General features: G+C 41.0%; 2 protein-coding genes across 6 annotated transcripts; one reads left to right on the forward strand and one right to left on the reverse strand.

Annotated features, from left to right (window-relative positions):
* Positions 1-6,255: 6,255 nt before the first annotated feature.
* BTBD7 (BTB domain containing 7) lies at positions 6,256-102,964 on the reverse strand. 5 transcript variants are annotated; one of them, XM_063698135.1, is made up of 13 exons: positions 102,651-102,748; positions 97,353-97,407; positions 96,494-96,617; positions 65,325-65,512; positions 63,203-64,282; positions 32,484-32,692; positions 30,288-30,363; positions 25,875-26,035; positions 22,321-22,464; positions 20,142-20,331; positions 17,156-17,334; positions 14,517-14,978; positions 6,256-11,795 (listed from the first exon to the last, which is right to left on the reverse strand). In XM_063698135.1, the coding sequence occupies exons 4-13, from the start codon at positions 65,404-65,406 to the stop codon at positions 10,980-10,982; spliced, it is 3,399 nt and encodes a 1,132-aa protein (XP_063554205.1). In that variant the 5' UTR covers positions 65,407-65,512; positions 96,494-96,617; positions 97,353-97,407; positions 102,651-102,748; the 3' UTR covers positions 6,256-10,979. The 5 variants fall into 5 exon arrangements, with proteins under 5 accessions (XP_063554205.1, XP_063554204.1, XP_063554206.1 ...); XM_063698134.1 differs by lacking the exons at positions 96,494-96,617; positions 97,353-97,407 and having other exon boundaries at positions 102,651-102,960; XM_063698136.1 differs by lacking the exons at positions 22,321-22,464; positions 96,494-96,617; positions 97,353-97,407 and having other exon boundaries at positions 102,651-102,961.
* A 14,195-nt stretch (positions 102,965-117,159) lies between these two features.
* On the forward strand, positions 117,160-121,253 carry COX8C (cytochrome c oxidase subunit 8C). Its single transcript, XM_063698146.1, has 2 exons — positions 117,160-117,275; positions 117,862-121,253. The coding sequence occupies exons 1-2, from the start codon at positions 117,160-117,162 to the stop codon at positions 117,977-117,979; spliced, it is 234 nt and encodes a 77-aa protein (XP_063554216.1). The 3' UTR covers positions 117,980-121,253.
* Positions 121,254-144,179: the final 22,926 nt, after the last annotated feature.

Consider the following 144,179-nt stretch of genomic DNA (forward strand, 5'->3'; position numbering starts at 1 on the left):
GCACTGGCGGGCAGGGAGGACACCCTGAGCAGGGTGGAGAAACAACCGTGGGTGCGATCAGGGGACTTCTGTAGGAAGAAGGCTGGCGAATGACTCGGGAGAGCGGGATCGGCAGGCACAGGGTCACCTGACTGCAACTCTGCAAAGAGCCCAGTCCCATCAGCCCCGGGAATGGTGGGATGTTGGGGGCACTGAGTTCTCTCGGGATCACTTACAGCTGGACTTCCCAGGGACTCCCCAGGGATTTCAGTGGCTCCGTTGGAACATGGAGAGATGGGAAGAACAATTGCTTTTAGTTCAGTCTCAGAGGGCAGGGAGGCATTTATGGTGCATCTGCTACAACAGGGGTCCCACGGTACCGTCCATGGCCCGTTAGGATCGGCGCCACACAGCAGTAGGTGCGCGGCGAGAGTTATCGCCTGAGCTCCGCCTCCTGCTAGATCCGCGGCAGAATTAGATTCTCACAGGAGGAGAACTCTATTGAGAACTGCGCATGCGAGGGATCTAGGCTGCGTGCTCCTTATGAGAATCCAATGCTAAAAGTAATGCGCTTGAATCATCCCGAAACCACCCCCCCGACCCCTGTCCGTGGAAAAATTGTCTTTCATGAAACCGGTCCCTGGTGCCAAAAGGGTTGGCAACGGCTGTACCAGAAGATTCCAGAGATGGAGGATATTTGTCGAGCTAGCTAAATGAAGGGTGAGGAATTCCAGGAGAGTACAGGCGTCAACAGGTGCCCACAGGACCCCGCAGCAGCCCTCCAAGGTGGGTATTGAGGAGGAGTTTCTTCACCTGAGCCTGAGGATGGGAACTATTGCACAGGGTGACTTGAGGATCGCGAGTCAGACATGGAAATTTCGCGACCAGCGCTCAAGAAGCGCACTCGCATCATCTCCAGCTTAAGGATGAGGAGACTCAGTTAGGCGCTTTGCCCCAGCTTCCACAGCCAGGAAGTGGCAGAGGCAGGCCCAGCCCTGGCCCTGCCCTGGCCCTGCCCTGCAGGCGCCCCGAGGATCCCCCAGTCCAGGCAGGCCTTCCTCGTGCCTTCCTCCCTCCTCCCAGGCAGGCTTTCCTGGCTCCGCCTCCTCACCCTCTCTGAAGACCCCCCGACAGGCCAGCAGCGGGCACAGGAACACTCCCCAAAGCTTGGAGACAAGGCATGACAGCCCAGAATCCAAGGCTCTGCGAGATGAGGCTCAAAGCAGCGGCGAGCTCTCTGAGCTCGACTAAGGGACACAGCTTAGTCCCAGGCCGAGGGAAAGGCACGGGGCTGGCACTGGGAGGAAATGGACGTGGTTGTACGGAACTGGTGAGCTCTGGGTTTCAGAGACAGAATAAAAAAGGGTCCATGGCCAAGAGGCTTGGAGACAGAACAGATGGACCTGTTGGGTGGGCCTGGAGCTAAACTCCAGACTGGGGTGACGCCCGTGAGAAACCCCAAGACCGTGAGTGCCATGTATAAAGCCAGCTGTGGAGCAAGGACAGTTAGCTGACCACAGGGAGCATGGAAACACATGACTCGCTTCCACACTTTCTGTGAGAGGACAGCCTTGAACAAGCAGAGCAAAAGCAGGCGAGCAGGGGCGGAAGGAGCCGGGAGGCCCTGAGGACGTGGCCTGGAAACTATTCACAGCACACTGCAGGCAATCTATGCAGGACGACCGACGACCGAGAGAGAGACACGGGCCCCAACGCCAGAAACGACCATATATCTCAATTCATTTGCTTTTGTACTTTTAGGTGGGGGATGGTAGATTCTGGAAACTATGGACTGGTGGCCTGACAGGTGTCCCCTAGAGGCTTCTAAAACAAACTAGCAGCTACTGTGGAATGATTTCTGAACCCCCGGAGAGAGGAGCTGCAAGTAGGAAGTGAGGAGTCCTTAAGAACAAATGGTGCGACCCAAATGCCCATCAACAGTAGACTGGATAGAGAAAATGTGGCACATGTACACCATGGAATACTATGCAGCCGTAAAAAGGATGAGTTCATGTTCGTTGCAGGGACATGGATGAAGCTGGAAACCATCATTCTCAGCAAACTTACACAGGAACAGAAAACCAAACACCACATGTTCTCACTCATAAGTGGGAGGTGAACAATGAGAACACATGGACACAGGAAGGGGAACATCACACACCGGGGCCTGTCAGAGGGTCGGGGGTTAGGGGAAGGACAGCATTAGGAGAAATACCTAATGCAGGTGACGGGTTGATGGGTGCAGCAAACCACCATGGCACGTGTATACCTATGTAACAAACCTATACGTTCTGCACATGTAACCCAGAACTTAAAGTATAAAAAAAAAAAAAAGAACAAATGATGCAGAGCCGACTTCCTTCTCCTGTTGATAAGTCAACCTGCTTCCCAGGGGACGAGGGAAGCCTATGTATGTGACAAGGTCTCTCATGACTGGCCCACAAGATGACAGTAATGATGACCCCACCCAGCTTCCAGGGACAGCTCGGTCGGGTCTCCTCACTCCTCAAACGCCTTCAGTTTCCCTCCTCTCCACCACTAAGCTACTCAAAAAGGCTGTCTACACAGATCATCTCCACCTTCTCACCTCCCACTCAGACTCGCATCTGCCCCACCTGGCTTCTCTCTCCAGCTGCCACCAAACTGCTCTTCCAAACACCTTCACCTTGAGGCTGACCCAACCCGCCTTAGGGGCCTGATCTTCCAAAACCTCAGAACAGCAGCCACAGGGTTAACTTTTGGATAGCAGTGAAATTGAGCCTTAATCCCTTACCTTTAATTAACTTGAAAAAGTAATACCTGCATATCATTTAAACACTCAACCAGAACAAAAAGGATGCCATTAATTGGCAGTTGCATGTATTGTCAATGACCCTCTCCAGAGGGAGTCCTGTGCACATTCTTGCAGAATTTTTTTTTTTTTTTTTTTTTTTTGAGACTGAGTCTGTTTCTATTACCCAGGCTGGAGTGCAGTGGTGCAATCTTGGCTCGGTGCAATCTCGGCTCACTGCAATCTCTGCCTCCTGGGTTCAAACGATTCTTGTGCCTCAGCCTCCAGAGTAGCTGGGATCACAGGCCCCTGCCACCACACCAGGCTAATTTTTGTATTTTTAGTAGAGATGGGTTTTCACCATGTTGGCCAGGCTGGTCTCGAACTCCTGACCTCAAATGATCCACCTGCCTTGGCCTCCCAAAGTGCTGGGATTACAGGCGTGAGCTACCGCGCCTGGCTGCAGAAATGTTTATGTATGTATTTGCATTCATTCCTTTTTTTTTTTTTTTGTCTTCTCTCCAAGTGGGAGCATATGGATGCATTATTTTGTATACTGCATCTTTCACTTCATTTATTCTAAAGATCACATTCCCTCTTTTCTCAAGTTGTCCCAGCCTGGTCTTCTGTGCAGCACACTGCTGGTTTTCTTTCTGTCTGCTAGGCTGCCCTTGGCCAGCAACTCCCTCCAGCTGGCTTGGAAAGGTTGGAGTCCCGCAAGTTCATTATCCAAGCGCTCTTTCATCTTCCTTTAAACCTTTCCCCTAATCACGCCATCTACTCCTAAGGCTGTAAGTGCCACCCATATATGTGGACAACCCCCACACAGCCTCCAGCTAGAATCCTTTCCTCTGACTCCCAGCTGACACCTAGTTGCCACCTAGTAGTTGGCTGCCTGGCAGTCATTCCCGAGTCAACATGACCAACACTAACACCATCTTCCCCCCAGAGCTCGCTCCCCCTCCTTTCCCACACTGAGCAAGCACCTAGTCATGCAGACACGGCACCGTCAGCAGATTCTGAACCTGTTCTCTTTGTTGGCTGCTTGCAGCTCTCCCCTGGACGGCTACGGCAGCCTCCTGTCTGGACCTCTCCATCTACTCCTGCTTCTTTTCAACCACTTCCCATGCAATAGCCAGAGTGATTTGGAACATGCAAATCTGGTGAACCACACCCCAGTATACGATGCCCTAGTAGCTTTTGAGTTGCCATTAGAGCCAACTTCAGAAGCCTCACCCTGCCCTAGGAGGGTCCCACACCCCCTCTCACTCCCCTGAGCTCTGTCCAGGCTTGGTCTCTCCATGGAGCCCTCCCTCCCCACTCCTCACCCTGTTGCTCGTCTCTTCCTTCACCTGCACCTTCAAAGTCACTCCCACACAAAGCCTTCCCACCCCGGGACCAGTTAGACATCGAGCCTTACCTGTGTAGTTCTTCAATGTCTTTTCTTCTTGGAAACTCAAAAATTTTTTGAGTGGGACTGTGACTGTTTTGTTCATGACTCTGCTGTCTCAGCCTCTAGCGATGTTCGGAAAAACGGACTGGATGAACAAATGATTGCCATCCTTGAACCTGCTTCCACCTGTTGCACATTAGAGTCCCCCCACTGCCCGGACCACCGGACTTCCTGGTGCGCAGAACAACACAACGGCTGAGGACTGGGGTTCTGGAGCCAGGCTACCTGGGTTTGAGCCCAAGTTCTGCCAACTTTCTAGCTGTGTGACCTTGGACAAGGTGCTCAGTATCTCCGGGCTTTTCTCTTTTGTAAAATGGCACAAATAATAGTACTTAATTCACAGAGGATCAAAGGAAGGAGTTCCTAACTCAATGAGGGATTAGAAAAAATTACATTGTTTAGTGCTGCTTCCAGCATTTCTCCTCCTGTTCATTCATTCCTGGTCCATTTCAAGCTGGTCTTCCCCTTAGCTGTGATAACTGCCCTGTATTTTTTGTTTGTTTTGAGATGGAGTCTCACTCCGTTGCCAGGCTGGAGTGCAATGGCATGATCTCGGCTCACTGCAACCTCCACCTCCCAGGTGCAAGCGATTCTCCTGCTTCAGCCTCCCGAGTAGCTGGGACTACAGGCACGCACCACCACGCCCACCTAACTTTTCTATTTTTAGTAGAGATGGGGTTTCACCATGTTGGTCTCAATCTCCTGACCTCATCTCCTGATCCACCTGTCTCAGCCTCCCAAAGTGCTGGGATTACAGGCTCGAACCGCCGCACCTGGCCTTGTTTTGTTTTTAGGACAAAAGTCATTTCCAGCTAGAGGTGAGTTTCTGAGACTGGGAATCCTGTCTGTTTGGTCTGCTGCTCCGTATTCCCAGACTCCGGGAGGAGTGGACTCAAGAAATATTCCCTAATGGATTGAGGAGAGGTAAAGCCTAAAGTGGCTTGGGAAGCTAGCCCGAGTTCATTTTTCCAGGAATAATCCACAAGTAAAGAAATGAACGTTGATTTATTCAATTTTCTTGTTTAGATTTAAGCTCACCCACAGAAACCTTAGATTTTATTTTATCTTTATACCCTTCTGTTAAACCTAAGATGGTTACAAACTATAAAGCAATAACTTGTTAGTAAGGCATGAAGAGTGAGATGCTAGGACAGAATTTGGCACTGAAATGATAAAAAACATTTTAAAGAGCTCGCTGGTTGCAGTGGCTCATGCCTGTAATCCTAACATTTAGGGAGGCTGAGGTGGGAGCATCACTTGAGCCCAGGAGTTTGGGACCATCCTAGGTAACATAGTGAGACCCCCTCCTCTGTGTCTACAAACAATTTTAAAAATGAGCCAGGCATAGTGGTGTTAACACTGACTGTAGCCCCAGCTACTCGGGAGGCTGAGGTGGGAGGATCATTTGAGCCTGGAAATTGAGGCTGTAGTGAGCCATGATCACACCACTGCACTCCAGCCTGGGTGACAGAGCAAGACATTGTCTGAAAAATAAAAAATAAGAGCTCTTTTGTAGCAATTTTAAAAAATGGAAATTAGAACACTTTCCATTTTGCGTTTTTTTTTTTTTTTCAGAATCCTAGACTCTAGACCATGATCTCATTTCCTTTTGAAATTGAAAATATTACTGAGCCTGGGTGTGAAAGCAAAAGCAAAGCTCAGAATCTAGGCCAGGTCTCTGACCCTCGAAGGGCCCTGAGAGCAGGACACATCCAGGTGCCTGGTTCACGTGGGTGCCATGCTGAGCTTCCTGCAATCCTGAAGACCCCTGTGAGAGGAACTTTCCGCTCAAATTTGTAAAATAAAATTTCTCAGAAATGTCTCAATGAAATAATAGAAAATAATGAACCTGATGATTCAGAATGTGTGATTTCCGAGAAAACGATGATGATGATGATGATGATGATAAAATGCCTCTGAATGATTGAAATCCTAGAAACAGAGAAAATCAACCTAGAAAACCTCCCAATTCTACCCTCCAGGGGTGCAATGACTTCTATAATTGAAGACTATATGCTCCACTGCTAAAACAGACTGTATCCAACTCAGCAGATTCTATACAAGCCATTTATTTGAAATGCCAACTATATGTAGGATAAAGTCAGTGTTACATGCTTATCAGTAACAGTAGAAAAATAGAAGCAGTGAAAACCTCTGTACAACTGTAATGGTACTCAAAAGAGAAATGTATTGTTTTACAATGCTTCACACAGACGAATTCAAGTTTGGAGGTACCTAAATAAAAATACTATATATTTCTTTAAAAATCACTATGTACAATTGAAGCGTAAACAAGTTTTACAAAGTACTGGTTATGCAGGTTGTAGAAAACACTTGCATAGGACATGAAATCAGTTTAAGAAAAATTTCTGAGCCTTTAGCATTGAAGGCACTTGACTTTATACCAGTAACAGCACAACCACAAGAAATGCAGTGTTGTAGATGATTTTCCACCTCTCTGAAGTACAGATGTGGTGCATACACAGCAAGGAGAGTTCAGGAACCTTTCTCTCTCAGCCACCCCATCAGAGAGCAGGACTTGGTACTGCCTGCCCATGTAACCCAGATACACAGTTACGTGTAGGTACAGATGATGAAGCTTCCAGAGCTTATCTGATCTCTTAGACAGAACTCACATAAACACACAAATACAAGAGGTTATTTTCAAGACACACACTTGCAAGTAATCATTCTATAGAAATGGCCACAGCATTATAATATTCAAAATATGGAAGATTGACAGTCTGAGGATTTTCTAGAGGAAAAAAAAATCAAAGGACTTGCCAAAAGGATAACTACATAACAGATATGACAATCTACAGGACAAAAAGACAACATGTCACCAAATATTGTTCATACAACAGCGTTAATGGAAAACAGTAAAACACCTTTTAGCAGTGTGCATGTTAAGTCTTTTAGTAAGATTATCTGTAATGAGGTTTGAAAGTAAATCACTTAGTAGACAAACCACCACAGAACCAGGAATAGCACCCATCACTGCTGCTTTGTCACTCCAGAAAGCTGAAAGTCAACTGAACAATGAAAAAAAGTCAAAGAAGCATTTCCCTTTGAATTCAGTCCTAAAAATATGAATGCCTTATAATTAATTTCAAAATAAGTATCTTACAAGTGTTTCATGAAACATTGTTTTCCTAAAAGGCAAATTCAACATTATGAAAATATATATTTTGCCGGGCAGTTACTGAGAAATGTCAATCCTTTCAACTCTAGAGAATGATGCATGGAGGTCGGCTTTGAGCCCCACTGCCGCTGGCGCGTGTTTCCAATTTGCCTTCTGCATCGGCACCTTAATGCAGATGTACAAGGACTAAGCTCATTGCTAGAATGGCAACAACAAACCAAAACAAAAATCCAATGAAGGATGGCAGGTGCAATAAAAAGTTTCTGAGGAAGCAAAAACAAGAATTAGTTAAGGCTTCATAAAGAATTCTATAAGAAGATTTAAATGTCAAGAATTCACTGAAAAGCCTCAAAGCCTAACGGGTTATTGCGGTGTCAGGCTAGCTGAGGTCTAGCAACATGTTCCCAGAAATAAAGCTAAAGGGGGCACGTGAGAACGGGCGTGGAAAACTGAAACAATTATGTTTCAAATACTTTTTGCCTTTCATGATGCTGTTTTTTCCTTAGGAGCCACGGGTGACTCTGAACTTCAATTAGTCATCAAAATCACAAAACTAAAACAATAACATAAGAAAAAAGACCAACAGCATCTTTAAGAAACTTGAACGTCCTCTTGGCTCTAGCGTGTAAACGGTAGATCTCTAACCTCAATGCACAGTGGGCACTGGAAGCGGTGATTGTCCAAAGGCCTGATTGTCCACGATCTCAAAAGGAGATCTGGTATTTTTGTGATTTGGTTCTCATTAAATTCCTATACCAAGTAAAACGCCAGTTCCCATGGCCTAAATTTTATTTTATACATATATATGCTTTTTTTTTCTGAGAGCAACCTTACTCAGACTTCACATTTATCTTAGTACAGCATTAAAAAAGATTTAATAGATGGGTTCAAAAGCCAGAGGCATGTAGCTCTTCAACCTACCCTAGTAACCATCCTTCACAAGATACATTAAAAGTCCACTAACACCTAACCTAACGCACACAAAACCCACGCCTGTTTACCTTCTGCAAGTCGCATCGGTCCGCAATCCCACAGATTAAAGCAAGTTTTCCCTTTATACGCAAAGTTTTAGCCAGGTAAGCTACTGTATGATTAAAAGCAAACTTTATAAACTAAATAATCTTAGGAATAGTGGCCACTTACTTTTATATTTCAGGGATATGAGAGAATAGTTCATGAATTTTCAGAAAAATGAATGTGTGGGATCAACAGCTCTGGTCTAACATTTGCGGGGGGGGAAGGGTCAGGGATGAGAGTTTTTCTCCCCATCCAAATTAGGTCTGTTGAGTCTTACTTGCAGTACCGGCGCAGTACATGAACATGTCAACATACATATGTGGCAGAAACACACATCAAGGAACATGACGGCATTCACTTTTGTTTCTGAAGACAGAGACTGGGCTTCAAAAGACACCGTCTTCTATTATGAGTCAAACTTCTTACAAATGAGAACAGAGGCCTATGCTTTTCTCTTTAAAAAAGGAGCCTCGAATGCGATGCACAGCCGACCTGCAGATTAGTGTTAACTCTGGGAGCTCGGGAGCTTGCACCACCACCAGCGTCACCGAGCGCACCCGCACAGCAGCTAACCAGTCAGGCAGCAGAACGAGTGGCGGCAGTTTGCCGGTGCGTGCAGACACACGACGTGTTTCCCATCTTGGAGACTATCTACTGTTCGGGTTTTCTAAAATGTCAGATTATTCCTGAGTGTATATCCACAGGGTAAAGGAGGAAAAGACCGTTAAGAGAAACTATAGTTTTGGGAGAAATCAGAGTTGTTGACACCCAATAGAAAACCTATTTACTTCAAAGTGCATGTAATTCATTTATCCGGTAGCTCATAAACGCTCCCTAGCCCTGCATAGTTTTCGAGTGAGTGTGAGTGATTCATAGTTTTTTATATATATACTTACATAGAAAAGAGGATCCCAAATATCCTGCAGAGGAAGGAATGCTTAGAAAGCCTCTTTTCTTCTAAGTGCTACGGCTGTGTGTTTATGTGTTTGTAAAAATACAAAGTAAATGCTCAAATAATGTTGAAGTGATTTAAAAACTCAAATACTCATATATTTACACTGGAGAGTAAGAAAAAAAAACAGTCCTTAGCTCACACATTGCCCTTCCAAGGGAGAGGATCCTGAAAGACCCCATGTGCTCAGTGGTTTAGTAAATGCCAAACCAGCGTCCCAGTGGAGTTCAAGTAGGACATGTAGTGTTTAACTGAAAACAATTTTTTTCCTTTTTTCTGTTGGTGAGAAAGCATTATGCATTACACAACACCAAAATTTAGACATACTTTGAAAATCGTTTAAAAGAAAACGTATGTTTACAAACACCAAATAACATCCATGAGACTGAAGCCCTTTTGTTTTTTTCCCATAGAGAGCAAGACAATTAAAGGCAGCAAGCAGTCAGTTCCGCCATCGCAGCTGGAGAGTTGATGCTCAGAACCAGAAATTCTGTCAGTGTGACCTTTAAGTTACTTCTCTATTTCCACTGCCTTTTTTTTTTTTTTTTGAGACAGGGTCTCACTGTTGCCCAGGTCGAAGCACAGTGGTGCAATCTTGGCTCACTGCAGTCTCAACCTCCCAGGCTCAAGCGATCCTGCCACCTCAGCCCCCCAAGTAGCTGGGACTACAGGCGCGCACCACCACGCCCGGCTAGATTTTTTTTTTTTTTTTTTTTTTTTGTATTTTTTATAGAAATGGAGTTTCGCCATGTTGCCCAGGCTGGTCTTGAACTCCTGAGCTTCAGTGATCTGCCCGCCTCGGCCTTCCGAAGTGCCGATCACAGGTGTGAGTCACTGCGCCCGGTCTCCACTGCTTTCTAATTCCAAGGGATGCGATCTGTTTAGAGCCTCATCTGGTGACTCTAATCCTTATGACCAGAATGTGCAGGGATTCTGACTGCATCCACACTGTGGAAATGTAACAGCTTTAGCCTGGGCACAGAAGGCTTTTCTCCTTCCTGTTCTTTCCCGAACCAGCAAACTTCAGGACCCTGACTGGACTCCCGCTGGAGGAATGAAGCCCAGCTCCTAGGACTTATTAAAAAAAAAAATGACATTAGATTTATGGAGGCTGAGCAGGAAGATCTCTGAACTAAAACAATTACTGAAAAAAGAGGAGCATTCTGATGTGCTGTTCTTTGGAATTTCTATAATTAAAAAATAAACACAGAACTATTTCGTAAGAAAATACATCTTAGTGTGCAATCCAATGCACATGGATTGGTAGATGAAAGGTAAAATGCAAAAAAGTATGAAAATACAGTCCTTTAAATGTGGCAATAAAGTTTAACATACTGATATAAAATCAATACACAGAAAATAAATGTACAAGTGCAAAAAAATTCCATCATTTGTAAAGAGAAATAAAAAGTGCCAGCCTGCTTGTTCTTAAAAATGCTTCCCGACATAATTGTTCAAAGACAAATTAGACAGATGCAACATTAAAAAAAAAAAAAACCTTCTTAGCATGCCATGTCTAATAAACACATATATACACAAAAACTAGAACAAAATCATGTGAAACCGAGTTATCAGCTGGCATTGATTAACTGGTCTGTAAGTTGTTGGGTTACATCATAAAATGGGATGTTTCACATCTCAGGCACAGACGACTTGGAGGTTGCTCTCAGAGGGCAGACTTTTTGTAGAGGAAGTCTGGCTTGCTTGGTGACCTCCTTCCTCTGCTTATTGAATCTTCCCTTTCCAAATCTGTATTTCTCTGAGCTCCATGGCCCAGGGACTCACTGTCTGCCAGTCTTCTACCAGATCTCTCTTCGGGAGCTTCAGAGCTACATGCAGAAAGTGAAGGTCTGTTAGGAGTCAGCCCAAAAGTCAAGTCAGTTTCTACTGCAGTTCGTCCCCTGACATGGGCTGGACCAGTACTAGCATTTTCTGGGGCTGCCAAAGGAAAGTCTGACCGCTGGGGAGGTTGCTCAACGACGTCCAGGTGTATCGGCTCATTCTTTTGTTTGTGTAGATGCCCATCAGGGGAAAGTGTATATTCTCTCCTAGCTTCTTCCTGTTTTTTAGGAGACGTCTGACCAGGTAGGTAGGCTGACTTTAAGCCACTTGGTGATGCCTTATTGTGGCTGTACAAATCGGGACCAAAATATCCACCTTGCGAAGGGGAAGGGGTGCGTCTGCTGGGAGCAGGAGTAGAAGGTCTGCAAGCAGCATTTGAGAAGTCATAGAAATCCGGATATTCCTGTGGATTTTCTCTGGTGTCTGTTTTTTGCTCTAGTGTGTGTTTTTTCCGAGAAGTGTGTGTATGTCTCTGTGGAATACACGACAGATGCTGGGGAGGCCCTGGTCCTGCTTCAGAAACCGACTGGCTTAATTCTGTGTCTACAGCAAGCTCTGGAAGCCTCCTGTCCTTGAGTGACAGTGTGGACACACCCACCGCGATGTCTGGCATCAGATCATTCAGCACAGGTTGTGTTCGCTGCAGACAGAGACAAAAATGGTGGGAGGGTTAAAAAAAGGACCCATCCTCTGTAGAAATGATGTTCACTGATTCTGTTTCCCAATTATAAAATTAACACATTCTGTTTTTTTTTTTTTTTTTCTGAGACAGTCTCGCTCTGTTGCCCGGGCTGGAGTGCAGTGGTGCGATCTCAGCTTACTGTAACCTCTGCCTCCCGGGTTCAAGTGATTCTCCTGCTTCAGCCTCCTGACTAGCTGGGATTACAGGTGCCCGCCACCACGCCCAGCTAATTTTTTGTATTTTTAGTGGAGACGGGGTTTCAATGTGTTAGCCAGGATGGTCTCGATCTCCTGACCTCGTGATCCGCTCACCTCGGCTTCCTAAACTGCTGGGATTACAGGCGTGAGCCACCGCTCCTGGCTGAATTTGTAAGAATTATAAAAATACAGAAAGCTATAAAGGCAAAAAAATCACTCCAACCTTTTGAACAGAGATACCACTGTTAGCATTTTGAGGTCTTTCTTTTTATGCTTTTCTCCTTTGCATATATATTGATGAAATTTAGTACCTATATAATCTGTCACTAAATCTTTGAGATCACCATTTTAAATTATTATGTGATGTTCTACTGCATAAATGAACCATTAATCATTCTGCTACTATTGGACATTTAGGTTGTTTACCATTTTTCATTATTATAGTCAAGACTGCAATGAATATACAAATAAATTACCTTTAAAGGGAGTTTTATTTAAAATATAAAGTAGTAGAACTTTTGTAATTGTAGAACTGAGGGCCTGGCCCAACAGAATGGGAATCTGGTTTATCAAACGTGACCAACCATCGCCATTCTGGGGTGGGGGAAGCAGGGAGGGGAGGTAGAGAGGTCTAAGAAGGCGAGAAAGGCTTTCTGTGCTAACAGTGCCCCTGCAAACATGGTGAACCTTCCTAAAACCCATCCGACTTTCTGTCACAGTGTGGCACACACCAATCCCACAAAGTGACACAGTAGAGGAAGGGCAAGGATTCTCTGTATGCCCAGGGAAAGCAGCATGACAGGAAGCAGAGTGACTATGGTGGGCAGACTAGGCTGATTTTCCCGAAAAAGGGTAAAAGTACAAAGACTGTGCTGAAGCTTGAGTGCGCTGAGCTCAACTGCAGATCTAAGAGGATGCTGGCTATTAAGAGATGCAAGCATGTTGAACCCAGAGAAGATAAGAAGAGAAAGGGACAATTGATCCAGTTGTAAGCATCATCTTTTGTTTCACGGTAAAGATAATAAAATCTTGAGGTTGGCCGGGCGCAGTGGCCCACGCCTGTAATCCCAGCATTTTGGGAGGCTGAGGCGTGTGGATCATGAGGGTAGGAGTTCGAGGCCAGCCTGACCAACACGGTGAAAACCCGTCTCTACTAAAAATACAAAAATTAGCCGGGTGTGGTGGTGCGTGCCTGTAATCCCAGCTACTCAGGAGGCTGAGGCAGGAGGATTGCTTGAACCCGGGAGGCGGAGATTGCAGTGAGCTGAGATTGCACCACTGCACTCCAGCCTGGGCAACAGAGTGAGACTCTGTCTCTAAAATAAATAAAGAAATAAATGAATAAATAAATAAAATCTTGAGGTTATGTTAAAAAGAAAAGTTGAGAAAGGATCATAATTGGACTCAAGCTTCCAATAAGCCATATTTTAATGAAGCTTCCCTGAACTGACAGGTGAATCTTTTCTTCTAACTTGCTACTGATAGCATGCGACTGAGTATGAAGACTTACAAATCTTACAAATCTTTTTTTTTTTTTTGAGACAGTCTCCCTCTGTCATCCAGGCTGCAGGGCAGTGGTCTGATCACAGCTCACTGCAGCCTCAACAACCTCCCAGGCTCAAGTGATTGTCCCACCTTAGCCCCATGAGTAGCTAGGACTACAGGCACATGCTACCACACTTAGCTAATTTATTTGTTTATTTGGTAGAGTCAGGGTCTCACTATGTTTCCTAGGCTGGGTCTGAATCTCTGGGCTCAAGTGATCCTCCCACTTCAGCCTCCTAAAGTGTTGGGATTACAGGTGTGAGTCATGGCACCTGGCCAAAAAAAAAAAACTTTTTAAAGTATATTATACAAAATCTCTAATACAGTGCAAAATCAAGCAAAGAATCCTCTATCAATTTACTACCTACTAGCCCTGGCTACTATGATTCTAAGTGAAGTGGGGGCTCTGCTGATGAGCTTCAGAGGCAGAGGCATGCCTGAGGCCCTGAGGCCTCATTTTCTGCTCATCTTCTGAATGGGGAGTTTTTTCCACATTACTCCTGACGGTATACTGTACTTAGCGATAAGTAGCTCTTGCTTCTTGTCCGATTAAAGCACGTGGTAGAATAGTGGATTTTACAGAATAGTAGAAGTTAGGGACAAATTGTAGACCTGTGCTTGAACAGAACATGAAACTGGTATATTCCTTTATGTTGCTCAGTAACCCCATTCCTTCCTAATCCTGCCAAATGAACATAAAGATAAGAAGATACTCAACTCCTCCATATACACCTCTTGGTCTCTCTCCTCCTGTCTTTTCTCATTCAAGTACACTAGCGTTTTTCCCTCTTTTCCATACCCCTCAAGTCTATGCCTTCCACTTGTCGGCAATACTTCTGGGCACTGCTGAGTCCCATTGGGGCTCTTGGGGCCAAGAAAATTGCTTCTAATACTCCATAAACCGAATTTGAAGCAAGTTACTGAAGTGTTGACTTACCACTTGCTTCTCAGATGCTGCTGCTGCTGCTGCTGTTGCTGTTGAGGTGGTGGTGGCGGCAGCAGCAGCCACCGTCTGTCTGCCCAGTCCTGCAGTGCTGGTACAATCAGGCGGTGCAGCTTTCACACTCGGCAAGTAGACTGGGGGAGGGCCAGCTTTAGGAGCTGTTCTGGAGTGGAACAGCGAATGATTACAGGGATAAGAAAATGAACGTGAAGGGTGCTGACTGGGAGGTCTTTGCTTCCAGCCTGCTTTGAGTTGGTTATGGATTGGGGTAGCTGGGGGGTGGTAGGGAGGTGGTGGAGGGGGCAAGGGTGGATGGAAGGCCACAAAAGAGTCCAGATCTGTAAACATGGTTTCTGCAGGAGGTGTACTGTTTACGCGACATCTCCCAGGCTGTCTCATTGTCAAGAGTGGACTTTCATCCCCAAAACGTTCATCAGGAAAGAATTTGTGAGGATTCTAAGAAAGATTAAAAAAAAAAAAAAGGACATTTATTAGCAGATTTCATAAGTGGAAATTTATAGGCTGAGAGAATTAAGTGAGGTACTTAAGAAAACCACAGTCAGCAAGAATAAAAAGCATAATATATTTTTCTAGGCCAGAAGCCCAAGAAAAAAATCACCTCAGTTATAGTACAAAGGCACAGAGTGCAGCCTAGGACACAGCCATGAAAGAAAGCTGCTTGATCGAATGCTCCTCAAGCAGGTCACTCATCTCAGATTATGTGATAATGCAAAAACTGGTAATAAAACCAAACTCTAATATGTCTTTGCTAAGAGATTAACATTAAATGCCAAAGGGAGAAAGGAATACAACTGAGGATGTTCTAGAAACTTTCTCACAAAACATCTATGCCTGCTCTGTCTGAAATAAAAACTACAAAATACTATTCGTTACCCATTATACATGACTAAGTCTGACCATAATTTGGTAAACATTATAAAAGAATGTCATGCAATTTAAGGTACCAAATTCAGACACAATTTAGAATGGCAAAGGGAAAAGACATGAGTAGAAAACCAGACTATATATTTTAAGGAGAGAAACTGTAGCAAAAAATGAAAATCAACAATCTAAAACAAGAACCTAAAAATGTTCAGTAGAAAATTAGGACAGCAGGGGGAAAAAGAAGAAAAGGAACCTAAAAGTGGTTTGCTGACTTGCTGAAGAACCCTACGCCATGTTTATTCATTCATTCATTCATTCATTCCTTTTTTTGAGACAGGGTCTCATTCTGTCACCCAGGCTGGAGTGCAGTGGTGCAATCATGGCTCACTGCAGCCCTGACCTTCTGGGCTCAAGTGATCTTCCCACCTAATCCTCCCGAGGAACCGGGACTACTGGCGCATACCACTATGCCTGGGTAATTTATTATATTTTTTGTAGAGACAGGGTTTTGCCATATTGCCCAGGCTAGTCTTAAACTCTTGAGCTCAAGTGATTCACCTGCCTAGGCCTCCCAAAGTGCTGGGATTACAGCCATTGTGTCCAGCCTATCCTTTTTTGTTTGTTTGTTTGTTTGTTTTTGAGACGGAGTCTTGCTCTGTCACCCAGGCTGGAGTGCAGTGGTGCAATCTTGGCTCACAGCAAACTCGGCCTCCCAGGTTCAAGCGATTCTCTTGCCTCAGCCTCCCGAGGCTGGGACTACAAGCCCACGCCACCACACCTGGCTGATGTTTGCATTTTTAGTACAGACAGGGTTTCATCATGTTGGCCAGGCTGGTCTCGAACTCCTGACCTCAAGTGATCCGCCCACCTTGGCATCCCAAAGAGTTGGGATTACAGGCGTGAGCCACTGCGCCCGGCCACATCCTATCCTTTTAAAGGGTACGGATTAAAGGGGTTTGGAGTTTGTAGCAAGAAAATGAATCACCTAACCAGATGAAATTAAATTTTATTTAAGGCTCTGATTTAGTGGCTGTGATCAGACTAGTTTACAAATTCTATCTTAATTGCAAAACCAGTGCTATTGCTTTTGTATCTAATAATTACTAGAAATGAGTTTTTTCTTTTTTCCTGGTAGGTTAAAAAAGAAAGCACTTACTGTTTGATTCTCATGCTTGGGTTTGAACCCTCATGAAAGAAATTTCTTATAAGATGGAAAACAGAAACGAAAGTGGGCATGTGAAAGGTGTGTAAGTGTGGAAGTAGACCAAACCTCAAACCTAGTGACCAAACAAGGAAGAGAGAGCAGTGGAAGTTCAGACTTTTCTACTTCCATGCCATCTCTTGGCATGCACACTGTGGAATTTTTTAGCAGTCCCCACTTGTATGCTTGCTACATACCAGAAATATAGCTGCTGTACAATAGCACTCTGGATCTTCATAACAATTTATATTACAGGTAAAAGAGCTGTTGATGCCCAGGGTGGTTAAGTAACTCATTCCAAGTTAACCAACTAGTTAGCAGCAGAGCCGGGATTTAAACCCAGTTCTCATCCTAGACCTCTGCTCAGTCCACTCCATGACGCTGCCTCTCACCAGGAGGGACTTGCAGGTTATCAAAGACACCAAAGGCAGTGAAAAAGCACATACGAAGAAAAGGAAATAAGCCAAGGACTCGTCAGGATGTCCACAATACTGCCTGTCTGGTGACTGAGGCTCCCTATTTTAAACAGTTTAATGTCATTTCCTACCTGCAACAGCTCTGCAGCAGCATCTGCAAGACCAAACTCTCTTAGCACTCGAATCTGAATTTCATAGCTGACAGTGGCGCCTTCCCCGCAGTTCAGGGCATAGGCCCTCTGCACCTGCTCCGTGTGCCGCAGTTCCTGCAGTCGTCTGACCATGTCTTTCATAATGAGGAGACGAGGAACTGGAAGGAGAAAAACAGTGGGCAAGCAAAATTCCTGAGCTACACAAAAGACGACCCCGTGAGCCCAAGGGAAAAAAGCATGTATTTCATACCAGAATCTTATAAGTTTTTAAGATAGTATCTTAATTTCCTGGGAACATATTCATTTATATATCTCTAATTATTTTTCAAGGTTTTAAAATTTCACTATGCCCAAAAGGCTCTTGATCATACTGAACAGCCCGAGTTGTATTATTTAGTTTACAGTTCAAATACAATTTTACTTGCATGTATTCTTGTCTGAATCTCAGGATATTTCAGAAGTCTTCAAATATATTCATTCTATTATTCAAATAATTTTTTGAGTCCTGACTATGCACCAGGGATTGGACTTGGATATTAGGGTGCACAGAATGAAACACACGATTCCTCTTCTCAAAAGTTTCTGGCTTAGTGATATGAACTAAACCAGCAGTAAACAAATACAATATAGGGTCATAAATGTTCCTGGAGAGAAATATGCAAAGGACACTGAGGGACTGGAAGGGGCACCCAGCCAGACTGGGGACAGACAAGAAAGGCTTCAAGGTGTACACAGAGCAGATTCTTGAAGAACGAAAGGAAACCAGATAGGCAAAAAAAAAAAAAAAAAAAAAAGCTGTCTCAGCAGAAGGACTGGGTATGTGTAAAACATGCTGAGACAGCCTGGCAGAAGTGGTTGGCATGGCCAGCAGAACTTAGGGTTCAGAGCTGTAAGCAGGAAGAGTGTGAAGAGAGGAGGCAGAAAGATGGCTACTGGCAGATCATGGATAAAGAATTTAAATTGTACGCTGTGCACAACAGGCAGTCACTTTTGCAGGAGGATGACAGGATCAGAGCTGTGAACAAGTGCACTCTGATGTTAATGTAAAATGGGCAGGCATGCTGTGACTGGTAGGCTAAATCAAGCTTGCTGTCTGCCTTTGTAAATAAAGTTTTATTGGAATGTAACTGTACCCATTCATTTAGGTACTGTCTACGGCTGTTGTATGGGAGTTAAGTAGATAGAAGCAACAGAGACTGTATGGCCTACAGAGCCTAAAGTATTTACTATCTGGCCCATCCGAGAAAAAGTATGCTGGCCGACAAGCTGGTGTAAAAGACAGAATTTTGAGTAAGATGAGAGGCAGGAACACGGGTTAGAAACCTGAAGTAGGGCTGTAGCTGTAGGGCTGGAGAGGGGATGGAGTCTATAAATACTTATGAAAGAAACTGACTAGAGCAGTGATTATTATTTTTTAGGGATAAAAGGAACTGGCATTTACTGAGTGCTTACTTTGTGCCAGGAAAACTCCTGTGCATATTACTCATGGTGCTTCATTAAATCCTCGTAATTCTTGAAAGGAGGTATGAGCCCCAATTCATGGATGAGGAAATTAATGTTCAGGAAAGAAAATATTAATACCATGTCCAAAGTCATACAAAGTAACAGAGCCAAGATATGAGCCCCCTAATCCTCTGCAACAAGCTATCTATCCTTTCATGAATGTGGTGTGCAAGGAAGTGAGAAGAACCCAGGATGATACCAGAACAGGACCGTACCTCATTAGCTAAACAATAGAGAGACAAGCCTTATTTTTCTGAGCATACTTATTTGAGAATGTCTAGACCTCTGAGATTGAGTTCTAAGATTAAATTATGCTGATTTTGAACTGCATTAACTCAAGCCTAAAAAGCCAGGCTAATTAGCAAAGCTTCAAAATCTGCATAAATCAGCTAAAGAAATATTTCTTTTCATGCTGTTAACTAATGTATATTTCAAGTAAATATGCAGTGGCCAAATTTGATAAGGTAACAACTGAAGAAAGTCATTAGCTCCAGAATAAAATATATGTATTCAATTAAAAGTTCTGTCACTATGTCTTTTATTCATCTTTAATTACAATAGACATTTATAAGCAGAAATAAATAGTGCTATTTCCATTGCTATAGTGTGCTGGTTTTTATTTTGAATCTTGCAATGGCAATTAGCAAGAGCTACAAGTTTCTGACCACCAGATTATTGTTGCTTTTTTTAGACTACTTTGGTTAAAGCCAACATTTACTGATGCTCAGACCTTTTTGGACATGACAGTTATATCCTGATCGATAGCCAATTCCCCTAAAGTCGTAAGACATAAACCTGTACTACAGTAAACTTCACAGAGCAGAGCTTGGGAAATTGGATCGCTAGGAAACCCACAGTGATCACATTTTGGAAGGCCACAGACTCAAAGGTATAATAGACTAGGAAGGCCATAGACTTTAAGGTATGGTAGTGCATTTGACCCTCCCAAAGGGTCTTGTAACCTGAGAAATACCCTATAGTGATAAAAAAAAATCTGAATTCCTCTAAACCATTGGTTCTCAAAATGGGTGACTTTGTCCCACAGGGCACAACTGGCAATGTCTAGAAACATAAAAATGTTTCCAAAAGGTTTTCAGAGAGGTGTGCATGCATGCACATATGTGCTCCTAGCATTTATTGAGTACAGGCCAGGAATGCAGCTGACCACCCTACAAAGCACAGGACAGCTCTCCATTACCAGAATAATCCAGCCCCAAATGTCAGTAAGACCAAGGCTGAGAAACTCAAGGGTAAACTGATAAACTGTATACACTTAGTAATACAAAATAAAATATAAAGCAACAGTTTTGGCTTAAAAGTGTTTATTCTTTAAGGAGAACAAGGCATAAAAAGTATTGAAATGTGGAGAGAATTAGCATATACAGAGAGGCTCAAACATCAGCAATTTCAAAAAAACAATAAATTATTCATTTAAATATAAACACCCAATATACTGCCTTACCTGGAATTTCGTTGGCTACAACTGAAGGAGGGCTTGACTGGTTGCTGCTGATCTGCTGGTGACTGATCATGTGACAACACTGTGGCACGGCATTATTGACCATGTAGAGCGTGTCTGGCACATTGGACATTCTAACCATTCGCAAGCGCACAAGATCCGTTTGTTCCACCATCATCTCATCTAGCACTGACTGAAATAATCATTCAGTATTAACAAAACCAGTCAACCTTCCTCTGTTAAATCACATTTGAAGGAAGATTATTACTTTCATCAAATAAAAAGGGAATTAATTTATTTCTATTTTATAAATGTTAACATTAGTGGTGAAAGAAAGTTCCCCTACATCTTTAACTTTTAAAGACTCTTTTAGGAGCATCTTTGAAAAGACACAACCATCTTTTGAAAAGTCTGCTTTTAATTATAAGTATTTGAAATGTGAAGGAAGGACATAAAATTAATCAGAAATAAATTACACACAATATTATAATAAAACAATGTATACATGTGCTAAATAACAAATCCAACAAAGTGCTCAAAATACAAAATATTGAAGATTGATAATCAGGGCCGGGCGTGGTGACTCATGCCTGTAATCCCAGCACTTTGGGAGGCTGAAGTGGGTAGATCACCTGAGGTCAGGAGTTCAAGACCAGTCTGGCCAACAAGGTGAAACCCCATCTCTACTAAACATGCACAAATTAGCCAGATGTGGTGGCGGGTGCCTATCATCCCAGCTACTCAGGAGGCTGAGGCACGAGAACTGCTTGAACTCGGGAGGAGAAGGTTGTAGTAAGCTGAGATCTCACCGCAGCACTCCAGCCTGGATGACAAGAGTGAAACTCTGTCTTAAAAAAAAAAAAAAAGATTGATAATCAATTCAAGAGACCTAGAAACAAACCAAATTTTCTTTTTTGAAGAAAAAAGAAAAATGTTGCCTGGGCTGGAGTGCAGTGGTGCCATCATGGCTCATTGCAGTCTTGACCTCCCAGGCTCAAGCAACCCTCCTACTTCAAGCCTCCTGCGTAGCTGGGACTACAAGAGCACACCACCACGCCTGGCTAGTTTTTTTTTTTTTTTTTAATTTATTTTTATTTTTTGTAGAGACAGGGTCTCACTAGGTTGCCCAGGCTGCTCTTGAACTCCTGGACTCAAGTGATCTTCCTGCTTCAGCCTCCCAAAGTGCTGAGATTACAGGCGTAAGCCACCATGCCTGGTTTAAAAATGAGAAACATTCTGAGGCAACTTGATTGTATACTCATTGAGTATACACACTGTTTGGTCGTTAAATTTACTTCAGAAAGCTTAATAATGATTTCCTGCTTTCAAAGACTGTCAGTTCCTCAAAAGGCCAAAGTTTTTTTTGTTTTTTGTTTTTTTTTTGAAGACTGGTTCTTACTCTGTCGCCCAGGTTGGAGTGCAGTGGCACAATCACGGCTCACTGTGCAGCCTTTGCCTCCCAGGCTCAGGTGATTCTCCTCAATCAGTCTCCTGAGTAGCAGAAATCAGGGTGCATGCCACCACAACTGGCTAAATTTTTCCTTTTAGTTTTTGGTAGAGTTGGGGTTTTACCATGTTGCCCAGGATGGACCCTGGAAAGTTATGGCTGAACATCTAATAAAAATTAGATGTTTCATTTTCACATTACCGTATTTTCTGGGACAGTTCTTTATGTTACAATATACATAATGCCAACTAGTTACTTAACAGGCCTGAAATTTTTTCTTAGTTTGTGCATTTATTCTAAAACTAAACATAATTCCCAACAGTCAGCTATTGCAGAAATATGTTACAAGAGGTCGTGGCATTCCTTTAATTTACAAAGGAAGTAAAAAAGTGGGCAATCTTCTTTCAGAACATTTCCCTCATGCTCAAGATCACAAAATAGTGACAACCATTTTCAGTAAGTGGTAACAATTTGCAAGGCAGTTAACAATTTGCAAGGCAACTAAAATGAGAAAAATATAAAATGCATTTTAACATAACCTAAGTTTTAAAAACATGCTTAATTAAACGTTTTAGAAAACTATTCTGTTGAGTAGTCAAACTAGAACTTACTTTCATTTTCCCTATTGTTGAAAATATAGGCTATTTCCAAATATTTAAGTAATACTACAATGAACCACTTTGTGCATATGGTTTGTAATAAAGTAGTCTATTATCTTCAAATGGTTTTCATTACCTTTGCTTCTTCCACATAGGGAGAGAAGAGTCGAGGACGAACATAGATGCCAGCATTTTTTTGCCGTAACCAGGCATTTGACTTCCCACCTTCTGTTGTAGGAAGCATATCTGATGGAGGAGTACTAATTAAGCCTCTTTTCATCTAAAAAAAAATTTTTTTTTTAGATAGAAATCTGTGTAGTACTACAATACTACTAAGATAAATAAAAATATTTATAACTATAAATAAAAATATGCAAACTTTATCATTTAAATAAAAATTTAGAAATGTATATGAAATTTAGAAATACCTCAAATTTTTTTTTTTTTTGAGACGGAGTCTCACTCTGTCGCCCCGGCTGGAGTGCAGTGGCGTGATCTTGGCTCACTGCAACCTCCGTCTCCTGGATTCAAGCGATTCTCCTGCCTCAGCCTCCCGAGTAGCTGGGATTACAGGCACTCACCACCACGCCTGGCTAATTTTTTGTACTTTTAGTAGAGATGGGGTTTCACCATGTTGGTCAGGCTGGTCTGGAACTCCTGACCTCGTGATCTGCCCACCTCGGCTTCCCAAAGTGCTGGGATTACAGGCGTGAGCCACCGTGCCCGGTGAAATACCTCAAATTTTTAATAATATTTAAAAGATTTTCAATAAAAAGATACCATAATTTCCCATTTTTCTCTAAATAGAGGAATATCTTTAAAAACAAGAGACACATTAAAATGTAGTTAAGTTGGACTAAAGATCAGAACTCTTAATGAAAATCAATTTTTTTTTCTTTACTCATCTAGGAACAAATTCAGTCCCCACCCAACTCCTCAAGACAAAACGAGAACATTGACGTGGGCCTATATCTACAGTACAAGGATACAGGAAGGCTAGCACAGTGCCTAGCAACACAGGCTCTGGGGCAAGGCAGATGTAGCTCAAACTTCAACTCCTGCATTTAACAGCCATGTGACCATGGACATCTCCTTTACCTGGGCTTCACTTTAAGGGCTCCTGTACGGCCCTGGAGGCAAGGCAGTGCACAGCTAACTGAATGAGGTATCCCCGTTGTTTCCTGACTGATGCCAGGAGAATCTGTATCAAGTATCTTTAGTTCCTAAGGTGGTGTGAGGATTAAATGAGGGCAATGCAGATGAAAGCACCTAGTACAGTGCTTAGCACATACTAAGAGAGCATGAAAGTTAAGAGCCATTATTAGCAAAGCTTTGTTGGGGACTTATGATGTGTTAGGCATGGAATTAAGAGCAGAGGTATATATTTCCTAACCAAAGTTCTAAAATACTTTTCTAAACTACATACAGGGTTCAATTTGATTTGAGTCCCAGGTTTTAAACAAAACCAAAAGTTGTTTCTCCAATATTACTCTTGTTAAATATAATCAACAGCTGCATTAGTTAAAATTACTTTTAACTAGTAAGATACAGCATTATCTAGTATTTAGAAAATAGAGAAAAAAGTCAATACTCATTACAACAGTAATGTTGATATATTTCCTTCCAGTCTTCTCTTTTTCTTTCTTTTCTTTTTTGAGACAGGGTCTCACTCTGTTGCCCAGGCTGGAGGGCAATGGCGAGATCTTGGCTCACTGCAACCTCTGCCTCCTGGGTTCAAGCAATTCTCCCATCTCAGCTTTTCAGGTAGCTGGGACTACAGGTGCACGCCACCATGCCTGGCTAATTTTTGTATTTTTTGGTAGAGACAGTGTTTCACCATGTTGGCCAGGCTGGTCTTGAACTCCTCAACTCAAGTGATCTGCCTGTCTTGGCCTCTGAAAGTGCTGGGATTACAGCGCCTGGCAGAGTCTTTACCAAATGAAGTTTTACATAGTTGAATTTGAGAATACATAAAAATACATACTTTGCATAATCTTTTTTTTCTTCTTTTTTTTTTTGATACAGAGTCTTGCTCTGTCACCCAGGCTGGAGTGCAGTGACACATTCTTGGCTTGCCTCTGGGTTCAAGCAATTCTTGTGCCTCAGCCTCTCGAGCAGCTGGGATTAACGGCATGCACCACCATGCCTGGCTAATTTTTGTATTTTTAGTAGAGACAGGGTTTTGCCATGTCGGCCAGGCTGGTCTTGAACTCCTGACCTCAGGTGATCCACCTGCCTTGGCCTCCCAAAGTGCTGGGATTATACGTGTGAGCCACCGCGCCCGGCCACTATACAGTCTTTATAACAACTGTTCAGGGGAGCAAAATATTCTGTTGTGTAGTGGTACTGTAACTACTACCTTAACAGGTGAAAAAATGGTAACTGTTTCATTTTGCTTTCTCTGGTGTGTGTGTAATTAGTGAAGGTGAATTTTTTTTTCTAATCAGAATCCACAAATATTTCTTTTTTTAAATTTTGTTTTTATTTATTTTTATTACTGCTCCTTGTGGAGCAGGGCTACCCCACAGGCAGTATGCCCAGAGTAGCCCATAAATACTTCTTGAAAACAATATTGTTTTCTTCTAGTTCTTCCATGTTTCCATTTAGTATTTAATTCTTCAGTCTAACAAGGATTAATTTTGTGTGCCAGTGAAACGATGGTTTAACTTTCAATAAATTTCTTCTTCTGCTAATCAGTTAAACTAGCACCACACTGACCTGTGATAGTTCGTTTATTATTATGTTTTCTGTTTTTTTCCAGAAGACTTTTATAATGTTTTATAATGTTCCTGTGCAGTTAGAAAAAACATATTATGATGTTTATAAGCATTACATTAAGTTTATAAGTCAATGTGTGAAGAACTAATATTTATAATATTTATTTTTCCCATCCATGAATTCAAGCAATTCTATTAATTTTTTTTTTTTTTTAGATGGAGTCTCGCTCTGTTGCCCAGGCTGGAGTGCAATGGCTCGATCTCGGCTCACTGCAACCTCCACCTCCCCAGTTCAAGCAATTCCCCTGCCTCAGCCTCCCGAGTAGCTGGGATTATAGGCATGCACCACCACGCCTGGCTAACTTTTGTATGTTTAGTAGAGATGGGGTTCTACCATGTTGGCCAGGCTGGTCTCAAACTCCTGACCTCAGGTGATCCACCTGCCTTGGCTTCCCAAAGTGCTGGGATTACAGGAGTGAGCCACCGCGCCCAGCCAATTTATATTAATTTTTTAAAAATTCACTGTTTAAAAAAATTATGAAAGTAACAAGATGAGCTCTATTAATTTTCAGGTCCATCCATTCTTTTTCTATTCAACCAATCCCTCCACTCCACTACTCTCTGATTCACTGCTGTTCTTGAAGACTCTTCAAAGGTAATTTCTACCTTTTCCTTTTTGAATAAGGGTCTACTTGATCTACACTTAAATGACAGAATTAACTCTGCTAGAAATAATGCTCTTGCATGAGTAAGACCTATTTACCCACTCAACTCTCATTCACTGAACATTTTAACTGTATTATGTGGCAGACACAGGAGATACAACATCGTACACAATAGACATCTGTCTCTGTCCTCACAGAATGACAGCTTCACAATACTCTATTAGTAGCAGAAATTATTTACAATGAATAAAAACATACACCTGGCATTTTTCTTTTCATGAAAGGAATACATGGAGAAAAACACTTACTGCATCACTTAAGACTTCACTGTTTATAGGTAAGATGTGTTCAATTCGCACAAAAGGTAAGAGAGAAGAAAGGATCTCTCTGAGCTCTTCCATGTCCAGGTCCCGTCTTTTTACACCTCTTTTGTTCACACTATGGGCAGTGCCACTCAGTAAGTTTGGCTCTATGAGACAGAAAATGAAAAGTTTCCAACCAAATCCAAATGTTCTGAGACAGGTTTCCTTTGTTCTCCAGTACATACACTAACAGTACCACTCTATAGACTTATGTGCCTCTGCTTTAAAAAGGGTTATAAATCAATTATTTTCTTTCATGTTTGTTTAATAGGGATGTTCTTGGATAAAGAAAAAGCATGGTATCAACAGTACAATAAAATTATTTTATCACTGCTCTGCAATAAAGAATAAAGGATTCCTTTCTATAGACTAACTCAAAAGAGAAAAGATGACAATCTACTAAAATCTAGTTTTATCAAGGGCTTTTTAAAAAGCCTTCTCACTTTTGTGACTAGTGTTTAGTAGTATAAGGTCATTGCAGAGCATATGCCATTTCTGGTCACTGTAAGTTATCAGTATGCTCATTAGCCTACGTATGTGTAACAGTAATTTAACAACATGTTAATCACTTGGTGTTTGAAGCAGCAAAGCCTAATGTGCTTTATTTGGTTTTAAGATTTTTATGAAAATCTCCCAAATTTCCATAATATGGGAACATTACTGCATAAAAGTAGACCCTTTGATCTTTGACATGTGATATATGTCCATCATCCAGGGCAGAGAATGATTTCTTCATTGGGCATTAGTGAATGACAATCTGAAATACATGTATGCTTATGCTATTGAGGTGGGAAGAAAAATCATGTAATTTGGAAATCTTTAATCATGGCTTTAATCTAGGGGTCTGTAATTTTTTTCTTAAAAAAATTAACACAGAATAAGATCTTTATTATTCATGAAATGCTGGATTTTTTTCAAATATTCTACAGGAAAACTGATATCTTCCTTAAATCGTGTGTGTGTGTGTGTATGAGAGAGAGAGAGAGAATTGATTGTTTTTGAGAAGCTAAGTTTTTTTCTGGATTCATTCAGAATAAAATTGTTAACTGTGTAGAAGAGAGTCATTTTTTTCCCCCTTGCCTAGCTATGATTTAGCTTCATACTTATTTAAGGCATTCTGCTTTTCAAAATATTTTTTTTCTTACAGTAGTGACATCCTGTTTTCATATAAAATCTTACATGAAACCCCCAAATATGTGACAGGTAAGGGCAGAATCCTCCTGTATAAAACTGACTGAAACAAAGCTATGGCCTGGTTCACTTAGCTTCCTTCTTATCCTTGCAGAAGAACCTTCCACTAACCCAGTGTGGAAACTACCTTTTATTTTTTTTTTATTATTATTTTTTAAGATGGAGTCTTGCTGTGTTGCCCAGGCTAGAGTGCAGTGGCATGATCTTGGCTCACTGCAACCTCCACCTCCTGGGTTCAAGCGATTCTCCTGCCTCCGCCTCCCGAGTAGCTGGGATTATAGGCACCCGCCACCACATGCAGCTAATTTTTCTATTTTTAGTAGAGATGGGGTTTCACCATGTTGGCCAGGCTGGTCTCAAACTCCTGACCTCAGGTGATCCACTCACCTTGGCCTTCCAAAGTGCTGGGATTACAGGCGTGAGCCACCACCGTGCCTGGCCTAGCAACTATTTTTCTAAGGAAAATTTTAACCCTTAAGGATGCCTGTTATCTGCCCCAAATAAATGACATTTCATCATTACCAACTTTACATCACTGAACAAGCTTATGGTCTATAACATTTACACAGAGTTATATACAATCGGTTCTTATTATCTGAAGTAGTTATAAAGTCAACACAAACAATGAATCAGCGAATACTGAACTGTTGCTCATAGGGAAAACACAGGGTTAGGTTCCTGTGAACCTCTGGGCACAACATTTTTGTCAAATGACTAAGACAGAACCTTGTTTTATGTGTTTCTGTTTAAAGACACTTTATTTAATATATGTGGCTGATTTATTAACACTAACCTCACAACCAACAGCACTGTAACTCACGCCTCAATGAAGCTTACCTAACTCATGTATTATCTCTGTATGGCACACCACAGCCTTCCTGTTCTCAGGAACACTAGACAGCACTTCAGTACTACACCTGGGGGCTATCTTGAACAGTGAGATCACGAAAACATAAAAATGTAAAAAATGTGGCACTTGGTAAGGAGATCTGAAACAAGAAGGCAGAGTGCCTCTGTCTTGTTAGAACTCAGCTGGGAATGTGCTTGTTGGGAGACCAAGCTTTTTGCTACTCTGTGAATGACCATGAAAGTACCACCAGTATTGATTTTGGGGTTACAAATAAATTTCAGTGACTAGGTAAGTTGACAAATATAAAAGCTACGAATGAGAACTAATTGTATGCTGGCATTTAAAAAACTTTCTAAATCAACTGTAATGGTTTTCATATTTTAAAAAATTCATAACTTGCCGGGCATGGTGGATCATCTGAGGTCAGGAGTTCAAGAACAGCCTGGCTAACATGGCGAAACCCTGTCTCTACTAAAAATACAAAAATTAGCCACGCGTGGTGGCACATGCCTGTAATCCCAGCTACTCGGGAGGCTGAGGCAGGAGAATAGCTTGAACCCGGGAGGCAGAGGTTGCAGCAAGCTGAGATCGCACGACTGTACTCCAGCCTGGGAGACAGAGCAAGACTCCATCTCAAATAAAAAAATAAATCAAAAACAAAAATCATAACTTTGTTGCTCTCTGAAATAAAAATTTAAAAATAAAAATAAACACATTCAAATCTGAGAATTGCTAAAGGTTTTTGCCAGCCACAGGAAAAAAACTGGAGAAATAAAATAGAAGGACTGCTTTTGTTCCCTAGAGCTTGGATAGTAGCATATTAAAGAAACACTATAAAAAGGCTTAAAGCCAGGTTTAGCACAACATTTTTTATATTTAAAAATGTGACAAAACAACTCTATAAAGGTACTAAAATCCACTGACTTGAACACTTCAAACCGGTGAACTTTAAGATACATAAATTATATCTAAATAAAGCTATCGAAAGGGGACAGAAAAAGGAAATCGGTATTTAATTTTTCAATTAAAAATTTTAAATTTAGATTCAGTACATAAAGGAACACAACGATGTTTGAGGGAAGGAGGACAGGTGGGTGGGCTAACCCTAGACACAAACAAAAGACTGCTGTAGAATCACAAATTTCCAAAGTTGAAAGCCCAGCCTCCAACATATGATGCTTCCTTCTCTTCTGCAGTGACCCCACTGGGAGGTCATTCAGAAGTATTATTTATTTCTCTTTTACCTTCCACAACATTTTTTTTTTTTTTTTTTGAGACGAAGTTTTGCTCTTGTTGCCCCAGGATGGAATGCAATGGCCCCATCTCGGCTCACCACAACCTCTGCCTCCCGGGTTCAAGTGATTCTCCTGCCTCAGCTTCCCAGCTGGCAGGGATTACAGGCGCATGCCACCATGCCCAGCTAATTTTTTATTTTTAGTAGAGACAGGGTTTCTCCATGTTGGTCAGGCTGGTCTCGAACTTCCAACCTCAGGTGATCCGCCCGCCTCGGCCTCCCAAAGTGCTGGGATTACAGGCGTGAGCCACTGCACCCAGCCTACTTTCTACAACATTTAAAAATAAACAACGAATGCTTTTTTATTTGTACTCTTTTTTTTTTGAGTCTCGCTCTGTCACCCATGTGGAGTGCAATAGTGCAATCTCAGCTCACTGCAACTTCTGCCTCCCAGGTTCAAGTGATTCTCATGCCTCAGTCTCCCAAGTAGCTGGGAGTACAGGCGCGTGCCACCACTTCCCACTAATTTTTGTATTTTTAGTAGAGGCGGGATTCTGCCATGTTGGCCAGGCTGGTCTCAAACTCCTGACCTCAGGTCAGCCTGTACTCGTATTTTTAAACTGAGGTTAAAATTCACATAACACAAAATTTATTTAAAACATTTTAAAGCGTACCATTCAGTGGCTCTTACTATACTTGTATTGTTGTGCAACCATCAACACTAATTCCACATTTTCATCAACATTATGCTTTTGTAATACTTTGGTCATTATATGAAATTATATGAAATTTTTCATTCTAGTACTTCCACGAATCAGTCATGTTTTATTAAGCACCTAAGAACATAATAATAAAAAGTATCCTTTTAAAGCTGCAAAATAAGACTTTCTGATATATTTATTTTAATAAACTATACCCTGTCCACTAAAGGATTTTGCTGGTGGTAAAAACTTCCATTTTCACCAGGCAACAGTGTCAATTTTCAAGACTGATGTGTGGCATGCATTTCTATGAGCTTCTAGGAATGTAAGAACCACCAAATTTTACACAAGGTAACTAGTGCAAGCTAATTTTCTGAGCTTACCTCTATCTGCTATTCTTTTCATCAACTGATGCTCTCCCCATTTAATCAGATATTTAAGGATATCTTGTTCACTTGCCTATAATAAAAAATGGTTTATATTTATTTTAGTGAAATTAGGTAAGTGGTTAATTTCATTAAGGACTTTTCGTAGGTGGGAAATACAGCATGCAACTTACCATGTTTCACTCTTTCCATTGGCTGTTTGAAGTTTTAGTGTTAAATCTGTGGTCCATCAACAGGAAATACACAAGACTGCATTACATATATTTTATCCAGTAACCTCAATCTTGGCTCCAACTAATTTTTAAATTTCATTTTTCTATCTTCTTTTTCTGTAATCTGCTCCCTTCTTATTTTATTTTTTCATTTTAATTTTTCCTTTTGAGATGAAGTCACACTCTATTGCCCAGGCTGGAGTGCAGCAGTGCCATCATGGGTCTCTGCAGCCTCAACCTCCTGGGCTCAAGTGATTCTCCCCGCTTCAGCCTCCTGAGCAGCTGGGACTACAGGTGTGTGCTACCACACCCAGCTAATCTTTTTTTTTTTTTTTTTTTTTTTGAGAGGGAGTCTCGCGCTGTTGCCCAGGCTGGAGTGCAGTGGTGTGATCTTGACTCACTGCAAGCTCCTCCTCCCAGGTTCATGCCATTCTCCTGCCTCAGTCTCCCAAGTAGCTGGGACTACAGGCTCCCGCCACCACGCCTGGCTAATTTTTTTGTATTTTTAGTAGAGACAGGGTTTTACCTTGTTAGTCAGGATGGTCTCGATCTCCTGACCTCGTGATCCGCCTGCCTTGGCCTCCCAAAGTGGCTAATTTTTTTTTTTTATTTTTTGTACAAATGGGGTCCCACCTGTTGCCAAGGCTGGTCTCGCACTTCCAGCCTCAAGCAACCCACTTCCTATTTTAAATTTATTTTATCTTACTATGTGGTTTATATATAGCTGCCTTAAATTCTCTTTTGGAAGAAAACAGAGATAAGTAAATGAAAGTGTAAGTATAGGGTATAGGCAGAGTAACTACTCTCTCCTGGAGGGACAGGAAAAACAAGTCAGTCAACTTGTTTTGGCAGAAGAAACTACAATCTCTACAAGGTATTCTACTGGTTAGCGAAGCACAATCTGTGAAATGGCAATGTAGCCCTCATTTCTTTGTATTTTATTTAAAATCTTAGAGCAAATCTAGGCTGCTCTCTGTTTTTTTTTTTTTAATACTTTCTAAGAAGGAATGCAAAGCTCCTAAAGACAATAATCTAAGAGAACTAACAACTTCTAACACAAACATAAAGCATCCAGTTTTGATCAGGACAATGAGACAAGGTTAATGAACAAAGATTCTCCATAAATTAAGGCCAAGTATGACATCTGTACTGCAATCAAAGCAACATACAAAGGAAAAGCACAGATGCTGAGTGTATTATTTAACTCTCCACTGCATTTCTGACTAAAATGGTAGCATTTTATTATTTTTCTAGTACAAATACAATGAAATAGGAAGTGGTTCAATGGGTTTATGTCTTTAATAGCATTAAAACAGTTGTACAGTTTTTAGCATAAAATTCATATAGCCAATGCACAAAAATTAAGCTTGAATATACTTTGCCTGTAAGTATTTTCTGTAATATATAAAATCTATTATTAATGTAAATTTCCAAATTAAATTGACATTTAAGTCAAGAACACAAGAATTTGCTAAAAACTACTTCTGGTTAAAAATAAGTAGTTGAAAACATTACCATACTTTGGAAGAATACATGCACTAAGTTTTGATAAAAATTTGAGCAGATCAGAAATTGAATATTATTTTTACTTTGTGCTGCTGAAGCTACTGTCTACAATCTAAGTATGTGATGCTCCACCAAAAGTACGAAACCACTATAGAGAAGCTACATTAATAGAAGTCAAGAAAATCATGTTGGGATGTGCTTCTGACCTTGCCTACTGCCCCAATCTCTTTTTGGTGCATTTGGCTGGGACCTGGGCTTGTTCAATGTTGAGTCATGGTAGCAGTGTACGTGAAGAGCCAGTGAGAAAGAAGGCTTTTGTTGTACAACTATGAAGAGGGCAGTCCTGGGTGGTTTGATCACAGCCTGTTTCTCTTCCCCTGCCCTACCCTAGATGGAAGAGTAATAGAGCATAGATGATGGGTTTCTTGGCGCACATATGAATGACAATGAGTTTGAGAGGTGTTTAAATGATTACCTGTAGGTAGTCAGACTGGATAGCAGTAAGCAGATGGTCTTTGCTGAGTTCATAAAAAACATCCGAAGTCATGACCTGGGAAAATTCCTCACAGAGGAAATGTAAAGCTTGTCGGTGCACCCATTTAGAGCCATATGGATGAGAACTCCACTTGAGGATGGCAATTAAGGTATCTAATGAGATGCTCTCAGCAATGATATCCTCACAGCCTAAAAGAGAAGGCAAATACTTCTTGAGATTAATCATAAATATTACTTATTGAACATTAGTGTGCTAGGCACGATATTTAAAAGTCACAATAGCAAAAAAGAACTCAAGGAGATAAATAAAATCTCATGAAAATCACCAAGACTTGGTGGGATGGGTAAACAATAGACTATGGCATCTATAGAAAATCTGCTGCCTTACAGAGATGGATCTACAGAAAAAGGCAGAGAATCCTCCCAAGTTCAAGATAATAAACATCTATGTGCAAATCCAATAATGTGAGTAAGACAGTATAGAGGAAGACATTGGACCAAAAGGGAAAGAAGAGTAGGCAAAAAGGCTGCAGTGGTGGAAACTGGCTAGAGGAAGGAAGTGGATGACACCTGACTGATGAGAGAACGCACACCTCAGAATAAGGTAGGTGGGCTGCCAGCTATGCAGACATCCACTCTTTGTATGAAAACATAGCACCTCACATTGTTGACAGTTTAATCCTTCAGAAAATAGACAAAATACATCTGAGCTTAATTCTGGCAAACTTGAAAAAGGAAGTGAAGAGGACCAGGATCCTGGAGAAAGCAACTATGGCATTTCAAGAACTCAAGGAAGAAAAGAAAACCTAAGGAGACTCAACTCTCCTCCTTAGGAAAGATCATTTCAAAATATAAAGATAAAATATAAGTAAAAATCTGAGTGACAAAGATTATGGGAGTGAGAATGGCTAAAGTTGAACAGAAATTTTTCATTAAGCTTACTATAAAACAAAAAACAATCCTGATAATGTGAAAACAAACAAACAAACAAACAAACAAACAAACAAACAAACAAACAAACAGGTGTTTAAACACCACCACCAGGCCGGACACAGTGGCTCTTGCTTGTAATCCCACCACTCTGGGAGTCCAAGGCGGGCAGATCACCTAAGGTCAGGAGTTAAGACCAGTCTGGCCAACATGGTGAAACCCAGTCTCTAATAAAAATACAAAAATTAGCTGGGCGTCCTGTAATCCCAGCTACTCGGGAGGCTAAGGCAGGAGAATCACTCGAACTCGAGAGGCGGAGGTTGCAGTGAGCCAAAATTATGTCTGAAATCGTGTCACTACACTCCAGCCTGGGCGACAAAGCAAGACTCCGTCTCAAATAAAATAAAATAAAATAAAATAAAATAAACACCACCAAACTACGGCTACACAGAAAGGGCGTAAATGAACTCCAGAGACTTCTAAAGTTCAAAGCTGTTTGTGAAACCATGAAAGGTGTAAAGACAAAGGGAGTGAATCCCACTTTCAAGTGATAGAAGATAATGAGTAGCAATATGGAGTCTACAAAAAGTAATCCCTCGTTCCCCTTTCTGATATGCTACCAGATGAGGAGAAATATCATAGAGAACCGTATAACTTGATTTCCACAAAGCATTTAGAAAATATTTCATGATGCTGCTAAACTGTAAGCACAAGATAGGGATGGCTATCTTCAATGTATTCCTAGCACCTTCTCACACATGTGCTAAACCTGCGCTAAATAAAAATGTGTTGAATGTACAAATGAGATCTTTGCAGATAAGATGAAGAGACAGGGGATGGGATGATAGGACAGTGGTTAACAGAACCATTCATAAACAGCACTGATTAACTTGATGCGTGGAGTGGGAAGTTGGTTTTTGCCATGTTTATCAAGAATTTGGGGCCGGGTGCGGCGGCACACGCCTGTAATCCCAGCACTTTGGGAGGCTGAGGCAGGTGGATCACCTGAGGTCAGGAGTTCGAGACCAGCTTGGCCAACATGGTGAAATCCCATCTCTACTAAAAATAAAAAAATCAGCTGGGTGTGGCAGCAAGTGCCTGTAATCCCAGCTACTCGGAAGGCTGAGGCAGGAGAATTGCTTGAACCCGGGAAGTGGAGGCTGCAGTGAGCTGAGATCGCACCACTGCACTCCAGCCTGGGCTACAGAGTGAGACTCTTGTCTCGAAACAAACAAACAAACAAAAAATCTTGGATAATGATGTGGAAAGTATGTTTCAAAATCTTCAGATGACCCCAAACTTGGAAACACAGTTAACACCACACTGCATAGCAGAATCATAATTGCCTAAAAAGACTGATCAAAATGAAGTTGAAATATAACTAGGAGAATTAGTTCTACATTTAAAGAAATCGACTGCACAGCAGATGATGGTTGGCTTAACTGGAACTATATAAAATATCTGGGTTTTTTTTTTTTTTTTCACTGAATGAATGCAAAATGTGACATGGCTGTTATAGAGCTGAAGCAATCTCAGGCTTTTCAGGTACGAGCATCGAGCCGTAATCAAAGGACTCAATGTTGCTGCTTTCTGCGGAGTGCTGTGTCATTCTGGGCCCCGTGGGTCAGTTTAGATTAGCACTGACCAAACTGCAAGAGTCTCAGGAGGGCAAGGGAATAGTAGAGAGTTCGCAACTTATCACAGGAAAAAAGCTCCAAGCAAGAGATGATTTGGGTTATGTAAGAGAAACCTGAGGAGAGACATGAGAGCTGTCTTTAAATGCCTCTTCACGAGGCAGAGGAGAAATAACTGATTTATCCGTTGTTCCTAGGAAACAGATACATGTTAAAAGCGGGGAGATTTTGGCTCAATGATAAGAAATTTCTAACAATTAGAATTTCCATCCTCTTCTCCCATTAAAAAAAGGATCCCTCTAGAAAGTGTCAGAACAGAGGCTGGCTCGTCACATTAGGGATGGAGTATAAGGAACCCTGACACTGGAAAGGAAATAAGGTCAGAAGACATCCGAGCTGATTTAATCACAAAGACAAAACCGTTTCTATAAGATGGTAACAGAGCAAATAAAAGATGTCTTCATTCCAAGCACTAAAAGAATATCCCTGTAAGGAACACAATGAGACCACCACATTTATGTCCACATATAGATGACACCCAAAGGCGTGAAGATGTGCTGAGAAGTGGGAAATATGGGAAAGTTTTCAACAGTCGTCATTTTATCATGAGCCTTTGAGCCTTGAATACCAAGCTGAGGAGGACAGACCTCATTCAGTGGCCAGTGGAGGACCTCTGTTGGCCTGTTGTTTTAAAGTGGGTATTGGAATAGAATTGAGTGGGATGAGTTAATCTGATAGGAAAGGCAATCTCATAGATGTGTTTGGGAGTGAAGCAGGGGAAATGAGAGAAAAGCTGGTTATTTAAAATGATGTGTCACAATCCTACTAAACCAGGATACTGGCAGAGGTGAAGAAAAAGAATGAAAGATAACATGATCACAAATATTTAAACTGCTGAGGTTTACAAAGAAGCAGGATACAGTAGGAAAAAAAATGGGCTTTAAAATCAGATTGGACTTGAAATCCTAGCGCTGCCACTCAGTAGCAAAATCACTTTAGGCAAATCACTTCACTCTTTAAGAGTCTGAAATGTTCTCATCTGCAAAGCTGAGATTGTTTCCTACCTCACAGGGTTGTTACGGGATTTAAATGAGACCATACTCTTGACACTCTACATTTGTTCAAACAGTCTGGAGTACCTAAGCCGAGTACCATGAATACCCAGCTCTTTTTACTGCCTGGTGATGTCACTTGCCCCATGGCCTTCACCTCATTATATCCCTGACTTCCCAGCTGATAGCTCCAAGCCTGAGCTGACTCCCAGTCACACCTGACTTTCACATGGATTTTCCACAGACATCTTAAATGCCAAAGTCAATTCATTTCCTCTGGGAAATCTGGGCCTCTTCAGTCACCAAAGCCAGAGATCTGAGTACTATTATTGGGTTCTTCTCCGGATGCCCATATCCAATCTATCACCAGATGCTGTTCATTCTTCTTTTCAATTCAACCCCTCCACAGAATCTCCATTGAATTTTTACCACCTCCTTTTCAGAACCTGTTACTTTTCCCCTGCATTATTGAAATGGCTTTTTAAAAATTCCCACCTCCAGTCTTTCCCTTTCTAATCTGCTCTCTGTACTGTTGCCAGAATGATCTTTTAAAATGTAAATTATATATGCCTCTTTAACGAATTATTCAATAGCTTCATGCTACAAATGATTTCAAGAAAAAGTCCAAGCTACATGTCCCTTGATGATCTGGCACCTGCCTACTCCCCAGCCCATCCCTGCGCAGACTCTATACCCCAGTCATACTGTGTCCCTTCCAATTCCCCAGAAGTCCACCAATCGCTTGCACCTCCAGGCTTTTGTGTATGTTGTTCCATTTTTCTGAAATGTCCCTAACTCTTTTTCTTAACTCCTCTGCATCTTTAAGTCTCAGCTTAGATGCTGCCTCTTTGAAGAGCCTACTTTGATACTGCTCCTCAAAGCCTTAGGTCAGGTGTTCCTCCTATCTAAAAGTTTCTCTGGTACCCTGTGTTTGTCTGTAACAGCACAAAACTCTCATACTACTATATCTTTCTTATATATATTTGTCTGACTCTTCCACCAGACTAAGTTCCTTTTCGGTAAAAGCCCCATCTTATCTGATTCTATAGTGTCTGGCACCTAGTAGATAATTAACTAAAAGCAAATAATAATAGTAGCTAACAATCTTGAAAACTTATTATGTATATGTATCAGGCTCTGTGTTAATTGCTTACTTTAGAATATTTAATTTTAGCACTTCTTCTCAAAGAAGGGTGTATTATTATTACTATTATTATCATCCCCATTTTATAGATGAGAAAACTGAGACTCAGAAAGATTAAATAAGTTACCCAAGGTTACACATCTAGGAAGAAACAAGTCCTACCTAAACATATCCTTCCTTCCCCTCCCAAAAGTTCCCCTTCCCTGCCTTTTATGTCTCTAACTTAGACTTTTTTTTTTTTTTTTTGAGACAGATTTTGCTCAGCCGCCCAGGCTGGAGTGCAGCAGCGCGATCTCAGCTCACTGCAACCACCATCTCCTGGGTTCAAGGGATTCTCCCGTCTCAGCCTCCCGAATAGCTGGGATTACAGGCACCCACCATCATGCCCGGCTAATTTTTTATATTTTAGTAGAGACGGGGTTTCACCATGTTGGCCAGGCTGGTCTTGAACTCTTGATCTCAGGTGATCCGCCCGCCTCGGCCTCCCATAGTGCTAGGATTACAGGTGTAAGCCACTGCACCCAGCTCTAACTTAGGACTTTTACTAATCAATGCTCATTAGAACTTATTTAGAACTACTTCTCTCATGAGCAGAAAGCACCTTATAAATACACCAAACATGGTGATATTAACTCAAAAATGTAAAAGGAAGACAGATAAAAAACTGGAATGTTGGTAAAAAGAGATTTATCTTATAATGTCAAAATTAATGTTTTAATCTGATGGTAAAGGATTTCAATTAATGATAATACAACTTTGTCAAGGTTATCAATATTGGAATGAAAATGTAAATATAGCAGCAAGGCAGAAGGGATGCTGTCAGGGAAAGGCCAACAAGTGGGTGCTGAGAGGCTTTACACGGTGCCACATCCTTGGTAATGGACAAGTCCTGTAGGTAAGAAACCATCAGCACACTCAAAGATGGTCAGACTCTTGGTGACAAAGTGATCCTAACACAAACCCATGACACATGCGTAGATCAGAATGCTTACTCATGGGCAGTACAGGGAGTCAGTTCTAGTGAGCAGAATGTCATGTGTTCTCTCTCGGCACTTTGCAAACTATCGCGAGTCATGCTACAGTTTCTTCTTTCTTTTTAAATTTCCAACGTGTCCTGGACCAATACTTTAGTAAAATTCAGCAAAAACACCGCTTGAATATTGTGGCAATTGTTTAGTTTCTAAATGCTTGTTGTTAATTTCTGTACCTATCTCACTCACTGCAGACATGCTTTGAATAGTACTGCTCTGTCTAGAGTCCCCTTCCTCTTTTGGGAACTGGGCTTGCCTTCTTCCCTCCTACCATGTGAAAAGTACGCTGTGACTAGCTTATTGGTCCCAGGAGGAGAATGGGCAGCCCTGGGAACACAGCCACCCCTGCTGACCCACAGTGGCAATGAGAGAGGCCCCAGCTGCTGCAAACTGAAGCAGAAATGCCCCACCTAACCCAAAAACTTATTAGAAATAAATGTTCGTTGTGTTACACCACTGAGGTTCTCAGATTGTTTCTTACACAGCAACGGTTGACTAATAAACCAGTTAGCTTTTTAGATCAACTCAAAAGCTTTTATTTTTATTTTTTTTGAGATGGAGTTTCACTCTTGTTGCCAGACTGGAGTGCAGTGGCGTGATCTCAGCTCACTGCAACCTCAGCTATCCAGGTTCAAGCAATTCTACTGCCTCAGCCTCCTGAGTAGCTGGGATTACAGGCGCCTGCCACAACACCCGGGTAATTTTTCTATTTTTAGTAGAGATGGGATTTTGCCATGTTGGCCAGGCTAGTCTTGAACTCCTGACCTCAGGTGATCCACCCACCTCAGCCTCCCAAAGTGCTGGGATTACAGGCGTGAGCCACTGCACCTGGCCAAAAGCTTTTATTAACAGCCAAGCGTGGTGGTGGGCATCTGTAATCCCACACTTTAAGAGGCTGAGGCAGGTAGATTACCCGAGGTCAGGAGTTCGAGACAAGCCTGGCCAACATGGCGAAACCCAGTCTCTACTAAAAATACAAAAATTAGCTGGGTGTGGTGGCATGTGTCTGTAGAGTCCCAGCTACTCAGGAGGCTGAGGCAGGATAATCACTTGAATCCAGGAGGCAGAGGTTGCAGTGAGCCGAGGTTGCGCCACTGTACTCCAGCCTGGGCAACAGAGCGAGACTCTTGTCTCAAAAAAAAAAAAAAAAAAAAGCTTTTATTAACAATTTCCTGGTAACAGAAAAATTCCACCTGTAGCCAAGGCATTTAATGGATAAAAGGCACCAATACATTCCGCTCAGGCAGACTTTCAGTGATGCTCTTGGGAGGTTGGCAGGTAGTACAAAGTCAACTTCTTACAATTTCTTTTGCTTATGTGATAACCACACTTTACAGATCCATCTCCTACTTATTTAATCCTTTCCTCTATTCTCTTTTACTAGGATATTTTCTTTCTAATCTTTAATGTAAGCAAAAATACCTTCCCTCAAAAAATTGAGTCACATAACCAATAGGAATGAATGACCAAGGCTGAAGGCTGAGACTTAAAGAGCTAACAAATCAATCTGAAATTCAGTAACACAAATGACTGTATTGCTGCATGTTAAATAGGATCACTTTCTGTTTTTATTACCAATTTTTGTTTCTCCTCTTCATGTTTGTCCCTCTGGTAACTAAAAATAGCCTCAATGTTGACAGTTCTCCTGAATACACTGTCAGGATCTTTGTTTCCCCCTTACTTGTTATTCCTACAATGCCACCCTACTTGTTTCACCAATACCAGTGGGAAACCTTTCCACTGGCTCATGTCCATCAGGAAATAAATAAACGGCTTCCAGATTCATATTGAGGTCGGGGTGGAAAGAGGAAGGAGGAAACAGGCAAGGGGGAAAGGAAAAAGGAACAGGGAGATTACAGCTTGCCATGCAACATAAAACAAGATCGTAAGTTTAGAGGAGGGCCGGTCTTAGGCTCGGCATGGTGATTCTTCAGAGGCACCAGAGTTAGAAATAAGAATTGAAGTACAAACAGGCTCGAGAGAAAAGTTGCTTCAATTCTTTCTTACTAACCAGTACATGACTGATTCAGAATCCTGAGAAAAGAAATTAAGAAATAACAGAAGTGAGTGTGGCAGGAAGTGAAAGACCATAGGTTTTAAATTCAGGCAGCTGCATCACTAATTCTTGACCCTCACTCAGCTTGTACCAGATTAAAACACATCCTGTCCAGGTGCGATGGCTCACACCTGTAATCCCAGCACTTTGGGAGGCCAAGACGGGCGGATCGTTTGGGCTCAGGAGTTCGAGACCAGCCTGGGCAATATGGTGAAACCTTGTCTCTACAAAAAATACAAAAATTAGGTGGGTATAGTGGTGCATGCCTGTAGTCCCAAGTACTCAGGAGGCTGACGTGGGAAGACCACTTGAGCCTGGGAGGTAGAGGTTGCAGTGAGCCAAGAGATGCCATTGTACTCCAGCTTGAATGACAGATGAGACCCTGTCTTAAAAAGACAAAACAAACAAAAACTACATCTTGTGGGCGGGCGCAGTGGCTCATGCCTGTAATCCCAGCACTTTGGGAGGCCGAGGTGGGCGGATCACCAGGTCAGGAGTTTGAGACCAGCCTGACCAACATGGTGAAACCCCATCTGTACTAAAAATGCTACTCAGGACCTCAGGAGGTTGAGGCAGGAGAATCGCCTGAACCTGGGAGGTAGAGACTGCAGTGAGCCAAGATTGCACCACTGCACTCCAGCCTGGGCAACGGAACGAGACTCTGTCTCAAAAACAAAAAAACAAACCTACATCCTGTGAGTCTTATTTTCTCATGTCAGCTGAAAGAATCTGAAGTTCTGAGGATTACACTGGAAATTGGGGAGAAATGTGTCTACACAGTACCCTATAAATCTTTAATTTCTACTCTGCCTTTCTGCCCTCCTTTGACCTCAGTATCTAACCAATGTATCCTACAGATTTGTCCTTCAGAACACCCTTCAATTAGCCTCTCTTCCATTCCCACTAGAATATCACCTTTATTCAAATCCTTAGCATTTCATATACCAATTACTGAAAAGCTTCCTACTGTCTCCCTCCACCCAGGATTCCAATGCATACAGAGCACACTATTGAAAGGTTTAAGTTTTCTAAAACAGCACTACCATCACATCATACCTACAAATCTATTTTTAAAAGGCAACCAGGAATTCTGGATCCAAAGCAAAAACTGAGTGTCAGATATAAGGACGAGAAGACAAGTCAACCTGCGCCTCAGTGTTCTGCACTGTCGGTCCTTAGATGCTGTGACTCTGAGAGCTGCTTGGATGAATGCTCCTCTCTACTATTTCTCAGGAGGACAATTCTGATGAAGAGTCTAAACCCAGGTGTCTGCAGTGGTGATCAGCTCAATGACCCACTCTTGTACTGCTCCCCCTCACTCCTGCTCATGGGATACTTACTGAATAAATGACCTGCATGTCAGCCTTTGATTTGGGCTGTGCTTTCGGCATGGACTGCGGGGAATGGGAGGAGACACCCAGCAAAGATAACAGAAATGGCCCTAGAAAACAAGGTTCTTGAATGAGATTCTAGATCTACCTTACTCACTGACCAAATGGCAAAAGGTCTCCCCCTCCCATTCCTACTGGTAGGAGACATGGTGATAACCCCTGCACATAGTAGCATGACAACACCAGGAGCAGATTAAAATGAGGTATATGTGGAAGGTAAAGTATCAAATCACCAATCATGGTGGCACTTGAATGGAATGGAAACATTAGTGACTATAAGGCCTAGATACTGGCTGAATTAACAACTTTAGAGGCCATGAACAAAGAGAATGACAGGCTCAGGTTAGCCAACCCTTAAATCTAGGCATTCTTCAAAGTCTGAAGACTTCCAGGTCAGTGTCTGAAAAGACCCTATTTCTTGCAGCTGCGGGGCAGACTGCCAAAATTCAGGCTCCAGACTTAATTTAAAAGATATCAGAACTACAAAGGAGATATGAAAGAAAGCCTTGACAGGTGTTATATGATAAAATCTGGGTCCTGGTAGGAACACTTGGACACAGAAACCTGGAATGGGGATATTTGGTTGGCTTAGCTGAGAATATTAAACCCCAAGATTTACCTGAATTTTTTGGGCTAGGAGAAGCAGCTCCCCCAACTCCTTGCTAGAGAGCAGCAGCCTCCTTCATCTGGAGACCCTGCAGGTGCCTGAAAAGATAATGCTTGTTCTCTTTAAGATCAGTTCCTGCCTTCTCCCACTACCTCCAAACCAATAATGAGGATCATGTTCCCAGCACAGTCTGATTGGGAAAATACAGTCCCTGTTCTGGGAGGAAAGAGTGTAGGCACCCAAAGAATGGTAAGACCTGGCTATATGCACTGGCAAGTCCTGAAGGTACACTCGTACAAGTGGATCCTGTGTTGGATGAGGTGCAAGGTCTGTGGCTATACAACAGCAGTTCATTCAGAACCCAGGGGATTCACTGCGGCATCTTCTGGTGCTTCTTGGCTGAGGGATAACAGAGACCTAGTGATTGTAGCAACTACTGATAAAGAAACTAAGAGCTCAAATACCTCTGGGATGAAGGTCTGGCTCACACCTGGTAGGCTGCCTAGGCCTGCTGAAGTACTGGCAAGGAATGACGAAAATCTAGTTTGGGTGAGGCAAGAAGGACATTATGCTGGTAATTGTTTCTCCTCCATCTCCATCCCTATATGGTTCCAAGTCAGAGTTGGCCAAAAGAGAAATGTGTGAAATCTGGAAGGCAGACATGAGGCAGTGCCCATTACTCTCTAAAAGTCACTGTAGCTAGATGTGGTGACCGCTAGTCGCAGAGGTGCCAGGGGAGCTTAGTTTTTCCTCTGCTCTGCATCTAGCTCTTCCATCTGCAGCCTTGCTGACCAACACTGGCCCTGTGCCCACCCCCAGATGCATGGCTGCAGGTCCAGACACAACAGCCATTCTCCATGAGCTTGCCCTTCGCAGTCCCACTTTGGTGGCTGGATGCGCTTGGCTTCTCAGATTGAATGGCTGGTAACTCCTCTGGAGCCTATTCTCCCTTTCGGACTCACTTCCCCAGCTTCTCCTACAATTGGTTAAGGTCCAATTCCTAGAATAATTCCCTTATCCTGTAGGTCAGAGTTGCTCAGCTTCCCTGACTGAACTCGGATGAGTTACGATGAGAATATCAGATGAAACTTCCAGCCAGCTGTAGCAGCCGGACTGTGGCTAATCCCATCCTCTTCCCTGACTGAGTCTTTTGTAGAGGTGTGGCTGGCCACCATCTTGAAGATTCGATGATGATGGAGCACACAAACTGATCTGAGTGATGCAAGAAGTAGACTAAATTAAGCAACTCTTGTGCCCAGTGCACAACCTCTCTGCCTTTCACCACAGCAGCCCAGTTACAGCATCCTGCCTCAGCGGTACCTTTGTATCTTTGGTTGTCTGCTGTGAAAATTGTGACCCTTGGAGTCAGCACCTCTGGGAATCTGCTAGGCACCTGTCCATATGCAAACCATGAGATGCAAGGGAGTGAACACCCTATTGGAAACACTTTTCCAATGGAGGGATGGAAGGTGGTAGGTAAATGTCCCCTCTTTCTTCCCTCTGGAAGACAATCCTGAAGTACATTCCATGTGGCTCATCAGTGAGTTCCATGAGGATTATGCCTGATTGACCATAGCAGTGATCAGCTCAGAACACATGCTTGTATTGGCTTGCTCTCATTCCATTTCACTCATCAGTTACCCACTCCTATTCTCTGGCAGAACTTCCCAAAATAAACTTTTTGCTTGCAAGTCCTTATACGAGGCTCTACTTTTTGGAGGGAACCCAGGCTAAGAAAGAGCAGATACAAAAATCTCGTTTTGACACTGGTCTACAAGAAGTAATGTTATTTTTAATTGCCACTCTAGATTTTGGTCAAACTAATGGGTCATTCAGCCCTGGATTCCAGGTTACCTTTCTAGACTTTCATTTAAAAAAATTATTGAGCTTTGTGCAGGCTCTGTACTACATGTGAGGAATACAATGATAAATAATACAGCTCTTGATTTCAAGAAGCTAACAATGTTCTAGAAGGGTAGAAAAAGAAGTAGGCAATCTCACCTCTATGTAGTAAGTACTACCAAAGGGGTGTACAAAAGGCTATGGTACACAGTGGGGGGCTACCTAAATTCTCAGGTGGAGTGAGAATGGCAAGGGATAGAACCTACATATAACCCACTACTGTGTGAATACCAGAAAACGGAGATTAGGGTTCATCTTAGGGTCTACTTGTTGCACTACATTTATGGCCACCTTAGTAATATACTTTCTGACAGACTGGACAATCCTAATCACTTCAGTTTGCTCTTTGTACCCCTATTCCTTTTATCTTCTTCAGCTTTCTTTTCTCAGAACACACCCTAACTTTACCACTTCTCTGAACAGCGGGAAGAATATATAATTTATATTTTAGGCAAGGATGCATTATAGTTTGGCAAAAAAATTTTTAAAGTTGTATTTTTCTGTGTTTTATTTCTTATACCCTTGTAGCTAATATTTGGAATTTGGTTGTCCCTGTTGGGTAGAGGCATAACACAGAGTGTAGCCTTAAAGTTGCTTAACAGTGGTCACTTAACAGAAATACCATCTGAGAAAAGCACTGTTAGGCAATTTCATCATCTTGCGAACATCAGAGTGTAGGTACACAAACCTAGATGGTTTAAGGCCTGTTACACACCTAGGGTACACAGTATATAAGGCCATTTTTTTTGCTCGTAGGCTATGAATCTGTACAGTGTGTCACTGTATTGAATACTGTAGGCAACTGTAATGCAATGGTATCTGTTCACTGAAACACATCTAAACATTATAAAGGTTCTGTGAAAGTACGTTATTACATAACCTTATAGGACCACTGTTGTACACGTGGTCTGCTGTTTACTGAATCATCATTATGTGGTACATGACCATTTATCCACATAGAAGCGTATCTTTCAAGTCTCTGTCCGTTTTAATAGTCTTGGCCATGCATGGTGGCTCACGCCTGTAATCCCAGCACTTTGGGAGGCTTAGGTGGGGCAGATCTTTTGAGCCCAGGAGTCCAAGACCAGCTTGGGCAACACAGTGAGACCCTGTCTCTAAAAACAAATTTAAAAATTAGCCAGGCATGGTGGCATATGCCTGTAGTCCTAGCTACTTGGGAGGCTGAGGTGGGAGAATTGATTGAGCTTGGGAGGTCAAGGTTGCAGTGAGCTGTGATCATGCCACTGCAGCACTCCAGCCTGGGCAACAGAGCGAGACCTTGTCTCAAAAAAAGTCTTACAAGATTTTCCTGCAAGAGCTAAATGCCAGTCAGGCATTACTAATACTATATTTCCAATCTAACTATCTTTTCATGCTCCCTTACAATACATTTTAGGTTATGTTCTGAGACAATCTCTGGATTATCTATCTGGAAGGGTACACAGGAACCTGTAACACTGGTTGCCTCTGTCAAGGGCAACTGAGTGGCTGGGGAACAAAGTGGAAGGGTGGGTGACTCTTTACTGAATACCATGTTGAATTCTGTTCCGTGTGAATGTATTACCTATTAAAAGCTAAATTAAAAAAAAGTACCACCAGGCTATGGAAGCTGCCAGAAGTTCTTTTCCTTAGTACTCTGTAAAAAATTAATCACTGACTACAAAACCAAGTGAATACTGGAAAGGAAATGAGAAGGCTATCTACCTGGAGAACATTAATCCCTTCTAATGGGAAAGAGGCAATCACTGAGATTTATGCTGCATGTGTGTGAAAAGGTACACAATGTTTATATTCTTTATTCTTACAGCTTCTGACAAGTTGTGAGAGAGACAAAAGCAGACAAAGCTGGAAAAGCAGCTGAAAACTTCTAGGGAATAACTTTAGTAACTTAGTAGAGGAAGCTAAAGCATACACACAATTCATGAACGATTTCTCTTCAAGCCACGACACACACACACACAGATTAATTTTTTTTTTTTTTTTTTTTTTGAGATGGAGTCTCACTCTGTCACCCAGCCTGGAGTGCAGTGGCATGATCTCAGCTCACTGCAACCTCTGCCTCCCGGGTTCAAGCAATTCTCTGACCTCAGCTTCCTGAGTAGCTGGGATTACAGGCACGCACCACCACACCCAGAAAATTTTTGTATTTTTAGTAGAGACAGGGTTTCACCATGTTGGCCAGGCTGGTCCTGAAATCCCGACCTCAGGTGATCCGCCCACCTTGGCTTCCCAAAGTGCTGGGATTACAGGTGTGAGCCACTGTGCCTGGCTCAGGTTAATAATTCTTAAGGTACTCAATTGACTAGATTGATATTTCTTTAATGTTTACTTCATAAATTAGTGTTATCTAATATGGCATTTAAAATGTTTACATTTAAGCGTGGGGGGTAATGAGAATAGCATAATGAAGGGAAAGCATTCATGGGGATGTCAGTTCTCCGCACAAAGACACCACATATAGCCCTCTACTGTAATGCAGGGGGAGCTAACTCTGGGACCTACAGGATGCCTGAAATCTCTGAAACAGAGCACATTCTTATATGCAGGCATCTTGCTGGAAGAGACAGAAAGGATATACCACTAGAGTTGGACTGACCAGAAACCCAATTCCAATTCTCTTTAGCTGTGTGATGTGTGAAATCTTTGCCTGTTTCCTTATCTGAAAAATGTGGATAATACCGTCTACCCTAGGGGGTTACTTTCAGGATTAAATAATATACATACAGCTCTTAGTCCATTGCTTACCTTATGGTAAATGTTAAATGAATGACAGCTATTTCTATAATCAAAGTTCCCTGATAAGCGTACCCACTGTACTGATGTATTCTACTATCAAAGCAAGCACGGGATTTGCGGGGTGTGCAAGGGGGAAGGGAGGGAGCGTAGTCTGAAGAGGGCAGGGCAAGTCAAACACCTGTAATGAGAACAGAAACAGTGACAACCCAAATGTATAATTTCCTGTCACAGGTTTATCAAAATGTTCAATAAAAACTATCCTCCTACTCGGCAGGTGAAAAATTCAGCGGTTCACACCTCTTGATCTGAAAACAAAAGCTAGCCATTTACACCTGTATTTTGTTTACTATCCTTAGACCATTTCCCAACTAGTGATGAATAGTAAATTATTATAATGGAATTAAGAATATCATTGAAGGGAAAAACCAAAGCTTTTGGGGTACAGCCATGTAATTATGTTTTTCAGCCAGGCGTGGTGGCTCACGCCTCTAATCCCAGCACTTTGGGAGGCCGAGGTGGGTGGATCACTTGAGGTCAGGAGTTCGAGCCCAGCCTGGCCAACATGGTGAAATCCCACCTCTACTAAAAACACAAAAAATTAGCCAGGCGTGGTGGCAGACGCCTCTAATTCCAGCTACTTGCGAAGCTGAGGTAGGAGAATCGCTTGAGCCCAGGAGGCGGAGGTTGCAGTGAGCTGAGATTGCACCACTGCACTCCAGTCTGGGCAACAAGGCTGAAACTCCATATATAAAAAAAAAGTTTTTCAGAAAACCTTCTGATATCTTCTGGTTGGTTACCTCTTACATATGATCATGTGCTCCCTTCAAAACAGTGCACCTCACAGATGATTTCTCCTCAGAGATCATATTCCCTCTTCCCCCTACCTGTGGAAGAGTAGCTCTGGAATCACAAGGACCAGGATTCAAATCTTGGCCTTAACACTTTCTAGCTGTAACATGGTAATGCAATGGTATTTGTTCATCTAAACACATCTAAACATTAAAAAAGTACAGTGTAAGTATGTATTTTATAACCTTATAGGACCACCGTTGTACATGTGGTCTGCTGTTGACTGAAACATCATTATGTGGTACACGACTATTTATCCATATAGAAGCATATCTTTCAAGTTTCTGTCCCTTTTAATAGTCTTGGCCACGCACAGTGGCTCAGGCATGTAATCCCAGCACTTAGGTGAGTGACAGTATTTTTGGTACCCCGTTTGGCTGTAAACAGAGGAAAAACCTACCACAGAGGACAACGTGAGTAAAGTGCTTGACACAGTGCCTGAAAAAGAACAGGTGCCCCACAAATTCTCCTGAACAAATGAATACACAGAGCATAAAACTTTTAAAAAGAATTAGTAATTTTGATATAAAATTTACAGATTTCATCTACTTACAGCAGAATGTATGTACCTTTAAGAACCTCCCTATTTCTAGAACATTTCTTACGGTCTTTGCATGCTACATCTAAAGAGAGCTTTTAGAAAATACAAATGTAATCAGGCCACAAGATTTACGATAGTGAGGATAAAGCCAATTGTCTCAGTTTAGTATACTGAATTCTTCATCTTATAGCCGTGTTTGCCTCTGTTGCCTCATTTCTTGCCACACCTCTCTTTGCAACCCCAGCCTCTCCAGCCAAAAAGGCCTAGCTGTCATTTATCTCTAGGCCAGTTCCTGCTGCCTGATATGCTCGCTTTTACCTCCAATCTTTGCTTAACTCCTACTCCAGGTCTCATTCTCTGGGAAGTTTCTGATATGTCCTCCTGCCCTCCCCTTCCATATTGGGGTCTGGGGCTTCTCGTCCTTCTAGGTACTCCCCCAGCACCCAGTGTTCTATTAGGGCACTCACACTCTAACTGCCTATTGGTACTTAACACTGGACTATCCTTTTCTTCTTCTTTTTTTTTGTTGAGACAGAGTCTCGCTCTGTTGCCCAGGCTGGAGTGCAGTGGCGTGATCCCAGCTCACTGCAACCTCCGACTCCCGGGTTCAAGCGATTCTCCTGCCTCAGCCTCCCGAGCAGCTGGGATTACAGGTGCCCATGACCACGTCCAGCTAATTTTTGTATTTTTAGTAGAGACAGGGTTTCACCATGTCGGCCAGACTGATGGACTATCATTTTCATTACTTTAATCTCAGGTTCTGGCACACAGTAAGAGCTCAATAAGTGTTTGTTAAATGAGTATAGGAATCATGGTGCTAATTCTATACCAAGGGGCTTATTTGAGTTGATAGGCTATATCTTTTTTAGCTCCAATAATGTCCCATTGTTACCTTTATTTGCTTGAAAACTAGGACAGCAGCTGTTCTCTCAGGTTTATAGACCTAATGTGATGATCAGATTTATAATACTGTATCCATCTACTTTTATTTAATCTACTGCCTCTAAAAATTTGACATCAAAATGTAGTTTAGAAGTGGTGTTCACACCACAGAAAACTTTAGCTTCTTACTATTTTACTGTTCATACTTATAAACAAAAAACTATCAATCTAGGGTTTAAGATGAGGCACAAAAATAACAACTAATCATGCAGTTTAGCTTAGAAAAATTTCTGACTGCTCATAATTAGATACAAGCTCAGATGTCAAAAGATTTAGAAAAACAAGGTAATGCCCATGTACTTTCCAGAGAAAATTTAGTGAAATCGGTTTCAAAATTCAGCACTGTTCTTTAATGTACCAACAATGTAAACGTCAATTAGAAAGGAACACTGACAACGAAAACCTAATATAAAAACCAAACAAACCACTTCAGAAAAGGCTATTATGGTTGAAGATGAATATCGCTAGAAACAAAGACATTTAAGTGTGCAAATATATTTTCAGTTTTTTGGCACTACTTTCAGATGTATGTATATTTCACCCTTAAATTTCATGACATGTATAATATTTATCAGAAGTTTTATAAACATAAACACGCCAATAACTAAGTATGAGATACATAAAAATGCTTTAGTGCAAAGAATCGTAACAGAGCTCAAAGTCTTTTAATATATCAAGTAATCCCCTTGAGAAGACATATTTAGTAAGGCCAGCCCATGTTAATTTACAATAGAGACCAAATATATGAAAAAATGGTTGAAGCCAGGAAATTTCTGGACAGTTTATATTCACCGAGTGTTTTAGCAGTCCCATCATATATATACTCTGAACTAAGATTCGGTCCTTTGAAGGTATTATTTATAAAAAGGCACCTTTTTTTTTTTTTTTGAAACAGATCTTACTCTGTCATCCAGGCTGAATCACAACTCACTGTAGCCTTGACCTTGGTGGACTCAAGCAATCCTCCCATCTCAGCCTTCTGAGTGGCTGGGACTATAGGCACCCACCACCACGCCCAGCTAATTTTTGTTTTGTTCTGTTTTTGAGACAGGGTCTTACTCTGTCAGCCAGGCTGGAGTGCAGTGGCACAACCTTGGCTCACTGCAATCTGCGCTTCTTGGGCTCTTGATCCTCCCACTTCAGCCTCCCAAAGAGCTGGGACCACAGGTGTGCACCACTATGCCTGGCTCTTTTTTTTTTTTTTTTTGTAGAGATGGAGTTTCACCATGTTATCCATGCTGATCTCAAACTCCTGGACTCAAGCGATCTGCCTGCCTTGGCCTCCCAAAATGCTAGGATTACAGGCATGAGCCACTGTGCCCTAATTTTTGTATTTTTTTTTGTAGAGGCAGAGTTTCACCGTGTTGCTCAGGCAGGTCTCAAACTCCTGGACTCAAGCCATCCACCCACCTCAGCCTCCCAAAGTGCTGGGATTACAGGCATGAGCCGCCTCACCTAGCCCAAAAGGTACTTTTTGTTGACAGTAGTTATCACAGAGGAGTGAGACTTCATAGTTCTTAAACACTTTTAGTATTATCTGTGTTATCTGACTACCCGACCTACTACTTATATTTTTAGACAGTAACTTAAAAAACATCAGTTATTCAAAAGTAAACTCTATATATACTGACATAAACATTTTCCCAAGGTTTATTAAGTATGAAAAAAGTTACATAGTGTGATGTTATTTATAATAGAATAAGATAGCACGTTAAATACACACACAGACATGCACATATAAAGATTTGTAAGGAAAACCATCAAACTGGCCACAGTATACCACTAATAAGGATTTGGGAAAAGCATTGGTAGTAGACAAAAATACACTTTCTGATATGTTTCTGTATCATTTCTTTTCTCCGCCAGCAATGAGCACGAATTGTTTTTGAAATGAATTAATTCAGAGGTAAAGTTTTACCAGAGAGTTATTATAGGAGATGGTTTATTTATTAATGTTATCAATCGTATTATCTAAAGTCTGCTGAAGTGCAAAGTATACATGAAGCTTGATCACTGAGTGTACAGTAGGTGCTCAATACATTCTTGTTTTGAAGTTCATCTTTTGATCTGTTGAAATAGCCTTGGAGAGGTAGCAACTTAGGATTTGTTACCTCATTTCTATTACAAGAAGCATGACAGCAGTTACCACATAGGTTACTATAAAGATTAAGTGAGGTATTCCATAAAAAGATCTTAGTACAGTGTTTTCACAGTAACAGCTAAGTAATATCATTATCAATCTATCTTAATTCTTGGAATAGTTTCTTTTCCACTTCTACAACTAGAAGTAAACAGAATTCTTACATCTTGTGATAGTCTTCCTCTGGATGTTTTAGGAGATAAGAGCAATGCTTTTTTCTTTTTTTTTTTTGAGACTGAGTTTCGCTCTGTCGCCCAGGCTGGAGTGCAGTGGTGCGATTTCTCAGCTCACTACAACTTCTGCCTCCCGGGTTCAAGCGATTCGCCTGCCTCAGCCTCCTGAGTAGCTGGGATTACAGGCATCCGCCACCACACCTGGCTAATTTTTGTATTTTTAGTAGAGATGGGGTTTCACGATGTTGGGCAGGCTGGTCTTGAACTCCTGACTGCGTGATCTGCCTGCCTTGGCCTCCCAAAGGGTTGGAATTACAGGCACGAGCCACCGCACCCGGCCTATGCTTGGTTTTAAGACAGAAACTTCAACTGTATCTCAACTCTGAGTGTGAAAAGCCAGGATATTTGTACAATGCAGAGGTTCTTCCTTCCTTCTGTCATTTTCCCTCTTTAGTCAGTAATGCCTCCTCCCCAGTCCTGTTTTCCTTATACCAAATCACCTGTATCTTAGACTGCATTCATTTTGTATTCCTTGGTGATGGGAGGCATCACACCTGGCCTCAATTGATGTTAATTATTCTATTTTACTTTGAAAGTCATATATAAATGGTGGTATGTGCAAGGTGCAGTGAAGAACACATATCTCAATAATTCAAGACAAATGTGATGCCATAAGTTTACAAAGTCTGCTATTTTGCCTTCTCCCTCCATCTTTTGAATTTTATTATCAGAGAAAAGGTTTTGCTTGCTGAGAAAGCTTCTAACTAAACTTTGTATAATTTTTGCTGTTGCTGTTGTTTGTTTTGAGACATGGTCTGGCTCTGTCGCCCAGGTTGGAGTGCAGTGGCACGATCTCAGCTCACTGAAACCTCTGCCTCCTGGGCTCAAGCTATGCTCCCACCTCAGCCTCCTGAGGAGCTGAGACTACAAGTGTGTGCCACCCACTCGGCTAATTTCTTTGTATTTTTTTTAGAGACATGGTTTTGCCATGTTGCCAGGCTTGTCTTGAACTTCTGAGCTCAAGCTATCCATCCGCCATGGCCTCCCAAAGTGTTGGGATTACAAGTGTGAGCCACCGTCCCCAGCCAAATTCTGCATTATTTTAAATAAAAAGAAATTTAGACATTTAATGGATTCTACTACAAATTAACAGTGCATATTTTAGAGATATCATTTCTTGTTATAGCTACAAACTACCTGATACATATTTACATTTTAAAAGCCATATAACAAGCTATAACATTTATTTATATACAATGTTTTGTTTTGGTTTGGTTTTGAGACAGTCTCTCACTCTATCACCCAGGCTGGAGTGCAGTAGCAGGATCTCAGCTCACTGTAATCTCCGCCTCCCTGGTTCAAGCAATTTTCGTGCCTCAGCCACCAGAGTAGCTGGGATTACAGGTGTGCGCCACCATGCCTGGCTGATTTTTGTATTTTTAGTAGAGATGGGGTTTCACTATGTTGGTCAGGCTGGTCTCGAACTCCTGGCCTTAAGTAATCTGCCTGCTTCGGCCTCCGAAAGTGCTGGGATTACAGGCATGAGCCATTGCACCAGGCCAATACAATGTCTTTTAAGTATATAAATAACGGTGAATAAACATTCCACTTTCAATAGACAAAGAAATACTGGCAACTCCTTAAAATTTTCTTTTCCCTTAATAAATCAAACAGGACAAGTAAGAAGTAAAAAGATACTTAATTTAGATTAAGAATTTCCAAGTTACTTTAACATTCTGAGTTATATAATTTACCATAAATTTAATTCTCATTATTACTATACCTTTTTATTATTAAATTTTAGATACATAATTAGTTCTTTGATCTAAATTATAAATTAGTGCAGAATGAAAGACTGCCTCTGGATTAAACTTTTTTTGGCTTTAAAAAATGAACAGCATTAAACTGGCTTTTGAGAATTTTCTAAATTCAATTGATATTCTATTTTAAATCAATGAACTGACAAGTAAACAGTGAGTTGATGAGACAGGTTTTCTGACATTAAACCGTGAATTAAATGGTAGAGAGTTATACCATTTAGACCACATGTAAACTTACTTTTATAAATAATACTTCATATTTTGTTCCTATTCTGGGGTTAAGTGCTTTCATTTTGTTTGCAACTCCTTAGGGATAAAATTTATTACAACCTCTGCTATCCCACTCCCCACTTTTTTTTTTTTTAAAGAAAAGGTTACTCAGCTTTCAAAGGTATTAAAAATAATTCAAAACATGTAACTGACAGTATACTACGAATAAAGCAGTGTGCTAGGTTCTCAGGTTATTCAAAGATGACCAAGATTTTGATACACAACTTTGGGAGCATACAATACACTAGGTGACAGAGGAAATGAGACGGGTACCTAGGTAATTTCAAAACAAGTTAGAAGATATAAAACCCTAAGAACAATAAAAAGTGTTTTAGAAATTCTCAGGATGTAGAAAATACTTTTAACTTGAAATGGCTAAGCAAAACAAAGAAAGTAAGCATGTGAGTTCGGTCTTAAAGGTTAGGGTAGAATTTGGACATTTAATGATCAAAGGCAAAGATACCCCCCAGACAAATGAAAAGTGAGAGCAGAGGGTCAGAGGTGAAGAGTTTGTAGTCTATGAAAAATGACTTAAGTTTTAAAACAAAAGATGCAATATTATATATATAATATATAAACTTTTTGTTTTATATATAAACATATATATAAATATGAAACTGAGATTAACTCTTCATCTATGTTGCATGTTTGAAACCTGCATTTACTACTCTGATCTGTTGATAATGGTCTTTAGCTTGGCCCCATTCTTCTCTAGGAAGTACATTCAAATTTGCTGAAGAGGAAACAATTATAGACAGAAGTAAAATAAACTGTCAACTCAACAGAACTGAGACAGAGGGAAGAGTGTCAATATGTAGACAGTGGAGGTTGGGAAGAGGGTGAAATGGATGAGTGAGTGGGGACAGTAAGTCTTTGCTGTTTTGCATTTGTTTCAAGCCACACACTCTTGGAAAGTGACCAAGTTGCTACGGGAAAAAACGAGGTCATTGCTTTCAGTTGCTTCTGTTAGATTTTTAATTCAATAAAATATAATCACATCCATTATGACTAAAAATATGGGCAAATGCATTACAGAGTCCATTTTCGAACTAAAGTTATAAATAAATTTCATATTGTAAAGATTGAAAAATGCATTTGTGATCAAGATGAAAAAACAAAATCTGCAGTTTGAAGTCTACAGTAAATATGCATGTAGATGTTGGTGCTAATTCTGGGGTATTTTGCTCTGAGGTCAACAGTATTTATGACAAGGATGGTTAAAGTTCATGAGTTAACCTATAGTTCTCCTAAACAATGAACTTGTCCTCAAAAAATTACCAATGAATGGTATACTCTTACTGTTCTCACATTTTCAGAGCTGTTTACCCAGTATACGCTAAGGTCATTATGAAAAGTCAAACTGATCAAACATGTGCTCCTTCTTTGGAGACTCTTCCAATCTAGTCATCTCTTTTGGAGTTTTAAATACTAGTCTTTTAAATATAGGTACTGCTACCAATCAGGCTTCTTATGGTGCAATAGCAGAAAACAAGTCTAGTTGGCTTAAAGAGAAAAGGAATTTATCTCAAAGGACACTGTTAATCTACAGTGTTGCTGGGAAAAGCTGGAGACCCAGCTCAGTAAACATGGACTAAGGAAGGCTGCAGAATGGGGACTCCACAACATGGAAGCCCAGTGAAGACTCTGAGTTGCCTGGGACCCTGGCCACTAAAGCTCCTACATTCTGTCCCTGGATAGTGAATGTCATCAATGGCACCACTGCCATGGCCTTCTCTCCTTTTCCACTAGATGTTGCTGCCCCACTCTGCTTCCAGAAAAAATTCTCTATAGTCCCTGCTTTTCTGTACCACTAACCCTGACTAGAGAAGGCTGCAGAAGAAAGTATATGACCTTTAAGGCTTTTCTACTGGGAGGTGGGCTCTGCCTCCTATGAAGACATACACAGTAAGGCTAGGAAGAAGGTCCTAATGCTGGGCAGCCAGAAAAGTCAAATGACTAACATAGGAATGCTACCTATTCAGGAAACAATGGCTGAAACAGTACAAAGCCCCTGTTCTCTGGCTAAGTGCTCTGAAACAAAGTTTGAGTGAGCTACTCAGATCCCTGACCCTATAGCTTTAAACCTCCTAGCTGAGCCCACATTACCCTCAACCCAAGTCGGGGGTAACGATTTGTTGTTCAGCCACAAATCGGGCTCACAGCTGAGGCTCCTACAAGTTGATGTTTCAATCACTAGTTTTCTGTTTTGTTCCTAAGAGTAGGCCACAGCCTCCCACCCTCATCCCTGGAAATTGGGTCTAGTATTTCTCCCTTCTCCTACCATGCCCAAATTCCTGGGCCTAGAGTCAGAAGAGCTGGTATGAGTTACAGCTTCGTGACTTCCAAACCTGGGAAAAGGCTAGTTAATAATCTCTGAGCCTCACCACATTCATAGGCTGACAGGATGACCAATGGAGATAAGTAATAGCCCTCTGTACATTCAAATTATAAGCATGAGCTCATTAGTTAACAGACTTCAAAGATATGATAAAGTCTCCAGTTCTTTAGGATTGTGGCCTTCTCTTGGTTTCTCTGGTTCTTATGGGCACTGATGTCATATCTTTACATTTAAAAAGTTAATTCTGGGCCAGGCATGGTGGCTCATGCCTGTAATACCAGCACTTTGGGAGGCTGAGGCGGGTGGATCACCTGAGGTCAGGAGTTTGAGACCAGCCTGGCCAACAGAGCAGAACCCTGTCTCTACTGAAAACACAAAAAATTAGCTGGGCATGGTGGCAGGCACCTGTAATCCCAGCTACTTGGGAGGCTGAGGCAGAAGAATCGCTTGAACCCGGGAGGCAGAGGTTGCAATGAGCCAAGATTGGGCCATTGCACTCTAGCCTGGGCGACACAGCGAGACTCTGTCTCAAAAAAAAAAAAAAAACAAAAAAGTTAACCTTGTAATCAAAGTAGTATATGCTCATCATTTAAAAAGTCTGGTAGTAACACAATGCTAACCCTAAACACCCCCCCGCCCTACATCCCTTCCACTTTCAGTTCTGCTCCCCAGAGGTAACTACTCTCAATTCTTTAGCTCTTTCTTCTAGTATTTACCTCTCTATATTACTATTTTTATTAAATCAATATTTAGTGTTTATAATTAGTGCTTACTGCTGAGCCATGCTGTGTACTAAAATTATTTATTCTTTCATATGTAATGTTAAATTTATCTTGGAAATATTCATTTCTTCTTTTTCCATTTGCTTCATTTTCTATGAACTTATTGCTAATTCTTCATAAATGCACCACAAGAGCCATAAAATTGCTTTGTCATTTGCTATTTAATGTTCAAACATTGAAAGTAATTGATTTCTTCCGAGACACCTCTTTCCTTGGAGACTTTCACCCTCCCAGTCTGGGCTAGACTGAATGCCCACAAGACCTACTGTGTGGCTGATGCCTGGGATCTCCCTTTGCTTCCTTCCCGTGTTGGAGCCCATTTTCTAGATCCTTCACTTCTTTGTTCTTGGTTTGTTTCGTCATTTGGTGGAATACATTCCCAGCAGCTGCCTGAGTGGGGAAGCAGGGGAAATATCCCTACACAGGCAGTTTTTCGAGGTATGACTGAAAAATGCCTTTATTTAGCCTTACACTTGATTGACTGTTTGGCTAAATATAGGATTTTGTGTTTAAAATAATTTTCCATCAGCTTTTGGAAGACACTACTTCACTGTATTGTGGTATTCAGTTGTTGCTACTGAAAATCTCAATACCATCTGATTCCTATTTCTTTGCATGGAACCTAATTTTTCTTCTCCCTGCAACATTTTAAAATTGTCTCTTTTCCCCCAGTGTTCTGAAAAAGAAACTTTTTATATAGAAATTCCTTTAGTTTTGGAAATATTTCTTATATTACTCCTTAGATACTGTCTTCTCTTCACTTTTCTCTGGTATATATTTCTAAAGCCACTATTTGTTAGATGTTAGACCCTGGATGAATACTCTAGTTTTATTTGTCTCCACTCATCTCTTTATTATTATTTACTTTCTAGATTTCCTCAACTGTACCTTTCAATGCTTCCATTATATCTTTCATTTCTGCTATCTTATTTCTAAAAGCTCCTGTTTTTTACTTTAATAGCATCCTGCTTATGTCTCACTGATTCCATAAAAAGTTCTTTTATATAAGGATATTTTGATTCTACTGAAGTTTTCTTCTGCTCCCTTCATTGTCTGCTTCCTCCAGGACTTTGTTCTTTTTGCTCTGATCTCTGTCTCAATTTGGAAGCTTTCCTCAAATGTCCAGTTATCCTTGGATGGGTTTTCATATTTAAGACTGAGGCAGTAAGCAGCTGTTTGAAAGCTCTGCTGCACAGGCAGGCCTGATGACTGTAGTCTCCTCTGTAAAACAAATGGAAGGCAAGCTGGCTTTTTCATTTTATAACCCCTGAGTGTAATTTCACTGTGGAAACCCAAAACATCAGTATCTGTAAGTGTATATACTTTTGAGCTGTTCACCATTTCCAGGACTCCAGTTTCTTCTTGTATTTGCCTGGCTGGTATTACAGCAGGGGTTAAGGAAGTAGGTGATTTCACCATAGGGTTTCACATAATTATAGATTTCAACCCTGTGCCACATCCCTACCCTCCTCTGTAGCTATTTCCAGATTTGGAATCTCTGTAATTTCTTTAGAAAATTCAGAAAATTTTAGAAAATCTCAGGTCTCCTGTGTTTTGTTGTGGGGGCAGTAGCAGAGAGGCGAATTGAGGGGGCGGGGACAAAGGCATGTCACCTTGTTGCAAGTGATAGTAATGCAAGAACAGACAAATGGACCACTGGGACAAAATGGAGACTGAGTACTGATGCATGAATACAATCCATGCATACATAGCAGATTTAAGAGTGGCACAAATCAGGAATAGGGAATTAGTAGGGAATACTTGGCTCACTATATGCAGAAGAACAAAACCACATCCTTTTCTAATACCATACATAAAGATGAATTCCAGGGTTGGGGAAAGGGTCTGATCCCTCAGTATTCAGACTTAAAATCAACTCTGTCTTTTTAGTTCTATGCTATGCATATCCCTTCTTTCCAGAGTACTTAGTTCCACCTGGCCTGAGCCACGCCAGAGCTCTAACAGGTGAACTGCCTCACTTCTCCTCAGTAGCCCCCTTTACAGCATCTAATTACAGGCTGCTCCTCTGTTAAGCCAGTAATCAAGTCTCTATCTGCTTTCCATTTTCCAAAAATTTCAACATCTTCCCCATTGTTGTTTTCTTCTTAGGTATCTTTGTCTGTTTGTCCTTGAGAGCTTATATTTGTTTTATTCCTTCACTATGATAATAGGGCTTTGAAGGAAATAAAATTAAACATATTCATTTTGTTATGTTTAAATGAGAATCAAGTGAAGTTAAATCTGGTCCTAAATGCCAGGCCTGTAAGTTGAGGCCATTATCTACTTGCGATTGCCTACTGCCTGCTCCTCCCTACTGATATAAAACACATTCTCTGTGTAGGCCAAGAATCTCAACTCTCTGGGCTTTTTTTTTTTTTTTTTTTTTTTTGGAGACAGAGTCTCACTCAGTTGCCCAGGCTTGGAGTGCAGTGCTGTGATCTCGACTTACTGCAACCTCCGCCTCCTAGGTTTAAGCAATTATTGTGCCTCAGCCTCCCTAGTAGCTGGGATTACAGGTATGCACCACCACGCCCAACTCATTTTTGTAGTTAGAGACGGGGGTTTCACCATGTTGGCCAGGCTGGTCTCGAACTCCTGACTTCAGGTGATCCGCCTGCCTTGGCCTCCCAAAGTGCTGGGATTAAAGGTGTCTGAGCCACCGCACCTGGCCCCAAGAATCCTTTCTTTTACCCACTTGCCAAATCACTCTAGCTGTCTGCCAATACTGCCTTTTAATTTTTTTTTTTTTTTGAGACGCAGTCTCACTCCGTCGCCCAGGTTGGAGTGCAGTGGTGCGATCTCAGCTCACTGCAAGCTTCGCCTCCTGGGTTCACGCCATTCTCCTGCCTCAGCCTCCTGAGCAGCTGGGACTACAGGCACCTGCCACCATGCCCAGCTAATTTATTGTATTTTTTGTAGAGACGGGGTTTCACCCTGTTAGCCAGGATGGTCTCCATCTCCTGACCTCGTGATCTGCCTGCCCCGGTCTCCCAAAGTGCTGGGGTTACAGGCGTGAGCCACTGCACTTGGCCATTTTTTTTTTTTTTTTAAGACAAAGTCTCACTCTATCACCCGGGCTGGAGTGGAGTGGTGCAATCTTGGCTCACTGCCACCTCCCCCTCCTGGGTTCAAGTAATTCTCATGCCTCAGCCTCCTGGGTAGCTGGGATTACAGGTGTGTGCCACCACACCCAGCTAATTTTTTTTGTATTTTTATTTTTTTGAGATGGAGACTCACTCTGTCGCCCAGGCTGGTGTGCAGTGGTGCGATCTCAGCTCACTGCAACCTCCATCTCCCGGGTTCAAACGATTCTCCTGCCTCAGCCTAGCTGGGACTAGAAGCGTGTACCATCATGCCTGGCTAATTTTTGTATTTTTTGGTAGAGATGGGGTTTCACCATGTTGGTCAAGCTGGTCTTAAACTCCTGGCCTCAAGTGATCCATCCACCTCGGCCTCCCAAAGTGCTGGGATTACAAGTGTGGGCCACTGTGCTAGGCCTAGTTTTTTTTTTTTTTTTTGGTAGAGACGAGGTCTCACTATATTGCCCAAGCTGGTCTTGAACTCCTGGGCTCAAGTGATCCTCCTGCCTCAGCCTCTCAAAGTGCTGGGATTACAGGTGTGAGCCACCACACCTGGCCTAGTAAAATTATTTTTTAAACTTAAAGTTATTTTTAGAAAAAAACTATATGGTAGTGAGAGACATACGTTGTGGTGATTATTATAGTTTAGCAGCTAACATTTACTGAATGTTTACTGTGTAACAGGTGCTATTCAGATCATTTAACATATATTATTTCCTTTAATCATCATAGCTTATAGGGTTTACTATCTTTATTTTACAAATGAGAAAAGAGGGGCTTAGGCTATGTGACTTGGTTAAGGTCAAACTAAGACACGGTAGAGAACTGAAACCCAGTCTGTCTGGTTTTAGAACCTGAACTCTTGAGCTTTATAGTATAAAATCCTACCTCAAGTGAGCTAATATTCTTCTTCCTATGGAAATGAGATAAAAATTATGTTAAAGTTATAGTCTTTTATAAACTTTAATATGAATATTTCATGGGTATGGGGGAAAGATATGCCCCACATGGGTTACAAAAAAACAAAACAAAAATAACTCAAACTCTATTTTGAGTAACAAAGGGAAAAAGAATAGCATATATATCCACATTTAAGGGAATATTTGTACACAAGTTTTTTTTTGCTTGTTTTAAGTAACTAGATTAGATAATGCAAAAAGTTATTATTTTATATCTTTAAATACACTGAATAAAATATAACTTTTAGCTAAACACTAAAAAAAAAAAAGAAATTAACTCAAGATAAACTCTAGATAAATAATCAAGTATTACCAAAGATCTTAGAGCTGGCTGACAATTTTACTTTGCATCTAAAACTTAAAAAAACCTGCAAGGTGTGGTGGCTCATGCCTGTAATCCCAGCACCTTGGGAGGCTGAGGCAGGTGGATCACCTGAGGTTAGGAGTTTGAGACCAGCCTGGCCAACATGGTAAAACCCTGTCTCTACTAAAAATACAGAAATTAGCTGGGCATGGTGGCAGGAGCCTGTAATCCCAGCTACTCAAGAGGCTGAGGCAGGAGAATCACTTGAATCCAGGAGGCGGAGGTTGCAGTGAGCCGAAATTGCGCCATTGCACTCCAGCCTGGGTGACAAGATCAAGACTCCCGTTTTTAAAAACAAACAAAAAAACATATATTAAAGAATGCTTTCTCATACAAAGTCTATATAATTTGGTTTCTTATTAAAAGGCATCAAAAATAAAAATATTTTGAGAAAATATAGTTTTTTTTTGGTAATGTTACAAACTTCAAATTTTTCTGTAGAAGCATTTTCTGACAAATTTGGTTTTACAGAAAAAAATAGTAGCTTAAACTGCTACTCTATTTTTGATAACATATTTTTCCTACAGTTTGACATCTAAATAGTCTATTATTGATACAATGATTCTTATTCTAAACTAATAAACTGTTTTAATGACATTTTGGTTGTTGTAATAAAATAAAACATCTATTATAAAAGGATTATGGTAAAGTAAGGTTTTAAAAGATTCTTTATGTAAAATAAATCTCAACATTTTCCCACTCATGTTTATCAACGCCTTCTTCTGTGTAAGTTCCCATTTTATTACTGAGATTTTTTAAAAATACAGCTGAGTTCTCACTATGCTGCCCAGAGTAGAGTGCAGCAGCTATTCACAGGTACGATCACAGCTCATTGCAGCCCTGAACTCCTGACCTCAAGCGGTCTTCCTGCCTCAGCCTCCCAAGTAGATAGAACTACAACCACACACCACTGAGACTGGCTTAATGTTGTTATTTAACTGGGGCTATTTTTCAATTTCTCAAAGCCCTATTGATAGGCTGACTTAACCATATAATACATATTATTTTCAAGTTCAGTACTTAGCTTTCCTTATTTAAATTCATGTCTCTTACCCAAACCATTAATATTTTCTTCTAACTGGCAACTTCTAATGTTCTTTTAGCTAATATGCATTAGCTAAATTTCTCAAGTAGTCTCATGTCACATAGCTTATTTTCTTTTAATATATGGTCACAGAAAGCTAAGAATGCACTCTGTCAAAACAGCAAACTGTCTTTGCTCTCCTACAAAAGGTCTCTTTCCAGCTCTGAAATGTTAAGATTCTAACATTTACCAACAGATGTATATTTCTTTTAATGTAACTTTCATGAATTTGTTTGCCTATAACACAAAAAACGTGCCGTCCTAATTTTAAAAAATTTTTAGTTTAAATTAAATGAAGAAGGCACATGAGTCTAGCGCTAACTGTGTTTTACACGCTGTAGGCTGTGGCTTGATGTACAAGTTGAATCTAAAAATAAGATAAGGAATATTTTAAAATTTAAATCAGAAACCCTGCCCAATTCTGATTCAACTAAATTCGTATCTAAATGTGACTATCTTCATTTTTGTAATGAATTTTTATTCTTATCCAAACATTTAAACATCAACAAGGTACTGAACATAAATATGAGACTCAAAATGTGGGAAACTGGGCTCTTTCAAAGCTTGGGTGGAGAGGGTGTAGGTTGGTAATTATATATTCCCATACCTATCGTCTTACATTAGGGAAGAAAGAACCTCAAGTCTCATTTAATGCTCTGAAGTCATTAGTACTGAATACTTGGTTTTACTAGTAAATAAAGAACCACATTAATACTGACCCTCAATCTGTCTCAGATGTCATAACTGAAGGTTCAAAAAAACTGACCCTGTAACATCCCAAACACTGAAATCATAGAATATACTGGTTGTGTTTTCAATTTGGAAGATCAATACATAATTCTATAAATCAGAATTAAAAACCAGAACTTCATACCTTGTGCAAGCATGTTAAATTCCAAGAACAGTGCTATGTGGTAAAGTTCCATGGCTTCTTCTGCCCTGGTCATGTTTGGCTTCCCTGCGACGAGAGCCTGAACTTCACTGAGACTCCCCACAGAGGGGCTACAGTGCAAAACAGAGAGGTCCACCACGTCGGTATACATACAGTGTAATATCACTTTTGCATATTTTTTTGGTATAATGGACTCATCTAATATAATTCTTGTGGGAGTCCTCAAAGTTCGGTCTGTGATTTCTTCACCAGTTCGTATCCTCCTTTGTAATAAATTTCGAAAAAATGGGGACCGTGCAGAAATAACAGCCTTGTGGGCTTTGAGCTCTTCATCTAAACAGTTCTGATTTCCACCAAAAGCTTCAACCAGTTCAGAGTCTGAAGAAAAACTAAGGACGACATCATAATAACACATGTAATCAAAGAGTCCACGCATATCTACATCAAGGGAATTTGGTGTTCCAAATTCTTCACTAAGCTGAACAAGGATATCGACATTTTGAAACCTTGAGTCCTCCATTCCAAACTCTCCTGTATAAAGGTAGTGTAACAAAGCAGAAAACATGGGCATATCAATACCAGCTGTATTGATGTCCATTATTATCTCTGCCCCATACTCTGGTGAAGAAGAAAGCAGTGTTTTAAAAAATGGACACCTTGCTGCCAAAATGGCACGATGAACAGGAAAACAAGTTTCTTGAAATATTAAGTCTACATCAGTACAATACTTGTACTCATAAAGATCAGCCATATCTTTCTGCAAAGTCCGGGCTTCTGGTCTAGCCAAACTGGCTTGTAGAGAAAGCTCCTTTAATGCTGATGTTCCCTCATATTCCTCCACTAATGCATTGACATCTCTAACATCCCACCCAGAGAGGAGTTCTCGCATCTGCTTGGCATGATCGGCAGACCTATTAGATTTCCGACGCTTAATAAACTTCTTTTTGAGGGTGGCAAGACCAGAGGTTCTCTTTTTTTTGTCTTGTGGTTTCTCATGGCCATGGTCAAGGCTATACAACTTTGATTCGCAACCATAGCCTTGCTGAGAATAGGATGATGTCCCTAAGAAGAAAATTAAACAAATGAAAATTTGTTTATTTTTTCTTAACATTCATTTTCAACGTTTAACATTTTTCATGTTGAAAAATTCTGTAAGCAGACATTACCGAACCACTCAAAATTGCATTTGTTTTTATAAAGGAAGACAAAAAGTTCAAATAACTCATTTTAGTTTTCAATTCAATTTAATTTTTAGAGATGGAGTCTCACTGTGTTGCCCAAGCTGGAGTGCAGTGGGAAGATCATAGCTCACTGCAGCCTCAAACTCCTGGGCTCAAGGGATTCTCCCCAACCTCAGCTTCCCAAGTAGCTGGGAGTATAGGCGTGTGCCACCATGCCTGGCTAATTAAAATTTTTTTTTTTTTTTTTTTTTTTGGTAGAGATAGGGTCTCACTAATGTTGCTCAGGCTGGTCTTGAACTCCTGTCCTGGCCTCATGCAATCTTCCTGCCTTGGCCTCCTAAAGTGCTGGGATTACAGGTGTGAGCCATTGTGACTGGCCTACATTTTTTATATTAAATAAGAAATAGGGACAAACAGAGCAAATTAGTCTAAATTTTTTTAGAAAAAGTCTTTCGTTCCCTGGCTATCAAAGGACATTTGTCATAGATCTTAATCATGGGTTTTTAGGAATGAAAAGTAGGCAGAGTTGTAAATTAAGAATATTACTTGTATATAATTGTGAAATGTTTCTTTTTCTTCTTAATTACACAAGTCTGCATTTGCATGGGCAAAATAAATGAAATGGGACACAGGAAATATGTACTTCGCTGTTTTAACACCAATGGAGACTGCTAGTTTGCCTAGGGTAATTGGCAATTATGGTTAAAACATAGAAAAACTCAATTGTGCTACAAGTGGTTTGTTTAAGATAAAAACCATACAAACCAGATTTAAGATTTACGTTTGTTGGGGGAAAAAACCTAGATGCTGCAGAATTATTATAATAACTACAGCTCACTTCTTTTGTCATCTACAGAGACTACCGAAAACACAATTCTATTATAGTCACAAAAGAAAATGAAGTTAGAAAAACTGAAAGTTACCTATAAAAGTCTGTTGGGCCTGTGAATTTCCCCCTACCCTCGGGGAACATGAATGAGGATAATTAGATGCATTAGCACCCATTTTCTTCAGTCACTCAGGCATTCCGTCTGCGGGTTCTTCAGAGTATAATCCCAGAGGCCTTTATGAACCTTCAACCCTGGATCCAGCAGCCTCTTTTCATCCATTTCTTGATATGAAACAAAAATAATTTAATTCATTTTTTCAAGTGTATCTCAGATCAGTTTTTTTAAAAAGCTACTGAAAACTGCTTTCATTCACAAATAACAACACGCTGTCAAATTCACATGTCAAATTTTCATAAAATGTAAATCTTTAAGCTTGAATTATCTGTGTTAGCTGCAATTTGAGCCATAAAATGTACCAATTATATACTTTCTAAGTCAGTAAAAAGTAACATATCAAACCAATTTAAATATATAGTTACAGGAAGAGTATTTGAAAACACAGGGAAAAGTATTTGGACTGAAAATAAATGTTTTAATTTTTGTTTTAAATCCTTAGAGGCAATCACCATTCATTATTGTCTAACATTGTAAGCAATTTACAAACATTTAAGAGGTCAACACTGATACCGCACATACAAATAACACATAATTGATTAGTTGTTTTTCTGCCTTAAAATAAAGTTGCTAAAAATCAATCTTTAATCTGTATAATTAGGCATTTTACTAAAAGAGGGAGGAGGAAAGGTGGACAATTAAAGCTAAATATATATAAGCTACTTGTTCTATGGTAATTTTGGAAGAAGTTATTATACACATTGCAAGAGACACAAAACAAAAAATTTTATCTATCCGCCCCATAAAGCCCTGAAAAAAAATCCTGCTTTCTATTATGTGATATGATGATTTAAATGGACAGGGCAGTAGCAATAAAAGGTAATTCTAACAATTACAGATTAAATTCTGAACATGGAAACTTAACTCTCAGAGCTGCTAGCAAGAGATATATGCAAAAAAGAAAATCTAAGAGAGAACAAGATTAATGGAAATACTTCTAAATCTTTACACCATCTGGATATATAAAATCTATCTGACTAAATGGGGTAACGAGTTTAAGAAGAGAAAACGCCATTTATAATCTATTATTGGAATTGTTAAGAAACCAGCAGGCAGTTAACCTAGCCTCATAATGAAGTGTTTTAACAAATACAGTGAAAAACACGTACACAAATTATCACAAAAATCTGCTAGAAACAGAACTGTGTCAAGATGCTTGGAATTTATTTTCATCTCTGTTAGTGACACAGCATAACCTTATGAATTCATGTTTAAAAATATCGCTAACATTTGTGTTTTCCTACAATCTTTTATAGACTATATTTATATGAAAATTAATTATTTATTTAGAGGGAGTCTCGCTCTGGCGCCCAGGCTGGAGTGCAGTGGCGCAATCTCGGCTCACTTTAACCTCTGTCTCCCGGGTTCAAGCAATTCTCCTGCCTCAGCCTCCTGAGTAGCTGGGACTACAGGTGAGTGCCATCATGCCTGGCTAATATTTGTATTTTTAGTAGAGATGGGGTTTCACCATGTTGGCCAGGCTGGTCTTGAACTCCTGGCCAAGACCAGGAGTCTTGCAAAACAGGAAAACAGGAACTAAAGTTACCTCTATTAATTCCACTTCAAACTTAAAAACCAGTTAAGTCTAACAAATCTTACTTTTAAAGCTGAGCTCCACAGAATCTTCAAGATCTTATCAGGCTTTTATAGTGGTTCTTTCAAAGAAAATAAGGGCCTGGAGGCCAAGTTTGTGGCCTCATTTATAGGTCAAATCCTAATCTCACTCAGGGTTTACATTTAAAACAAAAAACAGCACAAACAATCCTTTCTCAAAAAAGTTTAAAATATATAAACAAAAATCCAGAATAAAACTATCACGTAAAATAAAAAGCCTTTACCAAAATGAGGGGGGAAAAGACTTTTAAGATGAGCTTGGAATCCAAGTGTAAGGGGAGATGGTGAAAATCATGCTGAAGTGTTTCTAAAGGTAAGACGGCATGGTGTCACTCCTATGGCTAGGCCTCTTTGCACTTTCAAGTTCGATTATTATTTCATTTTTTTTGTTTTGCTTTTTTATTTCTATTGACTGAGTAAATTTAGTAACATAGCACAGAGTATGCTTATGGCACGAAACAAAGAAGAATAGAGCCTTGCCTCTGGATGAAGAAAAATCAGAAGCGTCTTCAGAAGCGGACAAGAATTTACTACTCTTACTTTAACACGTACATGCATGCACACACATATGGAATTATTTTCATCTGAGAATCTTGTATGGTTTGTAGAGACTCAAGATGCTACACGTTGAGCATCCCTAATCAGAAAATCCCAAATCTGAAATGCTCCAAAATCCAATACTTTTTGAGTGCTGACAGGATGCCACAAGTGGAAAATTCTGGAGCTGTCTTCTTTGCTTTTTGATGGTTCCATGTACATAAACTTTGTTTCATGCACTATATTAAAAATATTGTATAAAATTACCCTCAGGCTATGTGTATAAAGTATGTATGAAACATAAATGAATTTTGTGTTTAGACTTGGGTACCCCACCAAGCTATCTCATTATGTAGACACAAATATTACAAAATTGGAAAAAATCCCAAACCTGAAACACTTCTGGTTCCAAGCATTTCAGATAAGGAATACTCAACGTGTATTACAATGGTTTAATACTTAAACCATGTCAAAAATCCCTTTTTTTAAAAAAAAAGCTCTGGTAATGGAAGAACACCAAGAAAAAAGAAAACAAAATTTAAAAAGCTCTATTTAACGATGAGCACAATTAGATATCCTAAAGCAATTATACAAGAGTTATATGACATCAATGGCCCCACTGGAGAAATAAGAACAAGTTGCAAACACTAGGGAAGTCAGAGGCTGAGCTAAGGATGTTTGGCCATCTGCTGCTACAATAAGCAGTAGTAGCTGCTGGGATAGCTGGGGTTTCACCTTAGAGAGGTGGCCAGAAATACAAGTGTCTTTGGGATCTAGGGAAAATCTCTTCCTGGTAGCTCCTGGTTAATGGGAACTCCCTTCAGGATGAACTGACTTGGGGACATTCATATATCCTACTGGAGCTCTATATACTAAAATAAACACAGACCTTGGAAGGGAAGGCAGGTGGGGGAGGCAGATTTCCTGGATGAGATGTAACCCTTGAGTCTACCCTGTGTTCCCCAGTTCCAGAGCCTGATGGGTAACCCTGACTATAGTTCTAGTACTACAGCAATATTTCTTCTCAAAATCCTCAAAATTAACTCAGGGATTAATGTCATTACTTCTCAGGTAACCAAAATCCTATGTCAGATGGTGCTCAGTATTATGTTATTTATTTCTGAATCTAAACCATCACTTGTAGATGTTGGAAATGAGAACTAGTCTCAGTTTAATCTCTCCAGCGATGTGTTCTCTCCAGGCAAGCCTGGTCTCTTTTCTACAGACATCCAATCTTTGTACGATGCAACGGAGAGAGGAGCAAGGAGAGGGGAGAGGAGAGGAGAAGGTCTACAGGACTTGGAGAGGCCCAGAATATGCAAATGGCTGATGAATCCTTTTTCTAGAATCACCATTCTGGGGGACTCCCTCTTAATAGCATATGATCAATTCCAATCAGATGATGCTGACTGTCTTAAACTAAAATAAGCTCCAGTGATCACGGCAGACCTAACTGTGGGGTGGGGGCGGGGAATCATGTTGAATGCAAGAAAGACTAAACAACCCATGAGACATTTTTTAAAAAAGAGAAGTCAACTTTCTCCTGCCTAACCCACCCCCTTACCCCAGCCCCAAAAAGAAAGCCCTAGGCCAGCATTTTCCAAAGAGCTTTCCCAAAGTTTAGAAAATGTAGGATTAAACAAAGCCAAATAGGTTTCTTTACTTCAGGACATTTGAGCACCTTTAAAATGCTGAGGTTCATTGTAAAGAGGGAGCATTCAGCATGATCTAAAGAAGCCCTGCTGCCCCCACGGGGCATAAAGGAATGAACTTGCATAACACACTCAGGAAAATGCTGATCTTTGCCATAAAAACACTTTTCATTGCTTCATGCAATAGAAAGAACTGTGGGAGTTAAGGTATCTAGGATTCGGTTATCTCTGTGTCACTAATTTACTATGTATGTAGGACACGTCACATGTAATCTCTATGGGCCTCAGTTCCTGTATCTATAACATAAGAACGTTGAAACAGAGTTCCAAAAATTTAATGAAGTTGTACGGTTTATTAGTTTAGGAAATATGGATGGGGAAGTTCTTTCTTTGTTCTTCTTTTTTTTTTTTTTTTTGAGATGGACTCTCGCTCTGTCGCCCAGCCTGGAGTGCAGTGGCGTGATCTCAGCTCACTGCAATCTCTGCCTCCTGGGTTCAAGTGATTTTCCTGCCCCAGCCTCCTGAGTAGCTAAGATTACAGGTGTGTGTCACCATGCCTGGCTAATTTTTGTATTTTTAGTAGGGACAGGGTTTCACTATGTTGGTCAGGCTGGTCTCGAACTCCTGATCTTGTGATTCGCCCACCTCAGCCTCCCAAAGTGCTGGGATTACAGGCATGAGCCACTGTGCCCGGCCCTTTTTTTGAGATATGGTCTTTCTATGCTGCTCAGGTAGACGTGCATGGCTCACTGCAACCTCCACCTCCCAGGCTCAACCAATCCTCCTACCCCAGCCTCCTGAGTACCTGGGACTACAGGCGTGTGCCATCATGCCCAGCTAATTTTTGTGTGTGTGTGTGTGTGTATGTGTGTGTGTGTGTGTATATATATATATATATTTTCTTTTTTTTTTGTAGAGATAGGGTTTTGCCATGTTGCCCAAACTGGTCTCAAACTCCTGAGCTCAAGTGATCTACCTATCTTGGCTGGGATACAGGTGTGACCTGTATCCAAAGTGCTGGGATTACAGGTGTGACCACGGTGCCCAGCTGGAAGGTATTTCCATACTAAATATTAATCTACAGAGGGGAAAAAAAGAGGCACCTGAATTTCGCATTTTAAACATATTTCCCTTTCAGTCTGACTTTAGGAACAGGATAGGAATGTGGGGCAAATGCGAATATAAATAACAATTAACAGCCTGGCTCAGTGGCTCATGCCTATATTACGTCTATAATCCCAGTGCTTTGGGAGACTGAGGCAGGAGGACTGCTTGAGGCCAGGAGTTAGAGACCAACCTGGGCAACATTGTGAGACTCTGTCTTTACAAATTTTTTTTTTTTTTTGAGACGGAATTTCATTCTTGTTGCCCAGACTGGAGTGCAATAGTGCGATCTCAGCTCACTGCAACCTCCACCTCCTGGGTTCAAGCGATTCTCCTGCCTCAGCCTCCTGAGTAGCTGGGATTACAGGCATGCATCACCACGCCAGGCTAATTTTGTATTTTTAGTAAAGACAGGGTTTCACCACGTTGGTCAGGCTGGTCTTGAACTCCTGACCACAGGTGATCCATCTGCCTTGGCCTCCCAAATGCTGGGATTACAGGCGTGAGCCACCGTGCCCAGCCAAAAAATATTTTTACATATATATATACACACACACACACACACATACATAAAATTAGCCAGGTGTAGTGGTACGTGCCTATGGTCCTAGCTACTTGGGAGGCTGAGGCAGGAAGATTGCTTGTGCCAGGAGTTCGAGGCTGCAGTGAGCTATAATCACACCACTGCCCTCCAGCCTGGGCAAAAGAGTGAGACTTTCTTAAAAACAAAAACAAAAAACCTAAAGAAAAACCGTAATGAAAGAGAAATGTAAAACTATACTAATACTTCACTCCTGTCAAATCTAAGGTAACAACATTGTTACAACAGACCATAGGCATTTGGACTCTCCATGTAATGAAAATTAACAAAGGGACAGACAGATTTCCCAGACAAAGCTTTTATTTTGGGGCTTGTCCTACTGTGCTAGAGTGCAAGGGAGACAGACAGCAGAGGCTGGTTCCCTGAAAAGAGCCAGTAAAGATTTATTAGGCAAAGCGCAGGAATTGACATCAGGGATAAGGTATGCAGGCTGGGCTGGGCAAAGCATGTGAGGGGTAGAGTATGCAGGTTAGCAAGGCTGGTTGTGATGGTTATCTTGAGTACGGGTTAACTGGTGGTCTGTCTGGCTGGCAAAAACAAGGCTGGAAATCAGTTGTTCAGCATTCCTTCCAGAGGTGAGACACTCAACAACCTTGGTTCGATTTTGGATCTCCTAAGGCCAGTTTCTGGAGTTCTTTAAGCACAAGGCATGGTTAAACAGTATGAGAGCACAGAAGAATGGCTATTTTCTTTGTATGACTAAAGCCTTGGGATTAGTGGGTATAGTGCCAGTGAGGCAGTGGTGTGGGTTTTGTGATTAGTGGGAATGTACGAAAAAATGCTAGTGGGGGTGAGCTGAAGCCAAGCCCCATTTTAATATGATGTATTATTCAAACCAAGAAGCCTGAGAGTGAAAAGGGGTACATACCAGAGGGGACGCCAGAACACGTGTAACCCAGGTCTGACCAGGCAAAGTGGGATGAATGGTCATATCTCTAGCTAAATCTCACATTTCCAGAGTAGCTTAGAAATAAAACAAAGTTTTAAAAGAAATAAAGGGCCGGGAGCGATGGCTCAAGCCTGTAATCCCAGCACTTTGGGAGGCCGAGGCGGGCGGATCACGAGGTCAGGAGTTCGAGACCAGCCTGACCAACATGGTGAAACACCGTCTCTACTAAAAATACAAAAATTAGCCCGGCGTGGTGGCACGTGACTGTAGTCCCAGCTACTCAGGAGGCTGAGACAGAAGAATCGCTTGAACCCAGGAGGACGAGACTGCAGTAAGCCGAGATCACATCACTGTCCTCCACCCTGGGTGACAGAGTGAGACTGTCTCAAAAACAAAACAAAAAACCACTTAGCCAGGCAAAGTGGTGTGTGCCTGTAGTCCCAGCTATTCAGGAGGCTGAGGCAAGAGGATCGTTTGAGGCCTAGAGATTGAGGTTGCAGTGAGCTATGAGCATGCCAGTGCACTGCAGCCTGGGTGACAGAGCAAGATCCTATCTCAAAAAAAGAGGTAAGTCTCAAATGCCAAAGGTATTGGGTCTTTGTTCAGAACACAATAGAGGAACTACTGGAACAAAGCACAGAGTAGTAAGAGCAGAGCAGCACCATTATACTTCTGTTACAGAAAGACTACTGGAAGATGCTTGATCTATAAAAAGATCTTGATGCAGAAAGACTTATTAGAGGATTCTTCCAACAGTCCAGGAAAGTAAGTGTTAATAAGGTCCTGGCTTTATTTCTAAAATGGGGGCAATATAATAACACCTACTTTACAAGGTTGTTTTAAGAGTTAAAATAATATGGACTGCTGGTCAGGCATGGTGACTCATGCCTGTAATCCTGGCACTTCAGGAGTCTGAGGCAGGCAGCCCGCTTGAGCTCAGGAGTTCGAGACCAGCCTGAACAACATAGCAAGACCCCATCTCAGAAAAAAAAAAGTTAAAAAAAAAAAAAGATAATATGGACTGCCACTCGGAAAGCAGAAACAGGAGCCTATCAAAAGAGAAATGTCTTTTGAGGGACTTGGGCCTGTGCCAGGTCTGACCTGGACTAGACGAACTACATCTTAAAAGATGTTAAAATATTCTTTAAAAAATTCAGTTTCTAGCCATTTAAAGCAGAGAACCAATTCCTGGAAAGTGGTGCGTTAAGAATGAATGTGGCTGCACTGTGAAGACACAAATGGGCCTCTCCTACTCTGCCACCTTTACCCTCAGAGCTCACACTCCAAATGCTTCATCCTGACCTACAACCTCAAAAGGAGATCCTCCTGAAGCAACAGATGGAAAATGGGAATTAGAGGGCTGAAAGGGCCTCCCCACCCCCCACCAGAGGGAGGCCTGACTCTAGGTCAATGGGCGTCGCTTATTCCTCTTATCTGGTCTTTGGCAGAGGGCCTGAGCAGTGATGCCTACAGCAGCCAGTGCAGGAGCTGCCTTGGCCTGGACATCCCCAAAAGTTTTGATGTCTTCTAGCAGCTAGAATCCCCCAAAACTGAAGTAGCTCTGGAAGGAGCCTGAAAAGTCTTCCCCAAAAGTCAGGAAAAAGAGCCTATAAGCAGAGGGTGAAAAATTATTATGAGGCCCTGCAAGACAGACTGTAGAACTTGCCCAATCAACTCTCATAAGGTGATGGGGCCTGCCATTTGGAGCCTCTGTGTTTACGATATGGAAAACTAGCACTGAGCCCGGCACACAATATTTTATTGAATAAAGGAAATGATTGTTCTAATCAGGGACAACTGTTTTTATTGTTGGCTTGAGAGTGTACAGAAAGATGGTACACTCTAGATTTAGAGATGGTGATAAAAATGAGTCTAGATTTGAGTTTATTATTTATTTTTTTATTTTTATTTTTGAGACGGAGTCTCGTGCTGTCGCCCAGGCTGGAGTGCAGTGGCGCAATCTTGGCTCACTGCAACCTCTGCCATCCAGGTTCGAGCGATTCTCCTGCCTCAGCCTCCCGAGTAGCTGGGATTACAGGCGTGCACCCCTACACCTGGCTAATTTTTGTATTTTTAGTAGAGATGGGGTTTCACCATGTTGGCCAGGCTGGTCTCAAACTCCTGACCTCAGGTGATCTGCCGGCCTCATCTTCCCAGAGTGTTGGGATTACAGGCGTGAGCCACCGTGCCCGGCCTAGATTTGAGTTTAAAGAGGACTTGCAGAGAGAAATAGAACTGACATCAGAGAATACATTCAAATCAACTGAATTTAAAGGGAAAAAATGCAATTTCTCCTAAATTCCATTCAAAGCCAAAACATTCAGATTTTCTGACACCAACTTAGCAAATGTTTGAAATACAAGGGTATACTTCTTATTGATAAGTTGCCATGGGCTCCACTAGTAGAGCTAGAGAGATAAGCAAACATGCTGGGTGAACCCTAGAGTAAGCCTGAGACTATGGCTGCACAGACAGAAGAGAACACAGAACAAAACAGAAACTCAAAGGTTTCCTCATCTCCAGGGCAGTCTTCATGAAGACAGTTCAAATTCTAAACTGTTAGATCATTAAAGGAATAGGCATGTGACTAGCCCTATGAATTATTCAAATTCTTATAAATAAGAAGACAATAATGGCTTAGCAGTTGAGGTAATTACATAGTAAAATTCTATTTTTCTTCACATTACGGAGACTGAGTCTAAATAAATATGAGGGTGGGGGACCCATTACTTTAAATTTTCAGTGAAAAAGTTACAAGTCATATATAATGGCTTAACACTGGCTAGTCACTCCATTCTGATGAGCTCCTGCCCATCAGAATATTTGCTATTTAAAGAATCTTTGTTGGCATGTCAAGTGAAAAATGTGTTCCTCCTAAGTTTCTTCTGAAGTCTACACTGAGAGTCTTGTATATAGTGGTCCTTGTAAAAGTACTAGTGGTTGTGATGATGAACAAGTTTTGAGAACGTTCAGCTATAAAAGACCCTCTCTGTAAGAGACATCAACAAGGTCTCTTATGAAAAACAAGAAGTAGAAAACCAGACAAAACTCTCACTCTCACAAGCATTATTAGAGGGCTTTCTTATAACTATGGTAATTTTTCCTTAATCCCATTGCTTGTTCTGTGCTACCCACTTGTAGCAGAAACACCGGGAGAGGATATTACAGTTTAAGTATGTCAGAATGAAACAGACATTCTTGGCCCTGTTAAGGCAATGAAAGTCTGCATCTTAAAACTCTATTTTCCATTTGTTTAGAACCTTGTCTTAGTCTGTTCTCTGTTGCCGTAACAGAATATCATAGACTGGGTAATTTATAAAAAAAATCTATTTCTTACAGTTCTGGAGGGTGGGAGGTCCAAGACCACCCCAATATCTGGTGAGGGCCTTCTTGCTGTGCCCTAACATGGCTGAGGGCACCACACAGCAAGAGGGCAAGAATATGCGTGTCAGTTCAGGTCTCTCTTCCTCTTATAAAGCCACCAGCCCCATTATGGTGGCCCCACCCTGATGATTTTATCTAATCCTAATTACTTTCCGAAGGCCCTACATTCAATTGACATACAGATTTGGGGATTAAGTTCCCAACACATGCAATGTGGGGAACAGCAAATCATAGTAGACATCTATAATAAAAAATTAAGTAATACATATGAGTTCCTTATCATAGAAGACATAGTGAAGAACGCTCACCAAACTGGTAAGGGGAATGGTGGAGAGGAAGAAGGAAATGATGACTGAGGTTTCTACCTTGCATAACTGGGTGGTTACAATGCTGTAAACCAAGAAACATATAGGAGAAGCAATTTATGGGTCCACTGAGGGTGATAAAGGTAATGGGTTTGAAATCTGAGAAAGACATATTAAAGAGGCCAGGCACGGTGGCTCAGGCCTATAATCCCAGCACTTTGGGAGGACTGCTTGAGGCCAGGAGTTCCAGACTAGCCTGGGCAACAAAACAACCTCATCTCTCTTTAAAAAAAAAAAAAAGACGTTATCAAAGAAGAAACAATTCAAACAGAACATAAAGAAGTCTAAAAACAAAAGTTTTCTAATACTATTAATATCGTCTAATTTCTAAAGGTAATATTGCTTGTATTACAATACAGCATTCTCCCAAGATAATTCATTTACTTTTAAATGAGGATATTATTTACAAATATCTTATCAATGTTTGTAAAAAGATAAATGGAGAGTCTTAAGAAGTAATGGTGCTTATTTCTTGAGGCGCAAAGTTATTTCTGGCATAACTTCACATTACTGCACAGCACCCAGCAAAATATGGGTGATCTGTAACCTCTCTTGAGATCTGAGTCTGTGTGTTCTCCTAATAATATATGTATCACTGTCATATATATCAGTAAGATACTTGGTTATTAAAGTATTTTATTATCTAAGATTTTTAGAGATCATTTCTTAAAACTCAGATTCTCTTTATCAGTTGTCTCATTCTGTCTTACCTGAACAGATGATAAAATATATCCTTTGGGTTCACTGTACATGCCCCTCTGCCAAGAAAATAACATTTCAGAGGAAAAGGTTATGTCTTCTATGTAGTAATCATTATTGGAATGTCATGTCAGCAGTAATATCTTCCTGACATCTCCCACACCACAAATACAGTATTTTCTAGATTAACAGAATATGCAAATAAATTATCCCTAACATTTTTCTATTTTTAATTTTCCTGTACTTTTTTATTTTTAAGAGGCAGAGTCTCACGGTGTTGCTCAGACTGAAGTACAGTGGCACAATCATAGCTCACAGTGCCTGGGCTCAAGCAATCCTCCAGCCTCAGCCTCCCAAGTAGCTAGAGCAGGTGTGTGCCACCATGTCCAGCTAATTAAAAACATTTTTTTTCTGTAGAGACAGGGCCTCACTAATGTTGTCCAGGCTGGTCTTGAACTCCTGGTCTCAAATGATCCTCCTGCCCTGGCCTCCCAAAGTGCTCAGATTACAGGCACAAGCCAGCACACCCAGACGTGACTTTACTTTCCAGAGCTATCTTACAACAATTGATTTCCTCATATAGGTACTAGGTACTGGTCAAGATAGGCTGTCATCTGATCCCTGAGTTGTCTACTTGAAAAGCATTTCTTACTCCTACCTCAGGGCTCTTCCCTTTGCCTGTACCACTCTTCTGAAACGTCTTCACATGTTTCATACTCTCATTTTTACTGAAGTCTTTGCTCAAATACTACCTCTCGGAGACGACTTCCCTAGTTAGCCTATATAAAATAACATTCCACCCCATCATTCACTATCCTCTTTCTTCAGTTTATTTTCTTTGCAGTAGTACTTTTCACCACTTGAATTTCATTTATTGAACACTAAATCCTCACCACAAAATACAGTACCTGGCACTTAGGAGGCATTAAGTTGAAAACTGCTGAATGAAATTAGTTTTAAAAAATAAACATTTAGTAAGGAAAGGCTTATCTGTAATCATTCTTCAAGATTTTGAGTCCAAAAACTATTTCTTGGGATCCATATTCCTTCACAGTCTAAGCCTCTTAGAAGATTGTGATTAAAAAATTGCGGCCGGGCGCGGTGGCTCAATCCTGTAATCCCAGCACTTTGGGAGGCCGAGGTGGGCGGATCATGAGGTCAGGAGATCGAGACCATCCTGGCTAACACAGTGAAACCCTGTCTCTACTAAATATATTAGCCGGGTGTGGTGGCGGGCGCCTGCAGTCCCAGCTCCTCGGGAGGCTGAGGCAGGAGAATGGCGTGAGCCTGGGAGGCGGAGCTTGCAGTGAGCTGAGATCGCACCACTGCACTCCAGCCTAGGCGACAGAGCCAGACTCGGTCTCAAAAAAAAAAAAAAAAAAAAAAATTGGACTAGTACTTGGAGACAAAAGATTTCCCAGCAAAAAGCCTCATGGATCACAGCGTACATATACCCTCAAATATGACTTGTGGAGATGTTTCCATAAGCAATAAAGTAATTAATTTTTAAAAACACACTGCTTCCTCAATAATTAAACATAGAATTATATGATCCAGCAATTCTATTTGTGGATATATACCAAAAAAAGTGAAAACAGGGACTCAAACAGATGTGTACACCCACGTTCACAGCAAAATTATTCACAACAGCCAAAAGGTAGAAGCAACTCAAGGGTCCACAGATAGATGAATGGGAAAACAAAATGTGGTGTATACATAGAGTAGATTATTCAGCCTTAAAAAGGAAGGAAATTCTGACACATGCTGAAACACAGATGAACCCTGAGAACATTATGTTAAGTGAAATAAGCCAGTCACAAAAGGACAAATATGGATTCCACTTATATGAAGTACTTAGAGTAATCAAATTCATAGAGACAGAAAGTAGAATGATGGTTGTCAGCGGCTGGGAAGTTAGTGTTCAGTAAGCACAAAGTTTCAGTTGTGGAAAATGAGAAAGTTCTGGAGATGGATGGTGGTGATGGCTGCACAACAATGTGAATGTACTTAATGTTGCAGAACTATATATACACTTAAAACTGGTTAAAATGGTAAATGTTATGTATTTTTAAGTGACAACTTAAAAAATGGAAAAAACCTCACAAAAAAACATTAAAACAGAAAAGCAATGACATACCTTCCCTCTCCACTCCCTTTTTTAAACATTCCCCCCAACTTCATGTTCCTTTTAATGATTGGAGTGGGAGTATCTTACATCAGAATGGGAATACAGTTTACCAAGGGCTTTTTCATGTGTTAAGTCATTTTATTCTCACACTAACTCTTCCATGTAGACAGCACAGGCATCATTCTCTATTCTCCAAATGAGGAAATCAAAGTAGATACTTTAAAGTGACTTATCCAAAGTCAAATAAAGAGTAAAATGGGCCAGGTGCAGTAGCTCACGCCTGTAATTCCAGCACTTTGGGAGGCCAAGGTGTGTGGCCTAGGCGACAAGGGCAAAACTCCTCTGTCTCCAAGAAAAAAAAAAAAAAGAGTAAAATGGCAGAGCCAAGACCAAAGACCAGGCCTTCAATCCCTCATCTAGTGTGTGTCTTATCCCTCCAACCTCCACACCCCTGCTAAACAAGAAAGCATCTCAAAAGTCTTCAGTCCTATACCAACCTTTCTGAAGGAAGCTGCCACATCTACCTCATGCTTCTGTGTCCACTGTGCTGCTGTTTCTCTTACTCAACCCTTAAGTCTCCAGTTTCTACTTTATCCCCCAACTGAGGTAAAGGGACAGATCTTAATCTCTCTAGTGCTGTGTATTGTTGAACAGTAAAACGTTTCTTGATTGTGATTAATACTCCATAAATATCAAATCTCCTAGCATTCAAACACAGAGGACAATTAAATGACTAAGCTTCTCTAATCTCATCCCTTCCTATTACTTGTTTTTCCTTCCTTTGCAGGAGATACTTTCGTAATTTTTGTAATAAAAATGAAAAAATATACAATAAAAAAGTGGAGAAAATAGTTAATGGACCTCTACCCATTGCCAAGTTTCAACCAACATTTACCAATTGGCAGGTGGTTTTTTTTTTCCCCCTTTAGAAATGGGGTCTTGCTCTGTTGCGGAGGCTGGAGTGCCGTGGCACAAACATAGCTCACTGCAACCTCAAACTCCTGGACTCAAGTGATCCTCCTGCCTCAGCTTCCCAAAGTGCTGCAATTACAGGTTTAAGTATCAACTATATCCCAGTCCACTATCTACCCAATCCCAGTAGAATATTCTCAAGCAAATCTCAGATAGCATATTATTTCACCTGTAAATATTTCCATATTTACCTCTAAAAGGATGTAAAGCAACTACAGACTATCATATCTAAAATAAACAATAATTCCTTAATATGAAACTCCTAGGCAGTGTTAACATTTCTCAAATTGTTTTTTGTTTTGTTTTGTTTTGTTTTTTGAGACAGAGTTTCGCTCTTGTTGCCCAGGCTGGAGTGCAGTGGCATGATCTCGGCTCACTGCAACCTCCATCTCCCGGATTCAAGCGATTCTCCTGCCTCAGCCTCCCGAGTAGCTGGGATTACAGGCACGCGCCACAACGCCCGGCTAATTTTTTTTTGTATTTTTAGTAGAGATGGGGTTTCACCATGTTGGTCAGGCTGGTCTCAAACTCCTGACCTCAGGTGATCCGCCCACCTCGGCCTCCCAAAGTGCTGGGATTACAGGCGTGAGCCACTGCGCCCGGCCTGTTTTTTCTTTGTTTGAATTAGGATCCAAATAAGGTCTACACATTGTGACTGGATGACTATATCTCTTCAATCTCCGCATATGGGTTCCTCCCCCTTTACAATTTTTTTTGTTGAAGAAATCAGGTTACCTGGTTGTTTCCTATAGTTTGGATTTTGCCAAATGTATTATCATGATGTAGTTTAATAATGTGCTTCTGACTCTTGTATTTACAGTAAATTGATAGATATATCTAGAGCTGTGATCAGACTCAGGGTAATTTTTGTATTAAAACTTTTTTGGGGGGGGCCAGGCGCGGTGGCTCACGCTTGTAATCCTAACACTTTGGTAGGCCAAGGTGCGTGGATCATCTGAGCTCAGGAGTTTGAGACCAGCGTGGGTAACGTGATGAAACCCCATCTCTACTAAAATAATAAAAATTGGCCGGGTGTGGTGGCACGCACCTGTAGTCCCAGGTACTCAGGGGCTGAGGCACAAGAATTGCTTGAACCTGGGAGGTGGAGGTTGCAGTGAGCTGAGATAGTACCACTGCACTCTAGCCTGGGCAACAGTGACTCTGTTTCCAAAAACAAACAAACAAAAAAAACAAAAAACTTTTTTTTTTTTTTTTTTTTTTTGGCCAAGACTGCTTCACAGGTGGCAGGTAGTATGTACTTCCAACAGTTAAGTTCAAAAGTCTATTGAATTCCCTTTTTTTGATGTTAACAGTTATCAATGATCACCAACTAAAGCAATCCATTAACGGGGTTGAAAAACGATCACATGATAGTCTATCATTCTTTCTTTATTCACTAGCTGGAAAAGTTCTATAAAAAAAACTCATCAACTATTCAGTTGTCCTGATGCAGTCTGTATAGAAAGGACAGAATAAATGAGTAATTTTTTACTTTTATTTACTAATTTTCAAAACAATTAGTAATAGCTTCCTAGCATCCTTAAAGACAATCAGTGAGTTTTAAAAAGTTATGAATTAATAGACTTACATCTATGTGACAGGTTTTAATCCTTTGTAGTTATTCTTATTGAAGTTCAACCTGTCCCATCTTTGGACAGTAGAGCCTTATTCAAATTGGTTCCTGAGACCTTATGACATAATCCTAACCTCTGCCTCCGAGAGCAGAGGTTACCTTACCTTTCTGGTATTACAACTTATTCCAGGCATATCTTGTATTTTTCTTGCCTTTGACTTGGCACCGGTCATTTCCTTAAAGGAGCCCTAATTCCCTTTAGTGGGAAATGGTATTCAGAAACCACAATCTCAGTAATAGGGATGCTCAATGCCTTTTCAGTACAAAGATCTAAGACATTATATACACACATATCTATATAAACATGTACATAGATACAGAAATGTACATTATCATTAGTTTATACTGTTGCTTCCAATTCAAATTCAGGTTTATAGGGTTTTTACTCAACCTCATTATCTTATATCATTTTTCCTTTCTCACATATGAAAACCCTCTATTCTCAATGCAGCCTACATAATAGTTTATCACAAAATATTCACACAACCTGAGAATAAAAATATTAACACTATCATCACCAATATGATACATGAAAATCTTTTAATTTTTATTTATTTTTTTTACAATTCTTTTTACCTTTAGGATATACCCAACTTGGAATATTCTACAAATTACTGTATATGTAAGTCACTTGGAATGGTTTACTCTGTGTGATTATATAACCAATGGGAAATCCACTTTATAAGATTTATTTTGATTTTTAGTCATTGCATTTTTAACTTTGTTATATAATTACTTAAAATATTTAAGTGAGTATAAAGTTAAAATAAAAAAAAAAGATACATCCAAAGAATACAAATTGCTGTCCCTGTCTACTCTATTCTAGTCCCTGCCTGCCCCATATGTAACTTTACTTATACTTTATACAACATTTTACATTCCCTGTTTTTTTGGCTATTATCCGTTGGTTCCCTACTATGAGCAATGCTGAAATTAAGTTAGTAACTTCCTTCTCCTGTCTCTACCCCAGTATTCTAAGTGATATATTTTTATTTACAGTGAATACCTATAACCAGTGAGCTTATCTTACATTTCATATATTCTCCCCACATTCTTGATAATTAAACTTTACCTATAGAGTGGTTACATACTACACTCTCAGTCTTAGTTCTACCAATAAAATATATATTTAATGCTCATCATCAGCTTAAAGTACCAGTTAAAGAGTGTTAAGAATACAGGTCTACAATTCTTTTTCAAATAGAAATCTTTGGAGCCACATACATTCAAAAATTCACTTTTTTCCTTTGCTTTCAAAAAGAAATAATATGGTTATAGTAAACACACCTGACAGCAATAATTTAAGCATATCCTTAGAATGACTTTGTATGGCAGATGCACCTGAATGTGTGTTCTGAGCTAGGGAATCCAGGAGTGGCCAACCCAGAGATTCCTTCCTTGTCTATAAGGACATCTGAGCCCCCAACCTGTCTCTTGGAACACAAGCCCTACAGGAGACTGAGGTTCCAAGTTTTGGGTAGAATAAAGAGTGCCAGGTGGAGGTCGCCAGGTGGAAGTGCTAAGTGGAAATGCTATATAGACTGCATGCCTATGGCAGGCAGTTGTGGTTCTTCTGCCCAGCCCACTGCCACTGGACTGTATATAAGGCAGTTCTCCCGTCCAGCCCACTGCCACTGTACCCTCTCCTTTGTATGTAAGCCCCCAATAAAACACCACATCTCTTTTGCCGGCTCTGGGTCTCTTCTTCAGCCTCTTGAACCTAATGCCATGCCCACTGGAGTGACAGAAGTTTGGCATGACATATGGTATACCAACCATTTACTGTATACTATATAACTATCCCCAGGGAGATCTGGCACAGCACCCTAATTTGTTTGTAATAATTTGTTTGTAACATCAAACAAATTAATATTCTGCAGTAAAATATACTATTTAGACTAACCTATGTTAGTTTAGGTTCGGTTTTGCTGGCAGACAAATCTGGGTCATGTCAGTGTTTGCCATCAAATTAAGTCCTCCCATAACCCCTAAAATAGTTTTCAGAACTTTTGGGATTTCAAATTATAAGTAAGAGAATGTGGACCTGTAGTTAAAAATAGTCTTTTCCCTTATCCACCCACCACCAAAAATAGTCAAGCCAGAAAACATTTCTATTCATGTTAAATGAAAATCTTTAAATTGACATTTTCTATAAAATTCCATTGCATTACTGCAAATGAAGATTAGTTAGTTGTTAGGGTTTTGTTAGGAGAATCTTATTAAGCCATGTGGCTTTTTTCTAATATAACCTATTATAATTCATAACAGCTGTCAGTCCCCTGCTGATACTTTTTTCCCATTAAAAATGCATTTTTAAAAGAATATAAAAGTACATCACATTCCACTAATATATGCAACAATCTAGAATAATTTTTCAAACTAGAAAATGATGGAAATACAGAGAAATGAGGTGAGTATGGTTCTTAGAATTTTGAGTCTAGTGAAGAGGAAAGTATCTGAATTTTTGACTTATCCTAAAATGAAACTACACACACACACACCACACATATATACACACACATTTATTTTAATTTGAGAAAGGGTCCTGCTCTGTTGTCTAGGCTAGAGTATAGTGGTTCACTCATAGCTCATTGCAGCCTCCAACTCCTGGGCTCAAGCAATCCTCCTGCCCCAGCCTCCCAAGTAACTAGGACTATAGGTGTGTGCCAGCGTGCCCAGCTAATAAACAACAAAAATTTTTTTTTTTGGTACAGACGGGTCTCACTATGTTGCCCAGGCTGGTCTTGAACTCCTAGCCTCAAGTGACCTTCCTGCCTCAGCTTTGCAAAGCACTGGGATTACAAAGCATGAGCCACCTCACCTGGCTGAAACTATACTCTTAGTGTTCTTGTAGTATTTCTAGTTATGAAATACTTCTTAAATAAAATATCTGCTATAAATGCATAGTAAGCAAGGTCTGAAATCTGTTATGTCTTAGCTGTTTAAATGATTTAAAAAACATAATCTCCAAAGAGTAACAAACCCAGAGTAGTCAGTAGGGAAGTCTTGTAGATTATCATTCTTAAACAGGGTAGGAAAACCCAAACCAGTGAAGAAATCATTAAAAAAGATACTGAATTATTAGAAAAAAATTGTAAATGTGGATATGACTATCTTATTTATGAAAACTAAATTTACAGTAAATCCTAAAATTAAAAACTATTATGCATTCATATGTATATCAAAATTTAAAATTTGGCCAGGTGACAGTTTTATACAAAACTATTTTCATTTCATAATATAGCAAGGTTGCAAAAATATGGCCACACACAAAATTTTACTTTACCTTAAAAAAATTCCTACATAGAACTGTGTTGTATAGATATGTAATAATTTACTTAACCAAATCCATATTGAGGGTCACATCCAATTTTTCAATATTATAAATAGCACTGCAATTCTTTTACACATATCTTTGCCCACTCTGCCCAGTCTAAATTATGTCATTAGAATAAATTTCAAGAAGATTCTTGGGTTAAAGGATATACGTGTTTCTTATTTGAAGACATATTGTCAGAAGAGTTGCAATTTACACTCCTATCAGCTCTGCATGAGAATGTCCAAAATGCTGGACATTATTCATCTTTGCAATCTGATGGAGGAAAAATTATGCCATTGCTATTTTAATCTCTTAAAAATTAATAAACTGATATTCATTAGTCCCCATGTTGCTTTATATTCTTTGCCCATTTTTCTATTTGGCTGTTCTTTTTACTAATTTGCAACATTTTCTATATTAATGTTAAAATAATAAACGGAAAATATTCATACGGGCCTTTTAAAACTATGATAGCTTTTGTCATAAATGTTTAAATTTTTCATATAGACAACTCTGTCTTTTCCTTTGTAACTTCTGGGTTTCCTCCTTCTTACTGCAAACATTTTTACATCAGAAAACTAATTTATATATAAATATTTAAGCAGTAGGACAATATTTAAGAAAGTGCTTTCAATTAGTGTTGTAATCTCCAAATTAGAGTATGTGGGTAAATATTCTTCTATTAAGGAGGAAGTTAACATTAAATTAAGAGTTTATAACACAGTTATTATTGTTTCAAGTCATTTGGTATACTAACATTTAACATTTTATTAAGTCCTAAGTATTAAGCTAACTCAATTACCTGCTGTTGCCAGGAAGCGAGATGGATAAATTTTCCAAATAACTGGAGGATGCTTTTGTTAGTCACTGAGGTGTACAATGTTAGGCTTGACTTTTTACTGAATTTCTTGAGAATGTTGTGCTTAACTGACACTATATTACTTGTAGATACGTCTGTGTAGCCATCAGTGGTTCTGACATGTAGAACATTTTCATCACCCCCTAAAAGAAGTTCCATTAGCAGTCACTCACCTCAATTCCCCAATCCTAGGCAACTACTAATCTAATTTCTACCTCTATTATTTTGGACATTTTATATAAATGGGATCATATAATAATGTGGGCTTTTGTGACTGGCTTCTTTCACTTTAGCATGATGTTTTCAAGGTCCATCCACATTGTAGCATTTATCAGTACTACTTTATTCCTCTTTATTTGCTGTATAATATTTCATTGTATGGATATACCACATTGTATTTGATTTATTCATTCATCCATCCATCCACTGATGGACATTTGGGTTGTTTCCACTTTTTGGTTATTATGAATAATGCTGTTACAAACATTTGTACAAGTTGTGTAGACATGTACTTCCATTTCTCTTAAGTATATGCCTAGGAGCAAAATGTATTTTTTTTTTTTTTTTGAGATGGAGTTTTGCTCTTGTTGCCCAGGATGGAGTGCAATGGTGTGATCTCGGCTCACTGCAACCTCTGCCTCCCGGGTTCAAGCAATTCTCCTGCCTCAGCCTCCCGAGTAGCTGGGATTACAGGCATCTGCCACCATGCCCAGCTAATGTTTTTGTATTTTTAGTAGAGACAGGATTTCACCATGTTGGCCAGGCTGGTCTCGAACTCATGACTTCGGGTGATCTACCCGCCTTGGCCTCCCCAAAGTGCTAGGATTACAGGTGCAAGCCACCATGCCCAGTCTTTTTTTTTTAATTTTTTTTTTTTAAAATAGAGACAGTCTCACTCTGTCATTCAGGCTGAAGTGTGGTGGCACGATCATAGCTCACTGTAGCTTCAAACTCCTGGGCTCAAGTGATCCTCCCAAGTAACTGGGACTACAGTAAGCACCACTGTGCCCAGCTAATTTATTTTTATTTTTTCTGTGGAGGTCTTGGTGTGTTATAAAGGTTGGTCTTGAACTCTTGGCCTCAAGTGATCCTCCCACTTTGGCCTCTCAGAGTTTAAGGATTACAGGTGTGAGCCACCATACTGGGCATAACATGTATTTTAATTATTGTTCCCTTTTTCCACTCCCCACTACAAGGTAAACTATATAAGGTCTGGGTTTTTGTTTTATTCACTGTTGTATCTCCAGTGCCTAGAACTGTGTCTGGCAAATATAGTAGGTGCTTAACAAATTTTGCTGAATCTATGAATGAAATAGTAAAAACGTTTGCTTGTTCTGACACAGTAATTGAGCAGAGATGGAGGGACAGTTCATATTCAAGATGGTAAAGTGATCATAATATTGCTGTGGCAAACTAAGAAAATGCCCACGTAACACAGACAATTGTAATTTGATCCTTAGTATTAGATTAAATCTGGGCAGAGTAAGCAAAGTGGGTCAGGGAAAAAAAACGTGAGATGAGGCAGGACATGTAGGCAGTCACCAAGTCATGCACATTCCTGTGAAAAGGCTAAGAGTCCTGTAGTTAAGAAATCTGTTTAACTTTGTTTAATTCATCCTTTCCAAACTTAATCACAGAAACCTTCATAAGAAAGAGTGCAGTGGTACGATCTCAGCTCATTGCAACCTTTGCCTCTTGGGTTCAAGCGATTACCCTGCCTCAGCCTCCCAAGCGGCAGAGATTACAGCCATGTGCCACCACACCCAACTAATTTTTTATTTTTAGTAGAGATGGGGCTTCACTATGTTGGCCAGGCTGGTCTCGAACTCCTGACCTTAAGTGATCTGCCTGCCTCAGCCTCCCAAAGTGCTGGGATTATAGGCGTGAGCCACTGCGCCCGGCCAGAATATACTTTCAATCATATCATAGTAGTCAACCTTTGCACTGAGCTAATGTTGATACTTTTTTTTTAAAAAGAAACAGGGTTTGGTATGTCGCCCAGGCTGGAGTGCAGTGGTTAATCATAAGCGCAATTATCGTGCACTAGAGCTATGAACTCCTGGGCTTATAAACAGATCCTCCTGCCTCAGCCTCCCAAGTAGCTGAGACTACAGAGGCACACACTACCACACCCAGCTAATCTTGATACATTAGGAAAGAAAACAACAGGTGGAGAAAAAAAGAACATAACATAAAGTGATAATTGAGTTTTTACTTATTTAAATTTTGAATTCAGAAACAGCAAAAGGTACTATGCCAAAAAGACAACATAGCAGGCCTAGGACTGCTATCTTTAGAAAGGCCTGCATGCAAAGATGGCCCTGGCAGGTCTCTGGGAAATTGGATTTTGGGAGTGTTCCCATAATTCCCTGACTATTTAATAAGGGTGATTTACTATGCCTAAACTGTTTGTGCAAACAATATGGCTTATGCTGAATATCTGCTTTCCTTCTGGGAGCTTGGAATTTGGTACAAGCTAGACAGAGGGTGCCTATGTGATTATACCCCAATAAACACCCTGGGCAGTGAGTCTCTTATAAGCTTCCCTGGAAGACAACATTTCACAAGGATTGTCACAAGTCAATGCATCCTATGCGGCTTCACTGGGATAAGACTCTTGAAGCTTGTGCCTGGTTTCCTCTGGACGTTGCCCCATGGGCATTTTCGCTTTGTATTTTTTTTTGCTGTAGTAACTCTTAGCTGAGTCATACTATATGTTGAGTTGTGTGCTTCCTCCTCACCAAACCCGGGGGTGATCTTGCGGATCCCAATACAGGCACAAAATGGGATATGATAAAATGTCTTTCTCTACTGTCCTCCCAAAATGACATTATATTGTTTTGGGATAAATATTCAGCTGGTAATCAAGAATAAAGCTATTTTTAAAAATCTGCAAGGAAATTACCATAAAGATCAGAATAGCAGTAACCTTTAAGAGGAGGAAGAAGGTGGTTATGATTGGGAAGAGGCATGAGGGGGGCTTTTGGAATACTTACAGTGCTCTATTTCATGGCCAGAGTGATGTCAGCTTTAAAATAATGTTTTTTTTAAGTTAAATTTATTTAATGTACTTTGTATGTGTATTACTTCACAATAAAATGTTTTGTTGGAGCTACTACAAATTTGAAAGTTTCAGCTGAACCCTTGAAACTAAATCCATTTCCTAAAGAAAAGGATCTAGAAGAATGAATGAAAAGCTAAGTGTTGAGTCATAGGAAATGCTAATGATTTGGGGGCTGGAAAAGAAAGAGAACTGAGTAAAGGAGAGTATAAAAACACAAATCAGACTGGGTAGTGACCAGGATAACCTGCATGTAAGAAGTGGCACTTGAATGAGGTTTACATCAAACTGAGAAATCATCCCTTTCCTATATGCTACCAGAAAGTCTGGGATACACTTCAATTTCCATACTCACTCTGTAAGAGCAATGAATTAAGATTTCCATGTTCTCAAACAGACTTAAGTTCTTGGAGTACTGGGACTGTGTCTTATTTCAGTAACTATATAGTCAAAAGACCTTAAAGAGTGCCTGGCTCATAACGAACCCTTAATAAATGAGGTGCAAGCTAGATGCGGGGGCTCACGCCTGTAAACCCAGCACTTCGGGAGGCCGAGGTGGGCAGACTGCTTGAGCCCAGGAGTTTGAGATCAGCCTGGGCAACAGGCTGTTACAAAAAACAGAAAAATTCGTCAAGTGTGGTAGTGTGTGCCTGCAGTCTCAGCTACTCCGGAGGCTGAGATGAGGGATCACTTGAGTCCAGGCATTTGAGATTACAGTGAGCAGTGAGCCATGACTGCACCACTGCACTACAGCCTGGACAACAGAATCAGACACTGTCTCTAACAATAACAACAACCAAAACCAAAAAACAACAGACAAAATCTGCTCTGGTCCTTGCAGGATGTTGAACTATGGAGAAATATAGGCAAGGAGATTTCAATACAGAGACCAGCTTAACAATTAATAGATATCACAACAGCCAAGATGTGGAAACAACCTAAATATCCATTGACAGATGAATGAATAAAGAAAATGTGGAATATACATAAATGGAATACTATTTGGCCTCAGAGAAGAAGGAAATATGGTGACAACATGGATGAACCTCGAAGACATTATGCTAAGTAAAATAAGCCAGTCACAGAAAGACAAATACTACATAATTCCACTTATATGAGGTCTTTATCTAGGCCTGGTCATTACCCAGAATGATAAGTGAGTATCTAAAATAATCAAATTCATAGAATCGAAGAGTGAAACGGTAGTTGTCAGGGGCTGGGGGGAAATGCAGACTTATTAATCAACGGGCATACAGTTTCAGTTAAGCAAAATGAGTAAGCTCTAGAGATCTACTGTACAACACTGTACCTATAGTCAACAATAATGTATTGTATACTTAAAAATTTGTTGAAAGGGTAGATCTCATATTGTGTTCTTACCAAAAAAAAATAAAAATGTATAGGACCACACATATGAGAGACAACATTAAGCACCAGGAAATGAGGCAAGAAAGGAAGACTTGAGAGTTGATTAACAGAGAACAAGAAAGAAAGGGGCAAAGATGATGCCATTGTCCAACTAGGTAGAGCTGATAAAATAAAAATGGAACGGCCAGAGAGATAGAGGAAAACTAGAAAAATGTGGTCTCAATAGAATTCAAAAGAGGAAACTGAACTGCAAGTGAAAACTTGGAAAGAACAGATGTTTTACAATTCTTTTTTAGAAGTATGGCTGCAAAAAGGTTCAGAGAAATGAGGCAGTAGCAGAGAGGCAGGAAGTCTGAAAAGGTAAGTGTGAGAGGGAGGGGAAGATATTAAAACAAATGAGTAAGTGGACAGAATGATGTAGGAAAGCTGCAATTTTCAACTGGGGTGATTGTTCTCCTCTTCCACCCTCCCTAACCCCCACACTTGACAATGTCTGGAGACATTTTAAATTGCCACAGCTGGAGAGGGGAAAGGGGAAGGGTACTATTTGCCTCCAACAGGTAGAGGCCAAGGATGCTGCTAAACATTTCACAAGGCACAGGACAGTCCTCCACAACAAAGAATTACCTGGCCCCAAATGTCAAGAGTGCCAAGGTTGAGAAGCCCTGTAATAGAGTGTAAGGAATACAGAAAAGAAAGATTAATCAAAGAAGTCAGCCTTTGGCAAGAACATTCAGAGAGGAGGAAGACTTTTTTGGTTCTCTGTCTACTGACCTGATTGAGAATTACAGCAGAATTACAGCTAGAAGTAGCTTTCAGATTTTTAATTTGAAAAGTCTACTGAAGTATAATGACATTCCAACTTCTCCAACAAACACATGAACACAATGTGCATGCCTTACATCATTATCCACCAGGTGACTATTGGACACAGATAAACCACTTTTTTTTTTTTGAGGTAACAGTCAAGGTTTAAAATATGGGATACTTTAAAAAACCTCTACACACAGAGAAATTACACCTCTGTAATTTGTTAAAAGGTTAAACAGTATAAATGATCAGAGTCCATCTACTAGTATAATTTTATTTTATAAAATTTCCTACATACCCTTTAGAAACTAATTACAAATGATCTATATTTTAACAGTTCACAGAGGGATAATATGAGAAAGAGGCCTACAAAGCACTAGTTTTTACAGTTGCAAAGTGATACTGTTGTGCAGTATAGGGCAAAAAGGAATTAAGAGAGGTTATAAAAAATGAGCTTGTAACCATGATTAACTTGATCATAAAAATTTCACTTTGTATAATAAGTAGGCATGAAAACATTACTGCATTTACTGACACACACACTACATGAACGGTACTGAGAAGAATTTAATCAAAACACTGTCTCCCTCAAATAAGAATTTTCATTCATTTAAATATTTTCTGAGCACCTAGTATGTGCTAAGCACATGGGGATATAACTTGAACAAGACAGGCATAATTTTTCCTCCAAAGGTGCTTCTTTTAAGGGGGCGGTGGCTCACACCTATAATCCCAGCACTTTCAGAGGCCTAGGCGGGTGGATCGCTTGAGGTCAGGAGTTCAAGACCAGCCTGGCCAACATGGTGAAACCCTGTCTCTACTAAAAATACAAAAATTAGCTGGACGTGGTGGTGCGTGCCTGTAATCCCAGCTGCTCGGAGGCTGAGGCAGGAGAATCGCTTGAACCCAGGAGGTGGAGGTTGCAGTGAGCTGAGATCGCGCCATGGCACTCCAGCCTGGGCTACAGAGCAAGACTCCGTCACAAACAAACAAGCAAACAACACCCCAAAGGTGCTCATAGTGGGGCAAACTGTTGAACAGGCAATTACAATGTAGGGGAAGCATAAATCAGTGGCGATAAAGACTTCTGGAGCAAAACTGCCCAAGTTTGGATCTGACTCTGCCATTTCTAAACTGTATGATCTTGGGCAATTTTTTTTTTTTTTAATCTTCTTTGTGTCTGATAATACAACTGTTTATCTTATACGATTCTTGAGAAAGTGACATTTGGGATGATATCCAAGACTGACAATAGAAAGTGTGAGCTTTCCTCTTTTCTTGGTGAAAATAATAGAAGGAGTGGGAAGAATGCCAAAATAATGCTCCAAACAGCAGTGGGAACTAACTATGAGAAGGCCCACGGAGAGAACAAAACTGGATTCCTGAAGGAAATAAAAGTATTTCTATATAGAGTGCAGCAGGCAGTGGCAAGATATGAGCCATAGGATCCGAAAAGGAATTTGGACTTAAAAGAGTTGCTTGTTGTTTTTTAAAAACATATGCTATTGCTTATTTTTATTTTTTAGAGACAGGGTCTCATTCTGTCAACCAGGCTGGAGTGCAGTGGGGTGATCGCTACTCACCATAACCTCAAATTTCTGGGCTCAAGCGATCCTTCCACCTCAGCCTCTCGAATAGCTAAGAACTACAGGTACATACCACTATACCTGGCTAATTTTTAAACTTTGTTTTTTGTAGAGGTGTGATCTCGCTATGTTGCCCAGACTGGTCTTGAATTCCAGGACTCAAGTGATCCTTTTGCCTTGGCCTCCTAAAGTGTTGGGATTACAGGGGTGAGCCACTAAAACCCAGCCTGCTTATTTATTTAAAAACATACACTATATGCTTAAACATATACTATTACTATTGCTTGATTTAAATGATTTTTTTAAATTCAAGAATTAGTAAGCTCACAGACATAAAGAACACATAAAAAATACAGAAGAGAGATCTTGGCTTAAATAATCAAAAGTTGAAATTCAAAGAGCAATTACTTAATTTTCAAAGTGGATAGAGAAATATAAAATGAGTAATTTTACAGATGTGGAATTGAAGCACAGAAAAGTTAACTGGGCTTTAGTAAAGTAAAAAGCTAACAACCAGACATCAAAACAAGAAGGTTTTTCTTCACAGGCAAATACATCCTTTCAGAATCATCCAATACACAGTATCATATATTTCTAAAGGTATACTCTATTCCTCTTGTCTTCATTTTAAAAATAACTACAAGGCTGGGTGATGTGGCTCATGCCTATAATTCCAGTGCTTTGGGAAGCCAAGATGGGAGGAATTGCTTGAGGCCAGGAGTTCAAGACCAGCCTGGGCAACACAGCAGGACCCCATCTCTACAAAAAAAAAATGTTTAAAAATTAGCTGAGCATGATGGCGTGTGCCTGCTGCCCTAGCTACTCAGGTGGCTGAGGCAGGACAATCTCTTGAGCCTATGAGTTTGAGGCTGCGGTGAGCTATGATAGGGCCACTGCACTCTAGCCTGGGCACAGAATGAGTATCCTGTCTCTTAAAAAAAACAAACACTGCAAAGCTGGGTGTGGCAATCTCAATTACTCAGAAGGCTTGAGGATCGCTTGAGCCCAGGAGGTTGGAACCAGCCTGGGGAACATAGCAAGAACGCGAATAGAAAAAAAAATTTTTTTTTAACCCTACAAATTACTATGTTAATGTTTAATTTATTTGACCAAAGCCAATAAATGATGAAATATATAGAGTTAGTAAATTGTAACTCTTCTTCCCCATCCTTCCTCCCTTATCAGACATTATTGTTGAAGCATGTGACAGAACTGACTCTGCAATTGAGGCTATGAGACTTCTCTGTCATAAGCTATCACTAACATTCACTACAAACTCATCCAGTTCTGTCACAAAGCTTTCTGCTTACAAGAAAATTCTCATGTCTGGTCTTAAGCAAGCAAAAAATATTTTAGGCAAGTCTGAAGACAAGAATAGGTAGGTCTCATGAAGCATATTATAGAATTTTTCTCTAAAGAATAATTCACAATTGAATCCCAGATGAAACAGACCTAAATGTAATATTGCTCCTTCCATAAAGGACTACAGCCAGGAGACTGACATAGTTTTTATCTAAATGAAAATGTCTAGGTAATAATGAGGGGCAAGCAAAAAACAATGTCTGATCTCACTGGTTTTTCCATTTTTACTTTAAAGACAACACCACACCTCATGTTTATTTAAAAAATGGCTTACAATTAGCAGAACAGAAACTTTTTAAAAAACTGCTTTCAAAGCACTCTTTCATGTTACTATTTCATCTTAACTCACTTACTGAATACCTATTACTTGTTGTGTGACACTATTAGACATTGTGCGACATCCCGTACACTTTGGTTCAAACCATACAGTCATGTAGAGGAGTCAGGCATACAAGCAATTATAATACAGGGCAATAAAGAATAGAAGTGTAAAGTTCCAAAAGAACGTATGACTATTGTGCAAAGTTCCAAAAGAATGTATGACTGTTGGTAAAGGTATCATAACTCGATCTTGAAAAATAAAGAGGACTGTATCAATCAAGAGATTTTGGGCCAGGTGCAGTGGTTCACACCTGTAATCCCAACAGTTTGGGAGACTGAGGTGGGAGGATCACTTCAGACCAGGAGTTCAAGACGCCTGGGCAATACAGGGAGACCCTGCCTCTACAAATAATTTTTTAAAAGTAGCCAGGTGTGGTGGCTACTTCTCAGAAGCCTGAAGCAGGAGGACTGCTGAACCCAAGAGGTCAAGGTTGGAATGAGCTGTGACTGTATCACTGCACTCCAGCCGGGGTGACAGAGCGAGACCCTGTCTCAAAAAATAAAAAAAAATAAAAAAAAAAGAGATTTTTGATGGCAAATAACTCCAAAGAACTGTCTGAAACATTAAGAAAATTATCTGTCATGAGAAGTCCTGTGGTGGGGATGGCTCCAGGCCCAATAAAATATGTGGTTAAATGATGTTACCAAGGATCCAGATACCCTCTACCTCTCTGATCTGCCATCTTCAGGAAGTGCTTCATCCCTTGTGATCCCAAGACAGCTGTCGGTAGCAATAGGGGCCTTGTGTTCCCTTGTTCACATACAAGAGAGGAAAGAATCTTCTCCCCCAGAAATAGAATGTCTACTTCCCTTCAAATCTGATTAGTACAAATAAGAGTTTACAGGGAAATGCCATGATTTGACTGGTTTGAACTAATGGAACTCTACTACTGGAGGTGGTGACAAATCAGCTTCTCCAAGTCTGCTGCATGCATGAACAAAAGCAGATTTCTGTTAGGAAAGAAGAGAAAAGTAGACATTAGATGGGTAGCTAACAGAATAGGCAAAGAATGAGAACTCCAAACAATGGGATAAACACACACAAGACAGAGGCACAGGGAACAAGAAACAGCATGGCTGGAGTGACAGGAGACCTAAGGTTGAACACATTCTATAAACTCTTGTGAGTCTGGACTTTATTGACAAGGGAAGTTAACAAAGGTATTTTAAGTAGAGAAGCAGCATGCTCCAATTTTTTTTTTTTTTTTTTTTTGAGACAGAGTCTAGCTCTATCACCCAGGCTGAAGTGCAGTGGCGCAATCTTGGTTCACTGCAACCTCCGCCTCCTGGGGACAAGCGATTCTCCCGCCTCAGCCTCCCAAGTAGCTGGGATTATAGGCACCTGCCACCACACCAGATTTTTGTATCCTTAGTAGAGATGGGGTTTCGCCATGTTGGCCAGACTGGTCTTGAACTCCTGACCTCAGGTGATCCGCCGACCTCAGGTGATCCGCCCAACTCAGCCTCCCAAAGTGCTGGGATTACAGGTGTGAGCCATCGTGTCTGGCCTGTTTTTTTAAGAACATAATTGTCATAGTAATATAGAGAATAGCCAGAGATGGAGAGGTACAGTGGGAGAACAAGTTGCAGAGACTTAGCTGGCAGGCTGTTTAATAAGTAGTCCAGACTAATAAGGGAGTGGCAATAGAGAGGGGAAGAATGGAGTAAAAAAATACATACAAGGTAGAAAAGCTTCAAGATTTCCATACCTATTTTAACAGATGAGAAAATTAATCTTCAGATAGGTTAAGTGACTTGCTTTAAGATCATAAAACTGTAAACATCAGTCAGAATCTAAATGGAGGTTTGATTCCCAGTCTGGTGTTCTATTATATCACAACTATATCTAAAAACCCCAACGATGCTCTAAAAGGGAACTATTTTGAATCCTGTAACTTAAAGAATGTTCTGTGTATTGGATTAAAGTGTTTCCTAGCTATTCCAAGTGTCCCCATCTATTTCAATCTTAACATAATGCTCACATGTCACACAATGACATGGATTTAATGTCAATTTATAATACTAAGTATATTATGTTTCTAAAGTTACTATATTATTTGAAATAGTAAGGGTATCTGAAAGATTCAATTTGTGATGTCAAATTTACAAACTGTCCAAAATTTTAAAATCAAAAAAACAAAAACAAAAAACCACCACAGCGTGGTGGTTCTTAACTTTTGAACTTGTTCTGCAAATAAGTGCTGAATGTTCAAATTTCATTATAAATCTGGAATCAGCAGACACTTGAAAAGTTTCATTGAAATTATGCCTCAGCTGGGCATGGTGGCTCACACCTATAATCCCAGCACTTTGGGAGGCCAAGGTTGGAGGACTGCCGGAGTCTTGGAGTTTGAGACCAGCCTGGGCAGCACAGTGAAACCCCATCTCTAGAAAAAGTACAAAAGTTAGCCAGGCATAGTGGCACATGCCCATAGTCCCAGCTGCTCAGGAGGCTGAGGTGGAAAGATTGCTTGAGCCCAGGTAGTTGAGGTTGTGGTGAGCCGTGATCGCACCACTGCAGCTTAGGCGACAGAGCAAAAAGCCTCCTTCTGAAACTTTGGATTCTGATAACTAACTTCCACTAGCATTCACCCAAAAAGAAAACTGGGCCAGACATGGTAGCTCACGCCTATAATCCCAGCAATTTGGGAGGCTGAGGCGGGTGGATCACCTTATGTAAGGAGTTTGAGACCAGCCTGGCCAATGGGGCGAAACCCTGTCTCTACTAAAAATAAAAAAATCAGCCAGGTGTGGTGGCACGTACCTACAGTCCCAGCTACTTGGGAGGCTGAGGCAGGAGAGAATCGCTTGAACCTGGGAGGCAGCAGTTGCAGTGAGCCAGGATCACACCATTGCACTCCAGCCTGGGCGACAGAGCAAAACTCTGTCTAAAGAAAAAAAAAAGTCAAAAGAAAAACTGTTACCTCACTTTAATAATGATACTATACCTGTTTTAGAAAAAGTCACTTGCCTAATTCTTCTAGAGTGGTGAACTTTGATTTTGCTTTATTACCATTGTACCAAGACTGGGTTAACAGGGAAAATGGTTTTAAATAAAGCCTAGGCAACACTGCAAGGCCCTGTCTCTCACAACAAAAATTAGCCAGGCATGGTGGCACGTGCCTGTAGTCCCAGCTACTCGGGAGGCTGAGGCAGGAGGCTCACTGGAGCCCAGGAGGCCAAGGCAGCAGTGAGTCATGACTGCACCACTGTGCTCAGCCCGCTGTCAAAGTGAGACTCTGTCTCCAGAAAATTAAAAAGTGGTAAAATAAAAATAAACATTATTTCCATTAAAAAATTATATAATAAACATTACGTTTTTTACTTTACTGGGTTAAACCTTACTCTTCTGCTTCTTGATTCAATTAGCAACTTCACTGAATGCCCATGTGCCAGGCACTGTGCTAGATACTAGAAATACAAATGTGAGCCAGTTGTACTATAGTTATTCAGACATACATCTGCATAATTATTTGAGTAATGTCAGTCTTCCCCACTAAATAACTATAGTATTATTTTTATTCAATCAAAACAGGTCTGTAAATGTACAAAGATGATGCCTAAAACATCAACTTCATGATAATATATTATTCTGTCAATGACACCAGGATTCTCTCACTCACCAGGCTAGAAATTCTTTCTTTTCAGCACCCACAAATGATTTTTCTTAAAATACACCTGTTAAAACACACAACAAACCAGGAATATAAGGAAACTACCTGAACATAATCAAGGTCTTATATAAAAAACTCACGTTAGTATCATATTCAACAGGGAAAGACTCAAAATGTTTCCTCTAAGATCAGGAACAAGCCAAGGATGCCTGCTTTTACCACTTCTAGTCAACACAGTACCGGAAGTCCTAGCTGAGATTAGGCAAGGAAAAAAATAAAAGGCATCCAAATTCGAAAGCAAGAAGTAAATTAACTGTTTGCAAATGACACGATCCTATATGTAGAAAACTCCACAAAAAAGATTCCACACACAAAAAAACTATTAGAACTAATAAATCAGTAAAGTTGTAGGATACAAAATTAACACACAAAAATGAGTTGCATTCTTAAACATTAACAATGAACAATCCAAAAGAGAAATTAAGACAAGAATCCTATCTACAATCACATCAAAAAGAATAAAATACTTAGGAATAAACTTAGACAAGGAGATGAAAGACTTTTACACTGAAAACTAAAAAACACTGCTGAAATAAAGACACAAATAAATGGAAAGATATTCCATGTTCATGGACTGGAAGACAGTATTTAGATGTCAACATTACCCAAAGCAACCTAGAGATTCAATACAATTCCTAACAAATACTAATAGCCTATTTTTTGCAGAAATAGAAAAACCCATCCTAAAATTCATATGGCATCTCAAGGAATCCCAAACTACCAAAACAATCTTGAAAAGAACAAAGTGGAGTCTCACACTTCTTGATTTCAAAAGTTACTATAAAACTACACTAATTAAAATAGAGTGGTATTGGCATAAAAACAAACTTATGGACCAATGGAATAGAATACAGAGCCCAGAAATAAACCCTCAAACTTGTGGTCGAATAATTTTCAACAAAGGTGCCAAGACCATTTAATGGGAAATGGACAGTTTTCTCAACAAATGGTAATGCAAAAACCACATATATGGTAATAGATATCCACACATAAAGACCTAAATTAAGAGCCAGAACTATAAAATTCTTAAAAAAAAAAAAAAAAAAAAGGCTGGGCACAGTGGCTCACACCTGTAATCCCAGTACCTTGGGTTCAGGCGGGAGGACCACTTGAGTCCAAAAGTTCGAGACCAGCCTGGGCAACATAGTGAGACCCCATCTCCTCAGAAAATTTTAAAAACTTAGCCAGGCGTGGATGTACGCACCTGTAGTCCCAGCTGTTCGGGAGGCTGAGATGTGAGGGCTGTTTGAGACCAGAGTTCAAGGCTACTGTGAGCCATAATCACACTAGTGCACTCCAGCCTTGGTGACAGACCCAGAACCTATCTATCTTTAAAAAAGAAAGAAAACATAGGGGAAAAGCTTCCTGACATTGGATTTGATAATGATTTCTTGGCTATGACACCAAAAGCATAAGCAACAAAAGAAAATCTAGGTAAGCTGGATTTCATCAAAATTAAAAACTGTGTGTACATCAAAGGACCCTATCAACAGGGTGAAAAGGCAGCCTATAGAATGGGAGAAAACATTTGCAAATCATGTCTGATAAGGGATTGATATTCAGCATACATAAGTAACTTCCACAACTCAACAACAAAAAAACAAACCTAATTAGAAAACAGGGAAATAATGTGAATATTTTTCTAAAAAAATACAAGAGATCAATAAGCACATGAAAAGATGCTTAACATCACCAATCATTTTTAAAAAATGCAAACCAAAAACACAATGAAATATCACTTCATACTCATCAGGATGAATATTAGGAAAAAAAAAAAACCAAACAGCAAATAACAAGTATTGGTGAAGATGTAGAGAAACTGGAACCCTTGTGCACTGCTGGTGGGGATGTAAAATTTCCTGGGTATAAAATTCATAAAATAAATGAAAGCAGAGACTCAGATATTTTTACATCCATGTTCACAGCAGCTTTATTCACAACAGTCAAAATGTGGATGGAACTAAAGTGCCCATTGATGGGCACTTAACAAAATATAAAAATAACATACAATGGAATATTATTCAGCCTTAAAAAGAAAGCAAATTGTGACACACACTACAATACGGATGGACGTTGATGACATTATACTAAGGGAAATAAGCCAGATATAGAAGGACAAATATTGTATAATTTCACTTATACGTGGTACTTACAGTAGTCAAAATAAAAAAGACAGTAGAACTGTGGGTGCCAGGGGCTGGGGGTAAGGGAAAATGGACAGTTTCGGTTTAGAAATATGTAGTCATGAGCCTAAGAAAACTCCAAATGAAAGAATTCTACAGATGGATGGTGGTGATGGCATGGCTACACAACAATGTAAATGTGCTTATGCCACAGAACTATACACTTAAAAATGGTTAAGATGGTAAATTTTATGTGGATTTTACCACAATTAAGCCCACAGGTATCTGCTATCCAAATCCTTCCTACTGACTTCATCCGGGTCTAAGATCTCCTCATATTTGGGTTACTACAGCAGCTACTGTCTTCCTTGGTTCATTACATTCTCTCCTCACTCTAACTTAACCTGTAGATCATTAACAGGTTTACCTTCCTGGTTTACGACATTAATCCCTGGCCTCCAAACTTTCAAAGGCTCTCTATACCTTGCACAACAGGATAAAAGTAGAAATCTCCTCAATTCAGCAATCAAACTCTTCTACAGACAAATAGCTTTCCAACTGACTAAAGTTTCCTAACGAAAACATTCTCCTCAGGAAATTCAGTTGTCAGCTCATCCTAGTCTCCTTCTATTTCCCTCCCCCTAAGCTAATCTTCACTTTACACTCTTGCTTTTTCCTCACAAAGTAACTGCTACAATCTCTCGGTAAATCTAAACTTTCATAGGCCAGCTCAAGTCCGAAGTTTCCCACGTTCTTTGGACTCTTGGGGTCTCACTCATCTCTCTCTACCCTGTATACCAACAGCATTCTTTGCATTAGTAGAACTCACTAGATTGTCTTCGAGACTCATGTTGGTACACCTGATCTTTCCAATAAGAACTTGAGGGAAAAGTCTATATATTAATGGCAAAAACCGCAGTTACTTTTGCACCAACCTAATATTATGTTTCTTTCCTTTCTTCCACATCATTCATCTAATGCAAAACAAAAAGCAGACCTTCAACAGTCACCTATGTAATTTTGGATGTATGAGCTTCCGTGACTAGAATCTGAAATCAGAATAACTTTGGCATTACTGCACTTCCGAAGGTTTACCTGAGACACACTATAAAAATGCTGCGACTCAAGATGACACCTGGAAACTAGGTAGTGTAACCTAGAAATCAACACAGGTGCTTTAAATCCTAAAATCAGAGTCTGATAGAAAAACCTTGTTTAAATGCTGGTGTTGGGACACAAAACAATACAGTAGTCAGGTCTTGTGGGACAGAATATTGACCTATGAGTTTTACTGAATTCATGCAAGAATGAGCCATGCTAAAACTGGGTGAAAATGTAGTCATGAGCCTAAGAAAACTCCAAACGAAATATCACTCCGTTTTTATTAAGTTCAGGTTAGGAAAAAAAAAAAAAAAATCTTCATCAGTTACTTGAAGTAGCTGTCAGAATGAGACAGAGGCTCTCATTTTCGCTTTCAACTTTATTACACCAAAACCCTATGGATAGGGGTGGGTAGTGAATGGTGAAGAATGCAATCAACGAAAAGTAAGCAGCTCAGCGGTGTAGTAACAACGAGCTCTCTAAATGGGGTAATGGGGTGTAGAGGCCTACATCTTAGTTTTGGTCTAATCCATCGCCAGCTGTAGGATCCACAACAAGTCACTCGCCTCTCTGGGTCTGGTTTCCCGGCTCTAAAACAATATTCACACCTTTAGATCTCTAAAAGTTTTTCTGACTCCAAAATTCCATGACAAGTCTAATAACAGTTGCTATTAACAACGTATGATTCTTGCAAAGCAATTTCAAGTCTTTCTTCCACATTTCAGGAAGAAAGCAATTCATTTCAGCAATCTAAAGGAAACAGATGCTATTAGGGACAAAAGATTGTTAGTTGACCAGACCGGGCGCGGTGGCTCACGCCTGCAATCCCAGTACTTCGGGAGGACGAGGCGGGCGGATTACCAGAGGTCAGGAGCTCGAGACCAGTCTGGCCAACATGGTGAAACCACGTCTCTACTAAAAATACAAAAACTAGCCGGGCGTGGCAGCGGGCGCCTGTAATTCCAGCTACTTGGGAGGCTGAGACAGGAGAATCGCTTGAACCTGAGAGGCGGAGGTTGCAGTGAGTCGAGATCGCACCACTGTTCTCCAGCCTGGGTGACAGAGGAAGACTCCGTCTCCCCCCCCCCCCCAAAAAAAGGTTGTTAGTTGAAAAAGCTAAGTAATTCTGTAAAAATGTCTACTTTCTCATTACAGTAAGATGTTTTCGCAGAGTTAACAGTGCTCTGGTGAAGATAACCAAGACTGCTTCTGTAAATTAGGCCTGCTCCAGAGTACTTATTATCTATGCTGGTATGTGAAGATGTGCTATTGTAGTTCACAGGAGAAACAACACTCCTCAGAGTTTCTTGAAAAACGGTGAGAAAGTTCTCACCCTCGGGGTAAAGCTAGCAAACACTGTGCAAATAAGGTACTGAAATATGCACACTTTTTGCCATTCAAGTAGTCCAACAAGCACAGCCTCCTCTTCTTTATCAAACACTCGGTATTGTCTCCCTCCCAACCTGTCAAAGCTCAATTCCAGGTTTATCCCGCAATAGTAACTTACCCGGACAATCTAACTTCCCCTGGGAGTAGCAGTCCTCAGGCCTGCTCCCTTCCCCGTCCCCGCCGGCCACTCTCACGCCCACCCCTGGCGGTCGCAACCCCGCACCCGGGTAAACACGCGCCCCCGTCTCGGGAGCGGTTTCTCACTGTCCTGGGAGCGACGGGTCCCGCCCCTCGGCGCCCGGAGCCCAAAGCCGGCCGGGCTGCCGTCGCGACTCCCTCGGGCCGCTCTCCCCGCCCCGAGCGCCACACCTCGCGCCCCTGCCCCCGGGACGGCGGCGCGCTCCAGCCCGCCCCTCGGAGCGCACAGAGACCGGCCAGTCCGGCGCCGCCGCGCCTCAGCCCCAGACGGACGACTGGCCCCTCCCCGCCCGGCGCCCCAGCGCCTCCCGCGGCGGCTTGGCCCCAGCCCCGGCGCCCCCACGCCTAAGAACAGCCCCTTCCTCTCCCGGACGCCCCGCGCCACACCGGACACAGCCTGGGCTCCACAGCCTCAGAGACACCAAGGGACACTCACCCCGGAGGCTCCTCCCGCCGCTGCTGCTGCCGCTGGGACCGCTGCCGTCGCCTCCGCCGCCGCCGCCACCAGCACCGCCGTCCGCACCGGCGCCAGCACCCCCGGCCATCCTCCTCCCACCGCCGCCGCCGCCCTCTCCTCTCCTGTCAGTGGCTCAGGCTCCGGGACTGCTCCAGGTTCCCCTCGCCGCCATTTTGACTCCTAGACGGAGCAGGAGGGGCTCGGTTCGGCGCGGCCCTGGGGCGCCTGCGCGGCGCTGCGGAGCCGGCCGGAGCCCCCGCCCTCCCCTGCCGTCGTCGCGCTGAGGGTCACGTGGCCCGACGTCGCCGCGCGAGTCGGGCCGCGTGGGGGGCGGTGCGTTCGCTGGATCCATGGGAGCGGAGTGCGCGCGCATTATTCTTGCTCGTCGGCTGGGAGCCGGGTGTTGGGTCGCTGGGAGTTTGCAGCTTGTGGCAGCATCCTGCTTAGTCCAGCGAATTGTGACACATTATTAAATGTATCAGAATATAAGAACTGTGTCACTACTACGTCACCAGATGGCCATTTCCACGAATTCATGTTTCTGTTCGGCGGCCGGCGTCCCTCGGGTGGTCGCATGCAATGAGTGCATCTTTCTCGAGAACTCCTCTTCCGCGGAAAGTCATTGCTGACAGTCCTGGCATTCCGGTGGCTGCTTCTTGGCAGTGAGCACTTGTCTATCGTAAGCACTTGTCTGCATGGTACTTTTACAGGCACCACCTTGCTACTTGTGTAGTAGGTTAAAAAATAATCTTTAAGACACTGAAAAGTTTTCCTTAACAAGATACCCCTGTAAACAAAGGACAAAATTGATGAAAACACACAGTCGCCACGTGGGAGAGCCAAGTCGCTCTTCCCTAGATGCCCCTTGTTTGGGGGTTTGCAATAATTTCAGCGATGCAATAACAAAAATACTGTATTTATGGGGCACTGTCTTTTTCCAGAGAGATACATGGTTTCATTTGAACGCCAAACCCACCCTTTGTGGTAGTCAGGATAGGTGTTTTTATCGCTGTTTTACAACCAAGGAGACAGGCTCAGAAATACTAACAAGTACGCAAGCCAAGGTCAGAACCCAGGCATTCTGAACCCAGTGACGAGGCACCGTTATACCTCCTTTTCCTCTGATAGACATTAGCAACTCTGGGAATTTATTTGGAAGTATTGTATTTGCATTTTCAGTCTCTACCCATTGTTTAACAAGTTTTGTGTCACACAGTTTTTTGTTGTTGTTCTGAAACCACCTCTAAGCTTCAAAGGATAAGAGCAATTTGGAATTTTGTGATGTGTTTGTAACCATCTCTTGATCCTCCATTATTTTATGCTTTTCATATTCAGTTGGAGACTGAATATCGTTGTTTTCCTCTGGACTTGCTTCAGATTTGTATTTTCCTCACCCTCATTCTTCATCACCTTACTTCCTTGAAAAGGATAGCTCTTTCCAATTTGTATTACTTCATTTTCTTTACCCATCTCACCCCTTTCACCCTCTTACCCAATCCTTGAAGGTTTGGAGATTGTAGCAGAGATTGTAGCAGTCCCTTGCCTGAAATTCCCCTCTAGCTGGTAAGGGTCACTTCAGTTGAACATACAGCCTCAGGGCAATAGACAAGAAATGCATGGAAAAGTGAGAAAATACAAAGGAAATAGGTCCATCTAATTGGAGCCAATGATTACCTCTGAGTGTCCACCTCTTGTTCCACACTTTTATACTTCCCCAAAGGCGTAAGTGAACCTTATCTAAATTCAAGCCATTTACTGTTATTTTCCATCATTTTACCTTTGTCTTAATTTGCTAAATACAGTTAACACTTGAGCAACACGGGTTTGAACTGTGCGGATCGATCAATGCAACCTGGTACATGGGATTCTAAACACCGTATTGAGAGGGCCGACTTTTCTTATACTCACGTTCCACAGGACGGACAGGCAGACTCGAGTATGCTTGGATTAGGGTATATGTGGTGGGTCCTGGAACCAATCCCACGTATATAGTATATGGGGAATGACTGTATTGCATTAACTGAAAGAGCTATGATTAGCAAACTAAAAAGCGGTGTGTAAACACTGCTTCTTTATAATTTATGGAAATGTTAAATAAGATCAGTCCCCACTGTTTACACTTATTACTAACCTTTATTACTTGACTTTGGTTCTGTTTCCTAGCCACAATTTAAAAAACAAAATTAAAATGATATCAACAACAATAGAATTCTAAGTAATTTCAGGATAACACTTTTTCTAACAGCCTTTGATGTGGAAATCTAAAACTTTTTGAAAAGCCAAGTAAGGTCTGCTGGTTGCACCTTGTCCTTTTGTCTATTTGCACAGCTGGAGACTTCTGGTAGACTGTTTGGATCTAGAAACCATTTGTAAGTGATCCATGATTTTTTTCTACCCTTTAATTCATTCACTGTTTCCTTATACCATTTAGCTGTACTTTTGAGATCCTGAATTAGCTCAGTTTACACACTCATCAGAATTTAGATGTTTATTTTATTTCAGTCCGATACACATTTAAAGTATCCAGTACCATGTGCCAAGCACGGTACTACATGCTGGGGGTAAAAAATAAATGGATCTTTGTACTTAAGGAGCTTAGAATCTAAATAAGAAGACAGAGTGAAAAACATTTTTTTTAAGGCTAGTGTTAAGATGGTACTAAGTAGTGGTTAACAACATGCATTCTAGAATCAGATAGATCTGGATGGCCATATGACACAAATAGGTCAACCAGAACCTTTTCTGGAAATTTTTGCCACACTCTCAGAGGAGATGTTTCTTCTTACTCTATTTCTCTGGGATTATGACTCGAAAGGACATGTAAATTGGCTTTGTTTGCCAATGAGGAGAAAGCCATGTGCGGTAGGAAAGGAGGAAGACCATAAACAAAGAAACAAAGTGAGAGAAAGGAAAACCATGACATCATTTGAATACCTGGGCCTACCTGGGCCTGAAACCAACCCATCCCTGGTCTTTTCATTTTTAGAAGCCATTAAGTTGCCCTGACACCTCTTTTTATCTTAAGTTAGTTGGAAATGGGTAAAAACAGTGAACTTCTGTGGCTTTCAACCAAAAGTCCTGAATTTATGTTTTGTTCCTTTCTCCACTCCCTCCATCAGTGAATGGCATCCCATCCACCTGGTCATCTATGTTGAAAATAAGAGTAATCAACATTTCATGGTATATTCCATGTTCTGTCACTCCAGTCTTTTCCTTCCTTTGTACCCCTCTTTTCTACCATACATAACCATCCACTGAAACCCATTCCCAGACTCATCTTCCTGGAAATACAGGATGGAAGCTGGGTTTTTGAAATTAAGGAGAAAAGACAGATTTTATCTCCCCCTATTTCTCTGCATGTAACAATCCTGTTTTCATGCATTTTTCTGAATTTCCTGAAGTCCAAAAGGTGAAGAGGATTGAAAATCCCAGAACAGTGGTAAGTACCTTGTAGATGCTTAATTAAATAAGAAGTGCTTAATAATTATTCAATTTTCAATTTTTTTTTTTTCTCGAGACAGAGTCTTGCTCTGTCACCCAGGCTGGAGTGCAATGACGCAATCTCGGCTCAATGCAACCTCCACCTCCTGGGTTCAAGTGATTCTCCTGCCTCAGCCTCCCGAGTAGCTGGGATTACAGGTGCGTGCCACCATGCCCGACTAATTTTTTGTATTTTTAGTAGAGACAGAGTTTCACCATGTTGGCCAGGCTGGTCTCAAACTCCTGACCTCGTGATCTGCCCACCTTGGCCTCCCAAAGTTCTAGGATTACAGGCATGAGCCACTGCACATGGCCTTAATAATTATTAAATTAAATAATAAAATTAATAAAGGTTTTAGAAAATAATATTGGAAAATATTCATTGCCTTGGGGAAGAAAAGACAAGGCATTAATCATGAAGATTAATCATGAAGAATTAACATTAGAAAACATTAATCATGAAGACAAGATTCATAGATTCAACTGTATTTAAAATATGAACTTAAGTGCATCAAAATGTACTGATATGGTTTGGATGTTTGTCCCCTCCAAATCTCATGTTGAAATGTAATCACCAGTGTTGGAAGTGGGACCTGGTGGGAGGTGTTTGGATCATGGAGGCAGATCCCTCATGAATGGCTTCACACCATCCCCTTGTGATGGTGGTGGGAGGCAGACAGGTTCCTAGGTGGGAAGGGGTGGGTCCCTGGTGAAACCCCACCTTCAAACCAGAGATGGCCTAAAGCCTGGGGGCCAGGCTGCCAGTTCCCAGTGAAGTCCACGACCTGGAGTGAGAACTTCCTTGATGCCTTTCAGCCAATAAAGTAGTGCTTTTTCCAGGCCAGCCCATAGACCAATTAGCATGCATTTCCTCCTGCCCGTGGACCAATCAGCGTGCACTTCATTCTGAGCCAATAAAAACCCCCAGACCCAGCCTGACTCACAGACTCGTAGAGTCTACGCACTTTGGGTCTTGGCTCCTCTGAGAGCTGTTTGGTTGCCCAAAAAAGCTCTTCTCAAGTTTGTTTACCCTCCAGTTGGCCATATAACTTATTCTTCCTGGACATGGAACAAGAACTCGGGAACTTTCAAATGGCAGGAGTGAAAGGAGCTGTAACACTTTCCTGACTGGCTCGCTGACCTGTGGATGGTGACATACTCCCAGACTGTAGGAGTGAAGAGTGGCGAACCTTCTGGGGCCCAGACCTGGGGATTCCCCAACCCAGAGTTGTAACACTATAGCCCTCCTGCCCTCTGCAGGTGCTGGGCTGCCGCCTCATGTGATAGGAAGCAGTGGCAGGGCTGGGCCAGCCCAGGAGCTGCGGCCTGGAGTGGGGTGGTGGGATTGAAAGAGCTTTAACACAAATGGGCTGAAACATGCCCCCCTGAAACACACCCCTCTGCTTGCCGTGCTGTGGATGACAAGGAGGAGAGAAGAGCTGCAGCCCTTCTGGGAGCCTAGACCTCAGGGCTCCCCAAACTAGGGCTGTGACATGCTGTAACTCTCTTTGGGGCTCTGTGGTTCCTGGTGTTTCCAAGCTTTTGGGTGCCACTGTGTTTGCCTTGTCCAGATGCTGGTGCCCACAGTAGAAGCTGCTTGTGGTATGTCTGGTCCAGCTGCAGCCTCGCATGGAGCTGGCATCTATGCCAGTGCCTGGAGCTGCCCACCTCACCCCAGCAGCCAGTGTACCTGGCTGTGTGCAGTGGCCAGATCCCATGCTGGCTCACTCACATACCCCTCACTGCTCTGCGCCTGGCTCGCCCTTGGCAAGCATGGGATCCAGGCTGGTAGCACAAGCCGAGCACAGCCTGCGAGGCTGAGTGGGCAGAATGAGCCTAGCAGGTGTGAGCAAAACTCAAGCAGAGGTGCTGCCGGCCACAGAGGTTTCCATCTGGTGAAGCAACACCTGAAGGATCCTGTGACATTTTGGGATGAGCGAGTTCTCTGAATTCACTGGTGATCTGGTTGTTTAAAAGAGTGTGCACCACCCCCCACTGACCAGTCCATCTCTTGCCATGTGACACTGCTTGCTCTCCCTTTGCCTTCCACCATGATTATAAACTTTCTAAGGTCTCACCAGTAAGGCCTGCAGAACTGTGAGCCAATTAAACCTCTTTTTAAAATAGATTACCCAGACTTAGGTATTTCTAGCAACACAAAAATGGACTAACACATATACAATAGGGGGAAAAAGACAAGCCATACAATGGAAAAAGATATTTGTAATACATAAAACCAAAAAAGAGCTTATATCCAGCATATGTAAAGAATGCTTACAATTTAGTAAGAACAAGACAACCAAACAGCAATGACAGAAGACTTGAACGGCTGGGTGCAGTGGCTTATGGCTGTTATCCCAGCACTTTGGAAGGCCCAGGTGGGTGGATCTCTTGAGCCCAAGGGTTCAAGACCAGCCTGGGCAACATGGCAAAACTCTGTCTCTACGAAAAAAAGACAAAAATTAGCTGGGTGTGGTGGCATGTGCCTGTAGTCCTAGCTACTCAGGTGGCTGAGGTGGGAGGATAATTTGAGCCTGGGAGGTGGAGGTTGCTGTGAGCTGAGATCACACCACTGCACTCCAGCCTGGGTGACAGAGTAAGACCATCTCAGAAACAAACCGTCTCAAAAACAAACAAACAAACCGTCTCAAACAAACAAAAGAAACTTTAGACAAATTAAATTTAATAGCGTTTACTTGGTTAAAATGATTTGTGAATTGGGCAGACCCCTTAACCAGAAGAGGTTCAGAGTGACTCTAGAGCTGCTATGCAGTCTGAGAATATTTATGGATAGGAAAAGGAAAGTGATGTACAGAAAATGGAGGTGAGGTACTATATAGAGCATCCTTGACATAAGTAATGCCATCTTAGAAAAAGACTCCATCATATATTTTAAAAGGCATCATGCCAACAGGGTACAGATGTTCACACAGAGACAACCCCCAACCAGATTAGAGTGTAACCCTTTACTATCAGCCCTCACCAGATGACTCAAAGACTTTAGCAGGACTTGATCAGCTCTAGATGGCCATTTTTTTTTCTTTTTTTTTTTTTTTTGAGACGGAGTCTCACTGTGTTACCCAGGCTGGAGTGCAGTGGCATGATCTCGGCTCACTGCAAGCTCCACCTCCCAGGTTCACACCATTCTTCTGCCTCAGCCTCCCGAGTAGCTGGGACTACAGGTTCCTGCCACCACGCCTGGCTAATTTTTTGTATTTTTAGTAGAGACGGGGTTTCACCATGTTGGCCAGGCTGGTCTCAAACTCCTCACCTCGTGATCAACCCGCCTCAGCCTCCCAAAGTGCTGGGATTACAGGCGTGAGCCACTGCGCCGGCCTAGATGGCCATTTTAACAGATACTGTCTTTCTGTTACTCATGGTCAGCACCTGGCATTTGCCTCTGAAGGCTCTGCCCAAATCACAGACTTTTCCTTGAAAGATGTTGATGACTGTCTGGATTAGCTCAGGACATTCTGCTTGTCCATGTTGCTCTTCTTGTACTGGTTTGTTAACCCCTTTTACTATTTTCTTTTCTCCTGATGTTAAATTTTACTTTGATGTGGAAATTTTAATCTATGACATTTACACATTAAATATACTAGTATGTATGGTTACAATATTGACTGACTTGTGGATTGGCTTGAGCCTGTGCCCCCATGGCTCTGACTGGAGTGAACGGGAAGTAATAAGGAGAATCGCCTGTTTGGTTACTCTATTAGCTCATGGCTTTCATGATTGAATAAGCATCAAAAAAAGTTTGACCTTGTAGAAAGACACAAGGTAACGTCTGACCTTGGTTATGTCTGACCTTGTGCTGCTCATGACAGCTACAGAAACACCTGGACTGGTTACAACCTGGCAGTTGCCTTATTTGAATATGGTTTTAAGAGTTGGACACCTATGCCAGGTGCGGTGGCTCACGCCTGTAATCCCAGCACTTTGGGAGGCCAAGGCGGGCGGATCGCGAGGTCAGATCATCGAGACCATCATGGCTAACACGGTGAAATGCCATCTCTACTAAAAATACAAAAAATTAGCCAGGCATGGTGGTGGGTGCCTGTAGTCCCAGCTACTCGGGAGGCTGAGGCAGGAGAATGGCATGAACCCAGGAGGCGGAGCTTGCAGTGAGCAGAGATTGTGCCACTGCACTCTAGCCTGGGCGACAGAGCAAAATGCTGTCTCAAAAAAAAAAAGAAAAGAAAAAAGAAGAGTTGGCCACCTATGATTGGCCTGGCCAAAACTCTGTGATTAGCACGAAAGTAGTTTACAATCTGTTTATACATCCAGTCAGGTTACAGTTCACTATGTAGGACAAACTTTTTTTTTTTTTTTTTTGAGACAGGGTCTCACTCTGTTTCCCAGGCTGGTGTGCAGTGACATGATTATAGCTCACTGCAATCTTGACCTCCCCAGCCTCAGATGATTCTCCCAACTCAGCCTCCTGAGTAGCTAGGCCTACAGATGTGTACCACCACACCTGGCTAATTTTTGTATTTTTTGTAGAGATGGGGTTTTGTCATGTTGCACAGGCTGGTCTCAATCTCCTGGGCTCAAGCAATCTGCCCATCTCAGCCTCCTAAAGTGCTATGATTACAGGTGTGAGCCACCATGTCTGGCCTACGAGAAACCTTTAGGCCCAAGTTAAAATACGTAAGGACGCAGCTTCAGGCTACACTTAATCTAATAATGGATATACATACTATCTGATTTAACCTCCATATCCACATTCTAAGAGAAATATGCTTTATTTTCCTGAGGCTATGTGGTTAGTAAATGATAGTGCTGGAATTTGACCTTTGATCTTTTGGACCCCAACTGCCAATCTTTGCATGTCAGTATAACAGAAATCCACTGAAGAATATCTAGATGTAATTCAGGAGAAGAAGAGGAATGTGAAATTTAAAAATGAAAAGGTGGCCGGGTGCAGTGGTTCATGCCTGCAATCTTAGCACTTTGGGAGGCCGAGGTGGGTGGATTGGGAGTTCCTGAGGTCAGGAGTTCGAGACCAGCCTGACCAACATGGAGAAACCCCGTCTCTACTAAAAATACAAAAATGAGCCAGGCATGGTGGTACATGGCTGTAATCCCAGCTACTCAGGCGGCTGAGACAGGAGAATCGCTTGAACTCGGGAGGCAGAGGTTGTAGTGAGCTGAGATCGCACCACTGTACTCCAGCCTGGGCAACAACAGTGAAACTCTGTCTCAAAAAGAAAAAAAAATGATGAAAAGATGCCAGGTGTGGTGGTTTATGCCTGCAATCCTAGCACTTTGGGAGGCTGAGGCAAGAGGATTGCTTGAGCCCAAAAGTTTGAGACCATCAGCCTAAGCAAAATTGTGAGACTCTGTCTCTACAAAAAAAAAAAAAAAAAAATTAGCTGGGCATGGTGGTGCATGCCTGTGGTCCCACCTACTTGGGAGGCTGAGGTGGGAGGATTGCTTGGATCCAGGAGTTCAAGGCTGCAGTGAATGTAAACCAAAAATAAAATTCTAAGGCCTCCCCCACCATCTAAATGAACCCCTCCTCTCTGCCAAGGGCATGCCACAGTTAACCCAACAGGGCAGCCATTAAATCTTAAAGCTCCAAAATAATCTCTTTTGACTCCATGTCTCACATCCAAGACATACTGATGCAAGAGGTGGGTTCCCAAGGCCTTGGGCAGCTATTCTTGTGTGGCTCTACAGGATACAGGCCCCGTGACTGCTTTCACAGGCTGGTGTTGAGTGCCTGTGGCTTTTCCAGGTGCATGGTGCAAGCTGTTCGTGGATCTACCATTCTGAGTTCCGGAGGATGGTGGCTTTCTTCTCACAGCTCCACTAGGCAGTGCCATAGTAGAGACTCTGTGTGGGGGCTCCAACCCCACATTTCCCCCTCTCCATTGCCATAGTAGAGATTCTCCATGAGGGCTCTGCCCCTGCAGCAAACTTCTGCCTGGACATCCAAGAGTTTTCATACATCCTCTAAAATCTAGGTGGAGACTCCCAAAGCTTGTCTTGTGTGCACCCACAGGACCAACACCACATGGAAGCTTCCAAGGCTTGGAGCTTGTTCCCTCTGAAGCAATGACTCAAGCTCTACCTTGATACTTTTTAGCCATGGCTGGAGCTGGAGTGGCTGGGACACAAGGCACCATGTCTTGAGGCTGCACAGAGAAACAGGGTCCTGGGCCCACCCCATGAAGCCATTTTTTCCTCCTAGGCCTCTGGGCCTGTGATGGGAGGGGCTGCTGTGAGGATCTCTGAAATACCCTGGAGACATTTTCCTCATTGTCTTGGCCATTGACATTTGGCCTCTCTTTACTTATGCAAATTTTTGTAGCTGGTGGCTTGAATTTCTCCCCACAAAATGGGTTTTTCTTTTCTACCACATGGTCAGGCTGCAAATTTTCCAAACTTTTATGCTCCGCTTCTGTTTTAAGCATAAGTTCCAATTTCAGACCATCCATTTGTAAATGCATATGACTGTATGCTTTCAGAAAAAGCTAGGTCACATCTTGAATGCTTTGCTGCTTGGAAATTTCTTCTGCCAGATACCCTAAATCATCTCTTGCAAGTTCAAAGTTCCACAGATCTCTAGGACAGGGGCAAAATGCTGCCAGTCTCTTTGCTAAGGCATAGCAAGAGTGGCCTTTGCTTTAGTTCTCAATAAGTTCCTCATCTCCATCTGAGACTATCTCAGCCTAGACTTCATTGTCCATATATCATACTATCAGCATGGTATCATATATCATACTATCAGTATTTTGGTCAAAACCATTCCACAAGTCTCTAGGAAGTTCCAAACTTTCCCACATCTTCCTGTCTTCTTCTGAGCCCTCCAAACTGTTCCAACCTCTGCCTATTACCCAGTTCCAAAGTGACTTCCACATTTTTAGTTATCTTTATAGCAGTACCCCACTCCTGTTACCAATTTTCTATATTAGTCTGTTTTTACACTGCTATAAAGAACTACCTGAGACTGGATAGTTTATAAAGAAAAGAGGTTCAATTGTTTCATAGTTCCGCATGGCTGGGGAGGCCTCAGCAAACTTACAATCATGGTAGAAGGCAAAGGGGAGCAAGGGGCATGTCTTCTTATATCATCTTCTATTACTGTTGTGCTTGCAATCCAAGTGTGTTACTGATGTTGCCAGTTGCAGAACTTGAATGTTTCCCACTTTTGCTACTCTTCTGCCTTTGTTGCTTACTTATCTGAGTATCTCGATCATTGAGGTTGTGCAATTGTAAAGACAGACCAAATACAAAGAGAAGCACTTTGTTCCTCAAAGGCCTTTGGCTCTTTTTTTCCTCCCCTATTTTTCAGAGACTTTTGTTCTGAAGCCTTTGGTTCTTGAATCAGAATTAAACATGTTTTTCTAGAGAGGAATGAATTTGAGATATTTGGGGCTGAGGTAGTGCAACCTTAATTCATTATATAATTTTCTAGAACTTTAACACCAGTTTATTTAGAGCATGAATATTTATAAAAATCACATTTAAAAAAGGTAAGTGGGTGAGGGTGTCTTTCTCATTCATTGTGTACATACAGCTCAGAAAACCTGATCTCTAGGTTATAGCTCTAATTAAGTTCTTTTATATAACTGCAGAAGGAAGTTCTTGCATTGTGGGTCACTGAGAATACATTGAATCCCAGCCCACTAAACCCTTTATTGAAAATTGTAGAGGTTTGAGTTAACAGTGCTAGTCTTTTGTGACTTGCAGAAATTAAACTGAGGAATGTTGTTTGTATTGGTAATTTGAGCAGCTAAAAGAGCTGTCTCCTGGGGTGGGGGTGGGTGGCAGGGAGCTTAATTGTGTTGTGGCTGAATTTGGAGTCACCACTGTCAAAAGTGTTTAAGGCTTTTGTCACAGAGAAAGACCTAAAATGCTTAAATCTCACTTGAATTGCACTCTGTTCTAAACTTCTCAAGATTAGGATTAAACCAGTCAAGCTTGCCTGTTGTTGGGCTCTTTCTCACTTTACTTCAGAATTTTTGTTGCTTTTTAAAAATTAAAAATGGGGTATTACCCAAAGAAAAAAGTCTTGACTAATATCGTCTTTCTTAAAGCTCTTTTGTTGTTAGCAATAGAAATCCAGCACCACCTAGTTTAAGCCCAAAGCAGGATTTATCATAAAGTATATAAAGAGAGGCCCAGAACTCAAGGAGAGGAAAGTGTCCTAACTTCAGAATAGGGAGAATTCAAACCAGGGCTTTGAACACAGGCAGGATATTCCCTCTGGTTCTTATCTCTGGTTCTTTGAGCAGTTTGGCTACATTATTAACTCACTGTGGAAGGGCTTTCTTGCTAGGTAGGAAAAAAAAACATGGCTCCCAAGTTACAACATCCATCCCAACCAACAGACTGGGTCCCAGCCCTCTCTTTGGTCCAATATTTGAGTCAAGTAGTGTAACAACTGTGGCCAGGAAACACAGCAATGTTGCAGTAAATCATTTCTTACAGGACTCGTGTAAACCAGAAGTGCTCAAATTATTATCTGGGGATATCTAAGGCAAAATTAGAGTTTACCTGATGTGACTGGGCAGGATGAGCCAAGGGAAGACTGAGAACAAGGAGATGAGGTTAGGGAGGTGGCCAGCCATGGTTCATGCAGGTCCTTGATTGGTTAGGGTAAGATTCCAGAACACAGTTGCCCAGTGGAAATGTAACATGGGCTGGGCATGATGGTTAACTCCTGTAATCCTAACATTTTGGGAGGCCGAGGCAGGTGGATTGCTTGAGGCCAGGAGTTCAAGACCAGCCTGGGCAACATGGTGAAACATGCCCCAGAGTTAGGAGGCGGGGCCTTTGGGAAGTAATTAGATCATACCACAGCCCTCATGAATAGGATTAGTACCCTTATAAAAGAGGCCCTAGAGAGCTACCTTGTTGCTTCCATCATATGAGGACACAACCAGAACAAGGAAGTGGGCCCTCACTGGACATCAAATCTACCAGCACATTGATTTTGAATTTCTAGCATCCAGAACTGTAAGAAATACATTTCCATCATTTATAAGCCATCCAGTCTGTTATATTGTAACAGCCTGAACAGACTGAGACAGTAACAGAAAGGAACAAAAGTAACTGACCTGCTTCTTCATATTCATAAGCATGAAATGACAACCAAGGATCATAAGATACTTGAATAAAACTAGCAAGTTCAAAATAAATAAATAGAATGTACGCTAAAGAAACACAGATAGTTCATGGAATAGAGATAACTTTTTAAAAGTTCAGATTAATATTCTGAAAGAAATCTAAAGTGATAGTATCTATAAAATACTAACAGGTGACTGTAAAAGCAAAAAATAGTATGTTTTAAAACTATAATTCTAAAATAAAAAATCATGGGCTAGAAGAAAAAGTCAAGGAAATCCTGCAAAATGTAGAACAAGGGACAAAACGTTGATGAGTGAGAAAAAGGTTGAAAGACAGAGGTGACCCGCTAAGAAGGGCCAATGTCCATCAATAAGAATTTTAGGTTGAGAACAAAGAAAACAGAGAGAAGCAAATAAATAGGAATAGTGCTCCTATAGCTAAAGAACCATGACTTCAGATAGAACGGTCTTACCCACTGCTAATCCATATGAATGGAAAAATACCCATATCTAACAGTATCCTGGAGGAACGTCACAATTCCAAAGACAAAAAGGAATGCCTAAAAGATTCCCAAAAGGAAAAAAGAGGGTACTCAAAGGAATGACAACTATATTGGCATTATATTTATCGGCTCACTAGATGCTGGGAAAGAAAGGAACAATGCCTTTTGAAAATCTCTGAAGGACAATGATTTTGAGCCCAGAGTTCTATAACCATTCAAATTAGCATTTAAATGGAGACCGATATATATATATTTTGATTTCCAAGGACTGAGGAACTTTATTACCTACAAACCCTTCCTGAAAGAACAGCTTAAGGATGTTCTACAGCAAAACGAAAAGAAATCTAAGAAAGAGGAAGATACCAGGCTGCAGGAACAGAGGAATCCAGAGAAACCCTACAGTGTTACTTGTGCAATAGGCCCCCAAAAGAAATAATGTGAAGACACAGGATCATTGTAGTGGATAAAGTTTTATTACAGTACTAAATTTAAAAATCACAGTATATTTACTTTTCCCTCAAGAGGGTCTGGGCACAGTGCCTCATGCCTGTAATCCCAGTACTTTGGGAGGCTGAGACAAGAGGATGGCTTGAGCTCAGGAGTTTGAGATCAGCCTGGGTGACACAGTGAGACCTGTCTCTACAAAAAAATAAGAAAATTAGCCTTAGTGACAGATAATTACATCACCTTTTCTACTGGGTCCAAACACTCTATTTGACCCTGCCATGAATATTTTTTATATCATCAGCCGACTATAGAAACTTGTTCTTGGTTTTCAGTGTTAAGAATTAACCTATAGACATTTTATGGAAGATTTAATTTGCATTAGAGAACAGTGTGCTATAAACTCTGCCAATGCCAGGGCATGTTAAGAGGTATATAAAGTATAGGTAGAGAGGAAGACAAAGGAAGAGAGTAGGGGTGCCAAGTCCCTCATCTTACCCAGCAGAAAAGAGATACTTAGTGTGAGGTGGGGTTGGGGCTCAGGGGAGGGTGGCAGGAGAGTTTAGGAGAGGATAGGACACGTGGGTGGAAAGTGAGGTGAATGAGGGCTGGGAGGTTGCAGGGAGCCCTGAGTGGAAAAGGCAGGGCAGAGCAGGGGGTACTGAACTGAAGAGAGTGGAGCAGAGCAGGGGTGTGCTGGGTGGAAGGGGTGGTGCAGAGCAAGTGGTGCTAAGCAGAGGGGGTGGGGCAGAGCACGGAGTGCTGAGTGGAAAGGGCAGTACAGAGGAAGGAGTGGTGAGCCGAAGAGGCGGGGCAGAGCAGGAGGTGCTGGGCAGAAGGGGTGGGGTAGGGGCGAGGGCAGAGCGCCCCCTCGTGGCTGGGGCGCCTGCGCAAACCAGCTGCCTCATGAGCACTAGAGCTTGCGTTACTTGGCCTCACCTCGCTTGTGCTGTCCACGCCTGGCTTTGTCTCACCTGACGCGATATGCCTCTCCTGCGTGGGCGCTGTCCTGGCCGCCGCCACTATCGCCGCTTGGCCCTGCTCGGCCTGCAGCCCGCTCCCCGCTTCGCCCACTCGGAGCCCCCGCGCCAGCGGCCCCTGTCTGCCGCGGTGAGTTGAGGCCCAGCCATCATGGTGGGCGGGAAGCGCGTGGCCCTGGCGGGGCGCCCCGACGGGTGGGGAGAAGGGAGGACATGGCGTGCAGGCCTCGCGTGGGAGGCTCTTGTGGCTTGGTCGCCTTTGGGGGAGGTTCCTGGGAGAGGGTCGCGGTGAGGATGCCGTCGTCGGGCACAGGGGCGGAAAGCCCGGGACCCTGAGGAACGCGCGGGGATTGGGCCTCCTTCGTTGTTACCCTTTACCGGCACCTGGCTCGGGGGCGGGGCTGTGGTTTCGCGGAGGAATGATTTACCATCCTCGGACGTCCTCGGCACTGCGAAGATCTAGCGTTTTCGATAAAATGGTGGAAATCCTGGGCCACATCGAAGTTCCAGAGTGCGAAGGTTGGAACCGGAGACCCGTTAGATGAAAAATGAATTAAAAAAAAAATCAGGTGATCCATGAATCGATTTTCAGCATTTTAGATTTCACTAGGCCCCTGTTTCTAGGACAACGGTCTAGGTGCTCAAAATGTTTTTTTAAGCACTTTTTGTTAGGCAGCAAGTCACTGGCCCAGGAAGCCATACTCAGCAGCGCATGTCATCTTCTCTTCCGGGAAATGGCTGTTGGACTTGTGGTGTTTTTTACGACCTTCTTAACACCAGCTGCATATGTGCTAGGCAACCTGAAGCAGTTCAGAAGGAATTAGATGGAAGATGATGTTGAACAGCTGTTAACGTCCAAAAAACTTTCAGAAAAAGCTGTGTTTTTGTTAACGAGCAAAATTGCCTAGTTGAGTTGATGCAACCATTGTGGTATTCACTTTCCTCATGTTTATGATGAATATTTTGCACTTTTTTAGTACTGTGCATTATATAGATGTATAGTCAAAAATGTTCTGCTTAAGTGTTAAAACGGAAACACTTATTCGTGCTTGGTAATATGTGTGCAGATTATTTTCTAAACATCGTGAAAGCTGATGAAAATTTACCGAGAACTGCTGTGAAAGGTCTGACTTAGTGACTCAGGGAGTGACATTAAGTGTTACTATATGGGAGTGAATGTATCTAGTGACATCACCCTTAAAAGATTAGATGTGTAGCTGTGAGGTAATATAAGTTTAGCTAAATGGTTTTTATGTTCTATTAGTACTGCCATGCCACACTTCACAATTTGCTGTGAGAAGTACAACCATTTCTTTTCTTTGCCTCTTTAAATGACTACACGTCAGAATGTGAAGAATGAGTACATCTCCTATTTTAATGATTTTATTATCTTCTCTTAGTCTTCTGTGAGGTTTGAAGAATCATACACATCTTTGAACTGTCTTAGCTGTTGATTATGCTGTTATCATGGGCAACATAGTTCAACTCTGAGTCTTGGTTTCCTTATCTCTGTAATGGGGACTTAAAATTGCTGTCTTGAAGTGATGTTGTGGAAATAAAACATTGAACAAAGAAAGATAAAGTACCTCTCAACATAGTACCTGAAACAATAGTCAATAAATAGAAGTTGGGCAACCCGCTGGGGTCCCCTTCCACACTGTGGAAGCTTTGTTCTTTCGCTCTTCGCAGTGAATCTTGCTGCTGCTCACTATTTGGGTCCGCGCCGCCTTTAAGAGCTGTTAACACTCACGGCAAGGTCTGCAGCTTCACTCCTGAAGCCAGCGAGACCACGAACCCACCAGAAGGAGGAAACTCCGGACACATCTGAACATCTGAAGGAACAAACTCCGGACACACACCATCTTTAAGAACTGTAACACTCACCGTGAAGGTCCGCAGCTTCGTTCTTGAAGTCAGCGAGACCAAGAACCCACCAATTCCGGACACAATAAGTGATTAACAGCAGATATACCAATTGTGAGAAACAAACACATATTCACCTGGCCAAACCCTTGGAGACATGAAGAACAGCAGAAGCGAGACTTTTAATGGCAGGCTTGCAAGACTGGCCCTCTGGTAGGCAGGCACACCTGGGGCAGTTACAGCAGGTAATTTATCCCCTTGCATGTAATAAGTCCCTCCCCCAGTTCCTCACTAGTCAAGTACTATGGGGTTACAATCTTCCTGGATGTTGCCTAAGTTTCATTATCCCCCTATAAGGTTATACCCCAGTCCCCTTCCACACTTAAGTTTTGATTTCCCAATAACAAAACTTTCTTCCCTTTCATGGGCTGATCTCTCCTCTACATTCTGTTTGCTTATTGACCTTCTAGGTGCGTGAGCTGTGTGGTTTGTTACATCCACAGGCTGGCTGCACGTACTTAGATTTATCATGCCTTGAAAGTGGACTGTTTAAAGTGTTTTCTCACACCAATTATTTTATATCTACCTTCGCTAAATATTTCAGGTTTAATAAAAACAGCTGAGGCTTCTGAATTATTGGCAAAATGTTCTTGTGGTTAAGGTTCTTACTCAGGTGAACCTGATGTTCACAGGCTTTATAAATGATTAACAGAGAAATAACTTTAAATGACAACTAGTTTTGTCTAATATCTTCATTTTTCAGAAGTAATCTAGGTAAACTGTTAAAAATAAAAAAAATTAAGTGCATAAAAATAGGATAAATGCTTCCAGGTAAACTTTTTATGTAATTTTAAAATCGTAAAATTATTTTGGATGCTTGTTGAATATTTGGGTCATTTCTAACTAAGAAAGAGTTATAATATGGGAAAATGTATTTCTAAAATTGTGGAGTGGTTTCATCTATAAAATGTTCACATCTGATAGTTCAGGATTTCTTGCTTCCTAGGTTTTCACTAAAATTTAAGGTTACTAAGAATAAGAATTCTAGTTAATATATAATTCTTATATAATTCTATAAGTTGTGTTCTTGAGAAAAAATAATTTTATATAATTTAGAAGTTATTCAAAAGTTAAAAAAAGGTAAAAAGAAAATAGGAAGTAAAAGAGATGTGAGAAAAGTTATGAATGTAAATATATTTTTGGTAAGTAAGATTGTTTAAAAATAATAATTTTATCCAAAAAAGATCTTGTGTGGTAAATTTTTGTCTTAAAGTAAAATAACTGGTTATTTTTAAAAAGAAGTGTAATGTAAGACAAGAAAGTAAAAAATGTTATAAATGGGCTGTGTAAGTGGTTATAAGGTATAAGAAACAGAATTTATAAAAGGAACGTTGTAAGTAATTAAGTTGGTTATAATTAAAAAGGAAACCATTATAATAGTCTTTCTAAAGGTTAGCCCCTTACATTAAAACAGGGTTACTTAAGGTATTGCTTTGCTTTTAGGGAAATTACAAGAGGTTTTGATTTTTAATTATATAACCAATTTCTTTTAAAAACTTCTTAGATTCGTATCTCAGAGGTTCAACATTTGTTGTGTCTTGTTGCTTTCAGCTTTTCCTCCCCTTGAGAAGGCTTGAGATGACAACTCTCTTCCTCAGTTTTTTCATCACTCCTGAAATTTTTTGCCTCTAGCTGTTGTTGTGGCCTAATACTAAAATGTTTTATCTTAAAGGTCTAAAAAAGCAATGTTTACCTCCAGTATAACTTTATCTGTACTCTTGATTTTTCTTGATAAGTCTAAATTTTTCAATGTAATCAGGAATTTCTCATGCTATTACTAAGAGTCATGTATTCTCCTGCTATACTCATAACCTTGAACAGACTCTGTGTCTGATTAAATTCATGTACTCTTTTCAACAGGTTTGACTTTTGGGTTATCTAAATGGGCTTCCCATAAGGAGAAGCAATTACACTGCAGGAAGTTTTCTTTGCCTTTTTGGTACTTGGCTTAAAAAAACAAAGATTTTACATTTTATTAATAGCAAAATAATTTCTATATTATATTCGTAGGTTTTTGATTCTTTAGGAAACTAAAATTTAAAAGGGCTAAGGTATTTATATTCATATAACTTTGCGTATTGCTTTTAAAGTCTTTTAATTATCAATCTTTGGTTAAATGAACACATTTTTTGTTTTGGTGAAATGTTTTGAGCCTTTTAACATCTTTAATAAATATTCTTGAAATAAAAAATAAATAGAAGTTATTGTTTGAGGATATACAAGTTTGCTAATATTCATTCATTCAACAAATACTGAATTCCTGTGATGTGCCAGGTATTATGTGAGGTCAGTATACCCCAAATAGACTCCTTCCTTGTTTAGCTTACAGGTCTTAGAGGGCTAATGTTTTGTTACTTTAGTATTTTTACATTTCTATCTCAAAATTTATATTGATGTATTAGTCGATGTTCTCCATAGAAACAGAAAAAATAGGATGTGTATATATACACATTTATATATGGAGAGAGAGAGAGATTGGTTTATTTTAAGGAATTGGCTCGTGGTTGTGGAAGCTGGCAGGTCAAAAGTCTGCAGGATAGGCTGGCAGGCAGGAAGACATAGGAAGGAGTTGGAGTTCCAGTCTGAGGACAGTCTTCTGTCAGAATTCCCTTTTTGCTAAGGCCAGTCTTTAAAGCCTCCGACTGATTGGATGAGGTCCACCTATACTTTGAAGGACTATCTTCTTTACTCAAGGCCTACCGATTTAAATGTTAATCTCTTACAGTCTTCACAGAAACACCTAAATGGTATTTGACCAGATACCTGGGAACTGTGGCCTAGTCAAGTTGACACAAAATTAACCATCACAATTGGATAAAATTATTTTTTGGAGTGAGAGAGCATGAAAAAGGTTGGTGATACCCTGAAATGTAAAGGTGTGAGCACAGTGGCTAATCAAAATCTTAGCAGTTTCTTAAGATCTACCTTCGCTGTTCACTGGTTGCAAACCTGCTCCTAGGCCCTTTACGTGAACGCCCATCGGGACACAGGCTTAATCTTCTGATTTCTTGTATTCAGTGAGACCTTACTTTTGCTGCCAATTTTGAACTTACTTTTTCCTTCTCTAACTCTGGCGGCTTTGTATTTCAGCTTCTGATGCCTACCTTCATGTGCTCCAAATTATGGCAAAAGACAGCTTTACCCTCCTAGCTGGGGAAGAATATTGAACTATAGGAATCTTTTCCGTAGAACTTTAGCACTTAGTGTTCTGAACCGTTTGACACTCAAGTTACTGAGTACTCTCATGCAATAATACTGTATGTTGGGAAATGGTACCTTATTTTGATGAATGAACTCTGTTGCCCTGTCTCATTAATTTTACACTCATAAAGGTGTCACATTCAAGGTACAGTTTGTTCTTGTTTGGGGTAGTTTTGTTCTACAAAGGCACTGTGAACACTGAATTAATGAATACTGAACTCCTAGGGGAAATTCAGGGTTAAGTTCCTGTGAGCCTCTGGTCATAACATTTTTGTCAGCCTCTCAGTCTATAACTTATTTTATGTCTGTTTCTTTTTAAAAACACCTTATTTAATATACAGATGCTCTTGGACTTAACAATGGGGTTACCTCCTGATAAACCCATTGTAAATTGAAAGTATTGTAAGTACTGTAAGTTGAAAATGCATTTAATCCACCTAACCTGAATATCATAGCCTACCTTAAACGTGCTCAGAACACTTATAAATCAAATGCTGTTTTAAATGGAACCTATTTATAGTTTATGCACATATGCACAAACATAGACATATAATATGATACTTTGGTAGGTTCAACAGTTGGGGGAATCACATCTCTAATGTCATACGTGATGTCAGCCTTCAATTAGCTGAGCTTCCTTATTCCACTGTTCCCACCACACCTTGACTTGACATCACTGAGATTTCTACTTCTTTCTTCTCCACAGGACCCTGCTATTTTTCCTTTTACTTATCGAACCTTATCTTTTTGTAGTATGTGGAACTATTTTATTTTTTATTTTTATTTTTTGAGACAGTGTCTCACTGTGTGTCGCCCAGGCTGGAGTGCAGTGGCACAATCACAGCTCACTGAAGCCTTGAATTCCTGGGCTCAAGTGATTTTCCCACCTTGACTTCCCAAAGCTTTGGATTACAGGCATGAGCCACTGTGCCCAGCATATTCAGCATATTCAAACTCTGTTTGAAATCACCTTTGCCATAGTATCACACACTGTGGTTTGGCTGCATCTTATTTTCCTGCTATGAGTTTGATAGTTCTTTCTTAGTCTTAGCCTGTCTTTTTTTCTGTTGTAAAATTTATTCCTTCTTTGTATTCTCATTCCTTGAGTAACTTCAGTTACCATATACTTGTTTACTCCCATATCAATCACCCTGTCCCATATCGTTCTCCTGAAATCCAGATAATTATGTGTATTTGCTTAACATTTCCTCTTGAATATTGTGTAGACACTTCAGATTTAAAAATCGAAACCTGAAACCTTTCTCTCCTCAAACTTGCTCTTCTTCCTGTGCATTGAGTGATTTGTTCAATATTTGATCACGTTTGGACACTTACTGTACACCACTGTACACTGTGCTAGGAACTGGATATATACTGAAGAACCAAAAAGAAAAAGTCAGTGCCCTAACTTGCTCTAGAGGAGGAGATAGACAAACATGTAACCTTAAATACAAAGACAAAGTCATTGCCCTAACTTGCCCTAGAAGAGGAGATAGACAAACATGTAACCTTAAATACATAATCAAAAATAGGGTATGGAAAATAGCCATGGGACCTAACTTAAACTGGGGGAGGAGGGAGTCACAGAAGTTATGTTTGCTAACATGTTATTTAAGTTGACCTGAACGATAAATAGATGAAGAATGGGGGAAAAAACCTAAAATTTTAGGCAGAAAGAACATCATATATGACACCCTGAGGGGGCCAATATCTTTAACATTTTGCAGAATTGAAGAAAGCTATGTTAACTTTAAGGGTTTTGAGTGAGAAGGAAAGTGATATGAGAAGATGATGATGGGCAGGTGAGAGCCAAATCCTTACAGGCTGTGTTTTATGGACATTTAAAGTTTTATTGTAAGTACAAGTTGAGTACCTCTAATTTGAAAATCTGAAATCCAAAATGCTCCAAGATCTGAAACTTAGGAGTGCTGACATGATGCTCAAAGGAAATGCTCATTGGAGCATTTCAGATTTTGGATTTTTAGCTTGGGGATGCTCAAGTGGTAAGTATAATGCACATATTTCAATATCCAAGAAAATTCAAAATCTGAAACACTTCTGGTCCCCAGCATTTTTTTCTTTTTTTGAGACAGGGTCTTACTCTGTCACCCAGGCTGGAATGTAGTGGTGCTATCGTGGCTTACTGTACCCTTGACATCCTGGTCTCAAGTGATCCTCCCACCTCAGTCCCTTGAGTAGCTGGGACCACAGGCATGCGCCGCCATGCCCAACAAATTAAAAAACTTTTTTTTTTGTAGGTACGGGGTCTTGCTATGTTGCCCAGACTGGTCTTGATCTCCTGGGCTCAAGTAATCCTCCTGCCTTGATCTCCCAAAGTGCTGGGATTACAGGCATGAGATACTGCACCCAGCCCTAAGCATTTTGAATAAGAGATATTCAGTCTATACAGGAAAAGGGTTTTGAACAGGAAAGGGTTAGGATCTGGTTTTGGTAAGACAACCCAAGTACTTTATGAAAGTAAATATAATGAGAAGTAGATCATGTTTGGCTTGAATCTCAAAAGTAAGCTAGTATGGTCATTTCAGCCACCAGAGATAGACATGGAAGCCATCTTTGTCTTTACTGTAGCTCTAATTTAACAGCCTTTTTTTTTTTTTTTTTTGACAGTTTCGCTCTTATCACCCAGGCTGGGAGTGCAATGACGTGATCTTGACTCACTGCAACCTCCTCCTCCTGGGTTCAAGCAATTCTCCTGCCTCAGCCTCCTGAGTAGCTGGGATTACAGGTGCCTGCCACCATGCCTGGCTAGTTTTTTTTCCCCCTGAGACAGAGTTTTGCTCTTTCACCCAGGCTGGAGTGCAGTGGCACGTTCTCAGCTCACTCACTGCAACCTCCGCCTTCTGGTTTCAAGCAGACTCTCCTGCCTCAGCCTCCCAAGTAGCTGGGATTATAGGTGCCTGCCACCATACCCAGCTAATTTTTGAGTTTTTAATAGAGACGGGGTTTCACCATATTGGCCAGGCTGGTCTCGAACACTTGACCTCGTGATCGGCCTGCCTTGGCCTCCCAAACTGCTGGGATTACAGGCGTGAGCCACTGCACCCAGCCAGTTTTTTGTATTTTTAGTAGAGATGAGGTTTCACCATGTTGGCCAGGGTGGTCTCGAACTCCTGACCTCCAGTGATCTGCCCGCCTTGGCCTCCCAAAGTACTGGGATTATAGGTGTGAGCCACCGTGCCTGGCCTAATTTTACAGTCTTAATAATTTTACATTTTTAACTTCTCTTACATTGACTACCTCTTTCCATCCAGGTTCAGCTTCATCTCTTAACAACTCTTAACTGTCTTCCTAACTATGCTCTTGTTATAGTCAGCTACTCATATTTTCATGCCCCTATCCTATCAATGCACCAGTTTTTCAGATTGCCTGCAGCCTTTACATAGGTAGCTACTGTCTCTAGAATGCTTTTCTCCTTCTTCTCCAATTTGTACTTTGGCTTGGATAATTTTTACTCCTATTGCTCTCTCAGCTCTCAGATTAAATGTGTCCTTTGGATAACCTGCCCATCTCCTGTGTTCCCATGACATCCGTAGCTTACTCTTATTACAAGTGTAGTCTCTTCAGGGATCTATTACTAGTGTACTTTTTTTTTTTTTTTTTTTTTTTGAGGCAGAGTCTTGCTGTGTCGCCCAGGCTGGAGTGCAGTGATGCGATCTAGGCTCACTGCAACCTCCGCCTCCCGGGTTCAAGCGATTCTCCTGCCTTAGCCTCCCAAGTAGCTGGGATTACAGGCACCTGCCACCACGCCTGGCTAATTTTTGTATTTTTAGTAGAGACAGAGTTTCGTTGGCCAGGCTGGTCTCAAACTCCTGACCTCAGGTGATCCACCGGCCTTGGCCTCCCAAAGTGCTGGGATTACAGGCATGAGCCACTGTTCCCAGCCACTTCTATTTCACTCTTGTAGGCTGCAGCCCTTTGAGGTCTTAACCCAAATCGACGTGGGTTCACCCAATCACCTGATTCCTCTCCCAACACAGATCTCTTTGTACTCTGGGCTCCAATCTCTGTTTCCTCACCCACGAGAGACTGTCAAAAGCACTTCTCAGGCACTTCTTCCAGAATTGCCGAATGCAGGGCTCTCTTGATCTCTGTATTTCACCAGCGTCTGGCCTGGTAAGTCTTCAGAGTTTTGCAGTTCTTCAGTACCTTCAAGGAGATGTTTGTGTATTTTGTTCTACTTGTCTAGTAGATGAGCAGAAATAACTGGCTTTACTGACCCATTCTGCCATTACCAGAAGTGCAAACCCACTATATGATCTGATTTTTCAGGTTTTGAAATATTTTAAATTTTTTTTTGCCACATCTGGCCTAGTAATCTGTTTTTAAAGCTATGGTTAAAGCAAATGAATAGCTCTCTTTATATAAGGTGAATGGAGAATTTGAAATAATCTAAACTCAGGTTAAAAATTTTTTCCCTAACTTTTATTTTAGGTTTGGGGGTACATGTGCAGATTTGTTAATATGGGTAAATTGTATGTCGTGAGGTTTGGGTATACAGATTATTTTGTCACCCAGGTAATAAGCATAGTACTCAACAGGAAGTTTTTCAATTCTCACCCTCCTTCCACCCTTCAAACTGAAGTAGGCCCCAGTGTTTCTTGTTCCTTTGTTTCCATGTGTACCCCATGTTTCACTCCTACTTACAAGAGAGAGCATGTGGTATTTGGTTTTCTGCTTCTGCATTAATTCACTTAGGACGTGTGTTAATTCACATAGGACGATGGCCTCCAGCTCTATCCATGTTAGTGCAAAGGACATGATCTCCTTTGTTTTCATGGCTGCATATTATTCCATGGTGTTTATATGCCACATTTTCTTTATCCAGTCCACCACTAATGGGCATTGTGATGGTCAATACTGAGTGTCAAGTTTATTGGATTGAAGGATGCAAAGTATTGGTCCTGGGTGTGTCTGTGAGGGTGTTGCCAAAGGAGATTAACATTTCAGTCAGTGGGCTGCGAAAGGCAAACCCACCCTCAATCTGGTTGGGCGCCATCTAATCAGCTGCCAGTGTGGCCAGAATATAAAGCAGGCAGAAAAACGTGAAAACACTAGACTGGCTTAGCCTCCCAGCCTAAATCTTTTTCCCATACTGGATGCTCCTGCCCTTGAACATCAGACTTCAAGTTCTTTAGCTCTGGGACTCAGACTGGCTTCCTTGCTTCTTAGCTTGCAGATGGCCTATTGTGGGACCTTGTGATTGTGTGAGTTAATACTAAATAAACTCCCATATATATATATATATATATATATATATATATGGATATATATGGATATATGGGTATATATATATATGGATATATGGATATATATATATGGATATATGGATATATATATGGATATATGGATATGTATATATATGGGTATATGGATATGTATATATATGGATATATGGATATATATATGGATATATATATGGATGTATGGATATATATGGATATATGGATATATATATGGATATATGGAGATATATATCTATATAGATCTATATATAGATATATATCTATATAGATCTATATATAGATATATATCTCTCTCCTGTTAGATCTGTCCCTCTGGAGAACTCTGATGAATACAGATTTTGGTACCAGGAGTGGTTCTAGAGGAACAGAATATTAAGGATGGAGTTCTTTCACTGGTTTTAGGGTTTCTGGAGTTGGTTGCTTAATATGATTAGACCCCATAATGGTAAGGATGCTACTTCTAATAGTATGGAGAACACTGATAGTCCTTGGCATGAACTGTTTAGAGAGTTATGCAAAATAAATGCATTTGACACCCCTGAGAGGCAAGGAGTTTAGTGACTCTATACATCATACCTTTGACTATATGTGGAGGACCAAGGAACATAATGAAGTTGGTTGGTTGCTCCTAAGTTCACTGGACAAAGTGATGAAAGAAAATGATGAACTCAGGGATTCTAACTGCCAGCTTCAGAAGCAGATCCTGAGCCTCAAATCTGCTAAGATTGCCCTGAATGAGAGTCTTATCTCCTGTAGAGAAAGAGCTGAAATTGTGGAAAAACAGACACAAGCTCTTATCACGTGTATGGCTGACCTGCAATGAAAGGTGGATGCACAGCCTCACCAGGTGTCTACTGTTAAAGTGAGGTCATTGAATGGAAAAGAATGGGACCCTGCAACTTGGAATGGGGACATGTGGGAGGACCGTGATGAAACTGGAGACACTGAGCTTGTAAACTCTGATGAACTTTTTTTTGCCAGAAGAAACAGCTTCCCCATTCCCAGTAGTGGCAACATCCCCTCCCCGATCCATGCTGCCATCAGCCTTTCCACCTTTGTCTGAGGAGATAAACCTTGCGCTGCTGCCTGAGGCAACAGTGATGGCCTCCCCTGAGTCAGTTGCCAGGCAAGATAATGTTGATTCTCCTTAGGAGCCACCCCCAACACCCTTGTCTACTTCTAGAACTATAACTAGACTAAAGTCCCAGCGGGCCCCTAGAGGTGAGGTTGAGAGTGTTACCCATGAAGAGGTGCACTACACTCAAAAGGAACTACTTGAGTTTTCTAATTTATATAAGCAGAAATCTGGAGAACAGGCATGGGAATGGATATTAAGGGTGTGGGATAATGGTGGAAGGAACATAGAGTTGGATCAGGCTGAATTTATTGATTTGGGCCCACTAAATAGGGTTTCTGCATTTAATGTTGTAGCTTGGGTAGTTAAAAAAGGTTCTAATAGTTTATTTGCTTGGTTAGCTGAAATATGGATTAAAAGATGGCCCACTGCAAGTGAGCTGGAAATGCCTGATCTCCCTTGGTCTGATGTAGAGGAAGGGATCCAAAGGCTTAGGGAGATTGGTATGGTGGAGAGGATTAGTCACTTTAGACCTACTCATCCCAGCTGGGAGGGTCCGGAAGGTATACCCTTGACCAATGCTTTGCAAAAGAGATTTATGAGGGCAGCACCTGCATCTTTGAAAAGCCCTGTAATTGCTCTTCTCCGTATGTCAGATCTAACAGTGGGAACTGCAGTCACTCAACTACAGAATTTAAATAAAATGGGGATAATTAGATCCCACGGTGGCAGGGGCCAAGTGGCAGCACTCAACAATCAAAGGCAAGGTCAGCATAGCTACCATAATGGACAGCAGAGGCAAAGCAACAATTAGAATAGTCTGACTCGTGTAGAGCTCTGACATTGGCTAATTACGTTGTTCCTAGAAGTGCAATTGATAGGAAGCCTACTGCATTCCTACTTAATTTATATAAGCAGAAAACTTCCAGGTCAAATGGACAAAAGGCTAATTTGAATTATAAAAAGAGAGAATCATGTCGCCTCAATTAATTTCCAGACGAGCCACTTTACAGACCCAGAACCCCTTGAATGAAGGGGAGGCCGGGTCTGTTTGAGGAAGGACCCCACTACACTACCAACAATTTCTGCTGTTCATCTTTTTCCCATCCTTCCCCACGGAGACATCCAGCCTTTTACCAGGGTAACTGTGCACTGGGGAAAGGGAAATGATCAGACATTTTGGGGATTACTGGACACCGGCTCTGAGCTGATGTTGATTCCAGGGGACTCAAAACATCATTGTGATCCTCCAGTTAAAGTAGGGACTTATGGAGGTAAGGTAATTAATGGAGTGTTAGCTCAGGTCAAACTTACAGTGGGTCCAGTGGTCCCTGGTCTCATCCTGTGGTCATTTCCCCAGTGCTAGAATGCATAATTGGCATTAACATACTTAGCAGCTTGCAGAACCCCCACATTGGCTCCCTGACTGGTAGGATGAAGGCTATTATGGTGTTAAGGGCTGAATAGAAACCATTAGAGCTGCCTCTACCTAGGAAAATAGTAAATAAAAAACAATATCGCATCCCTGGAGGGATTGTGGAAATTAGTGCCACCATCAAGGATTTGAAATATACAGAGGTGGTGATTCCCTTCACATCCCCAGTCAACTCTCCTGTTTGGCCTGTGCAGAAGACAGATGGATCTTGGAGAATGACTGTGGATTATCGTAAGTTTAACCAAGTGGTGACTGCAATTGCAGCTCTGTACCAGATGCGGTTTCATTGCTTGAGCAAATTAACACATTTCCTGGTACCTGGTATGCAGCCATTGACTTGGCAAATGCCTTTTTCTCCATTCCTGTCCATAAGGCCCACCAGAAGCAATTTGCCTTCACTACCTCAGGGGTATATCAACTTTCCAGCTTTGTGTCATAATCTTATTCGGAGAGAACTTGATTGCTTTTTGCTTCTACAAGATATCACACTGGTCCATTACATTGATGACATTCTGCTGATTGGATCCAGTGAGCAAGAAGTAGTAAACACACTGGACTTATTGGTGAGACATTTGTGTTCCAGAGAATAAATTTGACTGAAATTCAGGGAACTTCTACCTCAGTAAAATTTTTAGGGGTCCAGTGGTGTGGGGCCTGTCAAGATATTCCTTGTAAGGTGAAGGGTAAGTTGCTGCATTTGGCCTCTTCTACAACCAAGAAAGAGGCACAGGCTGGGTGTGGCAGCTCATGCCTGTAATCCCAGCACTTTGGGAGGCCAAGGCAGGTGGATCACTTGAGGTCAGGAGTTCAAGACCAGCTTGGTCAACATGGTGAAACCCCATCTCTACTAAAAATACAAAAATTACCCGGGCATGGTGGTACACGCCTGTAATCCCAGCTACTCAGGAGTCTGAGTTAGGAGAATCACGTGAACCTGAGGTGGAGGTTGCAGTGAGCTGAAATCATGCCACTGCACTCTAGCCTGGGTGACAGAGCAAGACTCTGTCTCAAAAAAAAAAAAAAAAAAAAAAAAAAAAGAAAAGAGGCACAACGCCTAGCAGGCCTGTTTGGATTTTGTAGGCAACATATTCCTCATTTGGGTGTGTTACTCCGGCCCATTTATTGAGACCCTATCTCTATTAAAAAAAATTAGCTGGGCATGGTGGCCTGTGGTCTTAGTTACCTGGGAGGCTGAGGTGGGAGGATTGCTTGAGCCCAGGACGTTAAGGCTGCATTGTTCCATGTTTGAACTACAGCACTACAGCCTGGGTGACACAGTGAGACACTATCTCAAAAAAAAAAAAAAAAAAAGAAATGCTACTGGTTTTTATACCCTAAAACTTTGCTGAAGTTGTTTCTCAAATCTAGGAGCCTTTGGTCAGACTATGAGGTTTTCTAAATACAGGATCATATCTACAAAGAGAGATAGCTTGACTTCCTCTCTTCCTTTTTGGATGCCTTTTATTTCTTTCTCCCACCTGATTGCTCTGGCTAGGACTTCCAGTAATGTGTTGAATAGGAGTGGTGGGAGTGGGCATCCTTGTCTTATTCTGGTTCTCAAGGGGAATGCTTCAAGCTTTTACACATTCAGTATGATGATGGCTGTAGGTTAGTCATAGTTGGCTGTAGTTATTTTGAGGTATGTTCCTTCAATACCTAGTTTGTTGAGGATATTTAACATGAAGTGGTGTTGAATTTTATCAGAAGCCTTTTTTGAGTCTATTGAGATGATCTTGTGGTTTTTTAGTTCTGTTCATGTGATGAAAACATTTATTCACTTGTGTATGTTGAACCAACCTTGCATCTCAGGAATAAAACCTACATAATCACGATGGATTTGCTTTTTGGGTGTGCTGCTAGATTTGGTTTGGTAGTATTTGGTGGAGGATTTTTGAATCTGTGTTCATCAGGCATATCTGCCTGGAATTGTCTTTTTTCATCGTGTCTCACCAGGTTTTGGTATCAGAATGATGCTGGCCTCAGAATGAGTTAGTGAGGGATGCTTCTTTGTCATTTTTTTTGAAATAGTTTCAGTAGGACTAGTACCAGTTCTTCTTTATATGTCTGGTATAATTCAGCTATGAATCCATCTGGTCCAGGGATTCTTATGGTTGGTAGGTTTTTTTTATTACTGATTAAGGTTTTTTTTTTGAAACGGAGTCTCATTCTGTCACCCAGGCTGGAGTGCAATGGCGCTATCTTGGCTCACTGCAACCTCCACCTCCCAGGTTCCAGCGATTTTCCTGCCTCAACCTCCCAAGTAGCTAGGATTACAGGTGTGTGCCACCATGCCCGGCTAAATTTTGTATTTTTAGTAGAAATGGGGTTTTACCATGTTGACCAGGCTAGTCTCCAACTCCTGACTTCAGGTGATCTCCCGCCTCGGCCTCCCAAAGTGCTGGGATTACAGATGTTAGCGACTGTGCCAGACCCTGATTCAGTTTTGAAGCTTGTTTTTGGTTTGTTCAGGGTTCCAATTTATTCCTGGCTCAGTATTGGGAGGTTGTCTGTTTCCAGGAATTTATCAACTTTTTTCTAGGTTTTCTAGTTTGTGTTCACAGAAGTGTTTGTAATAGTTTCTGAGAGATTTTGTTTTTCTTTGAGTTGGTGGTGGTGTCCCTTTTGTTGTTTCTGCTTGGGTTTATTTAGGTCTTCTGTTTTTTTCTTTATTTTTCTAGTTAGTGGTCTATCAATCATATTCTTTCAAAGAATAAACTTTTGGTTTTTATGGATTTTTGTGTCTCAGTTTTGTTCAGCCTAGCTCTAATTTGATTATTTTCTTTTACTAGCTTTGGGGTTGGTTTCCTTTTGTTTTTCTAGTTCCTCTAAGTGTGATGTTGGGTTGTTAATATGAGCTCTTTCTAACTTTTTGACGTGGGTATTTAGCACTATAAACTTTCTTCTTAACACTGCTTTAGCTGTGTCCCAAATATTATAGTATGTTGTATCTTTGTTTTCATCAGTTTCAAGGAATTTCTTGATTTCTGCCTTAATTTCATTGTTTACCCAAAAGTCATTCAGGAGGAGATTGTTTAATTTTCATGTAATTATATGATTTTTGAGAGCTCTTCGTATTGATTTCTATTTTTATTGTGCTGTAGCTTGAGAGCGTAATTGTTAAGATTTTGGTTTTAAAAAAATTTATTGAGAATTGCTTAATCTCTGATTGTGTGGTTGGGTTTAAAGTATGTGCCATGTGCCTCTGGGAAGAATGCATATACTGTTGTTGTTGGGTGGAGTGTTCTGGGGATTTCTGTTAGGTCCATTTGGTCAAGTGTTGGGTTTAGGTCCCAAACATCTTTGTTAGTTTTCTGCTTTGAAGATTTGTTTAATCCTATCAGTGAAGTATTGAAGTCTCCCACTGTTATTGTGTGGTTATCTAAGAGTCTTTATAGGTCTCTAAGAATTTGTTTTATGAATCTGGGTGCTCCAGTGTTGGGTGCACATATATTTAGGATAGTTAGGTCTTCCTGTTGAATTGAACACTTTATATCACTATGTAATGCCTTTCTTTTTTTTTTTTTTTTTTTTTGAGACGGAGTCTCGCTCTGTTGCCCAGGCTGGAGTGCAGTGGTGCGATCTGGGCTCACTGCAAGCTCCGCCTCCCAGGTTCACGCCATTCTCCTGCCTCAGCCTCCCAAGTAGCTGGGACTACAGGCGCCTGCCACCACACCCAGCTAATTTTTTTTTGTATTTTTAGTAGAGACGGGGTTTCGCCTTGTTAGCCAGGATGGTCTCGATCTCCTGACCTCGTGATCTACCTGCCTTGGCCTCCCAAAGTGCTGGGATTACAGACGTGAGCCACTGCGCCCGGCCTGTGTAATGCCTTTCTTTGTCCTTTTTGATCATGTTGGTTTAAAGTCTGTTTTATCTGAAATAAGAGACCCCTGCACACCAAAACCTTTTTAGTTGAAGTATAACACAGGTATACAAGTTCTAAGTGTATGGCTGAATGAATTTCACAAAGTTAGTATACCCATGCAACCAATCCCAGAGGAAGAAACAGAACATTACCAAGACCCAAAAAGACCTTCTTGTGCCCTCTTCTATTCATTAGCCCCCTAAAGATAACCCCAATCATGACTTCTAACAGCATAGATTAGTTTTGCCTGTTTGAACTTTAATATAAATATAGTGCTATAGAGTGTACTATTACCTCTGACTTGCTTTGCTCAATGTTATATATGTGAGATTTATCCATATTGTAGTTTAGGTTTTATTTTAATTTATTGTAGGTGGAGAGATTAGATCAAGAAGGTGGCACATATGTTCCACCTCCAAACAAATCTAGAGAAAAACATAGCTCAGTAGTCACAGTAGAAGGGTGTTTTAGATGTGGGGAATTCCAGGCTCAGTTTCAACATATACAAGGAATAGAAAAGGGGCCTGGGATAATCGTCAGTGGGATTGTTAAGGGAACTATACTTAGCTATTTAGCATGTCAAACCCTCTCCCATCTCAGTTTGTGGCACTGGCTTAAAAAAAATAACTTTATTGAGATATAATTTACATATCATTCAATTCACTGGCATTGGCTTATTGACTAATGTTGTAAATGTGGATATTGGGGGCTAAAGGGCCTGGGATTTTTTTCCAGGTAGTTGCTACTGCCCTCTAGAAAAAAATGGAAAGCTATTACAACTATAATAGGTGCCACATGTCCTGCCCCTCCTCCTATATTTACCAGAATCAGGTCACAGTAAAAATAAACAGAAGGACAGAAATTCTCAAGTACAGAAGTGCTCAGGGCTGAGTGCAATGGCTCATGACTATAATCTCAACACTTTGAGAGGCTGAGGAGGGAAGATTGCTTGAGACCAGGAGTTTGAGACCAGCTTGGGCAACACAGGGAGACCCTATCTCTACAAAAAAAAAACCTTTTAATTAAAAAAATGTTATCAGGCCAGGCATGGTGACTCACACCTGTAATCCCAGCACTTTGGGAGGCCGAAGTGGGTGGATCACTTGAAGTGTGAGGAGTGCGAGACCAGCCTGGCCAACATGGTGAAACCCTGTCTCTACTAAAAATACAAAAATTAGCGGGTTGTGGTGGCAGGTGCCTATAATCCCAGCTGCTTGAAGGCTGAGGCAGGAGAATCACTAGAACCTGGGAGGTGGAGGTTGGCGTGAGCCGAGATTGTGCCACTGCACTCCAGCCTGGGTGACACAGTGATACTCCATCTCAAAAAAAAAAAAAAAAAAAAAAGTGATCAGACTACCAAGTTTCACCAAATACTTGAGGAAAATCAATACCATAAAAAAGAAGTACCAAACTCAAGAAATAGAACTAATACTGAGAACTCAGAGTTAACATGGCAAGCAGAGAATGATTTTTAAAGCAAACATATTCTCATAGATTTGACAATGGAACATCCTTGACTATGAAGCAGAGATCTTGAATATTAAAAATATAATTAAGATGAAGAACTCAACATCTGCGCTAAATATCAGAATGATACAGTCAAAGATCAAATTAGCTGCCAGAGTAAGCTGTGAAAGTCTTTAAGAGCATAGAGAAAAGACCAAGGAATTAGAAACAGTGAGAAAAAAGGTCACATGGAATATAGATTCAGGAATTTAATATCTGTCTAATAGGAATTTCAGATAGAGAAAATGGAAGGGAGGAAATAAAGGAGTCAAATAAAAGTTTCCCAGAGCTGGAAATGATAAAAGGCCTCAGATTGAAACAATCCATCAACTGGAAGTAGAATAAATTAGAAAAAGCCTACACCTAAATACATTCTGGTGAAATTTGAGAAGACAGGATAATGAGAAAATTCCAAAAGCTTTCAGACAGAAAAAAAGAGGTTGTCTACAAAGCAATAATCACATCTTTTATTGTAGCACAATCTTCGCAGGCAATGAAACAACACTTTCAAAGATAGAAAAGAAAATGATTTTTTAACCAATTAGAATACTATACCTACCCAAAGTAACATTTAGGTGGGAGGGCAAACTAAAGATGTGCAAGGCCTTAAGGTTTCCCACGTGAGGTATTTCAGGTGGATTGTGGGTTGTAGAAAATGTTCCTTCCCTTCCTTGTCTGAGCAAAGATTTTTTAAAATTTATGATTTAACTAACTAAGGATATAAATGTTATCACAAATGAGTTGGTTACACAGAGCAGATCCGAAACAGTATCTGTTCAGTGCATCTTTCGATGGCTCTCAGGTTCTTAATGGGATGTATCATTGCTGGAGATGATGTCCAGCCAGAGCAGGGTCCTGTGGATTTGGGAAAACTCAAGTCTTGCTAAGCTTTTATTCTTTTATATATTTAGGGTTGAGGCGACCATTCAGAAATAACTGAATCCATGTGTTTCCATTAGTGTAAGCAAATACTAAGTTTTCTTGATTCATTTATTTTTTTTATTTGTGACAGGGTTTTACTCTGTCACCCAGGCTGGAGTACAGTGGCATGATCTTGGCTGACTGCAACCTCTGCCTCCCGGGTTCGAGCGATTCTTGTGCCTCAGCCTCCTGAGTAGCTGGGATTATAGGTGCGCACCACCACGACCAGCAAATTTGTGTATTTTTATTAGAGATGGGGTTTCACCATGTTGGCCAGGCTGGTCTTGAACTCCTGACCTCAGGTGATCCACCTGCCTCGGCCTCCCAAAGTGCTGGGATTATAGGTGTGAGCCACCGTGCCCAGCCTTTCTTAATTCTTTTTATTTTACCCAATAAATATAAGTGCTAGGACTCTTGATTCTTAACCAAAAGACAGTATTACCAAGGACACATCCTCTGAGTAGAAAAAGCAGTTGATTCCCAGTGTTCCTGAGCCTCTTGTTTCACAGACATCTATTTTTTTCCCACAGCCCTCATCTCCTGCTCTTATCTGGGAGGCTTTCATACTGACTTTGATTTGAAGACATTGTAAATCCAGTTCTCCATTTCTTTCCTATTAAATAGTGATTAGAGGCTTCGTTCCTGCAAAACAAATCTATTATCACATAGGAAGCAAAAATAAAAATAATAAAATAGTAAAAAAAGGAAATCTAAGGACGAGGAAGAAATGGGTACAGGAAATAGTGGTGAAGAATGCCAGTCAAACAAAATAGTTAAGTCCAAGTAATAGTTGATTCATTAAGTCAAACAATAATCCAGAACTGAACCCTCAGATGGTAGAACATGTGTCGTGGTAAAAGTGGATGGTAGCCAGCAGGGAAGGCTGTAAATACTGATACTGATGGAGATACTTTTGGCCAATGAAATTGTGTTCCTTTATCAATGCTGTGTGAGAAAAGAAAAAAAAAGGGTATTCCTTCAAAATTTAAAGTTAACTATAAGAAGCAGGGAAATAGGCTGGATATTTTCCAAACCATTAGAGTAAAAACATGGAAAAGAAAATGAATCCAAAATGAAAAGGCAGAAAAGTTAAGAGTAGCAACAATAGGTATGGTAAATTGAAAAAATAGGAAAAATAACATAAGAGGGCAGGAATAAATTTTAAAGGATTAGTAATCACAACAAATGTGTTGACTCCCTGTGTTAGTCCCTTGTCTTGGGAAGCCCATCTATCTTGAGCAGTGTTAAGGGCAGGGAGACCAATCTAGGCAATAGGCTTCCTAATTTACTCTGTTCATCTCTGACTTGAGAAAAAGTGACCATTTGCCTTCCCGTAGTCCATGATTTCTTCTATGGATGGAAATAGTTGGAATAGAGAAGAAGTCAATATGGACACAATAGCTGCATGATTGATTACAGTGACCTGATCAGAGTCAATGTGAGAGGAAACAGGAACACAGCATCCCAGTGACACAGGATTGAATTTACACATTTATGTAAAATTCAAAACTCACTCCTTAATCTTTGTTCCTATTTGACCCTTTCTCAGAATGATTCTGCTATATGACTTATCCTGGGACCTTTAGTTAGGCCTGTCCTTCCAGTTTTGTTCATTTTGCAGTGATTGCATGAATTAGATATTGCCTTCTCATTGTTTTTCATTTTTCTTTGATTATTTTGATTAGTTTCATTTATATCTGGATTCTACTGAAGGATAAGTGTTTCTAAAACACTGAGACTTATTTTACTTGCTATCAAAATTTTAACAAGTTAAATTCATCTATTAGAATGTTCAGATTTTTAAAAATCTAAAGATATGTTTACTAGAGACATCACCCCTCTAAAACAGTTTAAAATGAAGGGATGGGTCTTCTGCAAAAGATGATGGGGAGTGGGGAGAAGGCATTTTTACTCTCTTCTTCTTTGATAATAAAATGACAAAAATGAAAACGTAGAGAAAAAATGCCATTTTCTTTTTTTTTTTGAGACATAGTCTTGTTCTGTCGTCCAGGCTGGAGTGCAGTAGGATGATCTTGACGCACTGCAACCTGTCTCCTGGGTTCAAGCAAGTCTCATGCCTCAGCCTTCTGAGTAACTGGGATTACAGGTGCATGCCACCACACCCAGCTAAATTTTTGTATTTTTAGTCGAGACGGGGTCTTGCTATGTTGCTCATGCTGGTCTCAAACTCCTGGACTCAAGTGATCCACCCGCCTCAGCCTCCCAAAGTGCGGGGATTACAGGCATGAGCCACTGTGCCTGGTTCAAAAATGCCATTTTCAAAGAATTGGAAAAGCTATTAAGACACAAACTACAAAATAGTATACCTTAGCAAATATTGTAAACAAGTGAACCTGAAACAAAGACTGAAAGCTGACTGTCTCCTTATTCCTTGAGCAGAATCCAGATTTCACCAAAAGTTCTTAAAGGCATTCAATGTTTATTTATGGGTGCTTGGATGAGGTCACTGGAGAAGACAAATGCCCTTTAGAAAACTTCTTTATTGCAGGGGTTTGAGTTTACTTGTCATTTCTATGATATATTCTCCTAGTCAACAACTGCAAGAGGTGAAGTAAGGTGGAGGAAGACGAGGCAATGATTGCTAAATCACAACACAACATACATTAACCCAAAGGGTGTTGTTGTGAGCTTTGGTGCAAAAAACTGGTAGTAGTAAAGGAAATACATTAGGTAGGAATGTGTTCCAGACAGTAAACTTGTGTGAAATTCTTCGACTTGATTCCCCTTCTACTTATACTGTTCTTCAACATATTCCTGGCCCAATTCAAAGACTAGACTGTGCCTAAAAACATTTTTACAAAGTGTAGTATAGAGACTTCCAGTTTCCAGTTCTGCATGTGAGGAACTTGAAAGTTGCCACTCCATTTTAACAACAAGTAAAAAGCTGAACCGACTGAAAAAATCAGTAACTCTTCTTAGATTCATAAGAGAAGTAAGGAAGCAGAGCACACTGCTGCTTCCAGGATTAGAGTGTCATGCTTACCAGAGCAGAAAAGTCATGAACAGACACTGCCATGGGAACAAGTGCCCAGGTAGGAAAACCTGAACTGTAATTGGCATATTAGTAGAGGCTCAGTGTGAATGAGTCTGAGGGTTAAATATTCCTGGGGACCTAGTCATAGGAACCCCTCCTTCCTTTTGTGAGTTTTACCTCTAGGCAGGTCGGCCTGGTTGGCCACGGTAAGTATCAGAGAAAAATCCCCTTGTGTTTCTGGCAGGCAGAGGGAAAAGGAACCATTTTGAAATATGCCAGATTAATCTGTTCTTAACAAGGCCTGCCTTTAGGGGAACTAGTTAACCACAGCCTGACCTACTGGGGTTTCATTGCTGCCTAATTTAGCTGAGGGACGGGAAGTAACCAGCTCCAGTTAGCTTTAGCCTTCCATGTGGGAGAAGGGAAATAACCCAATTCTAGCCTATGTAGCCATCCTGTCCCACTTAAGAGGGGTGAGAAAAAAATGATAAATACTTGTGGAGTTCGCAGTCCAGAAGCATAGGCTCACTAAAAGACTGAGGCTTAATCACAGGACTATAGAATGCTTCCCTTCCCCTCACACCTAATCACTACATTACTAAAGGCCTATTTATGGCAGTTCCTTTTACCTGGCACACGATATCCGGCTATCAAGAAAAACATTACAGGACATTCTAAAAGACATAAAAAACGATTTGAAGAAACAGAGCAAGCATCAGAAGCAGACATGGAAGGGATGTTGCAATGATCAGACCAGGAATTTAAAATGACTATGATTAATTGCAAAGGACTCAAATAGATAAACTAGATTGTGTGCAAGAACAGAGGGACAATGTAAGCAGAGAGGTAGAAATCTTAAGAAAGAGCCAAAAAGAAGTGCTAGGAATCAAAAACACTGTAACAGAAATGAAGAATGCCTTTGATGGGCTTATTTAGTAGACTAGACATGGCTGAAGAAAGATCTCTGAGCTTAAAAATATATTAATAGAGGCCAAGCGTGGTGGCTCACACCTGTAATCCCATCACGTTGGGAGGCCAAGGTGGGCAGATCATGAGGTCAGGAGATCGAGACCATCCTGGCTGACATGGTGAAACCCCATCTGTACTAAAAATACAAAAAATTAGCCAGACGTGGTGGCACATGCCTGTAGTCCTGGCTACTCGGGAGGCTGAGGCAGGAGAATCACTTGAACCCGGGAGGTGGAGGTTGCAGTGAGCTGAGATCTCACCATTGCACTCCGGCCTGGGCTACAGAGCGAGACCCTGTCTCAAAAAGAAAAAGAAAAAGAAAAGATGTATTAATAGAAACCCTAAAACTGAAAAGCAGAAGACAAAGATTGAAAACAACAACGACAACAAAGAATATCCAAGGACTGTGAAACAACTACAGAAATGTAACATACAAGTAATGGGAATACCAGAGGGAGAAGATAGAAAAAAAAATAGAAGAATTATTTGAAAAGATAGTAATTAAGAATTTCCCTAAATTAGTGTCAAACACCAAACTCCAGATCCAGGAAGCTCAGAGACACAAAGCAAGGTATGCTCCACCTCCTGCCAAAAACAAAACAAAACAACAACAACAACAACAACAAAACAGGGGTGGGTGCGGGGTGGCTCACCCCTGTACTCTGTAATCCCAGCACTTTGTGAGTCTGAGGTGGGCAGATCACGAGGTCAGGAGATTGAGACCATCCTTGCTAACATGGTGAAACTCCATCTCTGCTAAAAATACCAAAATTAGCTGGCATGGTGGCACATGCCTGAAGTCCCAGCTACTCGGGAGGCTGAGGCAGGAGAATTGCTTGAACCCAGTAGGTGGAGGTTGCAATGAGCCGAGATCACACCATTGCACTCCAGCCTGGGCGGCAGAGCGAGACTCCATCTCAAAAAAACAAAAACAAAACCCAAAAACACACACACACACAAACAAAACAAAACAAAAAAACGCAGAACACAACACTTAGGTGCACTGTTTTCAATGAAAACGCAGAAAAAAATTCCTGAAGGAAACCAGTGGGGAAAAAACTTCTTACCTGTAGAAGAACAAAGATAAGAATTACAGCCGGGCTAGGTGGCTCACGCCTGTAATCCCAGCACTTTGGGAGGCCGAGGCGGGTGGATCACGAGGTCAGGAGATCGAGACCATCCTGGCTAACATGGTGAAACCCCGTTTCTACTAAAAAATACAAAAAATTAGCCGGGCGTGGTGGCGGGCGCCTGTAGTCCCAGCTACTTGGGAGGCTGAGGCAGGAGAATGGCGTGAACCCAGGAGGCGGAGCTTGCAGTAAGCCCAGATGCGCACCTGCACTCCAGCCTAGGGGAAAGATTGAGACTCCGTCTCAAAAAAAAAAACAAAAATAACAACTGACTTCTCAGAAACCGTGCAAACAAGATGATAGTGGAGTGAAATATTTAAAGTATGGAGAGAAATAAACTCCTATAACCTCGAATCCCATAACCTGGAAAGTTATCTTCAAAGGTTAAGAAGAAATAAAGGCATTGACAAATAAAAATGAGGAAATTCATTGCCAGTAGACCTGCCTTGCAAGAGAAGTTAGAATATCTTCAGAGAGAAGGAAAATAATATAGGACAGAAACTTGGATCAACATAAAGAAAAAAGGAACACTAAAGAAGGAATAAGTGAAGATAAAATACTTTAATTTTTCTTCTTAATTGGTCATAAATAATTTGTTCAAAATAATAGCAACAATGTATTCAATTATATATGCTTATGTTCATATGTGTATAAGTATATATACAGTAACAACTCTGTATCTAATGTGATTATATTACATACAGTAACAAACACTAAACCAACTCTATCAATAATAATTTTGAATATGAATGATTTAATACACCAGTTAAAAGACAGAGATTGTCAGAGTGGACCAGAAGACGTGACCCAACTATATATTGTCTGCAAGATACCTACTTCAGATATAAAGACACATATAGTTTAAAAGTAAATGGAGAAAGATATATCATGCTAACCTCAACCAAGAGAAAGCAGGAGTAGCTATTTTAATTTCAAACAGAGAAGACTTCAGACCAAGGAATACTACTACTCAGGAGAAATTTGTACATTACGTAATGATAAAAGAGTCAGTTCTTGAAATACAATCCTCAATGTGTTTAAGCACCTAACAACAAAGGATCAAAATACATGAGACAAAAACCAGTAGAATTTCAAGGTCAAATGGACGAATCAGTTATTATATTTGGAGACTTCAATACCCTTCTTAAAATGGACATATCCAGCAGGTAAAAAATCAGTAAGGACATAGTTGAACTCAACAACACCATCGATCAACTGGATGTAATGGTCATCTATAGACTACCTTATCCAACAACAGCAGAGTACATGTTCTTCTCAAGGTCACAAGGGACATTCACTAAGATATAGCACATTCTGGGCCATAAAACACACGTTAACAAGTTCAAAAGGATAGAAATCATATAATGTTTGCTCTCAGACCACAATGAAACAAAACCAGAATACAATAACAGAAAGATAGTTGGAAAATTTCAAAGTACTTGGAGAGGAAACAACACACTTCTAAATAACACATGAGTCAAAGAGGAAATCTCAAGAGAAATTAAAGTATATATTGAGCTAATGAAAATGAGAACAACTTATTGAAATTTGTGGGATGCACAAAAGTAGAGCTTACAGGAAATTTTATAGCATTGAATACATATGTTAGAAGAGAAGACTAATCATTTAAGCTTCCACCTTAGAAAACTAGAAGAGCAAATTAAATCCAAGTAACCTGAAGAAAACAAATAATAGTGATTAGAGCAGAAGTCAATGAAATTGAAACAGGAAATTAATAAAGTCAACAAAACCAAAAGCTGGTTCCTAGTAAAGATTAATACAGTAGATAAACCTCTAGCCAGGCTATCTAAGAAAAAAAAAAAAAAGAGAGAGGACACAAATTACTAATATCAGAAGTGAAAAAGGGAACATCACTACAGATCTTATGGACATTAAAAGGATAATAAAGGAATAGTGTGCACAACCTAATTCCTTGGAAGACAGTCTGCCAAAACTCAAACAAAAAGAACTAGATAATCTGAATAGGCTGATATGTATCAAAGAAGTTGAATCAATAAATAATTAACCTGCAAAATAGCACCAAGCCCAGATGGCTTCACAGGTGAATTCTACCAAACATTTTAGGAAGAAATCATACCAATTCTTGACAATGTTTTCCAGAAGATAGAAGAAGGATAAATACTTTCTAACACATTCTGCAAGGCCAGCATTACCTAATAAAGCCAGACAAAAACATTATAAGAAAAGAAAAAAACTACAACCCAGTATCTCTCATCAACATAGATGCAAAAAACTGCAACGCGATATTAGTAATTCAAACCCAGTGATGTGTATTTAAAAACATCATACACTATGACTAAGTGGGATTTATCCCAGGTATGCCTTAGTTGCATCCACATGGTGCTAATTCTGCAGGCTTGAAAAAATCAAAAGCGGTGGAGGCTTGGCAACCTCCACCCAGATTTCAAAAGATGTCACTGAAAACCTGGGGCCCCAAGCATAGACTTGTCACAGGTATGGTGCTACCACAGAGAGCCCCACTAGAGCAATGCTGAGCAGAAATGTGGGTCTGGGGCTGCGGCAGAAAGTTCCCACCAGGGTAATGCCTAAGTGGAACTGTGGAAGCAGGACCACTTCCAGGACCCTGGAACTATGGAGTCACCGGCAACATGCAACATCCACCTGGGAAAGTTTCAGGCACTGGACTTCAATCCATACAAGCAGCTATGTGGGTTGCACCCGGCAAAGCCATAGGGGTAGAGTTACCTGAGGCACTGGGGGC

This window comes from Gorilla gorilla, chromosome 15 (assembly GCF_029281585.2).
Source record: "Gorilla gorilla gorilla isolate KB3781 chromosome 15, NHGRI_mGorGor1-v2.1_pri, whole genome shotgun sequence".
NCBI classification, from domain to species: Eukaryota; Metazoa; Chordata; class Mammalia; order Primates; family Hominidae; genus Gorilla; species Gorilla gorilla.

Coding starts and splice junctions, on each gene's coding strand:
- COX8C (XM_063698146.1), top strand. CDS start 117,160: ATGCCTCTCCTGCGTGGGCGCTGTCCTGGCCGCCGCCACTATCGCCGC. Junction 117,276..117,861: donor CCCCCGCGCCAGCGGCCCCT/GTCTGCCGCGGT, acceptor AGCCATACTCAG/CAGCGCATGTCATCTTCTCT.
- BTBD7 (XM_063698134.1), bottom strand. CDS start 65,406: ATGGGTGCTAATGCATCTAATTATCCTCATTCATGTTCCCCGAGGGTA. Junction 17,335..20,141: donor TGTAGCCAACGAAATTCCAG/GTAAGGCAGTAT, acceptor TTCTCCTTCCAG/TTCCTCGTCTCCTCATTATG. Junction 11,796..14,516: donor CAGCATCTGAGAAGCAAGTG/GTAAGTCAACAC, acceptor CTCTGTCTGCAG/CGAACACAACCTGTGCTGAA.